Source organism: Magnolia sinica, chromosome 2 (genome assembly GCF_029962835.1).
Source record: "Magnolia sinica isolate HGM2019 chromosome 2, MsV1, whole genome shotgun sequence".
Taxonomy (NCBI): Eukaryota; Viridiplantae; Streptophyta; class Magnoliopsida; order Magnoliales; family Magnoliaceae; genus Magnolia; species Magnolia sinica.
In genome coordinates, this window is record NC_080574.1 from 94,086,818 (window position 1) to 94,230,996 (window position 144,179).

The 144,179-nt window shown below is 41.2% G+C and overlaps 1 protein-coding gene across 1 annotated transcript; it reads left to right on the plus strand.

Moving 5' to 3' along the window:
• The first annotated feature begins 49,737 nt into the window (after positions 1–49,737).
• On the plus strand, positions 49,738–102,159 carry LOC131237274 (protein LIKE COV 2-like). The gene is made up of 7 exons (XM_058234965.1): positions 49,738–49,943; positions 51,974–52,026; positions 52,131–52,240; positions 62,335–62,502; positions 78,057–78,154; positions 99,957–100,083; positions 101,816–102,159. The coding sequence occupies exons 1-7, from the start codon at positions 49,833–49,835 to the stop codon at positions 101,914–101,916; spliced, it is 768 nt and encodes a 255-aa protein (XP_058090948.1). The 5' UTR covers positions 49,738–49,832; the 3' UTR covers positions 101,917–102,159.
• The last annotated feature ends 42,020 nt before the right edge of the window (positions 102,160–144,179 follow it).

The following is a 144,179-nucleotide window of genomic DNA, read 5'->3' on the forward strand; positions in this document are numbered from 1 at the left end:
ACATAATACGTTAATATCATATACTGAGGAAGCAATGTAATATACAGTGCGAATGAAATGACTAAACTAGAGTGTGAAGTCGAGATGATAGTACGTACTATCACAGGCTATGGGGTCCATACAAAGGACTTCTATCCAAACCAGTCTCATACCTAAATTTAGATAGTCAGACTCAATGTGATAAACTCCTGATCTCAGGTTGGTCGCATGCCCCAACTAAAATCCTGGCCATTGCAAAGATACACATAACAATTAGTTGCACATCACCAACCTAAGTGGATAGTGAATGAATGAATGAGTATGCAAATCCTGCTTAATAAGTCCACATATCAGTATCGTACATCTCTGATTTCATCACCGGGGTCTAGTACACTCTGCGCCAGCTTGATGCCCCAATTCAAGCACACAATTGGGTAAGTGGAAGAGACCTCACTATCCACCTGCCAATATCGGGCCCGGCTCATCGATAGCGAACCCATTCCTCAAGCTAGTCAAGCTCAACTTAGATATTCCCCCCTCACTGAGGCAAGTAAGGTCATACCCCCTCCCAATCGACCATGACACAGTGGGAGACATGGCCTACTGGTATACGGCTCTCATGGGCTCATATATATCCACTCGGTCTAGACGTTGGGGCGTCCCCAGGCCTCGGGGGTTTAGGGATTTTCACGTAGGGACATCTATGGTGCCCGTATGCTAAAATCAAATATTTTCGGTGTCTCATCTAGCCATCCACGACATGCCTGTGGAGGACACGACCTTGATGTCGTTAGGACGTACAGTAGTCATATTACAAAATGCAAGATGCCTGAGTCATACCATCCAGTCATGTAGCAATCCTGTACGTACCGTGCACTGATGTGGGAAACTCCTCCTATCAGGGAGTCCCATAATAATCCGCCCTATGACATATGTGATGGTCAACCACATCTCATAACAAATATGCAGATGATACTTATGGGCATGTATCATGATGTTATGCTGTCAAATACTCATAATCAGTATCGATAACCGGCATTGATAATCAGCCTCGATAATAAACATCGATAATCGGCGTCGATAATTGGCTTCGATAATCGACCTCGACAATCAACCTCAATATTTGGCCTCGATAATCAGCTTCAGCAATTGGCCTCGACAATCGACCTCGATAATCGACCTCGACAATCAACCTCAATATTTGGCCTCGATAATCAGCTTCAGCAATTGGCCTCGACAATCGACCTCGATAATCGACCTCGACAATCAACCTCAATATTTGGCCTCGGTAATCAACTTCAGCAATTGGCCTCGACAATCGACCTCGATAATCGGCCTCGACAATCGGCCTTGATAATCGACCTTGACAATCGGCCTTAATATCCAGCCTCGATAATCGGCCTCGACAATCGGCCTCGATATTCGGTCTCGACAATCAACCTAACAAAGGGCCTAAGGGAAAGTCACAATGTGAACATTTAACCATCATTACCCATTAATGTGGACATCTAACCAACATTGCTCCCACAGAGTGGCCCTCATGGAGATAAACATATAGTGGGCCCATGGCCTCTCCTAAAGGCCCCTCATACAATCACAATCGGCCTCATCACATGGGCCTCATATACATCAAGTGGGCCGCATCATATAGGCTTCATATAAATCACAATTGGGCCGCATCACATGGGCCTTACACATCAAATGGGCCGCATCTCATGGGCCTAATACACATCACAATGGGCCGCATCACATGAGCTTCATATACAACACATCGGGCCTCACTCATGGGCCATATATACATCACAATGGGCCATAACCCATGGGCCACAAATATATCACATTGGGCCTCATCAAAGGCCTCATATACATCACATGGGGGTCCCATCTGTCGGACGGTGATGATACAACACATACATTACGGTGCAGTAACACCGTCCCAATGCTTAAATGGTGTGGATGCATGCATTATATGGGGTCCACGTCTCGGGATAGATAAAACACAAACATCATGTGGGTTCCACTAGCTGGAGATGAACGGCTGGATATACAACACTGCATCAAGGTGGACCGCTGTAGCTGCTGGACAGATGGTCCAGCAGCGTTCCACACATTGAAACGATGTGGATCAACGCGTACATCATGGGCAGGCCCCACCGTCCACGTGAATGGTGAGGATACAACACTTACATCACGTAGGGGCCCCACGGAACTCGCTGACATCAGTCAGCAGCTATATAACTAGAGTGGGGTCCATGTCCAGATGAATGGACGGTTTTGATACATACATTAAAGTGGGCCCCACCTATCACCGTCCAGCATTGGATGGTTTATGATACAAAGCATACATCTGATGGGCCCCACCTTCACACGTGCAGCACTTGTGGGGTGGGTCCCATACGTAGGGACGACAGGGATCAAACCCATACATCATAGCTGGGGTCCACACGTCCTGAAAATGAATAGCTTGGATTAATAGATACCTCATGATCAAACACACAGTATTTGCTGACGTCAATACATCATCCAATCCACTAGGTGGGTCCCACATGTGAGACCACTAGATATAATATTTTATTATATTATAATAAACATATATATATATATGTGTGTGTGTGTATTTTATTCTACAAACGCCCAGCCTCTGGACGTCCATTGACAGACGGTCTGGATATAACACGGCTGCCATGTGGGACCCACCGTCCTGGCTGCTAGACGGTGGAGGCACACGTGGGAAATTAAGTGGGTCCACACGTGTGGCCCACGGCTCCGGATACAAGCTGATATTTGTGTCTTTCCCTTCAAATAGGGCTAGTAAGCTGGACGATCTATATTGCTGGATTTGGTCAGACCATGGGCCCAAGCTTGAAATGATCTCTTCATATGGACAGCATGGATACAGTGGATACTTCATAGTAGGGTCCACGCAGGTAGGCCACACAGCTGGGGGATCAAGCTGATCTTCATAATTTCCCTTCATTTGAGCATATGTGACTTGCTAGTAACATAGACCAAAAATCAGGCAGCAAGTGGTTGTCGGCTGGTGGTCAGCGTAGATAAAATACAAGCATCATGGGGCCATCAACAGGGGAGAGAGAGAGAGAGAGAGATGGTTGCGGGAGGGGCCCCGTCACTATGGGCCCCTCTTACATTACAATACATACATGCGATTAAGGTGGGCCATTGGCTGCACCTAGGGATCAAGATGGGATCCTCACCATTGATTGGTGGGTCCCACTCGTCCTAAGCAAGAAAATAAAAAGATCTACCTAAAGAGCACCCACGGATATCAAATCTTCTTAGTCCCTTAGAATCCTTGGCTCTTAAGCTCTTCCTTTGACGGAGGATGATGAGGATTAAAGGGTGGAGAAGGGTGATCAGGGGGGCTGGAAGTGGGCCACAATAGGCTCTCCTTAGAGCTTGGACGGTTTCTCCTTGGGAAGCTTGGAATGGAGTGAGAAAATGCGAGAGAGGGAAGTGGTGTGTATGACATGGGAGGCATGGGTCTCATTGACTTTTGGGATGAGATGAATGGGCTAAGCAAGGGTTGCTTTGACTTGGTGAAGAGAGAGGGATGGGTGAGTGATGGGTTGTGATGGGATGTACTTGACTTGATTAATGTGATTGATTTGATAGATTCTCTTGGGTTTTGCAAATGCATGGTATTTTTTCAAAATATGCACAGGCCCACAACTCCTGGCCTAAGTATCGCATCGGCATGTGAGATATGATGTTAGAACCGCGGCAATGGTACGGTTGCTAGGGTACAAGTTTCGAGTCGAGCCGATTCATATCTTTAGGATGCGACTTAAGGTAGTGCACAAACACCGATTACAGGTCATGGGTTGCTGGAATTCGACCAGGAGGATTGCAAAAGTCTACAGAATGGTACGGACTAGGATACAGGTCTCACAAAACTAAACTTCTTAACCAAGTTTAGAGCATACTTGGTTTGAGTAATGAAAATACCATCTTTAAGTTGTTTCACTTGTAGACCTAGGAAGCGATTTAGTTCTCCAACCATGCTCATTTCAAACTTGGACTTCATCAACTCTGCAAACTCAGTAGACAGGTTAGAACATGTAGAGCCATAGATAATGTCATTAACATATATCTGCACTATGAGTATGTGTTCAATATTTTTCTTAACAAATAGAGTTTTATCAACACTCCCCATAGCGAAGTTATGACTTAGTAAAAACTTAGTCAATTTCTCGTACCATGCCTTGGGAGCTTGTTTTAAACCATAAAGTGCCTTTTTCAGGCTATACACATGATCAGTGTGTTTAGGGTCTTTAAAACCGTTTAATTATTCTACATAAACTTTTTCATGTAAATCACCGTTCAAGAAAGCACTCTTGACATCTATTTGATAAATTTTAAACTTTTTAAAATATGTAATAGATATGAATAATCTGATGGATTCAAGATGAGCTAATAGGGTAAAGATTTCATCATAATTAATCCCTTCTATCTGTGTGTACCCTTGTACAACCAGTCTTGCCTTGTTTCTTATGATATTCCCTAACTCATCAGATTTATTATTAAAGATCCACTTGGTTCCAATGATATGTTTATTAGCTGGTCTAGGAACCAAATACCACACATCATTTCAAATGAATTGATTCAGTTCATCTTACATGCTACTATCCAATTTTCATCAGCAAGTGCCTCTTTTACATTGGCCGGCTCAATTTGGGAAGTAAAACACATATAATTATATATGTTTTCTAATTATTTTCATGTATGCACACCAGTGAGAGGCTTACCTAGTATTTGATCAGTAGGATGGTCTTTAACTAATCGAAGTTCAGTGTTGACTTGACTAGATGAGGAGTTAAGTTTGTCTATTATATTGACTTCATCATCTTCTGAACTTGTAGATGGTGTATTTAGGTGATCATCAATAACCACATTTATGGATTCCTGAATGACACCAGTTCTTCTGTTGAAAACACAATATGCTCAACTATTTAAAGTATACCCTAGGAAGATTCCTTCGTCACTTTTAGTGTCGAACTTTCCTAAATTTTTGCGATAACGCAAAATATAACACTTACTGCCAAAAACTCGAAAGTATTTAACTGTGGGCTTCTTGTTAAACCACAGTTCATATGTTGTTTTATCTTGTGATTTTCTGATATAAACACGGTTTATTATATAGCATATAGTGTTCATAGCTTCAGCTCATAGATTTTTAGGTAACTTCATGCTATTCAACTTATATTAGTCATTTCTTGAAGCACACAATTTTTCCTTTCAACAACCCCACTTTGTTGAGGTGTCTTAGGTGCAGAAAACTCATGCGATATTTCGTGATCACTACAGAACTTGTCAAAATTGCTATTTTCAAACTCCGATCCATGGTCATTTCGGATTTTAGAGATATTCATTTCCTTTTTAGTTTGGATACGCTTAAGTATCCTTTTCACTTCATTGAGAGTTTCTGACTTTTCTCTCATGAAAGCTACCCATATATATCTGGTAAAGTCATCCACAATTACCAGAAAGTATTTCTTTTCACCTCGACTCTCCGTTCTAGTTGGTCCAACGTTCAAGGGGTTTAGATGTGGCAAAGGAGTTCACTTTCTTGTGTCTACTCCTTGTTTATTTCCCAATTGACATTCACCATAAATTTTGTCCATTTTCTTTAATTTGGGTAGACCTCTTATTAGATCGGCCTTGCTCATTCTATATAAATTCCGGTAGTTTACATGTCCAAGGCATTTATGCCATAATTCGGTCTCATTGGTTTGGACCATGTAACATGATAATTTAGACGAACTAGAATCACTTACAATATAGCAATTATCAGATGTTCTTCACCATTCAATATCACACAACCTTTCTCATTTAAGATCTTGCATCCTTGATTAGTGAATTTAACACTATGTTTATTATTGCAGATTTGAGAAATACTCAAAAGATTGTGTTTAAGACCTTCTACGAATAAAACATTTTTTAAAGAAGGAAGATTGAAAAGTTGAACCGTACCTTGGCCAATTATTCTGCAGTTACTTCCATCACCAAAAGTGACTGAACCGTTAGTTATTTCTTTGTAGTTGGTGAACAAATCTCTGTCACTTGTCATGTGTCTAGAGGAACCACTCTCTAAGTACCACTTTGATGGACTCGAAGCCTTGAAGGCGGTGTGGGCAACCAGACAAGTAACCTTGGGGACCCATTTCATTATCATTTTGGGTTTTGGAGCACTTTTGGTGTTCCTTCGCTTGTAATTGTTGTTAACTCTCACATTCGAGTTAGATTTCAGAAGCTCCTTAAGTAAATCCACAATCTTCTTAGGTAAGGGGTTATAATTCTGATTTCTAAGATTGATATGGTTGACATTAGGTTTGGTAGCTTAAAAAGTTTTAGGATTTTTAAAACTATTTTGATTCAAGCTTTTCCCCTTTGAGTTGGAGGACTCTCCTTTAACAAACTTAGGAGTTGTAATCTTATTTTTTAGAGGCATGTTTTTATCATAGCCCAGACCCGATTTATCTCCACACTTTCCTGATCCGGTTAGTAATTTTTCTAGTTTAAGGTCTCCCTGGGCATACCTCGCTAGAGTCATTAAGGCATTGACCTAACTAGTATATTCAGGTTCGGAATCATCCGACTTAGAAGAGGCTTCAGAGTAGGACGATTCATCCCATGTGGCCAACATGCCTTTCTTCTTTGGTTTATCCCTTTTTGAACACTTATTTGTCAGATGCCCATATTCATGGCAGTTGAAGCATTGGCTGTCTTTTAGTGATTTCTAAGTTTTAGTTTTACCCTTTTTCTTCTCAGACGGTTTTTGAAAATCAATTCTCTTTTTACTTTTGAAAATCTTATAAAACTTCTTAGCTAATAAGGCCATATCATCCTCTGAGTTTTCACAATCAGAATTATTACTATTATCTTAAGAAATATATTTAGATGATTTAAGGGCTATAGACTTACCTTTAAGAGCCTTGAAATTCAACTCGTAGGTTTGTAGAGAACCAACAAGCTCTTCCACCATCATATTATCCGTGTCTCTCAGTTCCTAAATGGCTGTCACCTTGGAATTGAATCTCTCAGGAAGTGATCGTAGTGTCTTTGTACAAACTTTGCTTTCTGAGATGCTATCTCTAAGACCCCACATTGAGTTGACTATGTCAGTCAGTTTTGTATAGAAGTCCACGAATGATTCACTATCTTCCATACGTATTTCCTCAAACATAGTGGTGAGGATCTAAAGTTTTGACTTTTTGACAATAGTCATACCCTCGTGTGTCATTTCTAAGATATCTCAGGCTTGTTTTGCAGTATCACAAGATATAATTCTTTTGAACTCATCTGGTGATAGTGCACAAGTGATTGCATTTAAAGCTTTGGCATTAGCACTACTCTCATATATAATATGGTGTTTCTTTAATGGAATTAGTTCCATCGGTGCCTAGAACCTCAGACATAGGTGAGTTCCATCTAGTCATTGTGGCTTGCCACACGCTCTCATCAATGGACCTCAAAAAGATCCTCATCCTGGCTTTCCAATAAGCATAATTGGAGTCATCAAAAGGTGGTGGCCTAGTGATAGAGAGGCTATCAAAATTTGACATATTAGGAGCTCGAGATCGCTTAGATCAGGAAATTAATCCAATGGAATGAGCTATTAGGCTCTGATACCACTTAAAAAGGACGAGCCCCAAGTCCTAGAGGTGGGGGTGAATAGGATTATGCCAAATAAAAAATAAATGTGAAAAGATAACTCAAATAGCAAAAATCTAAAGCAACCTGAAATGCATAAGTATTGAGAGGTTGATACAAACGTTGTTCTAAGGACAACACCAAAAACCAATGGCTTATGGTAGGACAACCTAATTTCTAGAACGTTGGTAAGTATTAAAAACTCAAACCGATACAGAGGCAAAAGAAATAAATCTTGTTATTACAACAATTACCACAATTAAATAAAATAGATACAAGCATTCACACTCATAACCAGATACAATCATCCACCACAACACCATAAATTATAGTGGTCCGACGTGTACACCAACTATTCGTAAACAGCCACACCTACTTCACTCCCAATAACCACAACCCACGTGGTATTGGCTTTCACTAAGAAAGAAGGTTTTTTAAGGTTCACCTTAAAACCTTTATAGATGTATTTTTCAATGGGCTTACACAATCAAAAACCCCATACACTAAAATTTTCCTTGCTAATCTCAGTCAAAACCACAAAAAGAGATTTTCCTGGATGAATCTCTCAAACCACAATACAGAAAATTAAAATCAATACTTATCTAAAGAATGATCTTCGATGTAGCCGGTAGAATTGCCTCTTTGTAGATGAAGATGTTTAATGTTGAATCTCACAGAAGAAGGGGTTCTAGGTCTAGATGTATTTTAAATTAAATCCAACCTTAGGCTACTTGGATTCAATTTCTTGAATCTCTCAAAGGGTTAAATCAAAATCCCCTTTATATCAAGTAGAATGGAATCAAGAGATCAAGAAATTAAGAAATCAAAAAGCTATTAAAATGATTATAAATACCTCACAATAGCTTCATAATAGTGGGGAGTAATCTCTCAGAGTGGTGGCTTGAATTGGCTTGGAATGAATGAAAAAAATCTGAGAAATGTCCTCTATTTATAGACTACAATTCGATTATCTCGATTGGTCTAGGGTTCGACTCGACTAGTCCTAGCTGAACCAATTTTCAAATTTTCTGGCGCAATCGAATAAAACAAACCCTCAACTAGTCGAGTGGCTCGCTCGACTGGTCAAGTGGCCAGCTCAACTGGTCGAGTGAATAAAATTTGCATTGCTAGAGTTCGAGTCAAGCCCTACTCGACTGGTCGAGCAGGTCTCCACGACCGGTCGAGTAGGGTACTTGACTGGTCATAGACTAAACAACCTTATCCAATTTTTTGAGTAAAATTCTAGACTACTCGAGAAAAACCCTAGACTGGTCGAGCCAGTGCCTAGACTAGTCGAACATTGACCAGGACTAGTCTAAGCAAAGCCTAAAATAAGTACTATGACCCAATTTAAATATGCAATGTAAATGACCTAATCCTAAGGTCTTTCTAGGGTCATGTATACCTTAAATGTGAGTATTGAAATTGAACATTGGTCGCTTCGGTAGATAGATTACTTTGAAGCACGTGAAGCTTGACCTCGTATACTTGAGCTTATGTCTCAAACTTGTGTGTGTCTTGAGACTTCAGCTTGAACAAATGTACTTGAGCTTAAACTTGAACTTGAGCTTGAACTTATGCTTGAGCTTGAGATTGAACTTAAACTTAAGCTTGAGCTTGAGATGCACTCGAACTTGAGCTTGAGCTTGTGCACTTGGGCTTGAGTACTTAGACTTGGTGAACTTGAACTTGTTCTCGTAATTGAACATGCACACTTAGTTGAAGCAGTTGTAGCACACTAAATGTCGATGTAGATAACACGAAGCTCATCTTTGAATAAAGATGAACTTTCCATCTATTTGAACTTGAAGGTGAACTTTCCATCTATCAAAACAAGTCAATCACTCCGAAGTGTTTTGGCACAACAAAATTTGACAATACAGGGTGCTAGATTTACAACATAGCACTTACAAAAACAAGGTAGGCCCATGTCTGATCTTCCCTTTTCTTCTAGTCTTCTTCCTTTCCCTTTGTCCTAAACAACCCGGTCTAGGACGCATAACGTAAAGTGAACTTAACCAAAATTCTAAGCCTGAATCTTAACTTAAAGATAATCCTAATCATGATTAATACGGTGGCCTAATTTGATGCATCGTATTAAATATGCTAGAATTGGAACGTGACGACACAAAACTAACAACGTTAGAGGAAAACAAGATTGAAAGGTGGGTTTTATCCTTTAAGCTTATGTTAATCTAATTTGTTATATTTATCCCACTTTTTTCATGCCTTCATGTTATTTTATCTCGCCTTTTACATACATTTTGTCTTAATTGAGTTGAAGCATTTTATCTTGCCTTTTACCTACCTTTTTACCTATTTTCAGTTTACCATGACTCCCCCTCAATTTTCATTTATTAGCCCTTTTGGGATTATGACATGATGTCCATTGCAAGGAGTCGTCGTGAATTCATATGGGGCTATAGATACGAGCCTTGCTCTTGTCTTTAATCTTGTTTAAGTTGGCCTTTACCACTCGCCTTTTCTTTGAGTGATGACACTCGCCTCTTAATTAAGCTGGTCTTTGCCACTCGCCTCTTATTTGAGTTGACCTTCGTCACTAGCCTCTTATTTGAGCTGGTCTTTACCACTCGCATCTTATTTGAGTTGACCTTCGTTACTCGCCCATTATTTGAGCTGGTTATTGCCACTCGTCTCTTATTTACCTTAAAGGCTTGGGCAGGTGTCTTAATATTCCTAGACTCCCATGGTTCAAGGATTTCTCTCTTAAGGCAAGTACTATGCCAGGTATCCTTCTTTTAATGATCGAATAAATATCATGGACGTAATGTGTTTTCGGTAACGGCCCTAAGGCGACACATAATTCCATGTTTCACAGGTGATGGTGTACTAGTTAGTGTATGTGAATCGTTCTATATATGTGTTACATTAATTTTTCTATGGGGGTTGGTTGTCACAATTAGTCGCTCCAATTGGGGTTGCATAATTCACCTAGTCATGTGTTGTGTTCGTCTTGGGATAACCGTATAAAACCATGTTAAACGTGGGACACATCAGCGAATCTCCGTAGTATGGAATGCAGGGTGAGTCGGATAACTCTAATCATACCCACATTGTGGTGATCGCTAAGGGTGATAAACCACATATACTTTGCTAGGCATGCATCTCATATAGATTTTTTATTCATTGATACCTCTTATAGTTATGGAATACGAGACATATTAGAACCTTTGCATTGTTTTATTAATTGCTTGAATTACTGTTAATCTTAAAAGATAACCATAACTATGAGTAGGACATTGACCCTCTCCCAACCGTATAAATGTTGTAGGTGACGTACAAGTCGAGGACCCAGAAGACCAGACCCTAGTAGAAGACATTACTGAATAGACTAGGAAAATTAGTTTATGGTTTATTTTCTTTATAATTCTGCTATGCAACTCAGAACTTGTAATAAGCTCCCATTGTAAGAGCATTGATGATTTACTTGATTTTGGAATAAGGAATATAGTTAATTTTATTCTTGTGAATGTTACCTTCTTGAATGTATCTGAATGTAATACAAATGAAAAATAAAAAAATTAAGCTGAAATTTTTAAGGCATCCGATTTTTACATTATTAACACCTAGTTTTTTCAGACACGAGTACAAACTCTGGTCGTGAAAATTCGGGGCGTTACACCTCCACCTCCTCCATCTGCTCTGTCGGGGATCGTTTAACCACCCACGATGCATGAGATGCATGAAAATCCCTGTCGCTCATCATCATCGATGATGATGGTGGGTTAGACATGGGGGCGAAGGTCATCTGCCCCACCATCACAACCAGGGGTCCCCTCCCGTGGACTTGAGGTTTTCAGCATGGCTGTGGGACTAAATAACACCAGAAAACCTGGAAGAAAAGAAGAAAAAAGGGGAAAAGGGCAAGAATACAGAACATAGCTCACCGGGGAAGAAGGTCTTTAGAGATTGTCAGAGTTCACGCTGAGAATCATCTAAGTGCAGAAAAATTGGTGAACAGGCAGAGTGACAACGTGAAGTGAGCTCTGCTCGTGTAACATCTTGGAAAAATCCATACAAAGGCCCGAGTACCACCTCAGGCAGAAATCCCTAAGGACCGTATTCTGCAGAAATTAGATGAAAAGTAATTAAGTATTAAACTGAAGTAATCGATGGATTAGCTTGAACCACTATCTATACAAATGGCAAGACCCAAACCCGTCAAAATCACTGACTCAACACTACTTAAAAACCTAGGAGAAATCCTAAAAGTTGGTTGCTCTCAGGAGCACATTGAAACTCCGTATCGGACCTGGACCGCATGTCGAAAGTCTGATAACCGTGAAACATAGGGTTATGACCACCTTACTAGGCTTGACAATCATCGTGAGAATCAAACCCAGATAGTATCTCGAAATGCACAACTTGAGCCCTGAGCAAAGTGTGTGAGAAACGCAAATATCTTTAGAAAATGAACCAGAACTTAAGTAAATTGGGCCACTGGCTTGCGGGCAAAATTGAAGATTTCAGACCGTCAGTTTCTGACCGAACTTCACCCATGGATCAGGAAAATTTCCTTGCACATATCGGTATACTTGTGGCCCTGATCGAGTGACAACGACCGTTGATCTGATACAGGTCCGTCACGGTTGATCGGACTATCCAAACGCGCTGAAATCGCATCCTGGCCTAGATCCATTATCAGGGAACTTACTCTATGACATAAATAGGTAATGGACCTCTAGATGTGTCCCGTATGCCTGAAACAGACACCTTTTGGCTATAACCTAAGTATACAATGGCCCTGGGGCCATTGACATCAATTCTAGGCCTATATAATGCCCTTAAACCACCCCATTCCCATTCCATACGAATTTCTCTAACCCTAGGAGAGAGAAGAGAGAAGAGAGAAGAGAAGAGAAAAGAGTGAGGAGAAGAGAGAGAGTTCGAGAGATCGTTGCCGAGATTCACTCCCACTACTCCACGTGCTCATTCACCTCCCCACCATCGCTACGCGAATCATTTCAACTACGATTTGGGTAAGAAATCCTAACCCTAATCTTAATTTAGGAATCCAAATAGAGTACGAAATAGCTAACCTATTTGTGATTTAGGTACTCGTTGTTCTGTATTCGGGAACATAGGATTCGAACCATGTTCGAAACGAGGATTCCGACGGAAGGTGCAGACTATAAATGTTTAGGTTATGGTTTTTAAGGCTTTCAATGTCAACAATGATTTATGTCTGACTCAATTGTTGCCATATGATCTTAGTTACAACATTTTCGATATACTATACATGTGTGAACTATATAGAATATAAGATGCATTCCATGTGTTTGTTGAAATGTTTAAATGAATATGAAATTGTGATTTCTATTTGTCATGCTTTCTAATCTAAGATCCATGTTTGTTGTATGCTTTATAACCAATGTTGTGTAATGAATTGTTATAGTTCATGTCGTAACTAATCTAGTCTATGTATTTAGTAATGTGTAGTCTAAGTGTTTGATAAAATGTCTAAATGAGAAATGGTTCATGACTTGTATTTAATAAGAGTATTGAGATAGGATTCTCAATTACCTTATCTATATGTATAGCTTCCTTCATATAATTATAATTTCAATTATGAAATTTATGGATGAAATGTAAATATTTGGTAACATGTTCAATGTGTTCACAAAATGCTCAAATGAGTGTTGTATTTGGATTGTTTGTTAAATGCTCATATGATTATCACATGTGTCTGCCTGTTGCACTTGAGTAAGATTGGGGCCATAACCTGGCCCAGGCAATCGGTAACAATTTTCGTTTGAGTGGCGAAATTAGTCTTGCCACATTCGATACATTCGGTGAATCCAGGTCATACGACGATTGTCGACAGTGGTTAGACCACGTAAAGTACTTATGCGCTCCATGCGATTAATTCAGCGTGCGCTTGTATCGACTGAACTTATCTAACAAAATCGATTGGCCTATTGTGTGTTTACCATGTATGGACATCCCTGCATGAATCTAAGGTACCACCTACCAATTAAAAGACCCAATTCAATCATGGTACCATGATCCGCTAAGACTCATGAGCCGAGCATAGTGGTATGGGACACCATGGTCGAGCTGTCGGCTTACGCTAGGGTGACGAGCCTCCACGTAGTGACCAATGAGCAACCCAAAACTCTTGAGTCAAATAAGGTGGTATGGGATACTGTATTCGAGCTGTCGACCTACACTGAGGTAACGAGCCTCCCCATAGTGACCTTAAGTATAAACTCTTGAATTTGCCTATCCACTGCTTTCATTAGGGGTGATGCCTTACAACTTGCCTATCGTATGTGATTAATTAGGATTGACGACCCTAGATGGATCTCCGTTTGGGGTTAGTGATATAAAGGGAGGTGTCTTAGCTTCCCAAATCTGCTGTATGAATAAGCCTAATTAAGCACTTGGCTAACATGACCATGCACCCATATGATTTAGTATCAGAGCATGATTTGGATTAAACTGGACCTGAGTTATGATAACATGGCTCACGCTAACGCACTTTGACTTAGGAGGGGGCGATAAAATGTAGAAATGATCGTAGGATCCCAAAGTTTTGTCGATGGGAGAAATTAACCGTTGTAATGTAGCCGTTACACGTCCAAGATCATGTGAAATGATCTCAGCCCTTTTTTAGGCCATCAATCGACGAGTTAGAACAAAAATTCGGTGAATCCAAAATTTAAAACAAATCAGAAGGCGCGAATACATGCGAGTTAGACCCAGAAAACAAACCACGCGAGCATAGGGGCTCATAACATAATTTTCAGTGGGAGCCAGGGGGTCCCCCGCATGTTTCCGTCACCCCGAGAGGGGATGGCCACCACCCCAGGGCAGAGGCACCGCCGACAACCCAGGGGGCGTGGCAAAACCATCCAGACTATGGTGCGCCACCCGCCTTCACAGCGGACCGCGGTGGGCCCACTGCCCTCCACCCACAAATGTGGGGCCCTTCCACATGTGGGACCACTCCATTTCACCCCATTTTGCTCAATTTCCCTCCCATTCTAAGTTTCCTAACCCTCTAAACCCCCAAAAACTCCATTTTCTCCCTCAAATCCCCATTCCATACACTCAAGCTTTTTCTTCTTCTACATTACACACCTATCCTCCACCATTCTCTCAAACCCATTTCATACAACTCTCCATCTTCCCATTTCACACCCATATGAGCACAAAACCCATCTTTTGTGTCTCAAAACCTTCCAAACCCATGAATCCACCTCATTCTCGAGCTTTTCCAACTTCATGGCTCTTTTTAAGCTTGTCACCACTATTTTTTTCATCTCAACGCTCCTTTCCCTTATGAGAAAGAGAAGAGTAGCCCCGGATGAGGCTGAGCCGAGCCGTCCAACTTGCTCGAGGAAGCAAGCAAGCGACATGGCTACTACGAGCGCTGAACGAGAGCGAAGAACAAAATGGAACCTCGATCCCCAAATCCCGCCCGAAAGATCACTACCGGCGGGCACTAAACTTGCTAAGTTTCATAACCACAAAGTCGTATTTGAAGCACATATTGATGAAAGGCTATTTGGGCTGTATCCAGTGATGGACCTCCTCTTAGTGTCCGGGTGAGGTCCCATATTTGAAGACAAGTCTCATGCAAGTGAAGGCATTGTCCGAGCCTTCTATGCCCACATACGGAATCCACTACTGGAGCCGCTCCAGTTTACTATTCCCTTGGGGAGGCAAGAAGCCATAGTCGATGTAAATGTGATGGCCCGTATTATGGGAATTGAGCGTGGGGTGGTACATGCTAGTGCATCTCGTCTCACTAGTATGCGAGAGAGAGATTGCCACACGCGGTTTCTTTGTGGCCGACTGGCTCATTAGAGGCGAGGCAATAGCCCCCCATCAACCAGGATGATAGCAGACTTTCACCTACTCCACACATATGCATGTACAACGTGTATCCTAGGTGGAGCAACCGTATGGAATGCACTTGTCTGATGGTGGACTTCCTGTACAGAGCCGGACAGGGAGACAAGCTGTGTCTGCCTACTTTCGCCCTGACACAGTAATCAGGACCTTACACTCTACTAGGGGAGATAACTCACTCCCATTCAGTAGACTTATCTGTAAGATTACCCGTAATTTCGGCTTCAGACTTAATATGGATGAGCTTGCGCCGATCCACTTCAGTAATGACACTACACTCAACAACATGAGAATTGATCCTAAGAAACATCAAGCCCAACTCGATGAGTATGGGGATGAAATAGAAGATGAAAGTGAAGACACGAAAGAAATTGAGGAGGAAGACACTGAGGATGTGTAACGCCCTGAAATTCGGGGGTCGAGCATAACTCAGCTCCCGAGTTCCAAAACATCACTTATGCAACATAATTAATGAATGATGTATGTTGACTGTATTAGCACATAAACATGGGATAGATTAAGCCAAAACGCAGATATGATTCGGGGATAAGTGAATAAAGCAAGCGGAAGACTTATAGTAAAATATGTGTACAAGTGTAAGTCCCTGAATTACATATACAACCAGATCGTGTAAAAGTGTTATTTATCAAAATTATAAGTACAAGTTACATCATTTCAGTTCCCAAAATAGTAATCCCATAGATCCCGCGCAACAGACCGAGGCTCGCTAGAACCCGTCTGAAAACTGCATATAGGAGAAGGCAGCCTCGTCGTCATCCAGCTCCCGCTCTGCCTCAGACGTCGCATCCACATCTGCAACATCAGGGCCTAAGACAGAGTCTGGTGGGTGTGTAACACCGCCCCAGAAACGTGGGAGTGAGTGATCAACTCAGTGGAACAATAAGGCACTGGTTAACATGCTATCAGTTCAATCAAACAGTAATGATAAAGCAGAACACTTAAATAAAGCCTAAGTACTCTTATTAATGCAGGTATGAATGCAATATGATGCGTGCCCTCACACGTACACCCTCAACGTCTTCATCTTACGTTACGCATGACATCGCCTCAAAGTGCGCCACATCTACAAAGCACATGCAAATGCGGTGCATGGATATGATTACCAAGTTGTTATTAGTCCAATTCATACAGCAGGATTGGGAAGCTAAGATACCTTCCTCATATCACCATCCAAACAGTGATCCATACTAGGGTCGTCAATCCTAGACATCTCATACGATTTTATATTTAAGGTCGTAGCAAAGGGATCGTCACCAATCAATGCACGCCTTTCATGCCCTTACTACCACAGATCAGCTCGTCACCCCCTTGCGGTATCTAGGTATGCTCGAGGTCACTACAAAGGGCTCGTCACCCATCAATGTAGGCCGACAGCACGAATATAGTGTCCCATACCACCATAATCGACTCACGAGTTAAGTTGCTCACTGGTCACTACGGGGAGGCTCGTCACCCCAGCGTAGGCCGACAGCTCGACCACGGTGTCCCATACCACCATGTCCGGCTCATGAGTCTTAGCGGATCAGGTACCATGGTTATTAGGATTTCACTGGTAAGTTCGGTACCCTAGATTCAAGCAGTAGCGTCCATACATGGTTAACATACACTGGACAATCGGGTTAGTTGACGAACTCGACTAGCACGAGCGCATGTTGAATTGAACGACATAGAGTGCGCAAACACTCCGCGTGGCCAAACCACTGCCGCCAACTCTAATACGGCTCAGGTTCGTCTAATACGTCCTACGTGGCGAAAGCAATCTCAACCACGATTCATAGGGTCAATTACCGATTTCCTGGACTAAGGCATAGTCCCAAACACATTACACTACTACAGATATTCATATGGAATGTAAAACAGTAATGGAACAGCCACTCAAATCATGGTGCATACACATCTGAAGAATATCAACTTAACATAAATGTAAGCATAGGAATGCTTGAATTTAAATAACTTGGAATGTAAATGCATAAAGGAAATCATGCGCATCCATAGAAGTATTGAGAACCACTTCTCAACGCCTGCATTTAGTGTAATCAGTTACACGTAGATCATTCATGCATTTCTACAAACACTTAGCATACAAGGAACAACATACATGACGTATGTTGGAATACATGCACTTAGACAATTCCCTTTACCAAGGAGTTGTCATACATGCATCTAGCATACATACATGACCAATAATCATGGCAAGCACAAGTGCGTATTTTATACGTATACGGTACTTTATAAATACACTTAGAATACACAAATCTCAATATAGCACATGCATATCAGGAAAGCAATGTAAACATAACATTTGACATGTGAAATCTCATCCATAACAAGAATAAATCACTAACTGGGATTGAAAGCCTTGAAAACCATAACCTATACACTTAAAGTCCGCACCTTAAGCCAGAAAAGAAACACCGACTGATTTAGACGAGTTGTCTTCGTCAACGGCGATAGAATACCCTAAAACAAGGATAGAAATGAGATACAACAACACCAAGACTAGTCTAAGCTCTATCACAGGTTAGGGTTAGGTTAACTTACCCCAAAAGAACTCAGAATCGTCAGAGGAACGATTCAAAGTGAAGGTTCAAGGGTGAAGAAGAACAAGGAAGAATCAAGATGATTCACCAACCAATCTCTCTCACTAACTCTCTCTTTTCCACTCTCTCTCCAAGCTAGGGTTAGAGAAAATTCGTATGGAAATGAGAGCTAGGGTTTAAGGACTATATATAGACCTTAAAATGATGGAAATAACCCCAGGGTCAAGGTATACTTAGGTTATAACCAAAGCACGCCTTTCTCGATCCAACGAAGCACTTCTGGTGGGCCTATAACCACGAAAGGTCGGACTTAAGCTCACTGACCATGGATCTAGGTCAGGCTGAGTTTTCGTATTGACTCTTCAGATCAGTAGTGGCGGACCACACTCAATTCAGCGGTCACGGAATCTCGATCGAGTCCACAAGCACTAGGATATACCTAGGCCACCACGATCAAAGGGTGAAATTGGGTCAGAATCCAACGGTCAGAATGCTTAAAATCGTCGCGCAAGCGACACGACTCAGATTTCATAAAAAGCTTATTAAATTCCAACCGTTCTCACACTCTTCACTCCGAGCTCAACCAAATCGACCCAGAACATCAGATCGACTTGATTTTTGAGGTGAAGACCAAGCCCAACTCAGTGACCGCAACAGCCTAAGATCATCGCTATCGGACTTTCGACGCACGGTCTAGGTCCGATCCAGATCTTCCAAAAAATCCCCAGAACAACTGGATTTAGCGATGGATCCCAGATTTCAGAGTAACATAGCGCTCACTAATCTACACGTTTAGAGCCATGCAGATACAATTTAAAGTGATTGATGCGAATTTCACAAGCAATCAAGTAAAGCGCTAATTACCCCAAAAACAACTACTTAAGGAAAGATTAGCACAAAAAAATTCCAAGGTCGTTACAGGATGTGGAAGGCAGTGAGGAGGAAGAGCAAGAAGAAGCAGAGGAGGCCCAAGACTCAGATAGGGAGCCTCCTACTACTACCCATGAAGACCACCATGATCGGGCCACCTTGGAAGCCCACATGGCCAAGATTGAGGAGAATCAGGCCTATCTGAAACAGAAATTCAAGAAAATGTCTCACACCTTAAAGGCCCTCCTATGCTTTATGCAGGATAAGGGTGCCCCTCCACCTTCGCCAGAGTCAGAGGACTAGGTGTATGTTGCAGTTGTCTTCTGTTTGTTTTTCTGTTTCTTGCTCTTCTATGTAATAGCCTTAGTTGGCTTAGTTTGGTGTTAGGATAGTCAGTGTTAAAATTTTTGTTAAATTTATCTCACATGCATTCTCTGTCATGGTTCATGTAATACTATATCTCATGTATTGTGACAATTTTGGCTAAATGAAATGCATGAAACTTCCTTTGTTATGGAATGTGTGAAATGTTTGGAAAATTTTCAATGTTGTTCTAAAATCTCACACATGTTGCACCCTATATTGTATATAGGGAATGCCTCCTAAAAACACCCAGAACATTACACGTCTCGCACTTGGCGGATCAATTGATGGGGCACCTCCCCTAAGCGATAGCCATACGGACCCCAGCTTGGGCCCGGATATTGAGACTCTGCCGGATTCACAGTCGGCCACTGGCCCCACCAATGGGCCAACACCTTGTGTACCACCGGTTCCGTAACAGAACTGCGCATCTACATCGACGCCACACATGCCTCAAGCAGCTCCTCCCCCTGATAGGTTGGAGCAGATGATGCTCTTAATGCAACAACAGTAGCAAGTTTGGACCACTATTGCATGGGCCATTGCCCAAAACATGAACATGGTCCCACCTCTGCCACTTGTGCATCCTACTGGAACTATGAACACAAGTGGCTTGTTCGAACACTTTCAGCATTTTCGCCCTCTTACATTTACAGGTACACACCGACCCGAGGAGGTAGAGTATTGGTTGGATCGTATATCTAAGATGCTAAAGCCATTGCACTGTACTGAGGTAGAGCAAGTAGAGCTGGTTACTTACATGTTCGAGAATGAGGCTAGTCTTTGGTGGGACAGCATCCTACAAACCGTTCCCGCAAGATACATGTGAATGTGGGACACGTTTGAAACCCATTTCCATGGAAAGTATTTCCCCTTAGATACTGTAATAAGAAGGAGGGTGAATTTCTCCACCTTCGACAGGGGGGATGACAGTAGCTGAGTATGAGAACTACTTTATGGAGCTGGCCATATATGCTCCCTTGATACTAGCTGACTAGCCGATGAGAATGCGGTGATTTTCTAAGGGTATGTGGCCCGACATCCGTATGAAGATGTTGTGCACTAGCATTCCCAACTATGCTGAGCTAGTGAACATGTCTTTGCGAGCCGAGCAGGATGGGGAGAGACGGTCCCGGACACGTATGCCCATGGGCCCAAGGCCTTAACCTGAATTGCCGAACCGACCATTTCTAGGCAAGAGGCCACGTGTAGATTCACCTCCTAAACTTGTGGCTACACCGACCCAGCAAAGGCGATCGGACCTTCCGTGCACCTACTGTAAGAAGATGGGCCATAACGAGCCCTTTTGCTTTACCAAGATGAGGGACAATGACTTTATGCCCATCAAAAGATCAACCGCCAGCTGCCACAAGTTATTTCAACTCCACCTCTACGATCAGCACCGCTAGTACAGCCGTACAACTGACCTCCCGTATCCCGAAATAGGCCACCTCAATGACCTATGGCAGCGCAACCAAATCGTCCTCAATAGGTACATGTACATACACTAGCAGCTGGAGCATCTGAGACAGCAACTGCAGTGTCCTTAGCCTTTGAAGTTGCCCACATTCAAGGTACACATGTATTTCTATTGGTGGACGCTAGGTCCACAATTTTGATAATATCATGCTTTACAGTCATGCGATTAGGGTTAAGACTACTCCTATGGTTGGGGTGAGAGTCCTTACCATAACAAGGACTTTCTCTGACGCTACTAAGTTTTGTAAAGATTGCCCGATAGACTTAGGAAGCAGAACGGTGCGCATTGACCTGATTGTCAACCCGCTGTATCATTACGACGTCATCCTTGGTATGGATTGGCTCACCGAGATGAAGGCCGGGATCGACTGTGAAACCAGACTGGTGACAGCACATAGGCCCGAGGGCACGACCTTCACTTTCCTAATTCAAGTCAGTTGGCCCTACTACATTAGTTGTTACACTTCCTTGTTGGAAAATGTTGATGGTCCAACCCTTGGGGACACCCATGTAGTCCAAGATTTCACAAACGTGTTAAGAACGATACCTAGACTACCTCCTCGATGCGAGATCGACTTTACTATCGACCTTGTGCCTGGTACGAGCCTATTTTCTTACCAACATACCGCATGCCTCCATGTGAAATGGAGGAATTGAGGAGACAGATAGATGATCTATTGGAATCAGGTTTTATACAGCCTAACATATCTCCTTGGGGAGCACCTATACTATTTGTAAATAAGAAGGACGAATCGCTGCGGTTGTGTATTGATTATCGTAGGCTGAATCACGTCACGGTCAAGAACAAGCACCCTCTGCCCAGGATAAATGACCTGTTTGACCAGTTGAAAGGGGCAGAATATTTCTCTAAGATCGACCGGCAATCAGGGTATCATCAGTTGCGCGTCAGGGATGAAGACGTGAAGAAAACAGCATTCAGAACTAGTTTTAGGCACTATGAGTTTCTCGTGATGTTGTTTAGACTTACAAATGCACCAGCCGTGTTCATGGACCTCATGAACCGAGTGTTTCGGCCGTATTTGTACCAGGTCATCATCGTATTTATAGATGACATATTGATAAACTCCAAGAGTCGAAAGGATCATGAAGAGCACCTGCGAGCAATCTTCGATACTCTTAGGAAGAATCAATTGTTTGCTCAATACCGAAAGTGCGACTTCTGGAAGGAAGAAGTCAATTTTCTGGGACACATGGTGTCCAAGGAAGGTATTATCGTGGACCTCGCTAAGGTGACCGCAGTACAAGACTAGAAGCAGCCCGGTTAGGTTACTGAAGTGAGGAGTTTCCTCGGCCTTGTAGGCTATTATCATCGATTTATTAAGGACTTTTCTAAGAATGCCCGACTGCTATCTCAACTCACTCGAAAAGATCTTAAGTTTGACTCGAACGAGAAAGCAGAAGCAGCCTCTCAGGAATTAAAGGACAAGCTGACGTCCACACCCATGCTAGTATTGCCAAAACAAGGGGTCAGATATACTATATACACCGACACGTCTCATGTTGGTTTGGGTTGTGTTCATGTGCAAAAGGACAGATTAATTGCCTATGCATCGTGATAGTTGAGGAAACACGAGGAAAACTACCCCACGCACGACCTGGAATTAGCAACGGTCATTTTCTCATTAAAGCTCTGGAGACATTACCTCTACGGAGAGGAGTTCGAGCTCTTTTGCGACCACAAGAGCCTTAGGTACATCTTTACGCAGAGAGACCTGAATATGAGGCAGCACCGTTGGATGGAAACCTTGAACGACTTCAAGTTTGAGGTCTCCTACCATCCTGGCAAGGCCAACCATGTAGCCGATGCATTAAGCCGTAAGAAGACAATAGAATTTGTAGCTCCGCTGATGATAGAAGAGTGGAATATGGTACAGTTTGTGCAAGACTTCGAATAGAAGCTTACAGTAGAGGAGCCGATCGAGAGCGTCACACACCTCCATGTACAACCGCTTATTGATGACCGAATCATTGCGGCATAGAAAGAAGATGAGCGGTTGGTGAAAATGAGAGAGCAAGCAAGTGACAGTGAAGAATCTGAATGGAGGATTGGCTTAGATGGAGGTTTGAGATACCGTGGCCGCCTATGCGTCCCGGATCTCCATGACTTGAGAAGGGAAGTCCTAGAAGCCGCTCATAATTCAAAATTGGCAATGCATCCCGGTAGTACAAAGATGTATCATGATTTGAAGCGTCGTACTGGTGGGATAACATGAACACCCAGATAGTAGACATCGTGTCACATTGCCTCACATGCCAGCAGGTCAAGGTCGAGCATCGCCGACCCCTTGATTTACTTCAGCCCATGCCCATAGCTAAATGGAAATGGGATTTCATATTTATGGATTTTATTTTCGGGTTACCGAAGACGAGAAAGGGGCATGACTCCATTTGGGTGATTGTGGACCGATTGACGAAATCAACTCATTTCCTCCCGATTAGAGTTTCAAACTCAGCAGATGATTTGGCCAAGCTGTACATCAAGGAGATTGTACGGCTGCATGGAGTTCCTATGGAGATTGTTTGGACCGAGACACGTGATTCACGTCCATTTTCTGGACTCGAATCAAGGAAGCAATGGGAATGAAAGTGAAGTTCAGTACCATGTTCCACCCACAGTCAGATGGGCAGACGAAACGAGTAAATCAAATATTAGAAGATATGTTGCGGGCGTGTGTGCTTGATTTTAAGGACAGTTGGGATGACTAGCTTCCCTATGTCGTGTTTGCTTATAACAACAGCTTTCAAGTGAGTATTGGCATGGCTCCCTATGAGGCCTTGTATGGGCGCTCATGTCGAGCACCGCATTGCTGGGCAGAGGTGACGAGAAGAGTTTGATTGGCCCTAATCGAGTGATGATGACCGTTGAACTGAAATGGGTCCTCCACGATCGATCCACTAATCCGATCGGACCGAAATCTTAACCTAGCGTAAATACATTGTCAGGGAACTTTCTTTAGACCGTATGCAAGCAATGGATCTCCAGATGAGCTCCGTTGGCTCGAAACAAACGCCTTTTGGCTATAACCTAAGTATACCATGGCCCTGGGGCATTTACATCACTTCTGGGCCTATATAATGCCCTTAACCTACCCCTCTCTCATTCCATACGAATTTTCTCTAACCTTAGGAGAGAGGAGAGAAAAGATGATAAAAGAGTGGAGATCGAAGGGAAACCTTTGAGGTTTGCCGCAGTACTCCTGTTCTACTACTCCACTCATCGAATCGCCTTTATGTCTAGCTACTCAACTCATTTCAACTCCGTTTTTGGGTAAGAAATCCTAACCTAATCTGTTTTAGGAATCCAAATAGAGAAACCAGTGAAATAGCTAACCTATTTCAATGTTTAGATAGTTGTTGTGCCGTAGACAAAGATGTGGTGTACGAACCGAGTTCGTAACGAGTGTACCAACAAAAGGTGCGAACTATAAATGTTTAAGTTATGGTTTTCAAGGCTTTTAATGTCAGCAATGATTTATGTCGGACTTGATTGCTGCCATATGATCTTAGTTACGACTTTTTTGATATATCATGTATGTGTAAACTAGGTTGTATACTAAATGCATTCCATGTGCTTGTTGAAATCTTTGAATGAATACGAAATTATGATTTATGCTTGCCATGACTATTAATCTAGAATTCATGTTTGTTGTATATATGACAACTCCTTTGTGAAAGGATTTGCCATAATATATGTTATAACTAATTTATTACATGTATGTTGAAATGTGTAGTCTAAGTGTTTGATAAAATGTCTGACTGAGAAATTTCTTATTGAAATGTATTTAATGAGGGTGTTGAGATAGGATTCTCAATTACCTTATCTATAGTTACATTTTCCTTCATGTAATGGATGAAACGCCTATGTATGATAACATGTGCAACATGGTTGTTAAAATGCCCGAATGAGAATTGTATTTGAATTGGTTATTAAATGTTGTTTTGACTATCACATATGAATGCCTATTATATTTGGGTATGATTGGGACTAATACGTAGTCCAGGCAATAGGTAACAGTTTTCGATCAAGTGGCTGAACTAGTTCGCCACAACGGATATGTTCGATGAATCCTAGTCGTACGGTGATTATCGGCAGTAATTAAGCCACGAGGAGTGCATATGCACTCCATGTCGATTAATTTAGCGTACGCTCGTACCAATCGAATTTGTCAAGTAACCCGATTGGCCTAATTTATGCTTACCATGTATGGACGCTACTGCTTGAATCTAAGGTACCACTTACCAATGTAAAGCCCGTTTAACCTTAGTACCACAATCCGCTAAGACTCATGAGCCGAGCATGGTGGTATGGGACACCGTGGTTGAGTTTTCGGCCTATGCTGGGGTGACGAGCCTCCCCGTAGTGACCAGTGAGGAACTAAACTCGTGAGCCGAATACGATGGTATGGGACACTATATTCGAGCTGTCGGCCTACGATCAGATGACGAGCCTCTTGTAGTGACCTTGAGTATAAAATAGGCTTACGCGGATGGTGACGAGCCTCCCGTAGTGACCTTGAGTGTAAACTCATGAACTTACCTATACACTGCTTTTAAATTAGGGGTGATGTTGCCCTATAACTTACCTATCGTATGTGATTAAGTAGGATTGACGACCCTAGATGGATCATCATTTGGGTAAGTGACATAAAGGGAGGTACCTTAGCTTCTCGAATATGTTGAATGATTAGGCTTAATCAAGTACTCGGCTAACACGATCATGTACCGCACTGCATGTGCTGAGGCGATGAAGGCACAGTGGGAGTAGCATGTGTGACTGTGAGATGGTGTCGCTGAGGGAGTGCAGGCGAGGGCATGCACCATTACCACATATCATCCTTGCATTAACCAGAGTAGTTAGGGAATGTTTATTGTATTGCTTTATCATTACTGCTTGACTGAATTGATAACATGTTAACATTTGCCTTATAGTACCACTGAGTTAATCACTTACTCCCACTCTGGGACGGTGTTTTAAAGCACCAACCAGACTCTATTTTAGCTGCAGATGATGATATGGCGTAGGAGGCGGAGCCAGACTTTTATGATGATGAGGGGGAGTTCTCCTATGTACAACTATTAAGCGGGTCTATGTAGACCATGTACTAATCGATGGGATTACAGGGACTATATGATTTAGTCGGACATTTACATTTTGTCATTTTGTATATTTTGAAACAAAACATGTATATATTCAACCCAGTAACACACTCATACTCTGGAGGTTGTGAAACACTCATATACTTTATATATCTATCACAGTCTTCCGCTTGTTTAATTTATCTCTCTTTAGAGTATGATATGCTGATTTAGTGTAATCCCATTCATGTTTAATGCACTAATACGGATAACATTTAATCATCATTTTCTATGTTGCATAAGTGATGCGATGGATCTCGGGAGTTAAGCCTTTGCTCGACCCCCAGTTTTTAAGGCGTTACAAGTTGGTATCAGAGCAGGATTTGGATTAGACTAAACCTGAGTTATGGTAACACGACACACACTGACGTACTTTGACTTAGGAGGGGCGAAGAAATGTAGAAACAGTCGTAGGATCCCAAGTTTCACCAGCGAAAAGCGACCGTTGCATATAGCATGTACACGACCGAGACCATGTAAAATGATCTCAATTCCTCCTTAGGCCATCAAATAATGGGTTTAGACTATTACCAAGTAAATCTCCAACTCAAAACATGCCAAAAGGCGTGACTATGTGCCAAATGGGGGTGAGAAAACACACTTCATGGCCATAGGGGCCCAAATCATAAAATACAGGTGGAACCAGAGTGGCCCACGCACATTTTCAAAACGCAGTGGGCTTGCTGGTCCGGCGAGCCGCAGCAGGCTCTCTAGTTCGATGGCCCGCCGCCCCTCCCACACACATGTGGGTGCCGTTTCCATGTGGGTCCACCTGATTTAGGGTCCCTTTACCCTCCTTTGCTCATTTCACCCCTCCCATAGCTTTCAAACCCCTCCAAACTTGCAATTTCTCTTTCAAATCTCTCCTTCATATATCACAAACTTCATCTTCTTCCTTTTCTTGCACCCACCTCCACCATTCTCTCAAACCCATCTCCTACTACCTTCAATCCCCTTTATTTCTTCTCATTTGAGTACACAAACTCACCTTTGTGTCTCATAAACCTCAAAATCCACCAACGTATCTAATCGTTCAATCTTTCTTCACTCTCATAGCTCTTTTTAAGCTAGTGGCTGCCATCTTTTCTCTTTCCACACTCCTTTCCCATATGGGAAAGAAGAGGGCGCCCGCGGATGAAGCTGGGCCTAGTCGCCCTACCCGTCCAAGGAAGCAGAAAGGCGCTGAGGCTAGCACTAGCATTGAGTGGGAGTGAAGGACGAAGCGGGATCTCGATCCCCAAATTCCTCTCGAAAGAGCTCTGCCGGCAGGCATCGGACATGGTAGGTTTTAAGGCCATAGAGTTATCTTTGAAGCACACATGGACGAAAGACTATTTGGGCTTTATCCAGTGATGGACCTCCTGTTAGACGCCGGGTGGGGTCTCATATTTGAAGGCAAGTCATGTGCGTGTGAGAGCACTGTCCGAGCCTTTTACGCCCACATATGAGATCCACTGCTAGAGCCTCTACAGTTCACAATCCCTGTGGGAAGGCGGGAAGTCATTGTCGATGTAGACGTGATAACCCGAATTATGGGGATTCAATGTGGAGAGGTACATGCTAGCGAGAAGAATCTCAAGAGTATGCATGAAAGAGATCACTGCACATGATTTCTTTGTGGCCGACTGGTTCACTGGAAGCGAGGCAATTGCCACCCAGCGACCAAGATGACTCATGATTTTCACATACTCCACCACGTATTCACATACAATGTGTATCCTAAGTGGAGTAATCGCACTGAATGCATGCATTTGATAGTGGACTTCCTATACAGAGTAGAGCAAGGAGACAAGTTGTGCCTGCCAACGTTCGTCCTGCTATAGATAGTATAGACCACAAGCACTGTTAGGGGAGATATTTCACTCCCATTTGGCCAACTTATATGCAAGCTTGCTCATGATTTCGGCTACCGACTTAATGCGGATGAGCTTACCCCGATCCACTTCATAAATGACACTGCGCTCAACAACATAGGCATTGGGCCGCGACAACGTCAAGCCCAACTTGATGAGTATGGTGACGAGATAGAGGAAGAGGAAGGAAGTAGTGAAGAGGAGGAGGAAGAAGAATTTGAAGAAGGAAGTGTGAGAGAAGGAAGTGATGAAGAGGGAAGTGATGATGAGGAAGAGCAGGAAGAAGAAGAAGAGGAGGCCTGAGACACTGATGGTGGCCCTCTTCCTACTACACATGAGCACCACTGTGATCGAGCTGCCTTAGAAGCCCGCTTGGTTCAGATTGAGGAGAACCAAGCCGCCCTGAGACAGGAGGTCAGAGAGACCCGGGTCGAAGTGAAGCAAGAGCTGAGGGAGAATAAGGCCTATATGAAACAGAAGTTCAAGAAGATGTCCTGCACTTTAAAGACCCTACTATGCTGCATGCAAGATAAGGATGCCCCTCCACCATCACGAGAGTCGGACGACTAGTCATATGTTATAGTCATCTTTGGGTTTTCCTTGTTTTCCTTGCTTTCTATATGACAGCCTAGATAGGCCTAGTAGTATGTTAGAGTTGTTGGTGTGTTTTAATGTTTAAAGCTTTGTTGGATTAACTCACATGCATCTTCTGTCATGATCCATGTAAGACTACATCTCATGTATTGTGACAATTTTGGTTAAATGAAATGCAAGAAGCTTCCTTTGTTATGGACTGTGTGGAATTTTTGTCAAATTAAGTAACCTTGTTTTGAATCTCACACGTGTTGCACCCTATGTTGTGTATAGGGAATGCCTCCGAAAGTCACTCAGAATACAACACGTCTTGCAACAATGGGCACTGGCCGGATAACCACACGGACCCCAACTTAGGCCCTAACAATGACACTATACCAGATTCACAGCCGGCCACTGGCCCCACCAATGGGCCAACACCTTTTGCACCACCGGTTCCAGAACAGAACCGTACGTCTACCTTGACACCACACATGCCTCAGGCAGCTTCTCCTCCTAATAGGTTGGAGCAGATGATGCTCTTGATGCAGCAGCAGATTTGGACCACTATCGTGGGGGCCCTTGCCCAGAACATGAGCATGGCCCCGCCTACACCACCTGCGAACCCTGCTGGAAACATGAATGCCAGCGGTTTATTTGAGCAATTCCAGCGCTTTCGACCTCCTACTTTTACGGGTACTCACAAACTCGAAGAGGCTGAGTACTGGCTTGACCGCATCTCTAAGATGCTGAAGCTACTGCACTACACTGAGGCAGAGCAGGTTGATCTGGTTACACGCATGTTCGAGAAGGAGGTTAGTCTATGGTGGGACAGCATCCTACGGACAGTGGCTGCTAGGTATGTATGGACGTGGGAAGCTTTTGAGACCTGCTTCTATAAGAAGTACTTCCCCCTTACTTACCGCAATGAAAAGGAGGGAGAGTTTCTTTACCTCCGACAGGGAGGGATGACCGTTTCGGAATATGAGAACAGGTTTACGGAGCTAGCCAGATACGCTCCTTTGATACTAACAGACGAGCTGATGCAAATGCGACGATTTTCTGAGGGTATGCGGCCCGAAATACGTACGAAGATGTGTTGCGCTAGCATTCCCAACTATGCTGAGCTAGTGAACATGTCCCTGCGAGCTGAACAGGATAGGGATAAATTGTCTCATACACGTGTACCCATGGGTCCGAGGCCTCGACCTGATTTGTCGAATAGGTCGTTCCTCGGTAAGAGGCCACGTGCAGATTCGCCTCCCAGACTTATGGCTCCACCGACTCAGCCAAGGTGATCAGATGTGTGGTGCACCTACTGTAAGAGATTGGGCCATACTGACACTTATTGCTTTACCAGGATGAGGGACAACGGCTTCGCCTCTCCTCAAAAGATCAACCGTCAGATGCCACAACCTATCTCAGCTCCACCTCTACGATCAGCACCGCATACATAACAATATTACCGCCACTCGCACCTTGATTTAAGCCGCCTTAACGACCTATGGCACTGCAACCAAACCGTTCTCAACAGGTGCAAGTGCATGCGCTTGTAGCTGAAGCGTCTAAGTCAGCAGCTATAGTACATTTTACCTTCAAAGTCACTGCCCACATCCAAGGTACACCCGTATTTCTGTTGGTGGACACTAGGTCCACTATTTCGATGATATCATGTTCTACGGTCAAGCGCTTAGGGCTAAATACGACCCCTGTGGTTGGGGTGACAGTTATCGCAATAGTAGGAACTTTTACAGATGCCACTAAGTTGTGTGAGGGTTGATTGATGAATTTAGGGAGCAGGACGATACGCGTTGACTTGATTGTCACCACGATATACCATTATGATGTTATCCTCAGCATGGATTGGCTCACTGACATGAAGGAAGAGATCGATTGTAAAACCAGATTGGTGACAACTCGTGGGCCAGAGGGCACAGCCTTCACCTTCCCAGTTCAGGTCAGTTGCCCTTTCCGTGTCCTTTGTTATGCTTCCCTATTGAAAGATCATGATGGTCCGACACTTGGGAACATGTCAGTAGTTCAGGATTTCACGGACGTGTTCAAGAAGATACCTGGATTACCTCCTCAATGCGAGATCGATTTTACCTTCGACCTAGTGATAGGTGCGACACCTATATCTCTACCGACATATCGCATGCCTCCGTGTGAGATGGAGGAACTGAGGAGACAGATCGATGATCTGTTAGATGTAGGCTTCATATGACCGAGTGTATCTCCTTGGGGAGTACCCGTGTTGTTTGTAAAGAAAAAGGATAGATCGCTATGATTGTATATTGATTATCGCAGGTTGAACCAAATGATAGTGAAGAATAAGTATGCTTTGCCCAGGATAGATGATATGTTCGATCAGTTGAAAGGGGCACAATACTTTACTAAGATCGACTTACAGTCAGGGTATCACCAGTTGCGCGTCAGGGATGAGGACGTGCAGAAAACAGCGTTCAGGACCAGCTTTGGGCACTATGAGTTCCTTGTGATGTCGTTTGGACTCACAAACGCACCAGGCATGTTCATGGACCTTATGAACTGGGTGTTTTGGCCATATCTCTACCGATTCGTCATCGTATTTATAGATGACATCCTGATATACTCCAAGATTCGAAAAGATCACGAGGAGCATCTACGAGCAGTCTTTCATACTCTCAGGAAGAACTAATTGTTTGCTCGGTACAAGAAGTGTGACTTATGGAAAGAAGAGGTCAAGTTCCTAGGACATGTGGTGTCCAAGGAAGGAAAAGCTGTGGACCTTGCTAAGGTGACTGCAGTTCAGGACTAGGAGCAGCCTGGTTCGTTGCTAAAGTGAGGAGTTTCCTCGGCCTAGCAGGTTACTATCGTCGTTTCATTAGGGACTTTTCCAAGATAGTCAGACCGTTGTCTCAGCTTGCTCGGAAAGATCTCAAGTTTGCCTGGAATGAGAAGGCAGAAGTAGCCTTTCAGGAATTGAAGGACAAGCTGACATCCGCCCCTGTGCTAGTATTGCCAGAGCAAGGGGTCAGATATACGATATACACCGACGCGTCTTATGTTGGTTCGGGTTTTGTTCTTATGCAGAAGGACAGAGTGATTACCTATGCATCGCAACAGTTGAGGAAACACAAAGAAAACTACCCTATGCACGACCTGAAATTAGCGGCGGTCATCTTTAAATTAAAGCTCTGGAGACATTACCTCTATGGAGATGAGTTCGAACTCTTTTGCGACCACAAGAGCCTCATCTACATATTCACACAGAGAGACTTGAATATGAGTCAATGACGATGGATGGAAACCTTGAAAGACTTCAAGTTTGAGGTTTCCTACCATCCCGGTAAGGCTAACCTTGTAGCAGACGCATTGAAGAGCAAGAAGACAATAGAATTTGTGGCTCCGCTAATGATTGAAGAATAGAACATGGTAGAATTTGTGCAAGACTTTGAACAGAAGCTTACGGTAGAGGAGCCGTTCGAGAGCGTTGCACACATCCGCTTGCAGCCACTTATTGATAACCGAATCAATGTGGCTCAGAGAGAAGATGAATGGTTGATGAAGATGAGAGAGCAAGCAACTAACAACGAAGAGTCTAAATGGAGAATTGGTTCGGATGGGGTTTACGTTATCATGGCCGCATATGCGTCCCGAATCTTCATGACTTGAGAAGGGAAGTTCTAGGAGTCGGTCACAATTCGAGGATAGCAATGCATCCTGGCAGTACGAAAATGTACTGAGACATGAAGCGTTCGTACTAGTGGGACAACATGAAGGCCCACATAGCAGACTTTGTGTCCCGTTGTCTTACGTGATAGCAGGTCAAGGCCGAATATCGTCGACCTCCTGGTTTACTTTAGCCCATGCCTATAGCTGAATGGAAATGGGATTTCATTTCTATGGATTTCATTTTAGGGTTGCCGAAGATGAGGAAGGGACATGACTCCATTTAGGTAATTGTGGACCGATTGACGAAGTTGGCTCATTTTCTCTCTATTAAAGTTTCGAACTTCGCAAATGATTTGGCCTGGCTGTACATTAAGGAGATCATACGGCTGCATGGAGTTCCTATGAAGATTATGTCGGATCGAAACACACGATTCACGTATATCTTTTGGACTCGGATTTAGGAAGTAATGGGAGTGTAGTTGAAGTTCAGCACCGCGTTCCACCTTCAGATTGACGGGCAGACGGAACGGGTGAATCAGGTGTTAGAAGATATGTTACGGTCATATGTGCTCGATTTCAAAGACAGTTGGGATGACTATATTACCTATGCTGAGTTCGCTTATAACAACAGCTTTCAAGCAAGTATTAGCATGACTCCCTACGAGGCCTTGTATGAGCGCCCATGTCAAGCACCGCATTGCTGGGCAGAGGTTAGCGAGAAGTGTTTGATTGGCCCAGAGTTAGTGCAGGCGACCACAGAGAAGATTGGCATTATCAGGCGTCGACTTCTTATAGCATAGAGCAGACAAAAGAGTTACGCCGATACGAGGCGGCGATAGCTAGAGTTTAAGGTTGGGGGAGTCCTTCGATTTGGCAAGAAGGGGAAACTCATGCCACGATTTATTGGTTCGTTCCAGATTCGAGACCGAGTGGGTGTGGTGGCATACCATCTCACTTTACCCACACCACTCGCAGGCGTTTACAACGTATTTCATGTATCGATGCTGAAGAAATACGTTCCTGATCCTTCCCATATTATCAAATGGGAGCAAGTACAATTGAGTGAAGATGTTACTTATGTACTATGACCAACACGTATCCTTGATAGAAAGGAACAAGTGTTACACAGCAAAGCTATTCCACTCATGAAAGTATTGTGGACTCACCACACTGAGGAAGAGGCTACTTGATAAACAGAAGCCGAGGTCCGTAAGAACTACCCTCAGATTCTCGAGGAGTGCAAAAAAGGCACTAATTTCGAGGATAAAATTTTTCTTTAAGGAGGGTAGATTGTAACGTCTTGAAAAAATCCGTATAAAGACCCGAGTACGACCTCTGACAAAAATAACTAAGGACCGAATTCTTTAGAATTTAAGCGAAGTTTAATTAAGTACTAAACTGATTTAATTGGTGGATTAGTTTGAACCACTATCTATACGAACCACAAAACCCAAAACCATTAGAATCGCTAACCCAACATTACCTAGAAACCTACGATCAATCTCAAAATCCAGTTGCTCTCAGGAGCACATTGAAACTCCGTATTGGGCCTGGACCACACGTCGAAAGTCCGATGACTGCGAAACTATAAGGTTATGACCACCTTACTGGGCTTGACAACCATCGCGAGAATCGAGTCCAAATAGTATCCAGAAACATACAACTTGAGCCTGGAGCAAAGTGTGTGAGAAATGCGAATATCTTTAGAAAATGAACTCAAACTTAAGTGAATTGGGTCATTCGCTTGCAAGCCAAATTTAAGATTTTAGACCATCAGATTCTGACCCAACTACACCCTTGGATCAGGAAAATTTCCTTGCACCCATTGGTATACTTGTGGCCCTGATCGAGTGATGATGACCGTTGAACTGAAACGGGTCCTCCACGATCGATCCACTAATCTAATCGGACCGAAATCTTAACTTGGCCCAGTCCATTGTCAGGGAACTTTCTTCAGACCGTATATGAGCAATGGACCTCTAGATGAGCTCCATTGGCCCGAAACAAATGCCTTTTAGCTATAACTTAAGTATATCATGGCTTTGGGGCCATTTACATCACTTCTGGTAACCCACCCCTCTCTTATTCCATACAAATTTTCTCTAACCCAAGGAGAGAGAAGAGAGAAAAGAGGAGAAAAGAGTGGAGATTGAAGGGAAACCTTTGGGGTTTGTTGCAGTACTCCTGTTCTGCTACTCCACTCATTGAATCACCTTTACGTCTAGTAACTGAACGCGTTTCAACTCCATTTTTTGGTAAGAAATCTTAACCCTAATCTGTTTTAGGAATCCAAATAGAAAAACCATTGAAATAGCTAACCTATTTCAATGTTTAGGTAGCAGTTGTGCTGTAGACAAAGACGTGGTGTATGAACCAAGTTCGTAATGAGCGTACCGACGAAAGGTGCAGACTATAAATGTTTAGTTTATGGTTTTCAAGGCTTTCAATGTTAGCAATGATTTATGTCTGACTTGATTGCTGCCATATGATCTTATTTACGACTATTTCGATATATCATGTATGTGTAAACTAGGTTGTATACTAAATGCATTCCAGGTGCTTGTTGAAATGCTTGAATGAATAGGAAATTATAATTTATGCTTGTCATGACTATTAATCTAGAATTCATGTTTATTGTACGTATGACAACTTCTTTGTAAAAGGATTTGTCATAACATATGTTATAACTAATTTATTATATGTATGTTGAAATGTGTAGTCTAAGTGTTTGATAAAATGTCTGAATGAGAAATTGCATGTTGAAATATATTTAATGAGGGTGTTGAGATATCATATGACCAGTGAGCAACCCAAACTTGTGAGCTGAATACGGTGGTATGGGACACTGTATTCGAGCTGTCGGCCTACGATCAGGTGACAAGCCTCTCGTAGTGACCTCGAGTATAAAATAGGCCTATGCGGATGGTGACGAGCCTCCCATAGTGACCTTGAGTGTAAACTCATGAACTTGCCTATCCACTGCTTTTAAATTAGGGGTGATATTGCCCTATAACTTGCCTATCGTATGTGATTAAGTAGGATTGACGACCCTAGATGGATCATCGTTTGGGTAAGTGATATAAAGGGAGGTAGCTTAGCTTCCCGAACATGCTGTATGAACAGGCTTAATCAAGTACTCGGCTAACACGATCATGCACAGCACTGCATGTGTTTAAGTAATGAAGGCACAGTGGGAGTAGCATGTGCGACCATGAGATGGTGTCGCTGAGGGAGTGTAAGCGAGGGCATGCACCATTACCACATATCATCCTTGCATTAACCAGAGTGTTAGGAAATGTTTGTTGTATTGCTTTTTAATTACTGTTTGACTAAATTGATAACATGTTAACCTTTGCCTTATAGTACCACTGAGTTGATCACTCACTCCCACTCTGGGACGGTGTTTTAAAACACCAACCAGACTTTATTTTATCTGCCGATGATGATATGGTGCACGAGGCGGAGCCCGACTTTTATGACGATGAGGGGGAGTTCTCCTATGTACAACTATCAGGCGGGTCTATGTAGACCATGTACTAATCGACGGGATTGCAGGGACTACATGATTTAGTCATATTTTGTCATTTTGTATATTTTGGAACAAAACATGTATATATTCAACCCAGTAACACACTCATACTCTGGAGGTTGTGAAACACGCATATACTTTATATATTTAACACAGTCTTCCGCTTGCTTAATTTATCTCTCTCTAGAGTATGATATGTTGATTTAGTGTAATCTCATTCATGTTTAATGCACTAATAGGACAACATTTAATCATCATTTTCTATGTTGCATAAGTGATGCGACGGATCTCGGGAGTTGAGCCTTTGCTCGACCCCCGATTTTTGGGGCGTTACATAATCGGCTTATTGGGCTTGACAACCATCGCGGGAATCGAGCCCAAATAGTATCTCGAAACGCATAACTTGAGCCTTGAGCAAAGTGTGTGAGAAATGCAAATATCTTTAGAAAATGAATCAGAACTTAAGTAAATTAGGCCATTAGCTTGCGAACGAAATTAAAGATTTCAGACCGTCAGTTTGACCGAACTTCACCCATGGTTCATAGAAATTTTCTTGCACATATCGGTAAACTTGTGGCCCTGATCGAGTGACAACGACCGTTGATCTAATACAAGTCCGTCATGGTTGATCAACCTATCCAAACGCGCTGAAATTGCATCCTGGCCTAGATCCATTGTTAGGGAACTTACTCTATGACATAAACAGGTAATGGACCTCCAAATGTGTCCCGTCCACCCGAAACAGACACTCTTTGGCTATAACCTAAGTATACCATGACCTTGGGGCCATTAACATCAGTTTTAGGCCTGTATAATGCCCTTAAACCACCCCATTCCCATTCCATACGAATTTCTCTAACCCTAGGAGAGAGAAGAGAGAAAAGAAGAGAAAAGAGTGAGGAGAAGAGAGAGAATTCGGGAGACGTTGCCAGGATTCACTCCTACTATTCCACGTGCTGATTCACCTCCCCACCATCGCTATGCGAATCGTTTCAACTATGATTTGGGTAAAAAATCCTAACCCTAATCTTGATTTAGGAATCCAAATAGAGTAATCGACGAAATAGCTAACCTATTTCATGATTTAGGTACTCGTTGTTCTATATTTAGGAATGTAGGATTCGAACCACGTACGAGGATTCCGACGGAAGGTGCGGACTATAAACATTTAGGTCATGGTTTTTAAGGCTTTCAATGTCAGCAATGATTTATGTCTGACTTGATTGCTGTCATATGATCTTAGTTACAATGTTTTCGATATACTATACATGTGTGAACTATGTAGAATATAAGATGCATTCCATGTGTTTGTTGAAATGTTTGAATGAATATGAAATTGTGATTTCTACTTGCCATGCTTTCTAATCTAAGATCCATGTTTGTTGTATGCTTTTATAACTGATGTTGTGTAATGAATTGCTATAGTTTATGTCGTAAATAATCTAGTCATGTATGTAGTAATGTGCAGTTTAAGTGTTTGATAAAATGTCTGAATGAGAAATGGTTGATGATTTGTATTTAATAAGAGTATTGAGATAGGATTCTTAATTACCTTATCTATATGTATAGCTTCCTTTATGTAATTATAATTTCAATTACGAAATTTATGAATGTGTTCACAAAATGCTCAAATGAGTGTTGTATTTGGATTGTTTGTTAAATGCTCATATGATTATCACATGTGTCTGCCTGTTGCACTTGAGTAAGATTGGGGCCATAACCTGGCCCAGGCAATCGGTAACAATTTCCGTTTGAGTGACAGAATTAGTCTCGCCGCATTCGATACGTTCGGTGAATCCGGGTTGTACAACGATTATCGACAATGGTTGGGCCACATGAAGTGCTTATGTGCTCTATGTCGATTAATTCAACGTGCGCTCGTACCAACCGAACTTATCTAACAAAACCAATTGGCCTATTGTGTGTTTACCATGTATGGACATCCCTCCTTGAATCTAAGGTACCACCTACCAATGAAAAGACCCAATTCAACCATGGTACCATGATCCGCTAAGACTCATGAGCCAGACATGGTGGTATGGGACATCGTGGTTGAGCTGTCAGCCTATGCTGGGGTGACACGCCTCCTCGTAGTGACCAGTGAGTAACCCAAAACTCGTGAGCCGAATACGGTTGTGTGAGACACTATATTCGAGCTGTCGGCCTACGCTGAGGTGATGAGTCTCCCCTTAGTGACCTCGAGTATAAACGTTGAGACTCAAATATTGCATAATTTTCCCCATTTATATCTTGGTTTTATGAACATGAATCCGTTTAATATTCTATTTTACTCATTTATGTGTTACAGGGTGAATTTAAGTGCTTGGATTGAAAATTGGTGTTATAAGCATGGATTTGATGCTCAAGAATCACCAAGGCAAGGAATGGATTTTAGGAGACCAAGATTGAAGAATTCACATGGTAAAGATCCAAGAAAACCAAGTGAGGAATGAAAATAATCAAAGATTTGAAGTAAAGAATCCTAAAATCGTCCTGAAAAGTGATGAAGCTCTAAAGTCTATTTTGAAAAACTGTGCAGCAGAAAATCTATTTTAAACAAACTGTGCAGCGAGAAGTCTATTTTGGAAAAATACGTACATTTGAGGCGATTTTTAGGGTTTTTCAACTTTGTACGAAAATTGAAGTTCCTTACTTATAAATAAGGCTTCCTAGGGCATTCCTAAACATCATTCAAGGCATCTGAAAGCAAAATTTAGGTTTTTTATAGAGTTTTTAATTTTATTAGAGCTTTATAAGTTTTTTTTTTTAGATCTTTTCTATTTGCATTTATTTCTTTCTTCTTCTTTTTTCTTTCTTATTTTAATTATGTTTTTCTAAGTTCTTTCTAGCCCAAGCTAGAAGGGAAGCACATGGGTTTAATAATTCTTTAAGATTATGATGATTGATTATTTTAATGATGAGAAGAATGGTGTATGCATGTTATCTATTATTTAGGTTTTATTTCTTTATCCTCTTGTGAGATCCATATATTTCCAATATATGAGATCCACATTGATAGATAGGCTTACACTAGATCAATTAGATTTCCTAGATAGGAGAGGTTCTCAACCTATTATATTTCTTTGATTTTCATTATCTCATTGATATTGAATTCTTAAAATCACTGATGCTTGAGAATATATGCCAATGGTGCAAATCCATAATTTTCTAATATTTTATATCACTTATTAAAATATTTAAACTATTTTATTTTTCGATTAGGCTGACCATAGTGCTCAGATCCTAGTTATATTATCCAAGTCATCATGATTTTAGAACATTAACCTATGTGTGAAACTTTGAAGCTTGGGTGTTATTTTATTTTGTTGAATTACATCCATTCAAAAATCTCAAAATCAAATCACTAGTTTAGTTTTTATTACTTAGTTTGTTTTGCATTTGATTTTTTCCTTCTCACAATTCATCTCCCTGTGGGATTGACCCTGTATTCACGGGATACTACTTATGAACCTCTGCACTTAGAAGAAAACTTACCTTAGCTATCTTGCATAGTGTTTCCTGCTCACACAGGGAACATTGATTTTAAACCAAGTGTAATTCAATTAATTCCGAAATTTCATGGTTTAGATTCTGAAAGCCCCTACTTGCACCTCCAGGACTTTGAAGAAATAATTGCAACGTTACAAGTAAATAATGGCAATAGGGATGTACTTAAGCTTAGGTTATTCTCATTTTCTCTAAAGGATCGGGCCAAAGCATGGCTCAACTCCCTAAGACCTAATACCATTACTTCATGGAAAGCCTTAAGTAGAGAGTTTTTGAAAAAGTTATTTCCCGAGCACAAAACAAATGCACTAAAACAAGAAATCATGTTATTCTCCCAAAAGGGGAATGGACTATTCTTTCAAGCATGGGAGTGCTTCAAAGACAGTCTAATTACTTGTCCATATCATGGTTATGAACCATGACACGTGATTGATGCTTTCCGAAAGGGGCTCACCATAGATACCCATCAGTTCATAGAGATGATGTGTGGTGGAACCTTTCTTGACAAAGATCATAATGAGGCTTGGGATTTTCTGGATATGTTAGCAGAGAAGACATGAGATGTCTCTGCTAAATCAGACCAAACTAGACCTATTCCTAGAGAGAAAGCGGGAATGTATGTCCCAAGAGAGGAAGATGACCTTAATGCAAAATTCGCTGCATTGGCTAGAAAGGTCGAAGCCTTAGAAATTAGGAAGGTTGATATGGTTAAAGCAAACACTTCCTTAGGTAATTTTTGTAGCATTTATGGTGGTACAGACCATGACACAAAGTATTGTCCAATAATCTTAGTTGTACAAAATATCACACATGAGCTTGATCAAGCAAATGTTATAAATAATTACGAAAGGTCAGTTATGCAACCAATGGGAAACACGTATAATCCAAATTGGCGTAACCATCCTAATCTTAGTTGGAGGAATGGACCACAAATTAATGCGTCCAATGCACCTCAAATGCCTCCACAAAACTTCTTTGGGGAACCTAATAATGCACCATATGTGCCCCCACCAAAGTAATCATTTGTGGAGGATGCATTGACCGCATTCATGAACTCTCAAGATCAAATGAATCAGTCTCTAATCCAATCAAATCAGGAATTAAAGATAGTTGTGGCTAGGATTGAGATTCAACTAAATGCTAAGGAAAAAGTCACCCTTCCTTCTCAACCTGTGTCAAACCTTAGAAACACACATTTCATTGGAGACTCAAATCCAAGTGAGCTACATCATGAACAAACTAAGGCCATCGTTACCTTAAGAAGTGAAAAATAAGTCGATAACAAGATAATGCAACCGGTAGAAATACCGGAGGATCAGCCACTGTCTCAAGAAAATGATGAACCGGCTATGATTCAAGAGCCGCAACAGCAAAAGGATAAAGAGACTAAGTCATATGAGCCTCCAGTTCCGTTCCCATCTAGACTTCGGAATTCAACTGTCCCCATGAAATATCAAGATGTGTTGGATGTGCTCCAAAAGGTTACTGTCAATATTCATCTGCTTGATGCTATTAGAAAAATTTCATCATATGCTAAATATCTCAAGGAGTTGCGCACTGTAAAGAGGAAATTAAATGTGCACAAAAAGGCCTTCCTTACTGAGAAAGTGAGTGCTATCATTCAACAAAGGGTTGTACCCAAATACAAAGATCCGGGAAGTCCCACTATTCCTCTTATTATTGGAAATTTCCAAATTGAGCATGCTTTGCTAGATTTGGGTGCAAGTATCAGCTTAGTACCTTATTCAGTTTACAAACAAATGGGGTTAGGCGAGCTTAAACCAACCACGATTACACTTCAACTCGCGGACCGCTCCATTAAGGTACCAAGGGAAATTTTAGAGGACGTGTTAGTCCAAGTGGAGAAATTCTACTTCCCCATGGATTTTATTGTATTAGAAATTAAACCATGTGTAAATGCTAGCGCTCAAGTTCCCATCATTTTAGGCCGCCCATTCCTAGCAACTTCAAATGCAATCATAAGTTGCAGGAATGGAATGATAAACTTGTCTTTTGGTAACATGACTCTAGAGCTAAATATTTTCAATCTATGTAAGCAGCCCATTGATAATAATGAGATCCATGAGCTGAATTTCATGGACTGCTTGATAGAAGAAGAGGAATTAAAACCTAGTCTGACTGAGGAATTGATTCAAGTCATTGGGGACTTGAAAATTTCTAATTTAGAAAAAGTACTTGCTAAAATTTCTGATGATAATGAGAGCACTACCACCCAGGACATTGATATGTACCAATGAAGACCGCGCACTCAAATCCTATCTATTGAGGACTCGCGACCTCTGCCATCACCAACCAATGTTCCAAAGCTTGATTTAAAACCACTACTAAATGAGCTTAAGTACGTATACTTAGGTGAAAATAAAACTTATCCTGTGGTGATCTCTTTATTTTTAGAGAATGATCAAGAGATTAAATTGTTGAAAGTTCTAAGGGACCACAAAGGAGCCTTAAGCTGGACCATTTTTGACATCAATGGTATAAGTCCTTCCATATGCACCCATTGGATCAACCTCGATGAGGACGCCAAACCAATTAGACAACCTCAAAGGCGTCTCAATCCAAACATGATGAAAGTTGTAAAAAATGAAGTGATCAAATTATTGCATGTAAGAATCATCTGCCCAATATCTGATAGTGTTTGGGTGAGTCTAACTCAAGTAGTCCCAAAGAAATCCGGAATAACTATTATACAAAATTCTAATAATGAACTCATAGCAACATGTGTCACCACTGGTTGGCGTGTTTACATTGACTATAAAAAATTGAACCAGGTCACAAAGAAGGACTATTTCCCTCTACCATTCATTGATCAAGTTTTAGAGAGGGTAGCAATTCACTCCTATAGTTTTCTTGATGGATATTCTGGATATAACCAAATAGAGATAGCCCTGCAAGACCAAGAGAAAACCACGTTCACTTGTCCATTTGACACGTTTGCTTTCAAACGGATGCCATTTGGATTGTGTAACGCCCCAACAACTTTCCAACGGTGTATGTTAAGTATTTTTTCAAATATGGTTGGGAAGTTTCTTGTAACGACCTTGGAATTTTTGTGCTAATCTTTCCTTAAGTAGTTGTTTTTGGGGTAATTAGCATTATACTCAATTGCTTGTGAAATTTGCATCAATCACTTTAAATTGTATCTGCATGGCTCTAAACTTGTAGATTAGTGAGCGCTACGTTACTCTGAAATCTGGGATCCATCGCTAAATCCAGTTGTTCTGGAGAATTTTTGAAAGATCTGGACTGGACCTGGACCGCGCGTCGAAAGTCCGATGGTGATGATCTTAGGCTGTTGCGGTCACTAGGTTGGGCTTGACCATCACCTCGAAAATCAAGTCCATGTGATGTTCTGGGTCGATTTGCTTAAGCTCGGAGTGAAGAGTGTGAGAACGGTTGGAATTTATTAAGCTTTTTATGAAATCTGAGTCGTGTCGCTTGCGCGACGATTTTAAGCTATTTGACCGTTAGATTCTGACCCAATTTCACCCTCTGATCAGGATAGTTGGCCCAGGCATATCCTAGTACTTGTGGACCTGATCGAGTTTCCGTGACCGTTGAATTGAGTGTGGTCCGCCACAGCTGATCTGAAGAGCCGGTCAGTATGAAAACTCAGCTTGACCTAGATCCATGGTCAAGGAGCTTAAGTCCGACCTTTCGTGGTTATAGGCCCACCAGAAGTGCTTCGTTGGATCGAGAAAGGCTTACTTTGGTTATAACCTAAGTATACCTTGACCCTGGGGTTATTTTCATCAAGAATAGGCCTATTTGTAGTCCTTAAACCCTAGCCCTCTTTTCCATACGATTTTCTCTAACCCTAGTTTGGAAGAGAGTGGAAAAGAGAGAGATAGTGAGAGAGTGGAAAAGATACCTTGACCCTGGGGTTATTTCATGCGTATGTACCATGATTGGAGTTGTTGTTCCATTATTGTTTTACATTCCATATGAACATCTGTAGTAGTGTAAGATGTTTGGGGCTATGCATTAGTCCAGGAAATCGGTAATTGACCCTATGTTCATGGTTGAGATTGCTTTCGCCACGTAGGACGTATTAGATGAACCCGAGTCGTATTAGAGTTGTCGGCAGTGGTTTGGCCACGCGGAGTGTTTGCGCACTCTATGTCGTTCAATTCAACGTGCGCTTATGCTAGTCGAGTTCGTCAAGTAACCCGATTGTCTGATGTATGTTCACCTTGTATTGGACGCTACTGTTTGAATCTAGGGTACCGAACTTACCAGTGAAATTCTATTAACTATGGTACTCGATCCGCCAAGACTCATGAGCCGGACATGGTGGTATGGGACACCGTGGTCGAGCTGTCGGCCTACGCTGGGGTGACGAGCATCCCCGTAGTGACCAGTGAGCAACTAAACTCGTGAGCCGATTATGGTGGTATGGGACACTATATTCGTGTTGTCGGCCTACATTGATTGGTGACGAGCCCTTTGTAGTGACCTCGAACATACCTGGGTACCGCAAGGAGGTGACGAGCCAAATTGTGGTAGTAAAGGCATGAAAGGCGTGCATTGATTGGTGACGAGCCCTTTGCTACGACCTCAACTATATGATCATGTGTAATATCTAGGATTGACGACCCTAGTATGGATCACTGTTTGGATGGTGATATGAGGAAGGTATCTTAGCTTCCCAATCCGGCTGTGTGAAATGGACTAATAACAACTTGGTAATCATATCCATGCACCGCATTTGCATGTGCTTTGTAGATGTGGCGCACTTTGAGGCGATGTCATGCGTAACGTAAGATGAAGACGCTAAGGGTGTACGCGTGAGGGCACGCATCATGTTGCATACATCCTTGCATTAACAAGAGTACTTAGGATTTATTTAATTGTTCTGCTTTATCAGTACTGTTTGATTGAATTGATAACATGTTAACCAGTGCCTTATTGTTCCACTGAGTTGATCACTCACTCCCACGTTTCTGGGGCGGTGTTAAACACCCACCAGACTCTGTCTTAGGCTCTGATGTTGCAGATGTGGATGCGACTTCTGAGGCAGAGCGGGAGCTGGATGATGACGAGGCTACCTTCTCCTTTATGTAGTTTTCAGATGGGTTCTAGCGAGCCTTGGTCTGATGCGCGGGATCTCTGGGATTTTTTGGGAACTGAAATGATGTAACTTGATACTTATAATTTTGTTAAATAACACTTTCATACGATCTGGCTTGTATATGTACTTCAGGGATTTTCACTTGTACACATATTTTTTTATGAGCCTTCCGCTTGCTTTATTCACTTATCCCTGAATCATATCTGTGTTTTGGCTTAATCTATTCCATGTTTTATGCACTAATACAGTCAACATTCATCCATCATTAAATATGTTGCATAAGTGATGTTTTGGAACTCGGGAGCTGAGTTATGCTCGACCCCCGAATTTTAGGGCATTACATTCCTTAAGGTTTTCATGGACGACTTCTCTGTATTTGAGAGTAGTTTTGAGGAATGCCTCAACAATTTATCTCTTGTCTTGTCTAGGTGTGAAGAGAAACACCTTGTCTTAAATTGGAAGAAATGTCATTTCATGGTTCAAAAGGGAATTGTTTTGGGCCATGTTATCTCCAAAAATGGAATCGAGGTAGATCGCTCAAAACTCGACATTATAGCTAATCTACCTATCCCCCAAACTGTTAGAGATATTAAATCACTTATAGGACATGCTGATTTTTATAGAAGATTCATCAAGGACTTTAGTGCCATTACTAGACCCTTAACTAATCTTCTTCAAAAGGATGTTCCATTTAAGTAAACAGATGAGTGTGCAAGTGCCTTTAATAAAATTAAATCATCCTTTACCACTGCACCTATCATGCGTCCGCCAGATTCGACACTTCCTTTTGAACTAATATGCGATGCAAGTGATTATAACATAGGGGCTGTTTTGGGCCAAAGGAAAGATAAACGGCCTTACGTTATTCACTATATGAGTAGAACTCTAAACTCAGCTCAAGTGAACTACTCAACAGCTGAAAAAGAGTTATTTGCAGTAGTTTTTGCTTTGGATAAGTTTAGGTCCTACTTGCTGGGATCCAAAGTGGTCATTTTCATGGACCACTCGGCTTTGAAATATTTGCTATCTAAGAAGGATGCAAGCCGAGACTTTTGAGATGGATCCTCCTACTCCAAGAATTTGACTTAGAGATAAAAGATAAGAAAGGAGTAGAAAACATAGTGGCCGATCACCTTTCTAGATTGGTGTTAGATGATTCCACTGAGAAGATGCATATCCAAGACACTTTACCTGATGAACAATTATTTGTGATCTCCAAATTGCCTTGGTATGCGAATATAGTGAACTATCTTGTAACGGGAAAAATGCCATATCATTGGAAGTCACAAGATACGAAGCGTTTTGAAACTGAGGTTAGGAACTTCTTCTGAGATGACCCGTATTTATATAAATATGGGACTGATCAGATTTTTAAACGTTGTGTCCCAGAGGATGAAGTTTAGAGTGTTATTTCCTTTTGTCACATGGAAGCATGTGGTGGTTATTTTTCTGCTAAGAAAACCACTACAAAAATCCTATAGTGTGGTTTTTACTGGCCTACCATGTTTAAAGACACCCATGCTTTCCGTGTTGCTTGTGATAAATGTCAAAGGTTGGGAAGAGTGTCCCGGCGCAACATAATGCCTTTATCCCCAATTTTACCATTAGAGATTTTTTATTATTAGGGTATTGATTTTATGGGCACATTTGCATCTTCTTTTGGATTTCTTTATATATTGGTTGGTGTGAACTATGTTTCAAAGTAGATTGAGGCAGTTCTAAGTAGGACCAATGACAACAAAGTGGTCGTACGATTCCTCAAGGAAAATATTTTTTCTAAATTTGGAACTCCAAAGGCCATCATTAGTGATGACGGGTCTCACTTTTGTAATAGGACATTTGAGGCTTTGATGAAGAAATATGACATCAAGCATAAAGTGAGCACCCCATACCACCCACAAGCGAGTGAGCAAGCTAAGATTTCAAATCGAAAAATCTAACACATTTTAGAGAAAACTGTAAGGCCAGATAGGAAGGATTGGTCCCTCAGACTATCCGACGCTTTATGGGCTTACAGGACTGCTTATAAGACCCCGATTAGAATGTCTCCATATATATTGGTGTATGGGAAGGCTTGCCACTTGCGTGTGGAATTGGAACATAGAGTTTACTGGGCAATAAAGAAATTAAACTTTGATATGAAACAAGTAAGTGGACAAAGAAAATTAGAGTTGAATGAATTAGAGGAGGTGAGGAGAGACTCCTATGAAAGTTCTAAAATCTATAAAGAGAGAACCAAAGCTTTTCATGACAAAAATATCCTGAGGAAGAATTTTGAACCTCAGCAAAAGGTCCTATTGTACAATTCTCATCTCCAGTTCTTTCCGGAAAAGTTAAGATCAAGATGGACAGGCCCCTTTATTGTAAAGAATGTTTATACTCATAGGGCTGTTGAAATTGAGAATCCACGTAATGGTAATATGTACAAGGTTAATGGTTAGAGATTGAAGCCTTATGTGAAAAACTTTCATTTGGGAGAGGAGTCCTTCCCTCTTCATGAGCCAGAATATTCAAATTGATGCTCTTAGTCTGACGGAGTATTTGTATAGGATTTGTATCATATTCAATTTTTTAGTGTTACATAACAGGTGAGTTTTTCATGGTAGGTACTATCCACCATTTCTTTTATTTTTATTGTTCTCTTCATTATATTATCATTACATTGGGGATAATGTAGAATTTAGGTTGGGGGGTGTGGATAGTCGTCCATGTAAAGGTTTTTTTTTTTTTTGGGGTTTCAGTTTATTTTATTATTATTTTTATTATTTTTAGGTTTCAGTTAGGTTTAAATTTGTTTTTTTAGGTTTATGGAAAAATTTTCAACATTTTCAAAATAATATTTTTATATACAAGAATGTGAACATGATATTTTGCGAATTCCAAAGGCAAAGTTAATACTTAGTCTAGGTCGATAGTAGTTAGAATTTTGATAACTGAAAATTATAGACTTGAGTTCAATTATCTAATCAATAAACTCTTGAATTTGCCTATCCACTGCTTTCATTAGGGGGGATACCTTACAACTTGCCTATCATATGTAATTAACTAGGATTGACGACCTTAGATAGATTTCCGTTTGGGGTTAGTGATATAAAGGGAGGTGCCTTAGCTTCCCAAATCTGTTGTATGAATAAGCCTAATTAAGCACTTGGCTAACACGATCATGCACTGCATTGCATGTGCTTTGGCGATGAAGGACGCGTTTAGGGAGTTTGTCATGCGAGAATGGTTGACGGAATCGCTTGTGAGGGAGCTTCGTGCGAGTGCATGCATCATTACAACATACCATCCCTGCATTAACAAGAGTACTTAGGATATGATTGTCGTACTGCTTTATCATTACTGCTTGACTGAATTAATAACATGTTAACCTTTGCCTTATAGTACCACTGAATTGATCACTCACTCCCAATCTGAGACGGTGTTTTAAAACACCAACTAGACTCTGTTGTAGATGCAGGTGATGACGGAGTATATACATCTGACGTGGACTTCTTTGAGGAGGAGGAGTTCTCCTATGTATAGCTATCAGGCGGGTCTATGTAGACCATGTGCTGATCGACGGGATCACAGGGATTATATGGATTAGTCGGACATGTACATTTTGATATTTTGTAAATTTTGAAACAATACATGTTTATACTCAGCCTGATATCATACACATATTCTGGAGGTTGCGACACCCTCACGCACTTATATATATATGTGTGTGTGTGTTTCAGTCTTTCGCTTGCTAAATTAAATTGTCTTTCGAGTATGATATGATGTTTTAGTATAATCCCCCTCATGTTTAATGCACTAACATGGACAACATTTAAACATCATTATCTATGTTGCATAAGTAATGCATTGGATCTCGGGAGTTGAGCTTTGCTCGACCCTCGAAATTTGGGGTGCTATAGCTCGATTAGGGTTTCCCCAATTTATACGAAAAACGACCATGCAACATTAAATGCCGTATTTATTACGGCTGCAAGAATGACTCCTCGACACCCGCGCTTAGACATGTGGAGCTTCATCATTCGTTGTATGACTCCATGACCAAAGCATGCGCCACACGTCATCGCCCCATTGGTCGGACGCCGAAAAGGCTCTCTGACGGCGCATGTGACCTTGAGCCGTGAGCATACCGTCTCGAGTACACCACGTGTTATGATTAAAGAGACGCTTCGAATCCTATGCACGCCACTTAAAATTGACATTAATGAGGAACCGACTCAACACCCTGGTTAATAACATCCGACTTGACCGAGTCCGACCTAATTCTCAAGCCTGATTCATAAACTTGAAAGTAGGAGGGGCTTATTATTACGGGGAAAAACGGATTGACCTATGAGAAAAGGTTAGGTTGAAACCTTATATGCTCAACCAAGTAAATAATAAGCCTTTCCGTTCTCCTCTCTCCAGCATCAGAAACTACCTTCAACTTCGATACAACCAACTTCGACGAACAGTTTAGAGAGGGAAGGAGAAGAAGAAGAAGCTCGGTCGCCATGAGAGTCCGCTTCCTACTTAGGGTCCATGGCTGAGGAACATGCCCGTAAGAGCACCACCTCCATCGATTCCAAGATTTCTAGAGTTCATCATGAACACTCCGTTCCTTTGCCCGACAATGACAACAACGACGATGAGGAAGACGATAGTGACTGCGGTACATCTTAACCGGACAACCGACTCTGAAGCCGAGAAGGAGATGAGGTCAAGCTTGACGTCCCGCCAATAGGCTAGAAGGACTATATACCTCAATGGAGCCCAACCGCTCGATTAAGGAGACAGGTCGGCATGACCTAGGCCAGCATGTCCCAGGTTGGCACACTTTAGATTGGCAGAGCCCGCTTCCTATCAAGGTCCGATCGCATTCACTCGAGATCCTAGCCGAAGATCCAGGAAGCCTATCGTGATAGAGATCCGCCTAAGGTCTTTGAAGGATATCTGCAATATGCTCGAGATTCCAAGATCTTCGCCAAGGATCTCAGGAGATTTGCTAAGCATTCGGGATATAAATTCTTCTACAATACGCATCTACTAAATATGGAGATTTTCTCTACATCACCACTCTCTTGAACTATAAATAAAAGACACTTCTAATAGTGATTGGTACACACAATCCTTAGCCCTGAACCCTCGATACTCAACTAGATCCTGATTCCTTTTCTGACTTTGGCATCAGAGGGTCCCTTGCTTTAGCTACGGTCTTCCTTGTTCGATCTTTATGCAGGTACGCAGGTCTAAGAAGGACTAACCAGATTTTTGCATCAACATACCACACATTCCGGTAGAGAGACTGTAGAAATACCTTATTGGGAGTACAAAAGTTTTGGTTAAAGCTGATATTTGTGTTCTCTTCGTCCATGCATCTGCGACCTTATTAGCACGGCGGGTGCAAATAACATCACGATGGTTCCGGAAGTTTTTAATGGTGTATGTTCAACGGCCACCGTTTCCTTAGTTTGGTTCACTTGAATTTTGGATACGCTTCATTTTTTGAGACTATGCCCAAAAATAAGCCGGGGAAAACTGATGGACGGCGCGGATATACAACACACATCAAGGTGGGCCCCACGTTCAGGGGAACACCTACTGCGGTGTTACCCGGGGAGCCCCTGCTCCCGGCAAATACAGGGGCGGGTACGCGAAAGAAGGGCAGAGGAGATTAGGAGAAGAAGATGGCGGAAGAAAAGGAGGCATCCACCTCAACTCCTCTAAGTCAAGGCAACGAAGATCCCGAGGATCCAGAAAAATGTCTCATCAATTCTCAGAATTCTTCTACCCGCAAGGTCAGCATATCCACTTCTTGAATATCCAATTAGAACCATATTTTCTGCTATTGACACCGTTGATCTGTTGGACCTGTGCGCTTTGCCGTAAGGATCTCCTGTTTTGGGAGATCGCATCATTCTACTCTTTCACATTTGTTCTGTCTAGACGTTTATGCTTCTCTCAACCCTCTCCAGTTGAGGAGTTAGGATCTTCACGTGTCCGAGATTTTAGAGGCATTGTCCATCCAAGTAGTTGAAGTTGGATAAATTGTCTGGGCTTGGGGCGTGTTTACGGATTCTGAATCTTTGTTTACATAGGAAAAAGATGGGAAGAATGACACCCAGAAATAAACAAATCTCCCTTTTAGATGGTTTTAGTGAAGAGTGAGATCTTTGTGCGTTCTTGGCCGTAGCATACTACAAATCATTGATTACATCTCTTTGGAGAAAACTCCTGATTAAAAGGGAAGACCAAACATTCAACTGCTATATGCAGTGTCAGAAACGAAGTGCAGTGTTGATGTAGGCCCACGGCCTACCATGGCCCAACATGTGCTGATTTTGAACTGTTTGTTGCAAGATTTGGGCTAAATGTTAGAGATTGCATTTACCAATTTTGATAGATCGGTGGGCTGATGTCGAAGATGTGATTGAAGATTTTGGAGTTATTTAGTAGTTTTGTTTTTTGTTATTTTAGGCCAAATCTTTGTAGGTAGGATTGTTATAATTTGTAGATTGATTTGGATCTTCATTAAATTTCATAGGGATTGTCTTTAGGGTCTACAGGTGGTCTGCTATGGGAGGTAGAGCATTCCATATTTTATGAGTTTGTGAGTTTTCTTAACTATTTGTAAGAGAAGAAGTTTGAATATCAATAAATGTTAATTCCCACTCTCTACTCAAACAATCTTGCGATTCAGGTATTGAGATCTCATTGATTCGATATCCGGGTTGCAACAAGTGTGTGCACTCTGATATTGATTAAGTGGTCCTGGTCTTTTACGGTATGAGTGTCAAAGATTGTTGATGCCAATGTCCTCTAGCAGGTGTGGCTGTTTAGTGTTTGAGAAGACTTTTGTTACCTGTAGGCAATCTTGCTGGCTTTTAAGCATCGATGGGCATCTTTTAGCTGTATGGGCATCAAGAGTATCTATCTTGCATTGGGCATCAAGATATCTGTATTGCCACTCAGTGTGAGACATCTTTTGGCTGCAAAGTGTTAAATGTCTTTAAAGCTATGAAGCGTTGAAAGAATCCCATTGCTTGAGTCATTAGTGGGACAATGATTGTGATAGCACAGATCAGATGGTGGATGCCCCAACGGGACTTGCTTGAGGCATGTTGATGCTTGACTATGTCCTATGGGGATTGCATGTCCTAAGATAGGCCTCAGGTGCATATTGTGTGCTGGTCGCTGAAGGACCAATCAAGATATCTTTTTGTGCTCCGTGTTTCGTATATGATGTTGATCTGCACACATTCATTAACAAAAGTACTCACTTGTATAAAAGCACAATAATCACTAGTTGCTTTTGAACAAGTAGGAGTTCAGTTGATTCAAATGCATAGACTCGCTGTTTACACTCGTGAACCTTGCAGTATTACATGGATGATGTTGTTTATCCTTGTGTAGAGATGCTGATGAGAGTGTGCAATTTATCCTTGTGTGGAGAGGCTGGTGAATTTGGTGCCCCCTTGAGTTCGACGACTGTTGGACTTAGATGATTTGGCAGTTTTAGGGCTCAGTATGCTAGTGATGAAGGATTGGGCATGCTAGTGGGGCAAGGGTAAAATGCATTTATATAGGGGAAGGATATTGTGTCATAGTTTAAGCTTGTGTAAGTTGGTTGTGTTCCTGACTAGGGTAGTAACATTTCAGGTAGTGACCGTCTATAGTAAAGAAGGATGCTTCCTTGTTCAGTAGTCATACATATGCATGTGTATGTGTGTTGCTTGGTCGATGCAAGAAGCATCTAAGTTTTTTACTGACATTTTTCTCTGCTTATTCACCAAAGTATGTAATATTACTGAGTATTGAACTTGATCAGGCCTGCTATGCTGTCCTCCAGAGTTGGATTTCAAAAAAGTTCATGACAGGATGGTAATAAGCTCCCACATTGCTTGAGATTTGATTCTCTTGAGCATATTTTCCTTCTTATTCTTTGGTTCTTTCAAACCTAACTTCAAGCTACTGTCATCTTGCAGTGTAGTTCTTTTTCCCGTCGCAGTTACATCTTTTATTACATGGTGGTTTATTCAGTTTGTTGATGGTTTCTTCAGCCCAATTTATGCTAGACTTGGTGTCAACATATTTGGTAAGCCTCTAAACTATTTGCAAATAATCTTTTTTGTTGACTGCTTTCTTTGTGAAAGTTATTATATATATGACAAACAGCTTGCTTGTTGAGTGGGGAGGTTTTGTACACGTGTTTCATTTAGATACACAGATATAACTATTTCTTTGAAGCTCCTAGTGGGTCTAGTTTGCAACTTTGCTCCTGGTGTGAAAGCAATGTTCCAAATAAGAATTGGAGGCATGAAATATTGGTCTTATAACTTCTAAAGTTTTATTAAGCTTATCTGAATCCTTAGGGGATAATTTCCTGATGCCGCAACTGTTGAATTATTCTCTTAATAAGGTATCTTATTGTTCAAAAAGTCTGATTGAGTTTCTATTCAAGCTAAAGTTGTCCAAGCCGAGGAAAATAATAATCGTAATTTGGAATTTTCACAAATTACTTGTTTTTTCTCTTCTCTAGATGCCATTTTAAGGTATGAATATTCTCTGTTAAATGTACACCCCGACGAGTTTCTTGAGCTGCTAACCCACATTTCCACCATCTCCACAACAGATTGCAGCAGCATCCATTAGATTCCATACATGTCAAAGATGTTACTTCCTATTTGGAAAGTTAAGGAGCTTGAATCACTGATGGTTTACCATCTCCTCACCCCTCAAACAAGAGAACACCTTATGGGGAGATGATGACATTTGTTATAGAAATGATCACCACTAAGAATCTTGGTGACTAGTGAGTGTGGCTATTCAACCAAAACCAGAGACGATGGGTACAATACCATTATCTACTGGAAGAAGATTTGACATGAGCTGTTGCCCTCCGTAAATTGGGTTTTTATTTATTTATTTACGATAATGTCTCCAAGGTTTGATCATTGCAAGCAATTGACCCTACCTTTCTAAATCTTATTTTTTGGCCCTATGTCAGCTTTTGGAGCTTTTTTGGGACCAAAATGCCCTTGTCAGCTGTATGACCATTGTGTGCCTTGGAAGCTAAAACATCTTTTTTGTAAAAGTGTAATGGGTCCCACGAAATTAGGATTAGGGGCCCACTCCATGGGAGATCCGGTCTGTTCATTTTATTCAGGGCATCTTGGAATTTCAGAAGGCGTTGATTTCATCTTAATTCAAGCCCTCCATGGCCCCCCAAATGGAGATAATGGTGACCCTTTGTTCCGAATTGTTTCCTTTGGTTTGGTCCACCCTTGATATCTTCTTTTGATATCTTCTTCCCTCATTCTTGGGGCCATGCCTTGAAATCAAATCCCCATTCGAATGGTCAGAGTGAATTTCAGCAGCTACGCACGGTAGGCGCCACAAAACCAGTCTGAAAACCAATAAAGGGGCCAAGATCTAGCCTTGGACTTCATTTGCAACGTTCTGAAACTTTTTGTTGTTTTAGAGAGAGGGGGCCACTACCACAAAAGCTGTTGGACTGTTGCTCCTACCCTCGTGGGACCAATTTGTCGATTTTTCGGCATGTTTCTGGCGATACTCTCAATTATGGGACCTAGAACTCTTTCCAGGTTTTTTTCGAGTTTTTTTTTTTCCCACAGCATAGGACCACTCTCCGGCAACAACCGTCCTTTATGTGGGGCTAGCACTAGTTGCCATCCTTTTCGGGACAATATTGACGTAAGGGTGGGTGTAACATGTATTTTTTATTTTTTGATATATGAAGAGTGAAGACGGATATTTTTGTCCATTTTAATGGTGATCTTGTTGAAAATGCACGACGGAGGTCCTTGGACTAAGCTCAACAATGATCTTGTTGGAAAATGTACAAGGGACATCCTTGGACGAAGCTCAACGATGATCCTATTGAAAATGCACAATGGACATCCTTGGACTCACTCAGTGGTGATTCTGTTGGAAATGCACAATGGATATCCTTGGATTAAACTCAATGGTGATCCTATTGGAAATGCACAATGGAGATCCTTGGACTAAGCTCAATGGTGATCCTATTGGAAATGCACAACGAATATTCTTGGACTAAGCTCAACGGTGATCTTGTTGGAAATGCTCATTGGAGATCCTTGGACTAAGCTCAACAATGATCTTGTTGAAAATGCACAATGGACATCTTTGGACTAAGCTCAATGATGATCCTGTTGAAAGTGTACAACAGACAACCTTAGACTAAGCTCAATGGTGATCTTGTTAAAAATGCACAATGGGACGTCCTTGGACTAAGCTCAACACCATCTTGTTGGAATTGACAATGGAGATTTGAAATAGATGACAATGGAGATTTGTTTGAGAGTTTTATACTGTTCTTTTAAGTCTAATAGCCCCAGCTTTTTCCTTTCAGTTATAATAATATTTGAATATCATGACTCTCTGGCCCATATTGTGCCATTATGATGAGGAGCTAGTATTTAAATAAGAGAGATGGTCGTATAAAGGTGACGAATCTAAGTTTGTCATTGTGAGCATTAAAATTACATACAAGGATCTCGTATTTAAAATGTACAAGATTACAAAGACAACACTCGAGAGATACGAGGTTAAAATAAATGTTATTTACGTTGTGCAGAGTACTGTATCACTTTGTCTACAATTATCAGAAACAATGAAGATGTCCTGGTGTATATGATTTTCTCTGGTCAATGTTTAGATACCTGCGTATATAGAGAAAGATCTACAAGTGTGGTCCAGGAACCCTTGTCTGTTGATCTGAATGAGCCAGTAAGAACTGCGGATATTGTTTTGGATATGGGATTCCATTTGCCCCCCCATTGGTTGGTGTAGATATCCCTAGCCCATCAACCAATGCACCTATTCATGATTTGAGTCTCGACTGTTGTGAGGCGCCAACTTTTCGATTGTTGGATAACAAAGATTGCACGGACATTCCTTCACTGGTTAGTGCAGACATCCCTAGCCCATCAACCAAGTACCTATTCATGATCCGATGCTCAACAGTTGTACGGCGTTAACTTTTCGAATGTTGGATAGCAAATATTGCATGGAATCCCCTCACCGGTTGGTGCATACATCCCTGACCCATTAACCAATGCACCTATCCATGATTTGAGGCTCGAAAGTTTTGAGACACCAACTTTTCAATTGTTTGATAGCAAGATTGCAAGGACATCCCCTCACTGGTTGGTGCAGACATCCCTGGCCCATCAACCAATGCACCTATACATGATCCGGGTGATGCAATTATCCTACATCCCACACGTGCATGCTCCGTATGTGTATACAAGAAAAGGACCACCTTCCTTTTTTAGCCCATCATCACTTCCCACCTTTTTTTTTTTTTTTTTCAAATCTATAGATTTGGAAATTTGCTCTTTCTTTCATATCTTTATTTTAGGAAGGGAATAATTTTAAATATTTACTTATCTAAGTATCTTCTTATTTTAGGCATTATCTTAATTAGAATGCTTTGTTATTTAGGTGCTTTCCTATTTTCATAGATTTTTAGATTCCATATCTTTTATTACATATTGTAAGGTTAATTATAAATAGGACCTATGGCCTATGGAATAAGACAAGTTGATTAATATTCTTTTGATGAAATTCCCTTATTTTCTCTATGGTGGCTGTTGAAGGGAGGGAGAGTGGTCTCTAGTTCTAGACTAGAGGGCTGTTGAGCTTGCTCACATTCTTGCATTTGTGATCTCTAGCATTCGGCTAGAGGATTGTTGGGTCTTTTCCCACAATCCCTTTCTTTTCTTGTTGATTTATTTGCTTTTCCTTTTGGGTTTGCATCAAAGTGGTATCAGAGCAAGTTCTACTCTTGGGAAAACTAGAAGGTGATTTTTTTTTTTTTCATCTCAATCTAACGTTTCATCTTTCCCCTTCATCCATCCATCATCTTTCATATTCTTTTCTTTCATCTTTTTCCCCATCTCAAAATCACTAAACCCTAACTCTACAAAAGAAAAAACTCTTCCAACCCTACCACATCCTAATCCTGTTCCAACATATCAATTCCTCACCCTTCCTATTTTTCCTTACCAAAAAAAAAAAGGAAAAAAAGAAAAGGGAAAGAAAGAAAAAAAGAAAAGAAGAAAAGAAGAAGAATATATATATATATATATATATATATATATACACACCTCGATGTGTGGTAAGGATGGTGTTGTTTATGTATGAACACCGCTGCAATCCTAGATCCTAGCTGCAATCCCCAAAGGGCAGCTACAATCCACAGATCCCCCTCCTGCAATCACCCAATACCTGTTGCTGTTGGTCCTGTCCACAAATTGCTTGTTGTTGAAAAACATTTGCATTCGAATGGCCATTCAGGATGAAAATTAATTCAACAGGAGTAGGAACATCCATTTGGTGTGAGTTTGAAAGAATTTCGAAAAAAAAAAATTGTGAAGCTTGAAAGAAAGAGAGAAGTTTGAAAAAAATTGAGAAGTTTGAAAGAAAGAGAAGTTTGAAGAAAATAGAGAAGTTCGAAAAAAAATTGAGAAGCTTGAAAGAAAGAGAGAAGTCTGAAAAAGATAATCGAGAAGCTGCAAAGAAAGAGAGAAGCTTGAAAAGAAATTGAGTAGTTTGAAAGAAAGAGAGAAGTTTGAAAAAAAGGACACCATGTGCGATCCCACTGTCCCAGGTACGATCCTGGTATCCCAGGTGTGATCCCACTGTCCTAGGTGCGATCCCAGTATCCTAGGTGCGATCCCACCAAGGTATCCCGTATTGGTATCGGTTGGCATAACTGTGCCCTCCAAAACCGATACAGATACGGGGGCGTAACGGCGAGTAACGGCGCAAATTTTTTTTTTTGCCAAAAAAAATGAAAAAATATGGATTAAATCCAGAATATTCTAAGCATTCCAAATATACATTCATTTATAAATTGGAACATGTTTATGGTGGTGTAACGGTCCACTCTTTGGTGAGAAGTTGTATCGGACTGTCTGATGAATTTATGAACCAGATAACCTGAATTTGACTACAAAATTCATATATTTAATTTTCTAATTATCTACTATCAATGATAGATACATTAGAATGAATGTAATATGAAAATATCTTACATTAGGTGTTTGCAACTATTTTTGAGGAATTTCTTGAACATACCTGTGGACGTGACTGTGATTCCTATCTATGACCTGTCATCCTCAAGTCAAGGATATTAAAAAAAATAAATTAGTAGTGTCTGATATACTCCCCTGCAACTTGATTAAGGATTACTTGATTGGTTGTCAGGGGAGCTATTTTAAATACAAGTTCGGCAGTGTTAAGTGTGTGCTTGGCTTCTTCCAATAATACTGCTGTGAGCTGTCTGCTACAAATACTTACCTTAATACAAATATGTATTCACAATCTGTAAAATGCATATTAACATGTTCTGCTATAATTAACACATCATATTCTATGATTAAAATAGCAAACCATTCATTAAAAAATGATTTTTCGAATTTAAAAAAAAAAGTAAAATTAGTGCATAAATAGAAAAAAATATATAAAAATATAAAATGATACCACAAATCTGTAAAATGCACATTAACATGTTCTACTATAATTAACACATCATATTCTATGATTAAAACAACAAATCATTCATTAAAAAATGATTTTTCAAATTTTTTTAAAAAATGGCCAAAATTAGTGTGTAAATAGAAAAAAATATGAAAAAAATAAAATGACACCACAAATCTGTAAAATGCACATTAACATGTTCTACTATGATTAACACATCATATTTTATGATTAAAACAACAAACCATTCATTAAAAAATGATTTTTTTGAAATTAAAAAAAGGGCCAAAATTAGTGCGTAAATAGAAAAAAATATAAAATGACACTACAATCTGTAAAATGCACATTAACATGTTCTACTATGATTAACACATCATATTCTATGATTAAAACAGCAAACCATTCATTAAAAAATGATTTTTCGAATTAAAAAAAGGGCCAAAATCAGTGCGTAAATAGAAAAAAATATAAAAAAAATATAAAATGGCACCACAAATCTGTAAAATGCACATTAACATGTTCTACTATGATTAACACATCATATTCTATGATTAAAACAACAAAACATACAATAAAAAGTATAAATACCTATTTTTTGACAAATTTCTGAAAAATGGCCCACGGAGCTCGATTCAAGAAAATCCGTAATATAATGTGTTTTTATCTCAAATACCAAGCCAAGATTGGTTGAAAATAGTACTAGAAGGATTGAGTAAGAGTTTGGAAGCAAGTGGTTTAAAAAAAATTGAAAAAACAGAGCTTAAAAAGAGAAAAAAAGTGACCGTTATTCGATCGTTACGGGCTAGTTGTTACGGGTCAGTAACGGCCGTTATGTTACAAAATCGGGGGGTCGCCCATTACGCCCTCGTATTGCGTAACAGGTATGACTGTTACCGTTACGTATCGGCCGTTATGGCCGATACGTAACCAATTCGGGACACCTTGGATCCCACTGTTCCAGGTGCGATCCATAGTGTCCTAGGTGTGATCTTCATGTCCTAGGTGCGTTCTGTCTTAGGTGCGATCGTAGTGTCGTAGGTGTGATCCACAATGCCCTAGGTGCCATCCACAATGCCTCAGGTGCGATCCAAAGTGTCTTAAGTGCGATCCTAGTGTCTCAAGTGCGATCCACAGTGTCCCAGATGCAATCTTCATGTCCCAAGTGTGATCCACAATGTCTTAGGTGTGATCCCAGTGTCTCAGGTGCCCCCAGGTTGGATCCACAACCCTTAGGTGCGATCCACAATTCTTCAGGTGCGAACCACTACCCCAGGTGCAAACCACTCCCCCAGGTGCGATCGACATCCAAATTCATTCAACATTCATCCAAACATATAAACAATAATAAAAGATTAATTATATTAACACCATTCCAAAGAAATTCACGACACATATAATTGGCTGCTCGATTGACATCTACAAATAATTACAAAACTCATGAAAAAAAATGAAATTCCTATATTAAGTAGGTTTCTTTCTCTAAAAAAGATTTTCCCTGTGGTTGGCTTTCTTATGGGTGGTTTTGAGACGATCTTATTTGTCTTCATTGTGACTGGGACAGGATAATCAGACTGCTTTTTAGCACATGTACCTCCTCCTTATCTTCCTTAACCTCCTCTATTTCAGCCTCAGTCATATCTTTATTCACAATGGGTACTGTTCTTTGTATTTGAGTCTTTCTAAGCTACTGAAGACAATCGAAAGACAAGGTTTGTCTAAATTTGGGGATTTTATCATGCAAATTAACATACAAGTTGATATAATTAATAAAATGAAGAATAAGCAAGAACAAATTGACTACATAAATGCGTACTCATTCGAACAATCAAATCTTATTGGGCGAAATACAATTTCCAATTCACTACATAGAAAGTCGATGTATCTTATCATGTAGACCTTATTGTAAAAAAGAATTACCTGTAGGGCAAATGGGCATCCACAAAATTACTTGTACAGAAAATGAGCATTTATAGAAGTCGTAAGAGTTCAAAAAATGTGCTTTAATTGTTGTATTGGCATGTTCCTTTCAAATCCAGTAGCCCATATGCCCCCAAGTGTACCTATTAAAAATATCTATACTATTTACTAAATCAAAATATTCCTCTACACACATGTTCTTTTTGGGCCATCCAATAATGAAATTCTCGACGCACAATAGAAGGGCTAGCTTCACAACGTCTGTATGTTGCTTCGACCCTCTGATTTTTCGAAATGCGTTAAGCAAATCATTCTTTACAACAAGACCCATATTCTTGAAATAGCGATCCCTAATACCGCTTCCTAAGCTAGGCACACCAATTTGCTTCGGTTCATAAGGTGCCCGCTTTAGTCCCATAATCAAGGCGAAGTCCATCTCCTTGAAACTGAAAATGGTGCTCTAAATATTGAACCGGAGGTCAGTGAGCTGCCTCTACATCGAGCAATGGAGTAGTGGTTCATGAGCAATAAATTCTTGTTCATTGAAATCCAATAGATAACCGAAGGCATGTTTTTATGAAAAACTCCCTCAGTATATCACACTTCTCAAAGTCATCCTTTAACGATGTTAAAAATTTAGCTGAGCACTTCGGTGACACCTTTGCAGGTACATAGTCCAAGCAAGGACATGGTTTTCTCTTATACATCGGACCTGCCGTGCATGACAAATAAACTATTAGCGTAGATAAATTAACAAAACATAAACTGTGAATTCTCAGTGGCCAGGTGTGAGCCACACTGGCCACCCTAAAAAAAAAAACCAAAAAACTCATCCATTATGCCATTTCCAGCAATTGATACCCCGCCAAAAGAACAAAAAACTCCATATTCCTTACACAGACTTACCTCTAGCCTCCATATTAGGGAATGTGGTCTTTGGCGAGTTCAAACTTTAAACGATAGCCAGAGGGTGAAAGAAGTCATTTTTTGGCCTGAAAGTTGATGTGGGTCCCACAACAAAGTGAATAGTTCACCGAAGGCTCGCCGAAGGGTGACTGGACAGTGTAATGGCTCCGCACAACTACCTTCCAACCGTTGCAACTTTCAGAATGGTTGGTGCTCCCCCTCTCTAGGAAAAAAAAACTCAAAAAAGTCATCGGAAGAGTTTCGGGTCCCACAATGGAGAGAATGTCGTTGGTAACACTAGAATCATGAATGAGTGGGTCCTACGGAGGTAGTAGCAATGTCCAACGGCTTCTGCAGTGGTGGTCCCTTCTCTCTATCTCTTAAAAAAATTGGAACAACACAAGTGGGGTCCGAGGTTCGGTCTTGGCCCCACATAGGTTTTCAGACAAGTTTTTTGGGCCCATCGTGAGTTCCTGTTGAAATCCACTCTGACCATTCGAATGAGGATTTAATTTCAAGGCATGGCCTTAAAAATGAGGGAAGAAGACATCAAGGGTGAACCACACCAGAGGAAACACTTCAAGATGATGGGCCACCTTTTTCTCCATTTTGGGGCCCCAGAGATCAAATCAACGCCTTCTGAGGTTACAGGATATCCCAAATAAAATGAACAGATCAGATCTATCATGGAGTAGGCCTAATCTTGAATCAGTGGGATCCACTCTCATTTTTTAAAAAACGACCATTAAACTCCCAAAGCCATCAACGGTCGTACGCCTGCCAACTCTTGCAAGGGGCAATTTTGTCCCAAAAAAAGCTCCGAAAGCTGACATAGGGCCGAAAAAGAGAGAGAGTTAGGAAGGTGGGGTCAATTACTTGCAATGGTCAAACCTTGGGGCCATTATCGTAAAAAACTCTCAAAAACTAGATCCATTGTTCCTCAACTTAAGTTTTCATTCAATTTCTTCTTTGGTATCCATATTTTGCATTTCACATTTTCTTCCAGCAACTTCTATTTTGTTTTCCTATGCACCATCACCATTTGCCAAGAAGAGCTTCATTCATTTTCCTCAATTGTCTTAATTTCAAGCCATTCTTTGCATTTGGTTTGCGAATGCTCCTTGTTCCTTTGACTCTGCTGCATAGTCATCTGAATGAATGCATAAAATAGATATTGATATGATTGCTGCTCCAAAGTCTCCTATTCCAAAATCAATATGGGCCATCCAATGGACTTGTGGGCCGCATCTTAATAGATCAACAAATTCACTTTGAATTCTATCAATTTAAGTTTGAATTTGCAATCTAAGGTCAATCCAAAGTGGGGTGTCTACAGCACAGTATTGTGGCTATGCACTCCCAGTAGTTAAATGCTGACTGCTTTTGCTGATGGTTTGTGTTGAAAGGCTTATTTATTTTATTATTATCATTAAGATACCAATTTGTAAAGACTGCTGGTGTTTATTATTTGGGTTCACCTTTGAAATTCGTAGGATTTCTTTAATTTTTTAACTGAAGTCGTGTAGAAAATCATGGTTCCTGAGCAGTTTTGTCCAGCTTCAAAACTGTTATATAGCATCTGATATGTTTGTGTTATGATTGGATCATACACCATGCTTCTTTTTTTTTTCGTATTGATATGCTGAGAACTTAATGCAAACCACCATCCTCAAAACAAATCGTAAGTGATGTTTACTGTATCTGTTGCATTGAATTCTATTGTGCTTGTGCATTGGTTCAAAACTGGGAATACTTTTGATGTGGCATCAGCTGGTTGTCTCTATGTGGCACATATTCCATGATTGCATGACTTAAAAAACTTTTTGATACAAACCACAGGACTTGGATTTGTCACATCTTTAATTTTCGTATTCTTCGTTGGCATATTCGTTTCGTCATGGATGGGTGCGACTGTTATCTGGCTTGGAGAATGGTTCATAAAGCGAATGCCCTTTGTTAGGCACATTTACTCAGCCTCCAAGCAAATTAGTGCTGCTATTTCACCAGGTGATGTTTATTTGTCTCATAATGATATTAATAAATTGTTTGAAGATTATGGGAAGTTCATTTTTTTTTTCAGAGTACCATGCACTTAAATGTAATTCAGAGATGGTTGGATGGTCCATTCTTCTTCCTGTTGCTCAAGGATGCATGCACTCATTTTGCAAAATATTGCATTTTTCTTGTGAATAAATTTTGCTGTTGAAGGAAAAGGGTTAATGTTCATACTTGCACAAGCTCTTTCACTCACACATTTCATGTCATGGATGAAAGGGCTCTTGGCAGGGTGAAACTTTATTACTTTTAATTACTTAAAACTATGGATTTGACTGCTTTAATGTTCATGACCCAAGGACCTGCGTCCTTTCTAGCCAGTTAGCACCATAGACTGCGCCACATAGTTTCTAGGTTGCTTCTAAAATGACATATTTAATTAGTGTGCAAAATAAATTACTTAAATAAATAATCATAAGCTGTTTTCACCTATTCTGTCATGCAAACATAATGGGAAAAACTGCTAGTAGATGACAACTTTGTTATATGTACTGTTTAGCGAATAGTGCTAAATGAGAGTCAAGAGTTTTATGCCTTTTCCATGGAAGTTACTTTCTACATTATTCATGAAACATTCTACAGAGCTGCACAAGGGACCACGAGAAATGTCATCGTGGTTTTCTAAAACAAATCTTGGGAGTAAAACATTTGCTATTTTGCTTCAAGTATGGGCTTTACCCAATGTTTTAAATATCGACAATATCGGCCGATATATCCCATGATATATCTTGTATCCCACCTGTGCGATACGAAACGCATAGGTAGTGCTGATATATCCCACCTATTCAATCTGGTGAACATTTTCGATTTCCAACTGAGTTTTTTGTTGTAAATCACGTTAAATCAGCGTCAAATGGTTACAAATCTATGATTCTTCATGTTTTTCATGAAAATAATGAATTTGGAACTTCGATTTCGAGATTTAGGGAGATGGGCCAAGTTGCAAAAAATTGAGAAAAATCAAAATTTCTCAATTTCTCGCAAATTAGTTGCAATATTTGTATCCAAATACAAAATCAAACATGGATGTAACTTGATCTAGTGATTCTTCTTTTGCTTTTGAATGTATTGCTTGTGTTTCCATACACGTCTTCTTACATTTATAAATTATATGAATAAACTTTGAATATACTTGCATTAGTTCAGTTCAACAAGGCATATATTAGGACTCCATACAAAGGAAACCCCTATTATGTACACCTTTTTTTGTAGTGTTTTGATTTCTAAGTGTGTATTGATGTCTTTTTCAACAATCCATGAAGTTTCATTTAAAATTTCCACCAATTTCCCAATGTTCTCATGTTTCCCAACAACAACGATACATTACGCAATACAACTGATTTATCCCATGTGATAACTGATATGTATCTGTATCCCAAGGGTGCGATACATTACACGATAACAATATTTAAAACATTAGCTTTACCTACAGAAGAACAGTACGAGGCTACCCAGTGCATGGTTCAAAGAAGGCACTTTGATGTTGGATTTAACTAGCAAATGCTCTGATGGTGGGGAACTTGGTTAGCATCCTTAGGGTAATGATTGTCAGAAGCTCTATAATCACCGATTCATTAACAATTATGGCATCCTTTACATAAATTGTATTTTTGATCTTGATGCAGATGCATTTTTGCACAGCCATATTGCTTAGCCAGTAGAAACTATTTCAGTAAATCAAATGTTTTTATTCATAATATTCAGTTCTCATAGCTGTGGGTTGCCTCTAACTAGTTGCGTTCTAGGTTATAGTTTTCCATGATCGGTCTCACCCTACTTTATTAGGAAGGTATTTGTCATTAATGAGTGTTTGAATCGTGAATGTTTCTTATTGGGTTTGCACATTTATTTTGGCATTAGCATATTATAACAACAAAGGTATGAACACAGAGTAGAATTGAGCCATTTACAATTAAGTTTAAACTTGTCCATCCAAGAGTCATAACTGGGTTTCTCTCTGTACTCTTGAACTTATTATTTTCAATGACCTCCAGTTTTCTAAACTCAAATGGCGAGGATGATCTGGCCCTTCTAGAGGGAAGTTATCTTCAAAATTTTACTTGAGACTAGTTTAGGGAGATTAAAAGAGGAGTTCAAGAAGAATGGGCCAAAAAAGCAACGGTTTAGGTATTGTTTGTCATTGTTTACTTATAGAGTTAGGGTTTATAACATTTTTAGGTTATGTTAATCGAGGAGATGTGCAAGGAGATTCAAGTTTGGGAATTGTGAATAATGTGTTTTTGGGGGGATTTAATGGATTTTACATAGAAATAGGGTTTTCACTTTTTTTATGGAACATTATAGGGTTTTAACTTTTCACGAACTATTTTATTGAGCTTTGGGATTTTTATTTTTTATCTTTTATTTTTTTATGCGGATAATGTTTCCCCTTTCTTTGACAGGAAATGAGGAAGGGAATCAATGTTTGCATGAAAGATATTAGATATATTGAGGTTTTATTATCTACATTTTGCATCAAATATCATTATTCATTTCAATGCAATAACATATCTAGAGTGCATTGGATGAACTACTCATTTGAGATGAAATAAGTAGTCTGATTAAAGGGGAATTGGCTAAATTGTAATCACCACTTGATTGAGGGACTTGGCTTCAAATTGAAATTGCATTGCTTTTAAGTTGGATTAGAAAGGTATGTAACTTCTATTTTCAGGGCAGTCGTATGAGCTATTTGAGGGGAGAGGAACAACTGGTGTTTCCAGAACTTGAGTGGGTCGGTGCTAGAGGTGGTGAGAAGGGTTTAATTAGATGCGGTGGAATGGGCCTCTTGTTTAAATGCCATTGATGCTTGTAATTTAGTTTTTGAGTTTGGGCCATAGTTGCTAAGGTATTCTATAATGGTAATAGTGGTCATGACAACCACCACCATTACTTACAATATGGGCCGTAATGGCCATTACGATCTCGCTTTGGAAACAAAAAAAAAAAAAAAAAAAATGGAAAAAATTGAAAAAATTTGTATCTTCCCCGAACGGACTATTACTTTTGAAGTTCTAAACAATCTATTGATCAAACACTATAAAAGCAGCTTGCTTTACATTCAGACACGCCACAGTGACTCCTGAAGTGCCACAGATGGGACATAATCATCTCTTTACCATTTCATCACCGCGATCAGACATCGAAAAGGAGACCCAGTCCAACTGATGCAGGACATGAAATTCAGATATGATGTGCGAGATTTCAGGCTTAAGATCACGTTAGTTCAGAAACAATTACACAAATTCCACATCCCACATGAAAGTCCAAATATTCAATTAAGGAGAATCTATGTGAGACAAGGCCTACACATGTTAGGGTTGGATCAATAAAAAATATGAATCAAACAATACTCAAAGGGAAAAAGAAATCATCCACACATGCATGATAATCAATCCCTAATCGAAGGAATTCACCAATTTCAGATCAAGGAACCCTAGGGTGAGAAAAGAGATAGAAATTGGGGATTTAGGGCAATCTAGGGTTAAGGTTTATGAAAAACTGGCATGAGATGGTCAAATAAGAAGAAAACTTGAACCGGAAGACAGTTCCCGCGCGCGGACAACAATAATGGCCCAGACGTACCTGCGTGTGATCACGGCCGCACGTGTGTGGGGCTCACTATTCAGAAAAAGGCCACCTTGGCCCTGGTCGGCCAGGGATGGACTCTAAAACCCCCAAATCTCAGCTCGATCCGATGCACGGTTTGTGCGTGGTGCTCCGCTGAAGTTTCAGCCCTCCTGTAGGGCTAGATTCTGAAATTCTGCTGTGGAGAGGATAATTGCTACAATAGATGATTGATTTGAAGCGTACATGATAGGGTGAGATGAGAAGAAGGGATGGTAGAAGATGGGTAGTAGAGATGACGATGGATGGGGGCGAATCGGGATAGACGTGGCTTCGCACCACGGTAGTTAACCCTTCGATGAAGGGAGGGCTTCGCACCCAATTAGGTTTCACAACTCAGAGAGTAGGAAAACGCAGAATTTTTGTTAATCTTTAATGAATGAAAAAAAGCTACGCAGGGTGCCTATTTATAAGAAAACCCTATACCCTAAAACCCGCGCCATGTGTGCAACTTATTACTTGGCGATGAAGTAAACCAAAATAAAAACTAATCAAAGAAATCTAAAGCGTCCATGATGTTCTAAATGACATTAATAAGCAAAACCTAAAATATGAGATCAATCCGACTAGTGGGATACGATCATGAGATCCCATGGTGGGCTTTTCTTGATTGTCGGGCCCACTCTTTTGAATCAAAACTTTGTCTCCTAACTAGGAGGCCCTTCCTGGACGTCATCATCAATCCAGATCGACGGTAGGGTCCTTTTGTTGTACGTGCGTAAGGGGCGGTGTGCGTGTGCGTGATGTCCCCATCAATTCTCCTCGGCTGCGAAGATTTCACCACTGGCGAAATAAAACTCCTGAACCGCTCCAGGATGTCAGGATCAAGTCTCTAAAGCTCTTCCTTAGTGAGCCACGTGCTGTCTGAAGCTGGGCGTGACTTCCATTTAACCAGGTACTTCTGAAACCCGCTGTCCGACGTTGAAACTATCTGATGGTTCAGGATATCCTCTATTTCCTCTCTGAGTGTGTGAAGGTTAGGTATGGAAGGCAGATGCTGGGAAGAGGAGGTTAGGAAGAGTAGGTATGGTTGGTAGAGGCTGGGAAAATGGGTCAGGACGGGTAGGTATGGGAGGTAGAGGCTGGAAAAATGGGTCGGGACGGGTAGGTATGGGAGGTAGAGGCTGGAAAAATGGGTCGGGACGGTTAGGTATAGGATGTAGAGGCTGTGAAAATGGGTCGGGAGGGGGCTATGGATTAAGGAAAAGGTTTGGGGAATCAGGATGGTTAGGCAAAAGGTTAGACAATGCATTAATGGCCCCTTGAAATGCAACTAGATCCCCCACATTGAATGTGGTACTAATTCCCATGGAGGGTGGAAGATTTGCCACATACGCATTGAGACCGTTTCGTTTTATAATTTTGAATGGTCCAGCGCTATGCACGTGTAATTTTCGAACGGCTTCCTGAGGGTACCGCTCTAGCCTGATGCGGATCATCACAGAGTCCCTTACATTGGGTTTCTTGAAATGTTTATGTTGGTCTGCAGAAAGTGAGTAATGTTCATTACTAGTCATGATCTCCTGCCTGATCTCTTGATGCAATGAGTGAATGTGATTTGCAAAAGACTTTGCAGACTCTGACAGCCCATGAGACAATGACATAGGGACAAGATCAATAGGTTTCCCAGGTTTATAAACAGTAATGACTTCAGAAGGACTGAGACCTGTGGACCTATCGACAGAACTATTAAACGCAAACTCGGCCGTAGGTATTACGGTGTCTCATGTTCTGGTGTGCTCTATATCCCACCTAGGGGGAGACTCATTCGGTAGATCATTAGGAAAGACATCACGTAACTCATCCATTACCGGAATGGCCTCAATGGGTAACTCTACACTAGCCTCTGGTGCACTCTCTCCAGCCACAAGGCTGCACATGTTGTACCCCTCAAAATAATGGTCTTGATGTCTCTCATGGGGTGGGGGTACGGGTGCACGCCCATGACTGATTCCTTGGCCACCTCCATTCATTGGTCTATCTTCCTGGCCACCTACTTGAGATTGGCCATCTTCCCTAATGGTGGATTTTGTCTTGAGGGAGGCCTCTATTTGGTCAAGGCGTTGATCTATGCTGCGTTCCAAGCACTTACCCCAAGACTCGATCTGTTGAGACAACTTGTTTGGTGACTCTAGCAGTTGTTCCATGTTTAGTGTAGGGTGCTAGCCAAAACCATGACCCATACGTGTGGGTATACACTTGCTAACTCCACCTAAGGACTTTCTATGACAACTATATGCAACTAAATAGGACTAAATGATCCTATGAGACTCTATATGAGGGAAACTACGCAGTGCTACTAAAATCTAGCAACATAGTTGTCAAAATAAGAAAGTTTTATTATTATTATTATTTATTATTATTATTTTTTAATAAAGGAAACAACCTAGTTTCTAAAAAACGAAAAAGGAAAATTTCTAAAAACAAATTAGGAAAGTTTCTTAAAAAAAAACAACCTAGTTTCTAAAAACGAAAAAGGAAAGTTTTTAAAAACAAATTAGGAAAGTTCCTTACAAAAAACAAATTAGGAAAGTTTCTAAAAAAAAACAACCTAGTTTCTATAAAAAAAAGGAAAGTTTCTAAAAATAGAAAGTAAGTGTCTAAAAAAAGAAAAAAAGAAAGTGAACTAGTTTCTAAAAAAGAAAGAGGAAAGGAAATTAGTTTCTAAAAACAGATTAAGAAAGTTTCTAAAAAACAAAAAGGAAAGTTTCTAAACCTAAAAATAGAGAGCTCAGTTAATTTCTAAAATAATTCAAATAAGGGTATAACAGAAAATTTCGGCAGCTTATGTCATGGTTTATGGACCTCTAAACAGCCATATATGATGAGAATTGATGCGTAATGGACATAAACAACAAAATCCTAAATATGTAATGCATTCCCCTATAAGAACCCTAAGCTTTGATACCAAATTTGATGCATGACATTAAATTCAGATATGATGTGCGAGATTTCAGGCTTAAGATCACGTTAGTTCAGAAACAATTACACAAATTCCACATCCCACATGAAAGTCCAAATATTCAATTAAGGGGAATCTATGTGAGACCAGGCCTACACGTGTTAGGGCTGGATCAATAAAAAATATGAACCAAACAATACTCAAAGGGAAAAAGAAATCATCCACACATGCATGACAATCAATCCCTAATCGAAGGTATTCACCAATTTCAAATCAAGGAACCCTAGGGTGAGAAAAGAGATATAAATTGGGGATTTAGGGCAATTTAGGGAGGGTCAAATAAGAAGAAAACCTGAACTGGAAGACAGTTCCCGCGCGCGGACAACAACAATGGCCCAGACGTACGTGCATGTGATCACGGCCGCATGTGTGTGGGGCCCACTATTTAGAAAAAGGCCACCTTGGCCCTGGTCGGCCAGGGATGGACTCCAAAACCCCCAAATCTCAGCTCGATCCGATGCACGGTTTGTGCGTGGTGCTCCGCAGAAGTTTCAGCCCTCCTGTAGGGCCAGATTATGAAATTCTGCTGTGGGGAGGAGAATTGCTGCAATAGATGATTGATTCGAAGTGTACATGATGGGGTGAGATGAGAAGAAGGGATAGTAGAAGATGGATAGTAGAGATGGCGATGGATGGGGGGTGAATCGGGATAGATGTGGCTTCGCACTACGGTAGTTAATCCTTCGATGAAGGGAGGGTTTCGCACCCAATTAGGCTTCACAACTCAAAGAGTAGGAAAACGCAGAATTTTTATTAATCTTCAATGAATGAAAAAAAGCTACACGGGGTGCCTATTTATAAGAAAACCCTATACCCCAAAACTCGCGCCATGTGCGCAACCTATTACTTGGCGATGAAGTAAACCAAAATAAAAACTAATCAAAGAAATCTAAAGCGTCCATGATGTTCTAAATAATATTAATAAGCAAAACCTAAAATATGAAATCAATCCGAGTAGTGGGATACGATCATGAGATCCCATGGTGAACTTTTCTTGATTGTCGGGCCCACTCTTTTGAATCAAAACTTCGTCTCCTAACTAGGAGGCCCTTCCTGGACGTCATCGATCCAGATCGATGGTAGGGTCCTCCTTCTGGCGTATGTGCGTAGGGGGTGGCGTGCGTGCGCGTGATGTCCCCATCACCAACACATGATACCGTTATCTAGTGGGGTGCACCAGAAGTTAAGAGTCATTTTTTCCATAACAGTTGTTACGACCATTAAGATGCTGTAACGTGTAATGGTTGCCATTGTTACCTCTACGTCACAACCTTTATGGCCCTATAGTAGTCGTTATAGCACACCATGGTAGTTGCTGTCCCCACCTAAGGTTTTTCTCAGGCGGCTTTACTTAATAGAAGTTTTGTTGCCTTTCAAGAAAAAAGAAAAAAAAAACCTATTTTATGAGTACTAGGAAACATAGTTGTAGGCTCATAGCTTGTTCAATTCCTCTTGTTTAAAGGGAAAGTTTAACTTGTGCTTCCAACTGTAGCCATGGAGTTTTCAATCTAGAAAATGAGAAAATAGAAAGGGAATCTAGGCTTTTTGATATGGGAGGAGAGGGACAAAGATGAGCGTAATGAAATCAAGGTAGAGATGGGGAAAAAAAGAAGAAAAGAAAGGTAGAGATGTGAAAAAACAAGAAGATAGTCATAACTTGATATAAATGCTGATATGGACATGAATAAGGGAATGAGGATAGTGACTCCCATTTGCAAGTAACGAAGGTACAGATACCGATAAGGGTACCACATTTGTGACACGTAAAGCATATTTGTTTTATGGTTTACAATAGCTATGACCTATTCTACTAATCAGTTGTTTTATTAAAGATACGTAATGTTGTCGTAATTATTTGCGGTTGGCTATATTAGCCAATCATAACAAATCAAATATTGTAGTATTCAGTTAAAACATCTTGTAGAAGTATCCAGTGCCAATGATGGCATCATGTTGTATCTGACAAGACATTGGGCACATACAAGCATTTGGGTACTGCAGGATAGAAACTATGTGCCTATGTCAGGAGAAAGGATTGGAGTCCCACTGCTCTCTAAGAGTCACTCTGATAGCATGCCAGTTTTGATATCCTTAGTGGGGAGGATGATGGGATTTGAGATGTGAAGAAAGTAGTGAAGAGAGAATAGCATGGTTTATAAAACTAGAATTTGTTATCATATGAAAGTGCTTGAGAAATTACAGCCCCTTTTAACATAACATAATGAACTTGGAAAGACCAACATGCCCTTAGATGGTATAGTTGTTTATACACATTTAGAAGGATTGTTATTATTATTATTATTATTATTATTATTATTTATTACCAACCAATGGGGCCCAAAGCCAATTACAAGCTACATATAATACAAAAAGAGGCCCAACAACCCAAGTAGCAAAAAAGCAAGCCAAGGAATAAAAAAGCAAAGAGAGACAACTCTCACGGCTAGTTCTAGTGAACAATCCAATTTACATCAGCGGGAGACAGGAAAGAAAGTTATGTGTTCTCCTTACATAAAGTATCCCTCATAGTTGACCCCAATTAGTTAGTATAAGGCTTTGAACATATTTGCATATGTAGTGTAATCTTCTAACACCTCGAACTCCCAATGGTTCGAGTGTTAGCATTGATAATTTGTTGAGTGGAAACCACTTTCAAGCATTGTGGGATGGTTAGCAAGTCACAAGATGTCAGACTAAATGTGTTAGAGATTGTACTCCATGACGAAAATGAACGGGCAAAGTGTCAGTTGGTTCTAGTATGTTTTGATTGCTCTGAAAGACCACAATCTAATAATCCAAGTAGTGCTTTCTAAAAGAGTAACCTGCATGTTAGTGAGCTCCCAATGGAGCCAAACAACATTGATGTTACAATCACAATGGATTTTTGTTCAGTCCATATTGCAATACCACACAATAGGTCTTTTGCTTCTAGGAGATATGGCACTCCCCTAGAGAAACATAGAAGCCTTTAGTAGAGTGGCCTTCAGTGACATTTGTAGCCAATCATCATCGACGGGCACGTCTTTCGTGCTTCCTATCATTTCGTGCCAAAAAGCTAGATTAAGCCTTTGTGCATATTTCTTGCTTCCTACATGTAAGGATCTTGAACTACCGTTTTGTGAATAAAATAATGCCTAGAATGAAGAGAAAAAAAAGAGACCCTAATTTTCAAGATATTTACCTGAAGGGCCTGTTTGATAAGTGGGAAAACAAAGGGGAAGAAAGGAGAATGAAGCACTTTTTCCTTCAATGGGATGTTTCACTATAATTTATTCGACATAGTAATCATTAACCTTTTTCACAGTCAAATTCTAATGCACAAGATATGATGTGATCATTTTCTCACATATACAAGATTTCCACTTGCTATAAAACCTCTAAAAGTGGTGATGGGGACATCACGCGCACACGCGCACGCACGCCTCCCCCTGCGCAAGCACGCCGCCCCCTACTCACGTACGCCAGAAGGAGGACTCCACCGTCGATCTAGATCAATGACGGCGTCCAAGGAGGGCCTCCTAGTTAGGAAATGAAGTTTTGATTCAAAAGAGTAGGCCCAACAATCAAGAAAAGCCCACCATGGGATCTCATGATCATAAACAACTAGTCAGATTGATTTCATATTTTAGGTTTTGCTTATTAATGTTATTTAGAACATCATGGACGCTTTAGATTTCTTTGATTAGTTTTTATTTTGGTTTACTTCATCGCCAAGTAATAGGTTGCGCACATGGTGCGAATTTTGGGGTATAGGGTTTTCTTATAAATAGGCACCCTTTGTAGTTTTTTTCATTAATTGAAGATTAATAAAAATTCTGCGTTTTCCTACTCTCTGAGTTGTGAAGCCTAATTAGGTGCGAAGCCCTCCCTTCATCGAAAGGTTAACTACCGTGGTGCGAAGTCACATTTATCCCGATTCGCCCCCATCCATCGCCATCTCTACTACCCATCTTCTACTATCCCTTCTTCTCATCTCACCCCATCATCTACACTTCGAATCAATTATCTATTGCAGCAATTCTCCTCCTCATAGCATAATTTCAGAATCTAGCCCTACAGGAGGGCTGAAACTTCTGCGGAGCACCACGTACAAACCGTACATCGGATCGAGATGAGATTTGAGGGTTTTGGAGTCCATCCCTGGCCGACCAAGGCCAAGGTGGCCTTTTTCTGAATAGTGGGCCTCAAACACGTGCGGCCCGGATCACATGCACATGCGTCTGGGCCATTGTTGTTGTCCACGCGTGCGGTACTTCTCTGGTTCGTCTCTCTCCTCTCTTTCACTCCGCTTTCACCCAAAATCCCTAAACCTAACCCTAAATTACTCAAATCTTCAATTTTATGCCCCTTTTCTTGCCCTAGGGTTTGTCGAATTGGAATTTCTGAATCCTTTGAATCAGGGACTGATTACTATGCATGTGTGGATGCTTATTTCTTATCTTTGAGTATCGTTTGGTTCATAATTTTTATTGATCCAGCCCTATCATGCGTAGGATTGAACCCACATAGATTCCCCTTAATTGAATGTTTGGACTTTCATGTGGGATATGGAATTTGTGTAATTGTTTTTGAACTAACGTGATCTTAAGCCTGAAATCTTGCATATCATATTTAATTTTCATGTCCTGCATCAAATTTGGTATCAGAGCTTAGGGTTCTCATAGGGGAATGCATTACATGTTTAGGGTTTAGTTGTTTATGTCCATTATGCATCAATTCTCATCATATATGGCTGTTTAGAGGTCCATAAATCCTGACGTAAGCTGCTGAAATTTTCTGTTATCCCCTTATTTGAATTATTTTAGAAATTAACTTAGTTTTCTATTTCTAGGTTTAGAAACTTTCCTTTTCTGTTTTTAGAAACTTTCTTAATATATTTTTAGAAACTAATTTCCTTTCCTATTTCTTTTTTAGAAACTAGTTTACTTTCCATTTTCTTTTTAGAAACTTACTTTCTATTCTTAGAAACTTTCCTTTTTCTTTTTTTAGAAACTAGGTTGTTTTTTTTTTAGAAACTTTCTATTTTGTTTTTTTTTTTTTAGTAACTCTTCTAATTTGTTTTTTTAGAAGCTTTCCTAATTTGTTTTTAGAAACTTTCCTTTTTCGTTTTTAGAAACCTAGGTTGTTTTTTTTATAAACTTTCCTAATTTGGTTTTTTTTTTTTTTTTTTTATAGTAACTTTCCTAATTTGTTTTTTAGAAACTTTCATTTTTTTCGTTTTTAGAAACTAGGTTGCTTTTTTAGAAACTTTCCTAATTTGTTTTTAGAAACTTTCCTTTTTTCGTTTTTAGAAAATAGGTTGCTTTTTTTAGAAACTTTCCTAATTTGTTTTCAGAAACTTTCCTTTTTCGTTTTTAGAAACTAGGTTGTTTCTTCAATAAATAGAAAAAAAGAACTTTCTTATATTTTAACAACTATATTGCTAAATTTTGGCTTGCACCCTACACTAAACATGGAGCAACTGCTAGAGTCACTAAACAAACTGTCCCAGAAGATCGAGTTTTTGGGTAAGCGCTGGGAACAACACATAGACCAACGGTTTGATCATCTTGTTGTGCGCATTACCCGACTAAAGACCATCGCCAGGACAAACCCCACAATTGGGGTAAATGTTCAATCTTAGACAGGTAGCCTGGAGGATAGACCAATGAATGGAGTTGGTCAAGGAATCAATTATGCGCGTGTACTCGTGCACCCACCCCATGAGGGACATCAAGACCACTATTTTGAGGGGTACAATATGTGCGGCCTTATGGCTGGAGAGAGTGCACCAGAGGCTAGTGTAGAGTTACCCACTGAGGCCATTCTGGTAATGGATGAGTTACGTGATGTCTTTCCTGATGATCTACCGGATGAGTCTCCCCATAGGAGGGATATAGAGCACACCAGAACATGGGACACCGTAATACCTATAGCTGAGTTTGCGTTTAATAGTTCTGTCGATAGGTCCACAGGTCTCAGTCCTTATGAAGTCGTTACTATTTATAAACCTAGAAAACCTATTGATCTTGTCCCTATGTCATTGTCCCATAGGGCGTCAGAGCCTGCAGAGTCTTTTGCGTTTCATATTCATTCATGGCATCAAGAAATCAGGCAGAAGATCACTATTAGTAATGAACATTACAAATTTTCTGCAAACCATCACAAACGTTTTAAAGAATTCAATATTGGGGACTTTGTGATGGTCGGCATCAAGCCCGAGCGGTACCCTCCGGGAGTCGTTCGTAAGTTATATCCGCGTAGTGCTGGACCCTTCAAAATTATAAAACGAAACAGCCTCAATGTGTATGAGGTAGATCTTCCACCTTCCATGGGAATTAGTTCCACATTCGATGTGGAGGATCTACTTCCTTTTCAGGGGACCACTGATACTTTGTCCAACTCTTCGTCCACCCATCCTGATTATCCAGATTTATCCCTTGATCCATGGCTCCTTCCCGACCCATTTTCCCAGCCTCTACCTCCCATGCCTACCCTTCTCGACCTATTTTCTCAGCCTCTACGTCCATACCTACTCATCCCGACCCATTTTCCCAGCCTCTACCTCCCATACCTACTCTTCTTGACCTTTCATCCCAGCATCTGCCTCCCATACCTAACCTTCACACACCCAGAGAAGAAATAGAGGATATCCTGGACCATCAGATAGTTTCAATGTCGGACAGCAGGTTTCAGAAGTACCTGGTTAAATGGAAGTCACGCCCAGCTTCAGACAGCACGTGGCTCACTGAGGAGGAGCTTTAGAGACTTAATCCTGACATCTTGGAGTGGTTCAGGAGTTTTATTTCGCCAGTGGCGAAATCTTCGCAGCCGGGGAGAATTGATGGGGACATCACGCGCACACGCGCACACACACCGCCCCCTGCGCACGCACACCGCCCCCTATGCACGTACACCAGAAGAAGGTGGACCCCACCGTCGATCTAGATCAATGACGACGTCCAAGGAGGGTCTCCTAGTTAGGAGACGAAGTTTTGATTCAAAAGAGTGGGCCCAACAATCAGGAAAGGCCCACCATAGGATTTTATGATCGTAGCCCACTAGTCAGATTGATTTCATATTTTAGGTTTTGCTTATTAATGTTATTTAGAACATCGTGGACGCTTTAGATTTCTTTGATTAGTTTTTATTTTGGTTTACTTCATCGCCAAATAATAGGTTGCGTATATGGCGCGAATTTTGGGGTATAGGGTTTTCTTATAAATAGGCACCCCTTGTAGTTTTTTTCATTTATTGAAGATTAATAAAAATTCTGCGTTTTCCTACTCTCTGAGTTGTGAAGCCTAATTGGGTGCGAAGCCCTCTCTTTATCGAAGGGTTAACTACCGTGGTGCGAAGCCACATCTATTCCAATTCGCCTCCATCCATCACCATCTCTACTACCCATCTTCTACCATCCTTTCTTCTCATCTCACCCCATCATCTATACTTCGAATCAATCATCTATTGCAACAATTCTCCTCCTCATAGCAGAATTTCAGAATCTGGCCCTACAGGAGGGCTGAAATTTCGGCGGAGCACCACGCACAAACCGTACATCGGATCGAGTTGAGATTTGAGGGCTTTGGAGTCCATCCCTGGCCGATCAGGGCCAAGGTGGCCTTTTTCTGAATAGTGGGCCTCATACACGTGCTGCCGGGATCACATGCACGTGCGTCTGGGCCATTGTTGTTGTCCACGCGTGCGGTACTTTTCTGGTTCGTCTCTCTCCTCTCTTTCACTCCGCTTTCACCCAAAATCCCTAAACCTAACCCTAAATTACTCAAATCTCCAATTTTATGCCCCTTTTCTTACCATAGGGTTCCCCGAATTGGAATTTCTGAATCCCTTGAATTAGGGACTGATTACTATGTATGTGTGGATGATTATTTCTTATCTTTGAGTATCGTTTGGTTCATAATTTTTATTAATCCAGCCCTATCATGCGTAGCCCTGAACCTGCATAGATTCCCCTTAATTGAATGTTTGGACTTTCATGTGGGATATGGAATTTGTGTAATTGTTTCTAAACTAACGTGATCTTAAGCCTAAAATCTTGCATATCATATTTAATTTTCATGTCTTGCATCAAGTGGAATCCATGGGAATTTATGTTTCAATAGTGCTCATGGAATTCATAATTTGATGATTATTACATTCTCTTTTCTTTTCCCACTTACTGAACATGCCCTAAAATGCAAACAAAGGAAAGAGAAGAATTGTTGACTAATTTATGATTTTCTTACGTCCTTGATCGTAGAGTCATGTTGGAAAAGGTTCATTTTCACAGACCAAAGAAAAGATTTCTTCAGTTTTTTGTCACGGGTTTTGAATATTCAAACCCCCAAATTTCTTCTATCTCAAAAGACACAAAAAAGTGTTCTTTTAAGAGGGGAAGCCTTTATAAGTTTTAAAGTATGGAGGGTAGAAAAGAAAATAATAATAAGTAGTGAAAACAAGAGAAAATAATTTATTAACAGTTCATTTTACCTATTTTCGCAAGCTGTATGAATTATATGATTCGTATGAATCAAATCGTACAATTCATACGATAACCGTGCAATTTGAATGAATTCACGATTTCAATGCATAGTTCATTTTGTCCAGGTAGAGCTTTATCTAACATAGTGCTAATAATTGCATGAGGTGCACGTTATTATCTCATTCATGTTTTTCACTGAATAATACATTAGTTCTATATGCATCAATTTGCTACTGCATGATCAATTTTATGTAAACTAGCTTTATTACACAACTGTTTGCATAGTTCTCATTATTCTAAGCAAGTATTGTATGTCTAATCAGTTTATCTAGGTAGTAGATCTCGAAGATCGCCTCTTACACGGGAATAATTGAGTTGCAAAACATATTATAGATGTGTTAAGTAACCTTCTAAACTTTGTGAATGGATATGAAATAACTTGCTATTTCTTTACAGACCAAAATACCACGGCTTTCAAAGAGGTTGCAATAATCCGTCATCCACGTGCTGGAGAATATGCATTTGGTTTTATTACATCATCTGTTATCCTTCAGGTATTTGTTAATAACTATGGCATTTTTTCATCACAATCATTGTCCTTATTACTATTTAATCGGTAATATCATAATTTTATTAGAAAACTGAAAGGTGAAAGAGGAACAAGATCCATCCAGGCAATGGAAAGGAGTCCCCATACATAAGGAGGACCTGCTGACCCCTTTGCTAGGGAATTGGCCATATAATTTGATTGCCGATTAATCTGAGTGATTCATATTATTCATTGACAAAGAGAGCATTCTAACTTCCAAGGAGTATAGTTCCCGGAGGTCTGGGTATAGTTGCACAAAGCGTGAAGCAAAGTGGCAACAATTTTGGCTGCGGGAGCAGGGAAGCATCTCTTTCAAAATGTAAACAAGTATAAATAGGAAGTGGCAGCGGGAGTATGACAATGGAGTGGGAGCAGCATCTAATTAGAAGGATCCTGCAAGGCTGCAAATAAGCCTGGGTGATTGCATTGCACAAGTCTCCTTCCATGGTCAGCTGTCCACTCACACAGTATATGATAGCTCAACACCAACCCTAATAGCCAGTAGTTTCGCACGATTCGAGTACCCCAGATCCACCAGCCTCGATAGGCTTTATGAAATCATTCTCATCCCTAAGGATGGCCCTACCCTCACAATTCAGGAGTACTGAGCTACCAATATTCAATTTTAGGGGGGGGTGTGTGTGTGTGTGTGTGTGTTTCAACAGTCCATCATAACTGGTGGCCAACTAGATTCTTTAGTTTTTCCTCTCTAATTACATAGAAGAATAAGCAAGGGTACTCCTTTGGACTTGCTTTATACGCTACTCTCATGGGCCTTTTGATTTTTCCAAAAAACTGATCGTGTATGGAGAAAGAATCTTAAAATATACTCCTATTCCTGTCTTTTCATACCTCCCATATTACTACAAAAGCTAGAATCTTCTAGAGTATCTTGCTTCTGGGCTTGAGAGGGTCAGTCACCATCCCACCCACTCATCAACTCCCCCAGTGAACCTGTTGAGATCCAATCTATTTCGGTGAGACTAGAGAATTCAGTCCAATCCTCCAAGTTGCAGTAAAGCAGTCCAAATCCTCTAGGTTTTCATGCTTTGTCTCTCAACAACGAGGCTACGGTAGATAAATTCTTCCAGAGGACAGGAAGTAAAACTGTTTGGTGCTCCACTTCTCTTCGGGGCTTGAGAGATGATGGAATTGTTATCCTAGCAAAGCTGTTGGCTCTTTTGGAGACAAACATATATTCCTGTCAAAGGATCAGATGTGTATCTGGGGTTTGGAATCAGATGGAAGCTTTTTGGTTCATTCTGTGTCCCAGTCTCTATGTGCATTTTAAGTGGGCCTTTCTCTATTGTTTTTGTATATATGGTCAGCTGGCATGCCTTTGCATTAGTGCATTTGCATGGTCAACGTGCCTAAACAAGATATTAACTCCAAATCATCTCAAGAATTGAGGGGTAGCTAAGGGTCGCAATGGGCTGGGTGGCCTGTCTGACCTGGCTTTGGCCTGTACTTGGACCTATTAGCTTGGGCTATGGCTGGGCTTGGCCTGTACATGCATGGCCCGATCAATTCGAGCTTGGGCTCAAGTCATTTTAGCCTGACTAGGCTCAACCTGACTTTATTTGTACATGTATTATATGCTAAAAATATGCCATTTCAATCCTCGGGTTAGGCAACCCATCCATCTTGAATGTAGACCATTGCTTTCAATCTTCTATAACGTTTCTTTGTGTATGTGTGCCCAGTCGATCACTCGATCAACATATAGATTCGGAACATTCAAGTGGGAAATCGAGATTTATGAATTTTCGGGCTCGCGCTTGGTCTGCCGTGCTAGGTCCATGCCGGGTTTGCGCCTTGGGTTATCTAAAGTGTTGGACCGGGCCCGTGCCCAACCGAAACCCATCCCATTGCCATCTCTGGGGTAGCACTACCTAATAGATGTTAGATGTGTTATGAGGAGGCATTGTGAGCTATCTGTTGATTCACTGTCAAGTTGCAAGGATGGTTTGGACATCTGTGATATCGAGATTTTGTATCGAGTGGGTCATTTTGAGTTCTATTTTGGAACTATTGGAAGGTTGCAAGCTTCTCGTGCGGATTTAGCTTCAAAGAAATAGTAGGATCTTTAAGGGTAGAGTATCTTCTGCGAATATGGCTGTTACAAGGATCTTTAGGCAAGCATCGAAATTGGCAAATGCTGACCCAGAACTGAAGGTTATTATAGGATGACGTCTAATGCCAACTAGGAAGATGTAATCAAGTGTTGGGTAAATTTGGAGGTTGTAGCTTGGTGGAGACCTCATGTTGGTCTTTTTAAAGTGAACTTCGACAGGTGTCTACTAGGTAATCCAGGCTTACAGGGGATTGGTGATGTTTATTGTCTATGATGAGCAATGTGTATCGTTGATGGAAGAGCTCCAACTTTGCCGAGGCAATGACTATGCTACGAGTAATCATAGTGAATATGAGTTGCTCCCAGTGATTGTTGAAGGCAACTCAAGGAATGCTATTACTTGGGTTAAATATGGATTGAAACTTCAGAGGGTTGCTGATTTGATGGAGGAAGCTTTGGATTTTTGTGGTGATCTTTCAGTGACACTTTTTTATTTTTTATTTTTTATTTTTTTTTATTTTTTAATTTTAATGATGGCAGGGTGTCCCCGCCCTGTTTTTAAGGTGAGACTAATCCCTACGAGGCAGACATTTTTTCATGTTCAGAAGGAGGTCAACACAGAGGCAAACATACTTGGGCAATCGATCTGACTAACTGTGGCTTTTTATGTGATAAGCTCCTTTTGAGAGGGAAATGGACGAAAATGAGTAAAATTAAATTCACCTTTCCGCCAGGATGTGTGGGGTCTCTATTCACTACAGCGCAACTGGCTACGTGTAACGACTTAGCTTTTGGTGATTTGGGTTAATCAGATTGAATTTTAGACAATTATTTGAATTAACAGTAAATGACATATGAAAAATTCTCCTAAATAAACTAAAAAGGGAAAACATGTGCCTGGGGTGGCACTTGGCAGGCGTCACTACACTGCCACCAACTTTTCTGGCAGTATTGGCGCCACTAATAGTGGCACCAATTGGCACAATTTTGGGGGTGAGTGGTTGGTTTTTCCACTTTTGTTACCTCAGGTGGCTAATCGTAGGTTTGCCGGAAATAGGGACTATGTCCTCTAAAACTGCCCCCATCCTGAGATTAGGCGCTGGCAGGTTAAGCTTCACTTACTCCTAACCACTAAGTGGCTTGCCCAAGGTATAAGGATTTCTTCACCTTGGCCGTCCACTTAGCGAGCCATTCAAGGCAGCTAGCTTTGCATCAAATTGTTCTCCAACTTGATTGTAGGCTAATTTGGTCATGAATTTCATATCCTATGGTCAATTTTCAGTTTTGTAAAAAGGATCTCTAGAAAACAGTTGGACAACCCTTGAATACAATAGTTCTCCCAATCCAGAAGTCAGATTGGGTTGAAATTTTATGTGGAGGTGGATGTGGTTATGTACTTTAGCATGTCTGGTTAGTTTCTAGACGAGAGCTATATAAATATGGAAAATGGCCAATAGTCCGTCCTTGCTCTTTTGTGATTATTAATGTGACATTGATAGTGTCATGGAATGTCAATCTTTCCAGATTTTGAGCAAGGATGGTGCTGGCACCTTAATTTGAGAAAGGAAAGGGAGACAAAAACTAACTTAAAGCGGATAACAAACATGGAAAAAAAAGGGTCGGTTGATCTGTTGTAATTCCGAGCCACAACAAACTCGGATTAACCCTAGATATTAGAGACTCGGATCTAATACCACTATTAATCTTGTGCTTTGTTGAAGCACGTTCAATGAAGAAAGAACAATCAGATAGAAACAACCAACCAAAGCAAAACACAAACATACGATTTTTACATGGAAAACCCTTGCGGGAAAAAACCACGGCACAAAGCGATAGAGATCTCCACTATAATTGAAACCTTAGATTTATACCACTCGCCTTCTCCGATTACAGAAGCAACTCGATCTCTCCTTGTAATGCTTACCCTAGGAAAAGCCCTAGCCCTTGAGAAAATCCCTTCCCAAGCCCTTACAAGTGTAGAAAACCTTCTCACCCTATAAAACCCTTGGCCTATTAGAGAAAACACTCGTCTTGGGAGAGAAAACCCTCTTCTCACTAAGTCCTAATCGTAATTAGGCTTAAATACCCCAACTTTCGCAAAACCATGTAACTGTGTCCGTCAAACTAATGGCAACTGTCGGTCGGACCGACAAAGCCCGACTCTGCTCCAGACTTCAGACCGAGAAAACATACACTCTACAGGTTGGACTCACAAAACCTTGTTTGAACTCCCTGACCATGCAGAATTTAAGGCACTCGCATAACAATCTCCACCTTGTATTCTGCCAAGTCACCCTGAAGACTCCTGTGTTAGCCTCCACCTTGAGCGTAGACCACTCCTTGCATCCTCCACCCGGAACGTAGCTCCATCCACACCCCATGTGCAAGGGTGCCCAATCTCATCAATGGCTGGTGAGATTGATTAAGCCCAAGCAATGCTTGAACTTGTCTTGTGATCACCAACTTCGTCAACATGCCCGCAGCATTCTTGCCTGTGTGAATCTTCTGAAAATGAATCTCACCTGAATCAATGAGTTCCTGTATCTTGTGGAGCCTCACGTCGATGTGCTTGGTTCTCGCATGATATATTTGATTCAATGCTAGATGGATAACACTTTGACTATCGCAATGCAACTGAATCACCTCCTACTTCAACCCGAGTTTTCCAATCAGACCCTTCGACCATAATGCCTCTTTTGACGCCTTCGTCGCAGCCATATATTCCGCCTCTGTTGTAGATAATGCTATTGTAGACTGTAGCATGATCTCCAACATATCGGTCAAGTTCTCCTGCTAATGTAAAAACATATCCCGTAGTGGACCTGTTATCCGGATCTCCTACATAATCTGCATCCACGTAGCCTACAACTCCACCTGAAGATCCATGTCCGCCGAACATGATCCCAGTGTCGATTGTGCCCCTGAGATACTTGAGAATCCACTTAACAACATTTCAATGCTCTTTTCCCGAAATCGTCATATATCTGTTGACCACGCTATCTGCTTGTCAGATATCCGGCGTCGTGCAAACCATCGCATACACGAGACTCCTCACTGCACTCGCATATGACACCTGTGACATTTCTGAAATCTATTCTTTGGTGCTTGGACATGACTGGGCTAACAACTTAAAGTGATTTGCTAAAGGCATGCTAATTGGCTTAGCACCTTCCATGTGGAACCTCTCTAGCACCTTCTGCACATATCCCCTTTGAGAAATCCACAACTTCCTAGACTCTGTTTAAGTGAATTTCCATATCTAGGATCTTCTTCGTAATGCTCGGATCCCTCTTATCAAACTCTTTGCTTAACATAAACTTAAGTAAGAGTATCTCATTCTTGTCCTTTATAACAATCAACATATCATCAACATATATCATCGGTCAAATGTAGGACCCATTCTCAATCACCCCGTAATATATGCAAGAATTGTACTGTCAGTGGTGTTCCGTATATGTTACGATACACCCGTAAAGGTTGATATGTATAGGTAACGGCCATGACCGTTACGTGATACGGGGGTGAAAAGGGGCAGTTAGTTTTTTGAGACCGCATTAGCTGTTACGGTGGCCGTAAAGGCCGTTACAGGGCATAACAACCGTTACTCCCGTAACGGTCGAAAAACGATCACTTTTTTTTTTTTTGCTATTTAAATTCATTTTTCTCTTCTTTTTCACTTTTCTCATTCCAAATACTCTCCTATATCATTTTACATCAGATTTCAACCACTCTTACTATAGCTTTTAAGATTAAAATTGTGGATTGAAGTGAGTTGAATGAATTGAATCTTTGAGGGCCTTTTTTTTTTTTCAAAAAATTGAAAAAGCAATATTTATGCATTTTTCTGATTTCTAGTTCTAATGCTTGATTGTGATGGGTAAACATTAGAGACATAATCATATTAAACAATTCACTAGATAGCCCGATACAACACTCTCAACAAAGAGTTGACCGTTACACTACCATAAACATTTCAAAACAAAAAATGAATACATATTTGAAATATTTACATTATTCTTGCTTTTCTAAATATTTTTTCAGAATTTTTTGGGCAAAAGAAAATTTTCAACTGTTACGGGGGTCGTAATGGTTGTTATGCCCCCGTATCGGCCGTTATGGCCGATACCCGTATCAATAATGGTGGTGACCGTTATGGCCACCGTTACTGATACGGAATACCTTGGGTATTACATTTATTATAGTAAATTTATATAAATATTATATAGTTAGAAAACTAAATATAAAAAGCTTTGGAGTTAATTCCAGGTTGTTAGGTTCATAAGTCCATCAGATAGCCCGATATAGCATTCTCACTAAAGATTGGACCGTTACACCAACATAAACATGTTCAAAATTATAAATGAATGCATATTTGGAATATTTAGAATATTCCAGATTTAATGGATTTGTTTTCCAGATTTTTCTGACAATTTTTTTTTCAATCGTTATACACCCTTTATCGGCCGATACAGGGCGTATACGTATCGGTAACGGTGGGACCGTTACCACAATAGAACACTTTGACTATCACCCGATATACCCAATCTCCACCATGTTGGAATTGAACCACTTGTACCATTGCCTTAGAGATCACTTCAACCCATACAATGACTTCAGCCTACACACGTGATCGCCTTTGCCAAGCTCTTCAAATCCTTCTTGTTGCTTAATGTAAATAACTTCATCCAAATTCTCATGAAAGAATGCCATCTTCACATCAAGTTGCTTTAATTTCGAATTGGATTTTGCTAACATAGTCGGTAACACCTTGATGATGTATGTTTCACAACCGGAGAGAACTTTATTGTTATCTACTTATTCTCTGTACGAGTACCCTTTTGCTACAAGTACCTTGAACTTTTTGCCCTCCTTTTCTATTAATGTTTCTTTCTTTTTGAACACCCACTTTCACCCTATAGCCCTCTGACCTTTTGAAAGTTCTACCAAGGCCCATGTCTGATTCCTGTGTAGAGATTCCATCTCCTTTGACATGACCCACACCCAATTGTCATTATCCTTTATAGACTTGGCCTCTTAAAAGGTAGAGAGATCTCTACTACCTATGAATAATGCAAAATAAACCATGTCCTCGAACCCATATCGAACTGGGGATCTAATGGTTCGTCTCTCCCTATTCCTGGCTATATTCTCTTGGGTATCCCGCTGATTGTTTTGGTCAGTTTCTTGCTCTTGCTGAATTTCGCCTTTAGTAACCGGCTTAAGTGGCTCTACCTGTACTGACAATCTCTTTGCCTCACCATGTGTTTCCGACTTCTCTGTAGTGTCCTTGTTGGCCTTCAACATAGATGCCTTATCGAAGATGACATCTACTAATGACCACCTTTTGAGAAACTGTATCCCAAAACTTAAAACCCTTAACACCTTTCTCATACTCGATAAAGATGCACTTTGTAGATTTGAGATCCAACTTCATCCTTTATCCACTCTGCATGTGGACGTATGTTGGACACCCGAAGATCCTCAATCTTGAGTAATCAACGTCCATGCCTGTCTAGACTTCCTCTGCAACCTTGAAGTCCAGCACTGTAGATGGTGATCGATTTACAATAAAGCATAACATGTTAACCGCTTCAGCCTAGAAGCTTTTAGGCATCACCGCATGCAACCGCATACTTCTCGCCCTCTCCAATAGTGTTTTGTTCATCCTTTTTGCCACTCCGTTCTGTTGTAGTCTCCCTGGAGTTGCGAAGTGCCTTGTGATGCCTTGTTGCTTGCAGAATTCTATGAATTCCGCCTCTCTGTACTCTGTACCATTATTTGACCTGAGACGCTTAACATGTCTCCTAGTTTGCTTCTCTACTTTCGCATTCCATTCCTTGAACTTGGCGAACACCTTATACTAGTGTTTTAAGAAGTAGACCCAAACCTTCATTGAGTAATCGTCTATGAAGCTCATGAAGTATCGTGCTCCTCCCTTAGATGGTACTATCACTAGCCCCCATACATTTGAATGTATGTAACCGAGCACCCCGTTGCTAGTATGTGTAGCAGACTAGATCCTTACCCTGCACTGCTTCCCATAGATGTAATGGTCACAGAAATCCACCTTGCATGCCTTAACTCCCTTCAATAGTTTTCGTTTATGGAGTTCTATTAAGCCCCTCGCATGAGTTTAACATCCTCATCTGCTCAGTTTGCATTTATCTTTGCGTCTTGTAGAGTTCAACATCCTCATCTTTGCGTCTTGGAAGTAGTGAAATTCAATTCGTCATAGAGGCGTTCACAAGAGTTCAACATCCTCATCTGCTCAGTTTGCATATATCTTTGCGTCTTGTAGAGGAGATGGGGGAGCCAAGGTGGTTGTGGAAAACAATTTTGTGGTAGAGTTTTGGGGGAGGTCGAGTTGTAGGTATGAGTACAGGGGTCGGTCATGACACAGTGCGGTGGACGTGGCTATGGTCGTGGTAATCGACAATGTACATTGTGGCCTCATTAATCATACAATTGACACATGTTAGTTTCTTGTTGGAAGACCATCTTGCGTAAATCAAGTTTGCTCATCGTGTGATGGTTCTAAGGGTTCTCTCTATGTTTGCTTCCACCCATACTAAGTCGAGTACCAAGGAAGAGTATGCCAAGTTTTTGAAAGATCGCTCCACTCATACCTCGTCCTCCATAACTACTTTTGCCCATTTAACTATATTTCACTTTTTTTGAGTGTGTTCCTTGGGTAATTGATTCTAGTGCTTCTGATCATATGACCAGTAAGCACAATGTATTGTCTCAGCTAGTCTAGCCTCATTTGTTTCTTCAGTAATGTTGTGGGTAAAAATGGACTGACCAGGACGACCGATATGAGAGAGAACACAACATTTCAAATGAAGTAGCTTGGCTTCGACAACCTAGCACGACCTCTACGAACAGCTTGACGAACCTACCACAACGGAGGGTTCGACTCGGGTCGACCTCTGGCTATTGCGACCAACAAACTATCGAAAGGATCGACCCGACCTGCCTCGAAGAAAGACCCGACCACAATCAACAGTTCAACTCTGGAAGATCAGCCTCGACCTTTTGATCTAAACGTTGGCCTTGGCCTTCCGATCCAGAGGTCGGCCTCGGCCATCTATACCGATCTTCTCGGATCTCGACCACTCGGAAATCTTATCAAAGAGATCTCTTCACCAAGGATCTTGGAAGATAACCGCGACACGCTCAGGGGGAGATTTCTCCTGTAATATGCACTTGCCATGCAGAGGCGTTACCAAACACGTCACTGGCATAAGAAAGGTTATAAATAAGAACCCCACCTACGGTGAAAGGTACGCCCAAATACACTCCAGAAACCCTACGTTCTACTAGACCCAGTTTGCCTGCCCTAACTTTGGCATCAGAGGGTCCCCTGCTGTAGCCAGGGTCTCCATTGTTATCTCCTTTTGCAGGTGAACAATGGTCTAAGGAGGATGTCGAGATATCAACATCAACAGTTGGCGTCGTCTGTGCGAATGATGTCAAAGCCGTTTCCTTCTCATGAAAGTTTTACGGTGGGAATAGTCCGCAGACCAAGGCAGTCCGCCCTCCCAACAGCAGGCCGATTCTGCCCTAACAGCGCCTGCAAATAGATCCTACAACCGGGGGGGGGGGGGGGGTGACTTGTCTCCCTGTAAAACCAGGTCAGGGTTCTAGCTGGCAATATCGACTGCATTATGCATATGCTGGAGAGACAGAACCCACCGCCTGACCATGAAGCAGCCGTAGCCACCGAACAATTGACCTCCGCAAGTTCCCCACGACTCATATGGAGCTAGGCAGCAACCTGGAAAGCATAAGCAAGCACCTAGCCGCACTGCGGGAACTACTGTGCTTGCCGACTCTGACCTACGCCACACGTTAGAGAACAAAAGGCGTGGGAAAGCTCTCGAGGCGATGGCTGAGAATGAAGTTCCTTGGGAGGCTGAGGTCAGATCGATGATATTCAACAAACGTACTGAGCTCGGGTCCCGACCTCAGTAGAAGTAATGTTGGAGGAAGCAGAGCTGCCATTCACCGACAATATCATGGTATCTCCCCTACCGCCGAGATTCCGGATGCCGCAAATCCCAATTCTGGGATTGGTGATCCAGCTGAGCATCTGGAGTTGTTCAAAGCGTTGATGGACCTGCATAGTGCGACCAACTCGGTGATGTGCCAAGCTTTTTCTGTGACCTTGCTGGGGGTGGCACAAAAATGGTATAGGCAGCTAAAGCTGAGGTCTATTAGTTTTTTCACATAGCTCAGTAAAGCCTTTATCACCCAGTTCATTGGCGGGAAAGACAGAAGAAAATCAGCAACTCATCACCTCACAGTTACCTAGAAGGAAGACGAGCCGCTGAAAGATTGCATCGTCCGGTTCAACGTAGAAGCAGTACAGGTGGAAGGCTATTTCGAGCAAATAGCCTTGGCTGCCATGATATTTGGCCTTAAGGAGGGTCGATTTCTCTTCTCAATGGGCAAGAATCCTTTGACCACGTTGGCCGACCTGCTCAGTAGAGCGCAAAAGTACTCCAATGCAGAAGAGCTCTTCAGCACGCGAAAGGCCACTTGGAGTGCGGGGAGCTTGGCCAAGGACTGAAAACACAGAAAAACAGCCTCTCTCAGTTAACAGTAAGAAAAGGAGGGAAGACACCTTGGATAGAGGTCAACACCTGAATAGGCGTCTGGAAAGCAAATTTTGTTCTTGTACTCCCATGAACGCCACCCCCGAGTAAGTCCTCATTGAAGTGTGCGACAAGATCTCGAAATGGCCAAATAGGATGAAGGCCGACTTTGACAAGCGCAACAAACGGAAGTACTATCAGTTCCACCCCGATCACGACCATACTACTGCCGACTGCTTTGATCTCAAGGAAGAGATCGACTCACTAATCCGCAACGGATACTTGCAGGAGTATGTCCACAAGAGAAGGGATGAACGACCAGACCATAGAAGCGAGCTACGGAACAACTGGAACAACGAAGCAACGGTCGAGATTCACATTATATTCGGAGGACCTGTTGGAGGTGGGGACTCAAACAGAGCTCGCAGAGCTCATGCCAGGAGCATAAGCGGTAGCGGCTTGGAGCATCATGTTAACCTCACCAGCAAAGCCTCGAAAGAGCAGAACATGGTCCCCTGTGACTTGACATTTGTCGAGGAAGATGCCCACAGAATCCACCACCCGCACGGCGACGCCGTAGTGGTGACCATGACAGTGGCCAATCACAAAACTGTATTTTGGTGGACATGGGTAGCTCGGCCGACGTCCTCTTTGCCGTCGCTTTCGACAAAATGGGAATTGGAAGATCTCGACTTCGACTCGTCCGAACTCCTTTACTTGGATTCACGGGTGAGAAGGTCACCTATAAGGGAAGTATACTACTCCCAGTGACCGCAAGAGAAGGTTACAACCAAACTACAGTAATGATCAACTTTCTGGTGGTCAACTATCCCTTTGTCTACAACGTCATCCTAGGACAACCATCCCTCAACATCATTTGGGCGGCAGTGTTGACCTACCACCTCGTTATGAAGTTTCCGACTGAGTACGACGTCGGGCAGGTTAGAGGTGATCAACTCGAGGCCCACTAATGCTATTCCACGGCGTTAAGGGTAGGTGCACGACAACATACAATGGCCATCATTTCCCTTAGACCCCCGAGAGGAATCACTCAAGAGAGGATCCCCTGTAGAAGACTTGGTAGCTGTCCATCTTTGCGAGACCGACCCGTCCCGCATAGTACAGATTGGCTCTTTGTTAGCCCTAGGTTTGTGGGACGAGATCATTAATCTACTGAAGTAGTACGCCAACGTCTTGTGTGGTCCCACCAAGACATGCCCGACATCAAACCCAATGTAATGGTTCACAGGCTAAAGTCGATCTCGACTACCGACCAGTGAGGCAAAAGCGGTGAGCATTTGAACCAGAACGGTACGCCATCATCGGAGAGGAGGTCGGGAAGCTCCTCGAAGTCGGATTCATTGAAGAAATTTGCCATCCCGACTGGATCGCCAACGTTGTGCTGGCGAAGAAGTCTAATGGAAAGTGGCGAGTCTGTGTCGACTACTCAGATTTGAACAAGGCGTGACCTAAGGATAGTTTCCCTCTCCTGAGGATCGACCAGCTGGTCGACAATACAGTAGGGCATGTGCTACTCAGCTTCATGGACACCTATTCGGGTTACAATCAGATTGCTATGCACTCACATGACAAGTAGAAGACGACCTTCATCACCGACAAGGGACTACTGCTATAAGTTCATGCCCTTTGGGCTGAAGAACGCTAGAGCCTTGTGTCACTACTGGTCAACAAAAATGTTCGCTCAACAGATTGGACGCTCCATGGAAGTTTATGTCGACGATATGCCGGTCAAGAGCATCAAGGTCGCAAACCACGTGACTGATCTCGAGGAGATGTTTACCACCCTGAGGAAGTACCAGATGAAGCTGAACCCGACCAAATGTGCCTCGGAGTAAGTTTGGGAAAGTTCATTGGCTTTCTAGTCAACTAAAGAGGGATTGAGGCAAATCTCAACAAGATACAAGCATCGCTGAACATGAGCTCGCTCAAAACTACAAAGGAAATGCAGTGCCTCACAGGCAAAGTCGCCGCCCTCAACAGGTTCGTCTCCAGAGCTACCGATAAGTGTCTTCTGTTCTTTCAACAATTGAAGGGTAAAGCAAAGCCGACGTGGACAGACGATTGTGAGAAAGCTTTTCAGCAGCTTAAGCAATTCCTGGGATCACCCCCTCTACTTTCCAAACCTGAGCAAGGAGAGCCACTACTTCTCTACCTGGCCGTCTCAGCCGCAAAAGTCAGCTCAACATTAATATGAGAGGTCGGAGGCAAGCAAGTTCATGTCTACTACGTCAGCAAAGCCCTAGTCTCAGCCAAGACCAGGTATCCCGACATTGAAAAGCTCGTGCCGGCTCTGATAGTGTCATCGCATCGCCTCCGCCCCTACTTTCAGGCCCACACCATCGTGGTCCCTACCAATCAACCCCTTCATCAAGGACTCCAGAAATCCGAAGTGTCGAGGAGACTGACGAAGTGGGCGATTGAGCTCGGCGAGTTCGACATCGAGTATCGACCCCAAACTGCTATTAAAGGCCAAACAATAGCCGACTTCATGGCTAAGTTCACCGACACCGAGCTCCCGAAACAACTTGAAGAAATCAAGGAATAGACCAACCCCCATGTATGGACACTTCACATCGATGGGTCTTCCAACTCCAAAGGCAGCAAGGCGTGGATAATCCTTGTGGCACTTGACCAGACCTGCACTCAATATGCCTTAAGATTTGGATTCCCGACGTCCAACAACGTGGCGGAATATGAGGCCCTCGTCGGTTTCAGACTAGTAAAATCCATGGTAGTTCAAACTTTGAAAATCTATAGTGATTCGCAGCTCGTCATCAACGAAGTTGCCAACGAATAACAAGCAAAGGGAGAAAAGATAATCGCCCATCTCCAGAAGGCGAAAGAACTCATTTGCCAATTCGGTGAATGTGAACTCACTCTAGTCTTCCTGACCCAAAACTTCCGAGCAGATGCCCCGGCAAAGCTGGCAGCTGTGGCCGATGATGACATTGCCAAATCGATTCCAGTTGAATTCTTGCTCGAACCCAACATCGATCAACTTGAAGCAGAAAAGTACTTCCCATCATCTCAACTCCGAGCTGGATGGATCCGATCACGAACTACCTCCGAGAGAACAAGCTGCCCGCCGACAAGCTCGAAGCACGGAGAATTCGGAGTAGCGTAGCTCGATACACCATGGTAGGGGACATCCTCTACAAAAGAGGATTCTCCCTACTGTACTTGAGGTGTCTCCGACCTGATGAGGCCGAGTATGTTTTGAAGGAGATCCACAAATGGATTTGCGGTAATCATTCGGGCGGCAAAGCATTCACCCACAAAGTGATTCGACAAGGGTACTTCTAGCCGACCATCCAAGAAGATGCCAAGCAGTACACACGGAAATGCGACAAATGCCAGAGGTTTGCTGCGATACCTCAATAGCCATCCGAGCAACTGACCCCTATGACCGGCCCTTGGCCAATCGCCTAATGGGGAATCGACATCATAGAACCGTTGCCGATGGGTAAAGGTCAACCAAGTTCATCGTGATAGCAGTCGACTATTTTACCAAATGGGCCGAGGCCGAGCCATTAGCCAAAATTGTCGAGCAGAAGATTACTGACTTCGTCTGGAAGAACATCTGTAGATATGGGATTCTGCACGCTATCGTATCGGATAATGGCAAACAATTCGACAATGCACAATTCCGAGGTCTTTGCGAAAGGCTTGGGATTCGCAATGCCTTCTCATCACCTCGACATCCCTAGGCCAATGGACAGGTGGAGGCAGTGAATATGATCATAAAGAACCACCTCAAGACTAAGCTCGAGAAATCCAAAGGAGCCTGGGCCGAAGAACTACCACATGTCCTTGGGGCATATCGAACCACTGCTCGGACATCAACAGGGGAGACTCCCTTCTCCCTGGCCTTTGGTGCAGAGGCCGTGGTGCCAGTCGAAATAGGACTCCCTACTGCGCAGATCGACTCTTTTGACGAAAATCAGAATGCCGAGCAGATGGCATTGGGTCTGGACCTACTTGAGGAAAAGAGGGAATGAGCACAACTGACGATTGTAGCCCATTAGCAACGGGTCGCCCGATACTACAATTCCCGGGTCAAGGTGCGAAGGTTTCAGGTGAGGGACTTGGTCCTTTGTGAAACCTTCTAGAACTCCAAGGAGCTCGGCTTGGGAACTCTGGGACCGAGCTAGGAGGGACCCTACAAGATAACGGGTACTACGTGACCAGGGGCTTACCAACTTGATGATATGGATGGTCAGCCCTTACCTCACCCATGGAACGCCGAGCACCTGAATATTTTCTACTCTTGAGGTCTTGGTAAGTCCTTCGACCAGAAGGGCATCCACCGATCAATCTACTCGACCCCTCTCAAAGGGAAAAAAAGGTTTTTTCTTCAATAAAAGAACTTTTTATCATTTTCAATTGTCCGTACTATGTGATCAACTATGGGGATTTCTCTTGATTCAGGAGAAGGAATTCCCCTAATTGCTCGAAACACTATTAAGTGGTCGGCATGTTGGTGACCTACTAACAAATTCTACTATGGAAGAATTTCCCCAGGTCAGGGGAAGAGAATTTCTTCCAAATTTCGACCACCTGAGTTGTATGATCGACCATAAGGACCCCCCATTTTCAGGAAAGAAAATCCTTAGCGCTTGTCTTAACACTAAGTTGACTACTCCAATCGGCCCATTGGCTGACCTAACACCTTGCTCTGCTACGCTCAATCTACTAAACATTTAGGACTGCACACGATTGAATCAACAATTATTATCCCGACCATCTGAGCCATATGATCGACTACTGGGAATTCCCTAAATTTAAGGGAAGTCCTTTTGCCGAGTGCTTGGCCTATTGTTGTGAGGTCGATCTAATAATTCTACCACGTACGCCCTACCACATATCTACATTGATCGAGCTTCTCATTCTACTTAGAATATTGCGAAACAAGTCATGGCCAAAAATGTTTTTCATTAATAGATAGGAACATGACAAAAAGCCAAAAAAATTTAAAAGCATGAAGGGGACAGTGAGGTTAGTCTGCTCTGCCTCAACGACATTCAGGGCCGGCTCTTCAGGTGGTCCTTTGTCCAAGCTGCCTAGGTCAAGTTTGGGGAATCTTCCCTTGATGTCTTTGAGGCATTTTTCATAGCCAAGGCTATAGTATACCTCCACCTCGTCAGCCCACTCCTTCGAGGCCTTATATTGCTCCACTGACGTTGTCTGGATCGATGGGATGGAAGCCTCTACCTCGACCAACTTGGCCACGGAACTGGTCTTCACCTCAGCCAACTCAGCCTCCAACCTGCGGCCCTGGCCTCCGTCTCGACCCACTCCCTTTCAGACCAAGAGAGGCGTGATCTCACCCCCTCCGGCTCAGCCCACGCCGAAGCTTCCTTCTGTTGGGCTTCATCTAGCTGGATCTTCAGAGCTGCCTGCTCATCCCTAGATTCCACTAGAGCTCGTTAGAGGGTCTCGGCTGCGGTGGTTTTGGCTTGGAGCGACGCCTCCGCCTGTTCACACTCAGCCACTCGCCCCATCGATCGGGGGACGGACCGGAGAGCGGGAATGGCCTGAAAGAAGAGAAAGACCCGTTAGAAGAAAATGATGATTTGAAAATAGACGCAACAAGTTAAGGGGAAGAGGTCTACCTTATAAAAAGTCGTAGCCAGATCGGCTAGAAGGGTCATCGAGTGAGTATTTATCAGGGCTGTGATCTCTCCCTCCAGGACATGCCGAGCCATCCACGAGGTGAGGCTATTCACGTAATACCTTAGGGGTAGAGGACTCGACTCCTCGGCCTCGCTAGCTTGGTGGCCCGAGGTACCACCCTCCTTGGCCTAAACTTGGGCCGCGGGGGGCTGGAGCTCCTCGACAGGGGGAACCTCCTCCTGAATCGGGGAAGGTTCCAAATCTACTACCTCCAAAGCCAATGGCTGAGGAGGAACTGCAGGAGGGGCGTCTCGAGCTCCATCACCCGCAGCGGACGAAGCCGACTACTCTGCTATGAGCCCCTTAGCGCGGGGCTCCAACCTTCCCTCCATAGTTGTGGAGGACCCTGCTCGCTTTGCTGGGGGCACAACGACTCTCCTCTTCACCCTCGTCTTCTTTTGGGCTACCTCAGTCTTAGAAGGAGGCCAAACTCCTTTTGCAAGGTAAGGGAGGTTGGCCATTTCTATATAGCAAAAAATCTACAGTCAGATTAAAAAAAAAAAAAATGGAATATGAGAACTCCCAAGAAAATTCAACCATCTACTGTCTACCTAACAGGACGGTCAGAGAGTGCCCAAATCAATGTAGGAGCTCGAGTGTAATAAACTTGTTCCAAGCTCTGTCAGCGGCGTCCTTTAGCTTCTCACGATTGACTTGGTGAAGCAGTAGGTCGGAAATCTGAGGCCGACTCCGAAGAAGAATTGTAAGAATTGCCACTAAGATCAGCAAACAGAATTACAAAGCTAAAGAAATTTACAATTCTACTGCTCGGTAATGTACGACCTGGATTGACAAATTTATTGGGGACCCGAGATCGCAGCCTAGCCACATCAGCTGTTGGGGCCTCCCATTCCCCGGACACCCAGAACCATTCGTCCTTCCAATTCTTATTGGAGAATGAGTTGCCAGTTATGGGGGCCCAGGCCCTTGTTCGCCCATGCCGAGAAGTAATACTTGCTCAAGTGCTTGGGACTAGCCTATGCCCGATAAAAAAATAAAAACTCCTTGGCAGTCAACTCGGCACTCTCGAGTTGGAACCATAGAATATAAGTCCCCAACAAAGCCTTTTAGGCATTGGGGATGATCTAGCCTAGGGCCAACTTCAAGCGAGATGTGACCTCCTGCACAATGCGATGGATAGGAAGTTTGAGGCCACACTGCAAGGCGACCAGATATATGGCCACCTCGCCCTCGCGAGGAGCACCCGGAACCTCACCAAGTTCGGGAGCTCGGAGTACCGCATAATCAAGTATCTGGTACTCAACCTGATCCGAACCAGGTCGGCATTTCCCAGCCTTAACCCAAAATGGCCAACATCTACGGGCTGCTCGGCAAAAGATTGAACTACTGCCCCTCTCTACTGGAGTGGACTCCATTGCATGTTCGTGGCTCAATGACATCGGAGACGGTGGTCTAAAAGGAGCGCCCAATAGGGAGTTTATACTCTCCGGCTTGGAATCGCCCTGAAAGGTTCTCAGCTCAGGCCATTCATTCGAGATATCGGACATTCCGGCCAAGAAGGAAACAAAAAGCAAACGGAGCAAGCAAGAAAGGAGAAAAAGGGATCGGCGGAGGAGGATTTTCGACTTATCGGAAATTGCCTAGTCTGGTGGTCTAGAGAAGCAGCAATAACAGTGGGAGCAAATGAGAATGGATTTTGGTTCTCTCCCCTTTTTATAGTCTTCGGCTGTGAGCGTTAATTGCTCACATTTAATGCCTTAATTGAAGAAGCGTTATAGCTCACGCCTCCCTCCACGTGGTGACCACCCATTCGCAAGCCGACCTGACCTCCAAAGCTAGGACACGTGCCTGCATGTCATTGGCTGAGAATCGAAGAGGCTCCGTTCCAGCACACGCCTCCTCAAGCGCATCATCGCGATCATTACGGATCCCCCTTGATCTCCACAACATCCGCCCTTCTCTCTTCCGCAATAATGACAAACCAATCCGATCTCCCGACCTCTCAGGCGCAAGACATTGTATAAGTGTCAGTCCACACCGACTTACTTCTTGAGCTTACAAAGGATGCTGAGAAGTAGGGGGACTACTGTTGTGGGTAAAAATGGACTGACCAGGACAACCAGTATGAGAGATAACACAACATTTCAAAGGAAGTAGCTCGGCTTCGACAACCTAGCATGACCTCTACGAACAGCTTGCCGAACCAACCGCCAGCGGAGGGTTCGACTCGGGTCGACCTCTAGCTATCACGACCAACGAAAGTATTGACCTGACTTGCCTCGAAGAAAGACTCGACCACAATCAACAGTTCGGCTCTAGAAGATTGGCCTCAACCTTTTGATCTGAACGTTGGTCTTGGCCATCTATCCTGATCTTCTTGGATCCCGACCACTCGGAAATCTTATCAAAGAGATCTCTCCGAGATCTTCGTCAAGGATCTCGGAAGATAACTGCGACACGCTCGGGGGGAGATTCCTCCCAGAATACGCACTTGCCATGCAGAGGCATTGCCAAACACGCTACTGGCTACGATGAAAGGTACGCCCAAATACACCCCAGAAACCCTACGTCCTACTAGACAAAGTTTGCCTGCTCTCACTTTGGCATTGGAGGGTCCCCTGCCGTAGCCAGGGTCTCCATTGTTATCTTCTTTTGCTGGTGAACAACGATCTAAGGAGGACGTCGAGATATCAGCATCAACAGGTAACATTATTTGATGGTACTTCAACTCGTGTATTTGGGGTAGGTACTGTTCATCCTATCCAGCTCTTTCATTATCATCAATATTGTACATTCCTAATTTTGTTCTAAGTTTATTCTCAGTAAGTAAACTAACTAAATCCTTAAATTGTTCTATCAAATTCTACACCTCTTATTGTGAATTTTAGGATCTAAAGATGGGAGGATGATTAGTGGAGGACATGAAGTGAATGGGCTCTATTATCTCGATAACAGAATATCTGGGGTTGAAACTACATTGCGGGCTAAAGTCTCTCCTCATTAGAGGCATTCCATGCTTGGTCTTCCTGCCTTTTAAGGAGTCTTATCCCCTCGTTGAATTATGCGTCTAGGCTAGAGTAAAAGGCTTGTGAGTTAAGCAAGCATCATAGAGTGTCATTCTTCCCTCAACGAGGATAAAGTGAAATTGTTCTATTTGATACATTTTGATGTTTGAGGTCTTGTGTGTGTTTTTGATTTATTTGATTTAAATATTTTTCGTCTTTGTGGATGATTGCTTTAGAATGAAATTGTTATACTTGATGAAGGATCATTATGAGGTGTTTACTTGTTTTTAGGAATTTCGTATGCAGGTAAAAAGGTCAATTTAATGCTAAAGTGTGTAGCCTGAGGTCAGACAATGCTAGGGGATATGTATCAAATGACTACTATCTCCAATCCGAAGGCATCATTCACCAAACTTCATGGATGATCTCATGACCCAAGAAAATGAAGTGGCAGAGGATAAAAATTGTTGTTTACTTGAGGTCATTAGGGCATTGTTGTTGAATATAAAGGTTAATATATATATATATATATATATATATTTCTTTTCTTTTTAGAGTGGTGTAGTTCTAATTGCATGTTATTTGATAAACTGGAAGCCTTCATTAGTCTTAGGTGGAAAGTCACATTTTTCTGTTCTATATCATCAACACCATGTTTTTTTTTATCTCCCTCCCAAGGTATTCGGTTGTGTGCTTCGTGCATCATTTTGACCATGTTTCTAACAAATTTGAACTAAAAGCTGTGAAGTGCATGTTTATTGGTTATTCTTGTATTCAATGGGGTTATAAATATTATAATCCAGTTACTCGTAGATGTTATGTGTTGAATGATATCATGTTCTTTGAACATACTCCATACTTTTGTGAGGGAGGATGATCATTGCAATTCGAATTAGGTTCCATGACTCTCCCTATTGTGCTAGACATCTTTGTCCATGGAGAAGGGTCTTGTGTAACGTGTGGATCAACCCTAGCAGGTCTACTCAAGACATTCCAAAAACAGAGATGGAAACATGTCCTCTATCAATTCTTCTATCTTGTCAACAGATCATTTTCTGAAGTCTTCCCTAGTGCCTTCACCTAAAGGTGATTTGCCCATCACTCTTCATAAGGGTATACATTCAACATACCATATCTAACTTTGTTTCCTTTGATGGTTTATCTCTTTCATTTTGACAGTTTGTTTTGTTTTTGTCGTCCGTGTCTCTTCCTCACTCTTTCCAGGAAGCTCTCAATAGTGATGGGTGGAAACAAGCTATGAATGGAGAGATGGTTGCTCTTTAACAAAATCAAATTTGGATATTAGCTGAGTTACAACTAGAAATCGTGCTGTTGGGTTCTGATGGGTATATATAGTCAAATATAACCCTGATGGATTGGTAGACTATTTAAAAGCTCGTTTGGTTGCAAAAGGTTATTCTTCGACCTTAGGAGTTGACTTCTTAGAGACTCTCGTGGCCAAGCCTCACACTGTATGTGTTGTAATTTCTATTGTTGTGAATCTCTAATGGCCACTGTATCGACTTGATATAAAGAATTCCTTTCTTCATGGAAAGCATATTGAAGAAGTCTGTATGGAGCAACCGCCTGACTTTGTTGCTCAGGGGTTGTTCGGCGAAGTATGCCACTTGAAGAAATCGATCTGTTTTAAAACAGTCTCCTTGAGCTTGGTTCGATAAGTTTAGTAAGGTGGGGCTTGAGTTTGAATTAAAATGTAGCCAAGTTGACCATTCTGTCGTTGTGCAACATAGTGAGGCAGGTGCTATCGTGTATGCAGATGACATCATCTACTAGAAATGACAGTACAAGTATTTTTGAGTTGAAGAAGTTTTTAGAGCAACACTTCTACGCCAAAGATTTAGGTTATGTTCGATAGTTTTTGGGTATTGAGGTTGCAAGATCAAAGATGGGAATTAATTTGTCGTAGCTGAAGTATGTGATGGATTTACTGGAAGTGACAGGTCTTTTGAGAGCCAAGGCCTTTGAAACTCCCATGGATACAAATCAGAAGCTGAGTGTAGATCAAGGAGAACTATTTGATGATCCGGGGTAGTATTGCAGACTTGTTGGGAAAGTAATGTACTTAACAATTACATGACATGATCGGACATCATTTATTCAATCAGTGTAGTTAGTCAGTTCATACAGGCTCCCAGTACTTCCCATATGGTGGTTGTGCTTTCCGTCCTCAAATAAAAAAGCACAATTATACCTAGCACTGACCTACATATGTCGAAACCACTGAATGAATGAAAACAGAAGCACATGGTGTTAAATGTCATTGGAATTCAAAGGTTGACATGTTTTTTGCAATCAAACAGGCATCTTGTGTCAGTAAGCTCCATTTAAGTAAACTGAACGACTGTATAAATTATGAAGCTTTCACCACTATGATGTAGAACTTGCACACTTTGACTGAAATTTTTCTGTTTGCAGAACGATAATGGAGATGAAGAATTATGTAGCGTGTATGTCCCTACAAACCATTTATACATTGGTGATATTTTTCTGGTTAATTCTGAGGAAATCATAAGACCAAACCTGTCCATTCGAGAAGGCATAGGTATACTTGTGACTTTTCCTTGTATTTCTCATATTTCCTTCATTCTTTTTTATAGAACTATTATAGAAATGTACAATCTTCCTCATTCATGATTGTTCTTGATGAAAGAATACAAGAGGTACTTTGAAAACAATATAGTATTTATTCATACTACATTCAGATTCGAAACTCATCTTGTGACTAATGATGTGCTATGATGTGTGCAAGGAGAAATGTGCCAGAAGTTTGTTTGTTTTTTTTTCTCTCTTAAAAATATTTTTCATGCATTTGACATGCTGGAATTATTACTTTCATGAAAAATTGAGGAAGTACAAACTTTGGTGATGGGAAAATGACCTACTTATGCATTTTCCTCTTGTTCTCTAATTTCCATGGTCGGAATGTGAGGAAAGAACATTCCACATTATGCGGAATGGACTCTCCTTGAAACTGGCCCAAAATGGCTAGGAATTTGCCTCTTCTAAAATGAAGAAGCAAGCACAATGACCATTTGGATGAATGTCATCTTGGACATTTACACAGATTCCAAATCCAGCCATAATAAACAATCTCTAGGATCAAATTAGTGCCAGGGGTCAACATGCACAATGACCATTTGGAGGAATCTCCTCTTGGACATTTTACACACATTCCAAATCCAGCCTCAATAAACAATCTAGGATCAAATTAGTGCCAGGGTACCAGAGGCAGGCAGGGTGCCAGAGGTAGTTTCTAATATAAAATAGATAGTCCAATATGAAACTGGCCAAAATGACACTGATTGCCTCCTTATTGACAATTATCAGTGCCAGCTTCCTTTGGTACTATTGGCTGCATTGCACATACAATCATGTTCTTACACATATGAGGATCATGCATGCCATGGAGATTCATGATGTGCTCATGTAAACATCTCTATCGCACATGTGACACTCTCTTTCAGTGATTGGGACCACTGATTTGGTGGGCCACGTGGATGGCCATGTGCTGGAGAGCCTGTGGTAATCTGATCAGTGGCTTGACAAATGCTTAGCTCAAAGCACAGCAGAAAAACTGGATGTTCTGACTCCGGTTTTTTGGCTAATTGCCCTACAGTTACCCACCAAATAACCTGCGTCCAATCCCTGAACCTGTGTCACGTGTAGGGCGAGGAGGGAATTACACCATGATCCATAGCTCAAGTGGTAGACTGAGTGAAAGATACCTCGTTTCAACACTGAGGTCTTGGTATCGATTCCCTAGTGGGGGTGGCTAACAGCGAAGTGTGAACTGACAGTGGGTGTACTAACAAGCTAACAAAAAAAATTTTAAAAAAAGGGCAAGGAGGGAATTACATCTATTACGAGTGTGGTGCAATTACCCAAGCTTATCTTACTTTCCTAAACTGTTGGGTTCCTCAGAAAGACTACCGTTGAACTCTGTTGTAGTAAATCTCGAAATATAGTTGTAAATTCTTCTGCAAAGCTTAGGCTTCAATTGGTACTCGTTTGCTGATTTTGTGTTGGGAGAAGTGAGGCGCATGCTTGCCATGTCAGCTTTCTCTTCCATCAGGTATCAGGGAGCACCATCCAAGATGATGGTAAAGAAGCTGAATTGGTGCTTGTGGGTCCAAGCTGTCTCCCAATGCCCCAAAAAAAAATCTGGAAATAAATAATATGAATGATGAATTCTTAAGGACAGATGATGCATTTTATTGTCAGTATGCAGTGTTTAAGTGTCTGTGCTGATGTGTTATTGCTGAATTTTTATCCAGAGATCATCATGTCAGGGGGTATGACAATGCCACAACTAATTGCTCCTCTAGAACAGGTAACTCGCCAAACTGATAGAATCCCTTTGAACAGAATAATATAGTACTCAGTGACAGTGGCATATCTGGCTATATAACACCACAACTATTTCCACGTCTCACCTACCCTTTGATCATTTTGATGTATTCGTGGAGACTTGTTTTTACCTTGTGCGGGTTTGTCTTGTATATCAAGAGGTGGGTGCTCAGGTGAATGCGTTGCATGTATTTTTTACAGGGCTAGTGAGAGACTAAGTCATGAAAGCTCTTTTGTATTTAGTGAGCCATGTTGGATTCACCATTTTCTATCTTGTGTAGCACGTGGTGTATAGGGAAGCTTTAGTTTTGTATTCTAATATGCTTTTTAAATAGAGATGTGAAACGCTAGGCCATTCATATGAGGAGAAATTGAAGAGACCATTTGGGGTACGTTGCAGGAGAGACCATTTGGGGTATGTTGCAGGATCCAATGTTGCAGGATCCAGTCCACCCATCAAATGGGGCTTTCCGTGGCCTAGAAATCAGGCTGGTTGGCTCAATTATTGGGTAGGCCACATGTATGAGGGGGAAAAGTGGAAAGAAAAATGTTTGAAACAACGGTCTATATTTTCAAAATGTACATCCTATCAATTGGACCAACCCTTTTTCTTTTTTGGGACCTGGTCATGTTCATGGCTGGATCTACCCATTGACTGGCCCAGATCTCTCACACCTGAGCCAAATTGGTACCCAGTGCTGCGAATTACCACAAGTTCTTGTGCAAATTGCCCTATCATTTCTCATGTGTCCATCATGATCGTTTTCATTGACATCTAGCTTTTGACTGGTACCCTACTTATGAATGCTGTATTGAAATATAAGCTGGACAACCAAATGGTCTCATGTCCCTTGGATGGGTGAAAAAACTAATTCATACAAGCAAGCTCATCCAACGGTTGAATAAATAAGCTTTTCACACCACTAGTTTTAATTCCTGTTGAAGAAATCCATCTCTTTTCCACAATATGGAGGCTAGCAATGGGGTGGGCTAGTTGTTCGGATCTTGGCCTGTTATGGGTCAAACCCTGTTGCTCATTTTGGTGCCTGATTGTTAGAAGTGTTGGGCGTGCAGCTAGATTTTGTAAAAACTCTCTATGAAGGCCGTGTCAACATGCTGTTTATGACTTCATTTAGCTGGGTTGGGGTGGTTGACCAGCAAGGGAACAGCATTGCTGTCTTTATTAACCAGAGATCCTTGAAAAAAAATTACCCATAAGTCATATGCTCGAAAACTTTGCAAGGGCCTAACCGCGAAGATGTCTGGCGTCACGAGGATAAATTGCACGAGCCTAAATAACTCCCAACTTACTGCTTAGCGATGCCTAATTCTGCTCACAAGGGGACAACAAATAGAGCGTTGCTTGATTTTGCTCACTAGTGGTAAGGTATATAGAATGATGATCGATTCCACTCAACCAGGCCACCTGTATGAATAATCCCATCATTTGTTTCGCTTTCAACGGTCACCCAAGCAATGACCATTGTAGGCGAAATGGGGCAAAGACTTGTATTCTCCTGGCAAAGAATACACTGCTTATGTACTGCCACTGCAAAAGTGAATCGATATATGTTGTTGAAAATTTGCCAAATTTTCGTTTGTTTAGACTGGTCAAAGCTTAGCATTCCACCTCGGGTCGTGGTTAAGAGCTCGATACCAACATCATTCCTAGGTCGCAGTTAGCGTCCCAACACAAATATTCGTGGATTGCGGTCAGGAGCTCGGTATTGCCCAGATCACAAGCTGACGCATGGACGTGTTTGAGGTCGATCACGGCTTCCTCGAGGGATAATTACTCCTAATTCACGGATCTTCTCTAGATTTCTCACAGAGATTCCTTAGAGTCCACAAGGAAAAATAGGAAAATAGAAATAAATTCTAAGAAATTTGAAATTCAAAAATTAATTTGTTGACCATAAAATTGAATTTACAACCTTTTAAATAATGATACTAAACCTAGGAAGAAGTTTCATAATCAAACTCCAAACTCAAACTCTATGGTCGTGATTTCTATTAGACTTTAAGGTCTTCAACCAAAAATAGTGTCCAATTTAGCCTAACCATGTTATTCTCCTAAAATTTCTAACCCCTTTCATGTTGGGCATGACTCCTACTCAACGGTTATGATCGAACTAAAACTTAATATAACTAATAACAATGATATTAGAAAGGATTTTGAACCGTCGATCTAATGGAATCTCGCAAATTTGGTGTGGGCAACCAGGCGTAGTGGGTTTGGGTGGCTAAAGCAGCTTCTCCTACCCCAAAATCATATATGATACATCGAATAACTATTTCGGTTTGCGAGATATGCCTGTTTTAGGGTTCTAACGGTCCTAATCAGTTCTGCCTCCGATCGGGCCTTCTTTAGTACATCTTGACATGAAATTGTCTGCAACCCGCTCTACATCAGTCCCCTTCACTAAAAAAAAACTCGTCCTACTTTGGTTCATGATACTCGGTGGTGAAAGTACGTGAGATATCCATGTCATCCGGAAGATCAACAATGTAAGCATTGTCATTGATCTTTCGAAGGATCAGTACTGGTCCAATCTTCTTATTTTTTAACTTATTGTGGGTCTCGATCGGAAATCTCTCCTTACGTAGATGGACCATAACATGGCCACCCACCTCAAACACCTTTTGTCGCCGATACTTGTCGGCTTGCTCCTTGTACTTGTCGTTTAAGGCATGCAACTTGGCTTGTATATCTGCATGTATGCCCACAATTTGGTCCACCTTATGTTCTATTGCATACTCATACCCGGGAGCTTGGGTAAATGTACTAAGTGAAGTATGTGGCAAGACACTCGACCATAAATAATCTATAATGGGGACTTTCATGTCGAGTGGTTCACCATGTTATTGAATGTAAATTTCGCTTAAGACAAGGCCAAATCCCATTGTTTTTGTTTGTCACCCGAAATATATTGGAGGTTCCCAACGTGCGATTCACAACTTCAATCTGTCCATCAGTCCGTGGGTATTAGGCACTGCTGAACTGAAGTTGTATATCGAATAGACTCTATAAAGTCTGCCAAAAGTGGCTAATGAACTCCGTGTCATATTCAGAAGTAATGGTCTTAGGAACCGCGTGTAGCCGCACAACCTCTTTGAAAAATAGGTTCGTCACATGTGTTGCGTTGAGTCTTCTTGCATGGGATAAAGTGCGACATATTTGAGAAACGATCTGCTACCATGAAGACCGAATCCATGCCGGAGACTAAGCATGAAGTCCATAGATAAATCTACCCAAGGGCAATCAGGCATAGGTAACAAGGTGTACAGGCCTGTATTTTGAGATTGACCCTTGGAGGTCTAACAAACATAACAGTGCTGCATTGCTTTACCCACACCACGTATCAATTACTGTCAGTAATACCACTCCTCAATAAGAGCCCACAACTTGTCTCATCCAAGGTGTTCACCAAGGCCACCTCCACGTACTTCTTGAAGTTTCTTCGACCGGGCTTCGTGTCGACCAACTACTCTATCTTTTGTCACTCATCATTAAAGGAGTGACCTGGGCTGAACTCAAGGAAAAGGATGAAGTGGAGATGCAAGCCCTCTCTGAAGAGTTCGAGGGGATGAAAATTTAGGCTTTTCGACCACTTTCAAACTTTTTTTGTTTGTTTCCTTTTATTGTAATGCAGTCAATGATTGACATGGCAATGAATACCTCCAATATTAAATAAACATTTAAGGGATAAGACGTACCTTCCTTTCGTCCATGACCTTTGACTTCGATAGTGCATTAGTACTTTAGCTGTAGCCTGTAGGCCTGGCCCTGGTATTACAGTATGAGCTTTCAATACTAAATCATTCCTCGTCCGTGCATGCCATACCTCAATCATAGTAATGACGCCACATTCCTTTGAGGAAATCATATTTATTCCATTGCATTCCCCATGATCTCAGAGACGGTTCAGTGCAATAGCTCTTTAGGCACTCAACCGTTAGACCACACCATATGCTCATTAATTACTGAATCTTCATCTACAAAAGCAACCTTTAAGCTTCAAATTGCACCACGAATGATCTCAAGCTAGAATTTTATTCGCCATTATTATAGCCCTTATGGATTTCTTTGCTTTGTTGATCAAAATTAGGAAGGAGATATTCGAATAAGGGATAGAATCCTTCTTGCGCTCCTTTTCCTTTCCTCAGGGATGTTGCTGATCTTCCTGAAGATCAACGGCCTTTGAAGGAAATCTTAAACACTCTCTCAGAACTCCGGCAACTCGAATATGAATACTCTTAAGATGTTAAAGAGATTGAGTGTTGCGTTGCCGCCTTATAACGTCTGTCAGCCCTTAGCGCTCAATGTAGGGCTATACAAGCCCGCCAAGAAGCAGCTTGGAAGAACATGCTGCATTGGACTCGCGAGCATAACTTCAATGAAGAAATGTTGCGGTCGCTTGAAATCGCGTGCAATAATTTGTTTGTCGACTTGGTCGAGACTCGTTAGCTTCATCCGAACTGCGATCGGCTAGAAAATGATGAGTTGGTCATGTTCATTGAGTCCTAGATTGCACTTTATTGAGACCGTGCTAAATCTAGTGATACCGAAAAGAAATCGACCAATTTTGGAGAACACGACCATCCGCCGTTGTCTTGCATATATCAAGCACACCTCTGCAGTGCTCGTGAGCTAGAATGCCTCGTGGACTGAGAAGCGAAAGTTGGCGAGGGAGGTGAGAGCCTTGGCTGCAGAGAAATTCGAAAAACTCAAGTCGACCCACTTATAGCTTGGCCGCCCAATCTCCCTTTTTTTTAATAATTATTTTTACTATATTGTAATCAACTAGCCCTTGTTTCAGGGTCTTTAGTTAAATCAAGTGCTTATTTTGTTAATTGGGCTTGGTCTGATTCCTGATGACTTCCCATAGTGAAGGGAAGTGATTTTTTAAGAAGCAGCCATTTATAAGAGCCCTTGCAATATTCCTGTTCATATCTTTCAGGAGATAGGCTCCTCCCTTGAGGACTTGCTCGATGACATTAGTCCTTCCCAAGTAGGCGACCACTTCTTTCCTATTGCTTGGTCTTTCTGGCTGATAGGAAACACCATTTTCCAGACCATATCGCCTAACCCAAAAGACTTCTCTTTCACTCTCTTGTTATATGCATGTGCCATGACCACTTTGTTGCCAATGAGTGAGTCTAGCGCTCTAATATGGACCTCATCCAACTCCTCAAGCTCGGTCATCATTGCCTCTCTGAACTCTGGAGGGGTCAACTGAGCTTGATATGCAGTTCGCAATGATGAGACTGCAATTTCCAAAGGAAAGACTGCATTGTTTTTATAGGTTAACGCAAACGGACTGACCCCAGTGCTGGTATGAGGCAAGGTCCTATAGGCCCAAAGAGTCTCAGACAGCTTGATATGACATTCTCGAGAGTTCTACCGAATCATTTTTCGTAGAATATTTTTGATCACTTTATTGCTAGCCTTGGCCTGGCCATTAGCTTGGGCATAGTACGGGGTCGAATATAGACTTTTGATGCCATATCTATCGACCATTGCTCACATTTCCTTGGCCGAGAAAGTCGCACGTCGTTCCATGGTAATGGACTATGGTATCCCAAAATGATGGATAGTGTTAGTTTCGATGAAACCAATGATTTCTCCATGACTGATTTTCCTCAAAGGCTTTGCCTCCACCTACTTGGTAAAGTAATCGGTCACTACTATGATGAACGAATCCATGTGAGTTGAGAGTGGGTGGATTTGATCCATCAAGCCGATTTTCAAACCTCAAAATGACCATGACTTTATTATGGGATGTATATCGATCACAGTCACATGTTGAACTGGTCCATTTATTTGGCATGCCTCACACCCTTCTCATATTGGATATAGTCGGCCATCATCTTTGGCCAGAAGTAACCATAACAATTGAGCGTGAGCGTCATCTTTCTCTCAGCCTGATGGGCCTCACAAATCCCTTCGTGGACCCCCCACCCCCCCTTGACCGACATAGCATCTTTATTTGATAAATACCAAAGTAAAACTCCATCAGCCCATTTTCTATATAGTTCACTATTGACCATCACATAATTTGAGGCCGACCTTTGTACATTCCTATCGGTTTTAGTATTTGGGCTCTGCAAATAGCCCATAAGAAGGGCCCTCCAATCATCTACTTCTATTTGGCACGCTTCCATCACACTCTTCCTCTAAAATACAGAAGGCAAAGATTTCCTTTGGACGACAAACAATCGGCCGCCTGGCCGATCCCACCAAGACTTAAAAGTCTCGCTGCTAACTGTGCCATGTTGTTGGCATCCACGTTATGCTCCCTAGTCATGTGCATTAACTCAACCTCTTCAAATTGGTCAAGTAACTGGACCACTAAGGCATAATATGGTAATAAGGATGGGCTGGTGCACTTAAATAATCATGTTATTTGATTTATCACCAACTGCGAGTCCCCAATAACGGTCACATTTTTCACTCGTAGTTCCAACAGCAATTTTAGGCCAATTATCATAGCTTTATATTCGGTCACAGATTTGACCAAGATGCGATTTCCTGAGTGCATCGGTCACAGATTTGAGCGCCCTAGTAGCTTCTTCTAGTTACGACTAATTGATCACCTCGAGGACGCGGAACCCATCGTCTCCCTTGAGTAAATCGATCAGACCTTTTCACTGAACATCTGATCCGAGATCGACCTTCAGTCGACAGCGATCTCTTAGATTAGCAGTTACCATATTTACTTTGGTATTGGTTGGAAACGGATTGATATCAATCAACATCACCTCTTCACCTCTCTAGGGAAACTTCAATAGGCCACAATTATTGTGGTCTTGAATAACATTCCTGAACACAATGCATTTGTTAGTCGAACGAGACTGAGTTCTATGCCATTTGCAGTACTCAATCTTTTGCAATTTATCGGCCAGGGTTATCTTATGATTGATAGGAACCTTAATAAACTTTCCGGCCAATAGTATAAAAAATATTTCTTTAGCTCGGGTGATGTCGAATGTGTATACATTCTAAGCTTTTTATGTGGTTGATGCGGTTGGTTCCTCTTTGACCAATGCCAAACATACTAGTGTCTTCTTGGCCACTACTTCAACGATCATTATCTCTTAATTAGGATCATTATAATAACTCCCTAGTGACGAGTTCTCTCTCCTAGCCCCTTCATGCAGGAGTTCCTCATAAAGAGAGGCCTTTTTGGTTAGATCATATAGGTCTATAAACTCCATACCTATAAACTTCTTTCGGAGTTTGTACTCAAGCCTGTCTTATGCTAATTGCACAAACTCGGCTTCGGTCATGACCACCTTACAGTGGCTTTTTGCCTGCATGAATCGCATGATATAACTCTCACAGGATTATCCAGGCAACTGTTGAAATCGAGCAATATCGGCCATGGTGATCTCCTTGTTTTTGAAGAAGAACTGAGCATGAAATTTCTCTTCCAGTTCTTGCCAGGTAAGCACTGAGTCTGACAATAAATTCGAGTACCAAGTAAAGGCCACTACAGTCAGGGAGTGACCGAATAATTGTAGCTTATAATAATATTGTTGGCCAGTTTGCCACACTACATTGTGAAATGGCTGAGATGCTCAATGGTCGATTGACTAGGCTCACCCGAGAACTGGGCAAAATCTGGCCTATAATTCCTCAGCAATGGATCTACCCACTCGGGGTATGCTTTATGATAAATCGGAATGGTGTTACGGCCGAAGACCTGGCCAGCAACCTCTTGTACAATCTGCACAATTTGGTCGTGGTCCACCCGCTGAGGATCTAAGATTGGTGGGTGATCCGGAACAAACCGATTGGGATTATCAGGGAATCAAGGGCCCTACTATGGGTTGAACCCACTTGGTGGTCCATGGTTCCTATTATTAGACGTAAAATTTTTGGCCTCGTGCTTAGGTTGCCTACCTTCCATAGGAAGTGGCACATTCCTGACCACCAGAGGAGGAATCGGTGGTGAGTTACATTGTAAAGGTGGCATAGGTGGCAATACTGAACTTCCATTAATGTTGCATTGTGATGCTAATGCTATTCATTCTGTTATCACAGCCAACAATCATTACATAGCCTCAATTTGACTAGTCATGTAACGATTGGTGCTCTCAACTTGGGCAAGGAATCGATCGGCTTAAGCTATTCCATATTCCTACACCATCTGGATACTCATTTGAACATCCCGTAACACAACTAATGTCCAGTCCGGGAGTATGGCTCGAGACGTAGATGGTCTAGCTTGGTTCTCAGTCGGATTAACACTTGGATTTGACACTTTAAGAGGCGCATAAACTGGTACCTCCTCACCAGGGGGTGGTGCGGTTGGTGTTGAGGGTTCGGGTTGGCTATATGGACACTTCTCCTCTTCATTTTTGGCAAAAATCAGTTCGATAGTTAATACACAAGGTCCCATCGGGTGTGCCAAAAAATTGTTTGTTGCTTTTTCCCCTGCACTGGATATGAGAGCGTGTTAGAATTGGGATTACGGCTCCAATTCAAACCGAATAGCAATAACCCCAAGCGCCAAAGTAGGCAGACACGTAGCGTTTGACCAAGATATGAAGAGATCGGTCGCCTATTCAGCCACTCGCTCAATGTGTTAATCAGATCAGGTGATATTTAGAGGGTGGGGTTCGTCCTCTGATGATGGGTTACTCATTTGTCTTCCGTACGAAAGGAATTTTTAATACATATAAAATGGAATAGGAAAGAGATTCTTACAATCAATCACGGAGAACAGCTGTGGAACACTCTTTTGATGGATGAATTAAGTCTAGAATGCTAGCATAAACTCGGATTACAACTAAGGATTCTCAGCTACTTGATTATTGCTATATATTACAATGCAAAATGTAAAGTAGAGGACTTGAAAGGTAAAGATTATACTAAGAAATGTAACTTGATTAACAGGAAAAGTAGAGGATTACTGTCACGCCCCAAACCCTGGGACGGACAGCTTCCGTGATGCCCTGAACCAAGCACTCGACTTCTATACATCAAGTCCCGAGTTCGGCGCACCACAAGGAAGATTTTTTTTTTTTTACTGATTTTTTTTATATACATAGTAATACCTGAGCATGAAGATCCATGATCAAATTACCAAGCAACACTCTCCATCATAAGTCCCGATGGTTATAAGTATAATGCTTTATAAAAGGTACGTAACGTCAACATTACCAAATCGAAGAATAGATGCAATGCATCGAGAAAGCTAAGTCTTCCAAGCTACTCCAACCCTGAAAAAAAATGGGAAATAGGAGGCTTAGGCAAAAAGCCTAGTGAGTACACACGTGTGTGCAGTGTCCTACATGCAAGCAAGATAAATATGCCACGAGAAAATCATATATGTGAAAGGCATGTAACACGTAAGGTATGATATCAATGTCAATGCAATGCATATACATCATAATAATACTCCAAGTTAATGCTACCAGCATCACCAAGTCATGTTTTCATTTCTCCTATAGGCCATAACCATATTACACACATCCATAATCACATTATCATCATCATATTGTCATGCCATAATCATACAATATCAGAGTACACAATACAGATCAGCTATGCAAATGAAGAGTCATGAAGAGTCAAATATCATATGCCGAGGATGCAGTATACAATTCCTGATGAGTTCACGAATGCTGTCAGCCGTATCTAAATGCAAAAGCACAATAACTCAAAATGCCGTATGCCGTAGATGTAATACAATATGCAGTGCGAATGGAATGACCATGCTAGAGTGTGAAGTCGGGATGATAGTACGTAGTATCGCAGGCTACGGGGTCCATCACAAGGGACTTCTATCCAAACTAGTCTCATACCTAATTTGGATAGTCAAACTCAATGTGGTAAACTCCTAATCTCAGGTTAGTCGCGCGCTCCAACCAAAATCCTGGCCATTGCGAAGGTACACGTAACAAATAATTGTGCATCATCAGCCCGAGTGGATAGTGAATGAATGAATGAATGAGTATGCAACTCCTGATTAATAAGTCCACATATCAGTACAGTTCCTCTCTGGGATCATCACCGGGGTTTAGTACACTTCAAATGGCACTGTCTCTCTCCCAGAAGCACAGTCCCCCGTGAGCGAAAGAAACCTCATTATCCGCCTGGCCAATAGTCTGCCAATACCTATCCGGCACGTCAATAGCGGACCCATTCACGAGCTGGTCAAACTCAGCCTAGTAATGCCCCCTACCCTCGGGCGAGTAAGGCCACACCCCCTCCCAACCGACCACGATACAGTGGGAGATGTGGCCTCCTGGTATTCAGCACTCGGGCGCTCATGTATCCACTCGGTCTCGACGTTGGGGCGTCTCCTGGCCTCGGAGGTTTAAGTATTTTCACCCAGGGACATCTATGGCGGCCGTATGCTAGAACCAAACATTTTCGGTGTCCCATCTGGCCATCCACGATATGCCTGTGGAGGCTACGGCCTTGATGTCGCTAGAGCACACAATGCAAGATGCATGAGTCATACAATACAGTCATGCATCAATCTTGCGCATACCATGCACTCATGTAAGATAACCTCCGCCTATTAGGGAGTCTCATAACAATCTGCCTAGCGACATATGCAATGGTCAACCACATCTCATAACAAACATGCAGATGATGCATATAGGCATGTATAATGATGCTATACTGTCACATACTCATAATCAGTATCAATAACCGGCCTCAACAATCGGCTTCGACAATGTGGACATTTAACCAACATTACCCCTAAGGAATGACCCACATAAACATCAATACATACATCATGGTGAAATCACACATCACATCGGTCCTCAGATACATCGCTTTGGGTCTCACACAAGGGCCACACATTCATCGCATTGGGCCTCACTCATGGGCTGCATATACAACACATTGGGCCGTTTCATATGTGCACTACACATCGCAATGGGCTTCGGCTCATGGGCCATGAATACACCACATCAGGCTTCACGACCCATGGGCTTTAAATACACAATAGGTGGGTCCTACACATGGGCCTCAAATACATCACAATGAGCCTCATCATATGGGCTAAAAATATATCTCAATGGGCCTTGCGCATAGGCCACGAATACATGGCTACACCAATTATGATAAGTCTTATACTACAACCACTTCACATGTCACATAGTTAATGACTCATATTTGGTACTGCATAGTTAAGGGCCAAGAGCCACATTTCATCGTACCATTTATGGATTAGAGATCACAGTGTATAGAATCCAGGACCTTGATAGCATTAGCTTGGGTAACATAACCCTACATCACATTCGGTTTAGTGTACAACTTAGTTATATGTGATTCAAGTGGTGATATCGATAAGCACAAACCTATGTTGTTGAATGGCCATCAATGCCACTTGATTTCATACGGTTAGGTGGCCTTATACGTATTTCACATTTATACAATTAGATGACTACGTATACTACATATACTCCACCATTGCCTATGATTAGGTGACTATATATAAATAAAATATCTATATGATTAATGGACCAAATAGGTATATCACACCCTCACACCACTAGAGTCTACATATTTGTTATAATTAAACATGTTTAAGGGTTTAAACACAAGTCACATGATCCTATTACTTAGGATCGTACTTTAACCAAAGTGCCAAGTGATCAAGGGCTGTCCACGATCAACCCATTTAAGGGATTAATCATCATTACTTCAAAAATTACAATACCAGTTCGTCAAATGTTTAACACATGGAGATTACAAACTCTTGTCGAAGAGGCCTAATGGTTGGCCCAAGGCTACCACTGATGGGCCCACATGGCATTCACTTAAAATGAGCCTTAACATTCTTGGACCCACAAATAAATGAAATTTACAATGAGTTCTATATGGTGGAGCTCATGGGGCTTTCCCATGAGGTTAAGTCGTATGTGACCCACTTAAGACTTAGGTCTACTTTGATTTTAGTACAAATCCTAAAATGATATGAGGAAGTGGATGGTCCGCATGGATTAAATAGATACCCATGGTGGCCTTAGGTTGGATTCAATAGTTAGGTCCTTATTCTCATAATCTTGTATTATATGGTCCAATTCAGGTTAGATTGACTGATCTTTGGGACAATGCTCTAAAGGGGACCCGGTACATGGGTTAGATGGGTTGAATATCTAATACATCATTCGGATGACCCATAACAAATTTTTTTAGTGATGAGAATTCAATTTACATTATTTCATAATGTACGGCTATCTAATCATTGGATGGGCCTGAGTCTTGGTAACATATTGTCGAAAGGGTTGATAAAATAGATAAATAATGAGGATCTTAAATATATATCATGTCATAAGTATGGTAGATTAAGTGGCATAACACCTACATCAAAGTGGGCCATACCACACACAAGTTGAGAGGTTTACCCTCCATTAAATATTCATAATCGTTTGTTGGGCCCACAGAGATGTGGTTCATAAATCCAATCCATCTATTATGTGTGTCCCACTTGGTTAAGGGGTTAGGCCAAGTTTCAGATGCATCCAAATTTCAGGTGGACCCCAGAAGTAATTCTATATACTTGAGCTCCGAGTTGTACGAAAGATTCAAGGAAATTAAATTACATGGGTCCCAAAGTGATATATTTATTATATATACACTGTTCATCTATTTTTATTTTTATCTTTATTTATTTATTTATTTTAGAGATCATTTTATAGCATTATCCAAAAATGAATCATATCCAAAGATTATCTGGACCTCGCCACAAGCAGTAGTGGAGATAATGATTTCACCGTTAAACAGTTTACAGGGCCCACCTTAATGTTTATTTTTCCATCCAATCTGTTCATAAGGTCACAAAGACCTGAATTAAGGGGAAAAACAAATTTCATATTGGTCCAAAACTTCTATGAACCACATTCAATCCCCTGCTGCTTTTGTAGTGTGGCACACTTGATAGTTAGATCTATCTCTTTTTTTTTTCTTTTTTTTTTCCTCAAGCCTTAAGGCAAACTTGCCAAATGAATGGACGGTTTGGATACAACACATAACTCATAGTCAGATTGATCTAGCTTCCTATTTTTTTTTGTATTTTATTTATTTATTTCTTTATTTTTTTTATGGTGTGGTCCACCTGAGTTCCGTGTACTACTGATTTTTGGGGGTGACCCATTTTTAAATGGGAACAATCAAATGCACGGTGTAGATGCTCGACAAGCATCAACGTGGGGCCTATGGTGGGGCCCATTTCCCTGCCTGTTACAAGCTCCAGCGTCCTCTGGACGCTGGACGTCAGCAAGGGGCCGACACCCTTTACAATATATATATATTTTTTGTTTTGCCTTTCTGTTTTTCCGTAGTTTTTGATAGGTGGGACCCACATAACGACAATCCAACCCATCTGTTGCATTTCCTAGCTCGTGACAGATCAAACGAGTCCAATATTTAGTATATTTCGACGTATGGAACATCACTGTGGGCCCTAAAAGTTTATCACTATTAAAATATTATTTTTGATGGTGTGGCCTACTAGAGATTTAGATTAGCTTTATTTTTTGGCTCAACACTTAAAATGAGTGGAGAAATTGAATGGACGGTGTGGATTTAATATATACATCATGGGTGGGGCCCGTTGTGGACCCATACCTCTTTCCTTCTTTTTCTTTTAAGCGGGCAGGGGCGTCTGGACGCTGCTTGCTACAACGTCTAGCCTTTCTCTCTCTATTTATTTATTTATTTTATTTTTTATTTGGTGTGTGTGCACGTGTGTGCACATGTGTGTTTGGCCAGCATAATGGCCTCACTTTGGGATGGTTTGGATGGCCTACAAAATTCTAGTGGGGCCCACAATCAATAGGTCCCACATAAAGTCTATAAAAGCATTATTATTATTATTATTATTATTATTATTATTATTTTGTATTCTCCCATGAATCCACACCATTAAACACATCATTATCACATCATCATCACCATCATATGTATCATCACCATTCTCCCATGAATCCACACCATTAATCACACCACTAAACACATCATTATGATCAACATCATCTCCACCATACAAAAACACAACAAAAACAAAATAAGAATGAGTAGGGTGGGTGTACTCACCTTGATGAATTAGATGGATGGTTGAGATGGATGGAAGGGATGGGATTGATGGAGTTGATGGCCCATCAAGATCACTCATCTCTCTCTCTCTTATGGAAAAATGGTGAAATGCTAAGGGGTGGATGTGTATTTATAGAAAAATAGATAAAATTTTGGTTAAATTAGGCTAATGTGATTAATATTAGCTTAGGCTATGATTTTGATAATTAATTCATGATTTGTAATTAATGGTGGATTAAAGAAGCATGGGATGGCATGGTGTGATGATGTCATACATGAGGTGTGACATGGAGAGATGTTGACTTTGGGGAGCACATGAGAGATGGGAGGTATGGGTGTGTGACATCACACACATGGGTAGAGATTCCCTCACCCATGTGTGGCATGAACATGTGTGCATGGCGTGTGATGTGCACATGTGTGGAATGAAATACATGGCGCCATGCGCACATGATACATTAATGATTCTTCACGGCGTATCTCACTAACAGAGTATCGTATAGACGCACAGGTGGTACCTCCATGATCGCGGCAACGGGGCGGTCGATATGAGATAGGTTTCAAGGTCTTGGGGTTCTAGTCAGTTAGGTGTGTACTAAGAATGGCCAATGTATGGAAAATGGTACGGAATGGACGGGGTGTTATAATTACACTATGGAATGATAATTGAAAGATAATGTTAGGTTTGTTTGGTTTGGCGTGAGATAAATTTTTCTGTTGAATTCCTATGTTATTTACATCTTTGATCCAACCATCTGGATCCTTCCCACATTTCGACGGTTATGGTAACCATTCTCCATTACTTTGATTCCAGGCGTTTCCCACGTTCTGCTTCCTTTACTTCTCTTTTCGTCACCTGTCTGGTGATCGTGTGAGCTCGATCGCTTCTCTGATCATTCAAAATTGGCCGTTATTCCTCTCGACCACTTTAGTGGTGCACGACAACAATTGATACATTGTGGCTTCGCTTTCCAATAATCATCCGTACATATCCATATATCTCCGAACGCACCATGTGTGCCCGTACATATCACATGTAATTCCCTTTGATTGGTCTCGGCCAGAATGGGTACGAACACCCACATTGCCATACATGTCTTATGCATAATTAGAGATAATCAGTGATATTCTCTGACAATTCGAGATGATCGACAAAGCCTTTTTAGGGAAACATTATCAGGGCATGTATTTAAGTTTTTGAAAGCCTTTTGAAGGTCGCAGTAATAATTTAGTTGCGGTAATAGTTCCAGCCAGTCGTTGTTCTACAATATTATTATTGACAATTATTGTCTCAGAAGATCGAAGATTATCCTCTTTTAGGATCAAGGGATCGACAATCATGTCTTTATATTTGGAGGAATATATTTAAAGGGATATTTAGAGGTCATATCTCTCTTTGACTTATTTATTTATTATTAATCATTCCTCATCCCCACTTCATCAGAGGAGGGAGGTTCATAAAGATACATGGTTGCACATTGCATTATTATATGATTATTCATCTCATTGCGCTTGTTACGCTTATTACATGGCCTTCACACATGTGAGATGTCAAATCCGCATAGCAAAGTGCTATTGCACGGTCTCTCAACATGTCCTTTTACGTGGTTGCATAACAGGCTTCTGTGATAGGGACAAGTTCACCCTTTGCTAGTTATCCCAACAATCTTTTCTCTGTTGCGCGGCCGCGCAACCTATCCCTATTGCACGACTGCACAACACATCCATCTTGTACACATTTCATTTTTTATGCTCTAAAAATGGTTGCAAATTAACACTCACCCTAAGGTCTAGAAGTGTTTTTTGAACCCAAAGGTTTCCTATTATACATGAGATCATAGGACTTCTAGGATTCTTATATTTTGGGGGAGTATTTTAATTAATAATTGCACTCATCTATTCTGTCAACAAGGCTCTCTTATGTACATTCACCTTACGCCGTACCGCATATAGTTCCTTTAGGAATTTGGCATAAGATGAAATTTGTTTAATATCATCCAACAAGAGGATGTTGATCTTCACTTGTTGGAAAACCTTTAAAATATCTTGATTTTCACCTAGTCATTTTGATGAGGCAAGACGTTGGGGAAATGGGGCCATGGGCTTTGGCTCATGCTCTGGCTCTTTGTTAAGTGGAGCATTGCTAGATTCACCATCATCCTTAAAATTTATTGATTCGTCAGGTTTCTTAACCTTCTTAGGAATTTCCTTATTATACTCTTTGCCACTTCTCAGGGTGATGATGGATTTAATATGTTCCATACGTTGGAATGAAGAATTGAGATCACTTATCTCAAATTGTCTCTTGAGGTTGGGTTGAGGTTGAGCCGAAAAGGTCCCCTTCTCCCTAACACTTAGGTGTGTCTCAATACTTGCAACCGAAGCTTTCAGTTCATTTATTGCCTGCATGTTTTATGATTGCATTGCATGTGCCCTTACATGAATGCATCCAACCTGTCTTCATGGATTCTCTTTGGTGGGGGTACTTGTGGTGTGCCAGTAGATGGCCCTTGGGGATTATTGTTTACATTCACACTTGATCCATTCCTCTAATTGAGATTCAAATGATTATGCCAATCAGGAGTATATGTGTTAGAATTTGGTGCACTAAAAGGGAGTTGATAAGCGTTCATAGCATTCATTTGAGCATGCAACACCTTCTGAAATGTGGGATTGTACGACAATCCTTAGTTAGGTAAGCATTGCTTTCAAAAATACCACATATGGTTTTAATGGCCTCGATGGGTTGAATCGCTTCCTTCCTAAGTTTTATGGCCTCAATCTTCCTTGTGAGACTTGCCAACCTTGCACTAACATCATTCTCCTCTTTGAGCATATGTATTTCCCTTTCTCTTGGCACTGCCTTAGGATTACTAGCTTGGTTGGATGTGTCCCATAATTGGGCATTTTTAGCTACCATCTTAAAGTAATCCCATGACTTCTCTGGATCCTTGCTTGTAAATTTATTATTACACATCATCTCTATGAATTGGCGCATGTTTGAGCTTATCCATCATAGAAAAAGCTAAGCACCCACTAAATCTCGTAGCCATGGTGTGGGCAAGTGAGAAATAAGTCTTTGAACCATTCCCAACATTGGAAATAAGTTTCATCTCCCTTTTGGGAGAAGTTCATAATGTCACGCCTGAGAGTTTTAGTTTTATGAATCGGGATGAACTTTTTAAGGAACTCCCAGGTTATCTTGGCCCATGTGCCAATAAATCTCAGCCTTAAGGAGTGGAACCATGACTTGACCCTCTAATTTAAAGAGAATGAAACTAATTTCAGTCTAATTACATCAGTAAGAATGTTGTTAAAGTGCATGGTGGTGACAATCTTGTTGAACTCTTTTAGGTGCAAGTATGGACTTTTAGAATCAAGTCCATGGAATTTTGAGAGTAATTGGATGACCCTCGGTTTAAAATTCACATTTCTTGAAAAAATCATGCAGGAAGGTGTACTTGTACTTGCCGGTGGAACTTGGTGCACCTTAGTCTCGTCATGCACCATCCTAACCGGTGTTGTGTTATGTATAGGATTCTCATCAAAATTTTGTTCAGTTTCACCCATGATTTTATATGATGTTTCAGGAGTATTTAGGTATTTTCTAACTTATCGATGAATTGTGAGCCCGTTGACCACACTTCTTTTGCCTTAAAGTCTCAACATGTGATCCCTTACCCAATTAGGCATGAACCACACACGGAGCAACTAGAGTATAAACCTAACCTTTAAAAAAAAAAATAATCAAAATTCTACAATAATATGGAAAGTAATTAAAAAGAGAGGGAAATAATGTTATCAGAAGAGAGGAACTACATGCAGATCCTACAAAAAAAATATAAGCAAACAATGTAACACCCCAAATTTTTCAATACCCAAGTATTAAAAGTTCTCGAGTGTTACCATGAAATTTAACTTAGTATGTACATGTGTACAATACCAATCAAGTCATCCAACTGTCGCTTTTAAGGTAAGATCATCATATATCCAAGTAAACTCACTTGTGATCATTTGCTTACGAATCTGACTATACACCCACCTAGGTACATGACTAGATTACTAATCATCAAGCTTGCTTATTTCGAACATGTCATCTAACCGTCCATCATGTAGTTTTGATATATATACACATTCCCTTGATTTATTTGCTGAATAACTCTTTATTCATAATGATTTAGATATACGTTATTTTGTAAGAATTTCCTAGAAACATGTTTATAATTATATAGAACCATTAGATTTCCCAAAACTCTTAGATTATCAATAATTACGAAAATGCCATTAACCTATACCCTTAAATTTCAGAACACATAATTCCCATGATCCGTTTCATGTAAAATTTTATATCGTGCCTATCTATCATAAATTAACCTTATACATCGAATTTCAGCCCTTATATCATTGTAAAAGTGGTCCAATTGACAAATTAGCTCGTAACCGTTGATTTTGGTGTCCATCGAGTGAAGAAACCTCGTGGGTAGTCATAATAGGATATTTTTCTTCATATGAACGACTTGGATTGACCATCATATGGGCCAAGTGTGAAATATGAAGACCCCACCTTGGTATGCTTTTACTTAGCTGCCAAGTTATCGTTTTAGGGCTTACCAACTCTGTATAAACCTAGATCTGTAGATCTAATGACTTTCTGCCATCTATCGCAACTTAAAATTGGACCACAAATTAGCCTAACATGACTACGATATCATACAAAATTTGGACCCCAATCTATAATCCTATACCATTAAACGCTAAATCCAGTTTCTTCTTAATGCAAAAGGTAAAATTTCAGATCTAGGCCTTTCATACTATCGATCAACCACCAAATTCTTCCCAATCATCTGCCTCTCTTGGTTACACATTTCTTCCAAAATTGAGCTCTGATCATTAAGCGTAGACCGTTAATCAAGATCAAGTCCGTTTTGACACTTGGTAGGAGAATTTTTAAGATAAGCCTACTTAAGCCTAAGATCAACTCCATAATTAGTCCATGTTCCAAAATGACCTACTCAGATTAACAAATGGAGTGGATTCCTTATAAAAATCACAGCGGAACCCACACTGGCCGTGCACGGGCACCAATTGCGTGCAACCAATCCCTAAGGTCCGGTCAAACTATGTTTGACCCGACCTCTACCGATGAAAAGGAGACACCCGTGCCCCCGTTTGAATTCCCTCCTATAGCGTTTTAAATGCATGAACCTCCACATGAATTCGCGGTGGGCCACCATCATGGATAATTAGGAAATTCGGACCGTCCATCATAACCATGGGATGAATTCGACCACACTTTAGTTCTTTACACTCCAAGCCCAATCAAGAAACCAAGCAGTTCCTATTCCGTACTTCTGCCACAAACAAACCAAGGAAATTGATATGGTTTCAAATCCTTCTGCTTAGGAGACCAAGGAGAACTACCTGGACCAATCTGGACCGTCCAAAGTATAGGTGAGAGGGTTTCGATTTTTCCCAAGGAGTCTAAAAGAAAAGGAGAAAAGCAGAGGCTGCGGCACTCCCCGTTTTCTCACGCAGAGATGGGCATTCTTACGTCGTTTGGAAGATAGCAACGCATGGAAGTCTCCCTCCGAGACTTTCGGCCACGACAGATCGTCGGATCTGGTCCGTTAATCCTCTAGCAATGAGAATTCTGATCCACCCTACAAGTTTGGAAGGGAGGAGGATTCGCACATGCCAGAAGAGCGCCGAGTTTTGAGGGCTCGGGTCACAGCGACGTGCGAAGGAAACCGTCCCCAGAAAGGAAACCACCAGGGTTCATGGGACGTTGGATTCGTGGGACCCACCAGCCCTCTATGGACCACCCGAACCATCTTTTATCATCAGGTCGAAGGAAAACTTCATGGCTGAGGATCTGCCATTAAAACCAGGACCATTTTCTTTACCCTAACAAGAACTCTAACATGCATGCTCCTGCACCTTGAAGAAATCTGAGTCATTCAGATGGTGGGCCAACCAAAACCGACCCAATCCCGAAGAAAAAGGAAGAGAAGATAAGAAGCACGAATTGAGACGAACTTTCATAACCAACCCACACAACTGCGCAACCTGTTCGCACAAAGCACGTTCTGCGTACAAGCTACGCAGGAACGTTCTAGCTATGCTAAGACAATATAAAAAATCGCATGCCCAAACGCTGGAGAGCATGCCAGCTAGAAAGAAAGAAAGAGCAAGAAATAAAAGAGAAATAAAAGAGAGGAGAAAGAGGAAGAAAGAAAGAAAGAGAGAGAGAGAGAGAGAGGGAGAGGAAGAGATAGAGAGAGAGAGAGAGAGAGAGAAAAGAAAAGAAAAGAAAGAAAGAGGGAGAGAAGGAAGGAGGCCGAGTGCGAGCAGCTACTCCCTGAATCGCCAAGTTGAACCAGATCCAAGGTAGGCCAAAACCCAGTTTTCTTTATTGCTTTTTTCCTTTCCTCCTTTCCAACAACTTGATATAAGTTGTTTAAGATTAAGTCGAACTAAGTCGACTCAATCTGGAGATCCTACTAAAAGCTAAGGTTGGGTCGGCTAAGGTTAAGCACTAATTAGAGAAATCCTCCCCTTTACTTAAACTTACTTAAGAAACATATGAGTAAGATGTATCCTAACCCTATATCTTAAACTAAATTTTAGTATTTGATCTGAACTACGTAAGAAAGATAATGTAGTGATCGAACCACTAAATTGTTAAAAACTAGGTTAGAATTCAAATCCTACGGCACATACTCACACTCAAGGAAGAAACGACGTTAAAGGTGAGGGATTTTTCCTTTAAGCTTACCTTAATTTAAGTTGTATGATTTAATTGCCTTTTTTTTTTTTACATGTTTCTATGTTATTATGATTCTCTCCCTATGATCGTAGAATTTTACCACCATCAATTGTCTATCTTTTGGGAATTATAGTGTGGCTTTGATTACATGTGATCTTTATGAATTTATGTGGAGTGATGGATACAAGCCTTGTCTTTGCCTTATTAACTTTGTTGAGTTAGCCCTTGCTACTTTTTCCTTTTGAATTGGCCCTTGCCACTCTCCTTATTATTAAGTTGGTCTTGCCACTCTCCTCTTTGTTGAGTTAGCCATTTCTACTTATCTCCTTTATTATAGCCTTGTGCTATTTACATTTATGGCTTGGGCATGGGACTTGATATTTTAAAACTCCCATGATTCAATGGATTTCTCTCTTTGGTGTAAGTACTATGTCGGGAATCCCACTTCTAGCGATCAAATAAATATCGTGGACGTAATGCGTTTTCGGTAATGACCCTTGGGGCGATACATAATTCCATGTTTCATGGGTAGTAGTACACAAATCGATGTAAGTAATTTGCAATACATGTTACATCACTTACAAGATTAGATGTCGCAAATAGTCACTCTATGAACAAATCGTGTCACGTAATTCATCTAGTCATATGTCGTGTTAATCTTGGGATAACCGCATAAATCCATGTTAAATGTGGGACACATTGACGAATCTCCATTTAATGGGATGCGAGGCGAGTTAGATAATTCTAAATCATTTTTCACATTGTGTAATCGCTAAGTTTGATGATCTGCATATACTTTGTTAGGCATGCATCTCATGTAGGTTATTTGCGTATATTGATACCTCTCGTAGTTGTGGAATATGGGGCGTATCAGAACCTTTACATTGCTTTTATGAATCTCTTGAATTATTGTTATTCGTAAATGATAACTATCACTATGAGTAGGGCGTTGACCCTCTCCAACCGTACAGAAGATGCAGGTGATGTACAGATTGAAAACCTAGATGACCATTTCCCCATAGAAGATTATACTGGATGAATAAGAAGATAGCTTCATGATTTAGATTTATATTTCCATCGCGAACTCGAAAATGTAATTACTTCCCATTGAGAGGGCATTTGACATTTTATTGAATTCTTTTAATAATAATCACAGTTGGTTTTATTCTCATGAATGATTACCTTCATGAATGTGACTGGATGTAATCTAAATGAAAAAAAAATATGGTGAGATTTTAAAGCATCCAATTCATTCAATTAACACCCGGTTTTCTCGGGCACGACTATAAACTCTGGCCATAAAATTTTGGGATGTTATAAACAATGCTAGTGATGTTAGAAAATCTAAAATAAAACAAACCCTAAAGAAAAATTCTGAAACTATCACTCTAAAAAAAAAGAAGAAAACCCTAGGTTAAAAAAATTTAGACAAATAAAAAAATCTAACCTAAAACAAAAAAATCAAGCCTAGAAAACATAAACCTAATTGTATTTAATGCCACTCCCTAGCAACGACGCCAAAAAATTGATTGAACCCAAGGGTCAACAATCCCAAGTGCAGGGCTGCGATGCAATAATAACTTGGTAAGACTTAGGTCGATCTACAAGGAATGTGAAATACAATTAGAACTAGTCTAAAGGTAAACGGGTTGTTTACGTTTCTAATATAGTTAAGTCGAAAATGGTTTAAAATAAATAATAAAAATGATTACGGATAGAAAAATCTACTTATAGCAATTACAATATCTAATTCACTGATTCAACTCTTATAACTCAATTGAAATCGAAGTCCTATTCTATCCAATCAGTAAATAATTATATTAAATCAGTCATTAACACCAATAAAATATGAATTTAATTGAGTGATTCTCTCTTGAAGCACTCGGATCTCAATTGTAGAAAATCGAGAACATCTACTATAACTAAGGTTTACAGTAGATCAATGAATTATATAGATTGATTCCTTCTCTAATCAAAGTAATTGCCAAATCAAAGTATTCATAGGAACCGTAGTTCATAACAAATCCAAAAATGAACAACTCAAAGGCTTTTAAAGTAAAATCCTAATTAATTCAATCCACTATCATCATTCACATCATTGTTGTTGAATCAAATAAACTAAATATTGTAATTAACTACAGGCTTTATCCCCTAGCCTTCGCTAAGAGATTAGCCTAACATGGCTAACATCTTAGAATAAAAACAAAAGAAAAACTTAAAAGACAAGCTAGAACAAAGGAATTAAAGAAGAAGTACGGCTCCGTAGAAGCTACTCCACCCCTTGATCTTTCTCCAAAACCCTAAAACACCAATTTATATAGAAAAATAATGCACTGACTTTGCACCGACTTCAAAATTCCACACTTTTCTTATGCTTCGATCGCACTAAACTCATCTTCACTCGCACCGAAGTCTAGACGGAGGTGATTTCGGGTGTAGACGAATTTCTCCAAAATATGTTTGAAGTCACTATCTCCCTTCAGTCGCACCGAATCGTCCTTCAGTGGCACTGAACATAATTCAATCACACCTAATTCTCGAGCTGAATTAGCTCTAAAAATCAATATTTCTTGTAGGATTGTTTTTGACACCTTTGGTAAAACCAAACAAACCTTAGGTGGGACTAATAAGTTGTTATTTCAGTTATTAGACTGTGTGATTTTTTAGACTTTTATCTATCATTGGTACTTCGTTTTCTTGAATCTTTGGCAATTGAATTCTTCAATATTGTCTTCCAAAACTACAATTCTTCATTGCTTTTAAGCTTTATCTCTTTTTAAGATTTAAATCATCCATTTAAGTATGATTTCAACCAATATCACCTAGCATATAGAAAAAATTTCTAATTAAATCAATTAAGTACTTAAATGCGTCCAAAATAAGTGCAATTAAAGGAATAAATATACACTATTTAGGCTTGATCAATCAACCCCCGTCAAAGAGGCTTGGGATCTCAGATGGACCTCGGTCCCACTAATAATCGAATTGGTCAGTGAGCCATCTAAGGGCACCAATTAAAAAAACACTAATCTAAATAGCATTTGGTGTGCTGAGTTAGGTCAGGAACAATCATGATATGTAATGCCAACCTGTTCAAGGGTCCCTTGGAAATCAAACTTTCAAGAAAGTGAAAAAAATTTAAAATCTAAAAACATAAAAAAAGCTTTCCAAAACCATAAAACATTAGAAAATCTTTCAAAATCCACATGCAATAATGTGCCAAGTTCCTCTATTTCACCATATGAGTCCGAAGTTGATTCATATGATTTTAACATTGAGTTAGATTTCAAACTTATGGTTCTGGATGAAGTTCTGGATGGGGAAGATGACAACATGGCTTCTGAGCTAGAAGATCTTCTCCAAAAGTTTGAAACCAAGGTTAATGTTGTGGACGACAACTTTGAAAATTTAAGCTTGGGGACTTCTAAGGTTCCCTGGGGAGTACACATTAGGAAATCACTGTCTCTATATTACAAGCAGAAAATGATAGACTTCCCAACTTTGAGGATGTTCAACTTTATGTTTTCCTACAAAGACATGCCTAGGCTTAATGAAGAGCTTGTTGTACACCATCTACTGACGAAGCCAGACATAAAGCCAGTGAAGGAAAAGTTGAGGAGAATGAAGCCTGAAGGGGCCCTAAAATTTTGAGAAGTGGTTATCAAATAGTACAATTCGAGATTCTTGATAGTCTCCAACTACCCTGAATAGCTTGCTAACATTGTGCCGGTACCAAAGAAGGACGACAATGTTCGATGTGCATCAACTTCGAGACCTCAACAAAGCCAATCCCAAAGATGACTTCTCCTTACCTCACATTGAAACTTTGGTCGATAACACTGAAGGAAATGATAACATCTAAATATTGCAAATTTATCCTCTCAATTGTATTAGTTTCTATGAATTTGAAGTACTTAATTGATTAACTAACATCTAGTTTGTACATGCGAGGTAATCCGAGAAACAAAGATGAAATCATGCCTAAGAATGAGTAAAACTCAAAAGATTAATCAAGAGAAGAATTGGAGATTTGGAAGTCATTAATGAAGAATTCACATGCCAAATATTAAAGAAAACTAAGTACAAAAGGTGGAGAAAAGGCTGAAGAATCATGTAGTGTAAATAACAGAAATAATAGACTATTCTGTCCCACCTAAAGTTGGTTCATTCCGACCGAATGTGTATAGAACAATCCAACAACAAACTGTGATTTTCAGAATTAATTCAGCTCGACTTTAGGTGCAACTGAATTCAGGTTTGATGCCACCGAAGGGGTGTTCAGTGCGACCTAAGGGAGAAAGAGACTTTAGATAGAAATTAGAGAAATTCAGCTGCAACTGAGTACTAATTCGGTGTGACTGAAGGTATGTTCAGTGCGACTAGAGGCGACGATCAGCTGTAACTGAAGCATAATGAAAGTGTGAAAATTAAAGTCGTTTCCAAGTTGGTGTAAATTGTTCCTATTTAAGGAGGTGTTTTAATCTTTCCTAGGTAAGAATTAGTGTAGAAGGGGTAGAGCAAGGTGTACTCGGCCTCTTCTCCCCCTGCAAACGTGAACATGAACCCTCGATGTACACTTCCTGGAGTCTATGTTGCCGCCATATTTGCATCTGTGTAGCTCTCTAACACAGGTTTTTCGTTACCATAGCATAGGCTCAACCTGGATGAGTCTCTTATATACCGCAGTATCCATTTCACCATATCATATGTGTGGTTCTTATGCAAAGATCTCATCTCCTCTTGCATAGCTCTCAAGTACTCCCCCTTAAACATAAAAATCAACTAGAATCGAAGGATTAGAGAAGTCATTTATGCACAGATTTTCTGCACCTCTCCCAAGCACCCATGTTTGGGCCTTCACAGAAACTTATGCATACATGATCAAGGAGGGCCGCCTCACGGGTTTTGGTACTCATACGTAAAACTATAATATGAAAATTTTCCTTCACCATAAGTGGGCCCCACGTGGTCTTAAATCTGTTTGATAGAAATTTTATATGGGGTCCACCACCTTTCCAAAAATTTGATAGAGTATCTAAACCCTGTGCATGAACCCTCAGGTTGTGGTGTGCCCAAAATCTTGAGTGGGCCTTTTTGCTTGTGGGTTGTATCTTTGCCTAGTAAGTCTCACCTTGTGTATGTCTTAAAAGGACTGTTGCTAAACCTTGCGATTTGAGTGGTAGACAACCCATGCTATCAATCCGTTTACCAGATTGTGTATGGGCCGTGGACCCCATTATGAGTTAGATTCCATATTCCAATTGGGCCGTACCATGTTGAATGTACCATATTCATGCCAGCCACCTTTGGTGAGGCCATTTATGATGTGCAGGGGCCCCATTTGTTGTATGATTGGTTGCCCATTGTATAGTTGTGAGGCCCACCTTGATGTGTGTATTGGAAGCACATTGTTTATCAGTTCCCTGGCCACGGGCTGCCCAATGAGGGTCTGATATGATGTATGTGTTGCACATGTTGCCCATCTATTTTGTTGGGTTTTATGGGCCGCCCCATAAGGGCCCAATATGATATATGTGACTAAATCCTTGTCACCCACCCAACTTGCCTAGTTTTGGGCTGAATTGTAAAGCACACATTGGTGGATATTGGTTACACCTTGGCTATTTAATTGGGGCATGTGGGTTGCCCATGAAGTCCAACATAATGCATGGGTAGGATGTTCTCCTTGGCCATGATGTTTTTGGGCCATAGACTGCCCCTCATGTAGCCTATTTTAATGTATCTAGGCCTTGGGCCATTACTTGGAGCCCAACATGGTGTGTAGAATATTGTGGATGATGCCCATTAATTTTCCAGCTATTGTGTGGGCCATGGGTTGTCTCATGAGAACCTTATATGAGGCCCAACATGATATGTTTATGGCCCTTGTGTGAGGCCCAACATGATATGTTTATGGCCCTTGAGAGAGGCCTGATATGATGTATTTATGACCCTTGTTGAGGCCCAATGCGATATATGAAAGGCCCATGTGATGAGGCCATTGTAATGTGTAAATCCACTATAATTATATTTGCCCAATCATTCTCTTGGGCCCCCATCATGAGATAGATTCTATGGGCCATGCCTTGGGAGTAAGGATGGTTAAATGTCCACATTGTAAGAGCAATGATGGTTAAATGTCCACCTTGTGATCCTCCCTAGGGCTCATTGATTAGGCCTGTTCTCATTCCCTCCTTAGTGGGCTATCCCAAAATGATGGGCCCCCACTATTATTAGTATGATCCATCTCACCTTATTGGGCTATCCCAATTCTTTGGGTCCCCATTGATGTTAGTAGAAGTACCTAAACCTGAAAATTCATCATTAGGCCCATGAGTAGGCCATTTAGATCTACCCTTGTTTCGAGGCCAGTACATCAGCACTGTAGATGGTAGGATCGGTGGTATCAGATTTGGTATATCCACCGTTGAGGACCGATCCTCATGTTATGAATTAGATCTCCTCTCCTTCTATAGACCTCGCCGTATATAGGTCGATCATTGATTTTGACTATGTTAGTATACGCATTGGGTATGTGTTAACATAGCATTATGTTTGTATGAGGCCCGTCGGGATTGTACGAGGCCCATTGTGATTGTGTGAGGTCAATTGTGATGGTATGAGGCCCATTGCTTGTGTGAAGACCATTGTGTTGTGATGATGTGAGGCCCATTGCAATGTGTGAAGACCATTGTGTTGTGATGGTATGAGGTCTATTGCGAATATATGAGGCCCATTGCATGAGGCTCGTTGTGATTACTTGAGGCCTATCTTAACCACGTGAGGCCCATTGTGACTATATGAGGCCCATTGTGATGTGAGAGGCCCATTGTGATTGTGTGATCGATCATTATTAAGTTCGATAATCATGCAAAGCTTCATGTTTCATGCCATACACATTATATGTATGCGTGTTCTGAGGAGTGATCATAGTACATGCCATTGGGCGGATTATTGCATGATTAGACGATATGACGCATATTCCTCAGCATTTTGTGATATGAACATCATACGCCCTAGCGACATAAGGGCCATGGCCTCCACAGGCATGATGTGGATGGCTAGTTGGGACACTGAAAATGTTATTTGAGCATTTAGGGCACTTATGATGTCCTTAGGTGAAGGCCCCTAAACCTCCATGGTACCAAGAGACGCCCCAACGTCGAGACCGAATGGAAAACATGAGTGCCCAAGTGCCTTTACCTTTAGCCGCGTCTTCCATTGTAGCATGGTCGGTTGGGAGGGGGTGTGGCCTTACCCACCTGAGTGAGGGGGCATAGCTAGGCTGAATTTGACCAGCTCGTAAATGGGTCCGCTACCGCCGAGCCTTGTTGGTGATTGGCTAACCACGGGTAGGTAGTGAGGTCTCTTACGCTCGCTAGGTTGTGTGGCTTAGAGAGCAGCAGTCAGCAGGCAGTGTTCTAGACCCTGGTGATGATCCCAGAGACGTACGATTTTGATATTGAGATGACTCGTCACTGTTACCATGTGGGTGGGCACATGTGAGCAGACGTTAATGTGGACGGGGCCTAAGGGCCTAGGCAGCTACCAGTAGTTGGCAGGTTACTGTGCATACACTAAGGCAGAACCTTATCCCACATCGGACAATGTGGCGGTCACATGCGGGCTTACTAGCAGGAGTGCGTACTCAGATCTTGATCCATTTACTCATTCATTCACAATACACTCGGGCGGTGATGCCCAACCAAATTATTATGTGAATCTTCGCAATGGCCAGGATTTCAGTTGGGTGCGCGACCAACTTGAGATCAGGAGTTTACCACATTGAGTCTAGCTATCCAAATTTAGGTATGGGACTGGTTTGGATAGAAGTCCTTTGTGATGGACCCCATAGCTTGCGATACTACGTGCTATCATCCCAACTACACACTCCAGCTTGGTCATCCACATTGCATACTTTGATATCGTATGACTCATCCTCAGCACATAGCATTTGGTTTACTATGTTTCTACATGACCTAGATGAGGTTGATAGTATTCATGGATCATCAGGTATTGTATATCTTAATGTATTCTCGGCGATTGATATTTGGCTTACTATGTTTCCACATTGCATTAGCTCTTCTACATTACTTTCTCAGTTTACATTGCACATCTTGGATAGGGTTGATAATATTTCTATAGACTTACTAGTATTTTCACTTACTCTAATATTTGTGTGCTTGACACTTATATTGCGCACACACTTGTACCACTCTCGAAGCTTTCTATAAGCTTATGCACGATAGATGCGCGCAGACGACGTCTGGACACAGTCGTAGCTAAGCAGGAGCAGGAGCGTGCGACCGAGCTTTATGAAGATTTGAATATATGCATGTATTTCCTTTCAACATTGTAGTCAATAATTTATTATAGTGGATATGTGATGATGATGTTGCTATTGTGAATTGGGTACACTTGTGGTTATGCTAAAAAAAATCCTCCTTATAGGATCCCAGGATCGGAACCTGGCGTATGAGCGCTAGGAGCCGAAAATGGGGTACTATGGAGGTTGTCGGTATCAGATTCGGCAATCGGGAATTCTATGAGCCCAGTTATCGAGTTCGGGGCGTGACAGTTATTGGTATCATAGCATAACTTGGGAATACCTGAGGATAACATCATATATTTACTGATAACTACCCTTCACTACGTGATTGTTGAGAACTTAAAATGATTAGATCCCTGAGTTTGAATAACTTAGATACTTTTGATATAGCTCCCTATCGTATGTGCCTTCGAGGGTCCTCAAGGCTGATAGGCTCCTTGTTCCTTCCTGTAGGACTTGGTGCCTAAGAGAGCGGCCTGAGCGACTCATGCCCCCTACTAGAGGTTCCCATTCCTCCTTTCCTTTTGTTTTGCGTGGTAGTATAAATTTCGAGGATGAAATTTCTATTAGGTGGGGAGAGCTGTCAAGCCTGTGTTCTAGTGACCTTTCTGTTCCGTGGGATCCCACGGTCCTCTCGGTCGAATTCTAGGGTCCTGCGACCTACGGATTCCCTTCGCAATGAACCTTAAGTTCCATTATGTAAACCCGACCCAGATCAACTCGAAAATCGTCACCGCGATTCCAACGCCGTGTCTCATGCAACAATCCAAGTTGTACATCAAAAGGTGTAGGCCACGCTTTATTTGGACCTTAATCGCGTTTGTGAGACCCACCTATGGCATGGCACGCCACCCTATGCATGCATGACATCATCATCTTCATAAATTCCTAGCCACCTATAGCTAGTCTAGACCCCTAGCCACCTATAGCTAGTCTAGACCCCTAGCCCTCATAACAAGCAATGATTCTCTTACATTCATTATGACATGCCATTATTATATCTTTCTCTCTCCCTTATCTCTCCCTCTCTCCTTCCTTCCTCACTTTTCATCTCCCCTAGCAACTAGAGGCCATGGACGTCCCAACTCATATTCATGGCCAGCCCTCTCCCACCTTAGATCCCCCCATATCCTGCCATCAAAAACTCATCTCCACCATTTAAAGGAGCCCCATTGGAGCTTTGGAGCATTAGGGAGGAATAAGAAAGAAGGTGGGTGCTTCTCTCTCTCTCTCTCTCCTTTTCCTGGTTTGAGGGCCCACCATGGATGTATATATGAGATCCACGCTGTCCACAATGGGACAGTCTTGCTGGACTGTCCAAGGCCACCTTGCTGCCATTTGGATAGGCCTGGACGGTGGGGAAAACAACAATATCAGCTTAATCTCTAGCCGTGTGGACCCCACATGGACCCCACTGTGATGTATGGGTTACATCTTCACCGTCCACACCCTCCCTTCATCATCTAGAGGTGGATCAGGTGGGCCACACCTAGCTGGACCTGCTGCTGTCCTTATATAAGCTTATGCATGATATTGTGTGCTTGACACTTATCTTGCGCAACACTTACACCACCCTCTAAGCTTTTTATAAGCTTATGCATGATAGATGCGTGCAAGTGACGCTTAGATACAGTCGTAGCTGAGCAGGAGCGTGCGGCCGAGCTTTGTGAAGATTTGATTATATGTATGTATTTCCTTTCAACATTATAGTCAATAATTTATTATAGTGGATATGTGATGATGATGTTGCTATTGTGAATTGGGTACACTTGTGGTTATGCTAAAAAAAATCTTCCTTGTAGGATCCCAGGATCGGAACCCAGCGTATGAGTGCTGGGAGCAGAGAATGGGGTACTACGGAGGCTGTCGGCACTGGATTCGTCAATCAAAAATTCTATGAGCCCATTTTTTGAGTTCGGAACATGACAATAGGTTAGGTGTATTTCATGTGGTGCCATAATAATATACAATACTAAGTAAAATACTGAACCTGACTTTAAGTTCGACCAGCCTAACTATCTTCGGCCAACCCAACATAATGCGGGCAAGTATATAACAAGTATGGTTTTTTCGGTGATAAGTTCGGCTAGCTCGAGTGTGTTCAGTCAAGTTTCCAGTGATGTTAAATTTCAGATCTTAAGAAAATTCAGCGAGTCGAATCCTGTATTCGGCCAGCCGAATTTTTGAATGATTTTATCCCGTGAAAGTCGAGAGCCATTGGAACGCAATTGTTGAAATTTGGCCAGGCAAACCAAAATTCAAGCCAGCTGAATGTCTAAGTCTCTTGGCTATAAATAGAGCCATTCTCTTATTCATTCAAGCAAAGAGAGAAAGTCAGGCCCTCCTTAAGCTATTTGTGCGGTAATTCTAATATTTTGTTATCTTATTTTATTCTCTTTCTCAAATTAGTTTCAATTGTTTTTAAGAGAGTTATCTAAACTCTACTTGAGATTCAGATAATAAAATTTACATCAATTAGGGTTTTGTTTATAATATTGAAAATATATTAGATCCATATATTCTTTTTTTTGTTGAACACATATACGGCTTCATCAATCTCTCAAGAAAGAAGATCATTGCAATCAAATTACAGTTACGTCTCTGATTCGACATCTAAAGATAAGTATTGTATATTCATTTTGTTTCATTTAGTGTTTCTTAGATAACCTGAAAATCTCAGTGGGTTGTTTTGTGGTGAGCCCGTGAAAATCACAAATTGGGTTTTGTTGTGATAACTTGTGAAATTCACAAGAACTGTATCATGTTATTAAGGTGATCTTATGAAAACCTTGAAATAGTAAAAGCAAAAATTACGAGGGTAGTAATTTTGAGAGTGGAGTAGGTGTGAGGTTAAACACCGAACCATTATAACTCCTTGTGCATTGGTGGTGATTGATTATTTCTTTATTACTTGCTTTGTATTAATTGTCTCCTGCTAAGTTTGATGTTTTGATCTCAAAGATATCGTGAAATAAGGTTGACCTACCTAAATCTTTTAGGTGAAGGTTGTCCTATGAACTATTTGGAATCAAGATTTTAATACTCTAAGTAATTGAGAGTAATTGTTTAATTATTCCGCATTATATCGAAATATTTTGTATTGTCCTATTCATCCCTCCTCTAAGACATCTATAGCTCATCCTTTCAAGTAGTATTAGAGCGAAGTTGCTCTTTTTGGGATTTAGCTCATAGAGTTAGATTCAGAGCTATTAAAATGTCAAATTTCGATAGTCTGTCCATTACCAAGCCACCTCCCTTTAATGGCTCAAACTATTTTTATTGGAAAGCCATAATGAGGATTTTTCTTAAATCTATTGATAAAAGTGTGTGGCAAGCCACTTTAAAAAAATAGACCCCTCCAATGATGGAAGTATTGGTTGAGGATGGAACCACGTCCATGAAAGAAACCACTTATAGTTTTTGGACGACCACCCAGAAAAGTGAAAGTATTGCAAATGCAAAAGCCTTAAATGTAGTTTTGACCTATGTCCTAAGATCTTTATGGTAGTCGGTTCACCGTGATATTCATGTGGCCCGTTTGGTAGATCCAAACACGACGGATGGTCAGATGACTTGTTAAAAATAAGGGGACTTGATGGTTAGCACCCTGGCCGTGCATGTCAGTGGATGTACGGTCAGTTTCACAAATGGATGGTCATAAGGTGTCTTTCTAGAGTGATTAGGGGTATGACACGTATACTAATAGATTCGAGTGACTTGTTTACATGTGTAAGTTCCTCAGATTGTAATTCTAATAGTGGGTTAAGCATATTCATGTGGGGTGAACAAGATGAACGGGTCGAAATTTTAATTTGGTAAGTGTACAAACGGATGTAGAGGCCAAGTAGCTGATTTACTACGATCCAAGGGCTGAAATTCGACGTGTGTGGTTAATTTATGATAGTTAGGCCTGGTATAAAATTACACATGGAACGGATCATGGGAATTATGTGATCTAGAATTCAGGGTTCCGTGTTAATGACATTTTCATAATTATTACTGATCTAAGAGTTTTGTGGAATCTAATAGTTCTACATGGTCCTATGCCCATTTCTAAACAATTCTTACAAAAAGGACTTACATCTAACTCATTATAGATAAAGAGTTATTCACCAATTTAGTCAATGGAATGTACGTATATCAAACCATATGATCAACGGTTGGATGACTTGATTTATGAATGGAAATCATTCTTAATTGGTTTGATTCATATTAGAGGATGGATGTAGGGTTAGGTTGGCTACATAAGTACCATATATGTGTACATAATAGGTTGAATTCAATGTAACACTCGAGTATTGAAAGTGTAGGGTGTTACATTTCTGCAATGCATGTTGCCGTCCTAAATTTGGGCACTCTGTTGGAGTAGGTCTAGGGCCTTTAAAATTCTGAAAATTGAGGACCAAGGTCCCTCATCATGTATAGAATAAGAGGGAGTCCAGAAAGATGGCCCACTTTTGCCAAAAATTTTAGGAATTAAGATTTTCATGATGTAATGTTGTTGGACTGCACAATAGAAAATCCGGCAGTCTAACCATGTTGGCCCACCTTTTTGGAGGCTCAAATGAGGTCAGTTGAGGCTAAAATTTGACAAGCTTATAGGTGGGGTCCACACCTTTAAGAAACATATATTATATGGGACCAAACACCCCACTAAATATTTAAAAATCTGACCTCAAGATGACCCAAAAATTTGTCTAGAAAGTTCTAGACAACAACATATTACTGAAAATAAATAAATATAAACACTATTTAAAAGGAAATTTTGAAAAGGCCGAGTTAAGCGTCCTAGGGGGGGGGGGGGTGAATAGGACTATGCCAAATTAAAATTTAAATGCAGAATTTAAACAAATATAAATAAAGATAGTACTTAAACAATCCGCAATGCAGAAATATAAAACAACCTCAAGTGTACAAGTATTGAGAGGTTGATACAGATGTTGTTCTAAGGACAACCTTACACCAAAAACCAATGGCTTATGGTAGGACAACCTAATTCCTAGAACGATTTGTATATCAAAATCTCAAACCGATATAGAGGAACAAAGAAATAAATAGCAAAGAAAATAACTAAGCTATTACAACATTCACACACTTGCATAAAAGAAATTACAACATTCTCCACAAATGCGTAAAGGGAAATTATAACATCCACAAAATGAAATATTCAATTAATCACTACAAGACCAAAAATTATAGTGGTTCGCTTGTGTGTACACCAACTGTTTAGAAAAATAGCCACACAACTACTCCACTCCTAATATCCTCACACAATGGATATTAGCGTTCACTATGAAAATAGGTTTTTCAAGGTTCACCTAAAACCCTCACAATTATGTCTTTTAAGTGGGCTTACATAATTCAAAAACCCCACACTGAGTTTTCTGGATCACCTCAGACAAACCAAAAGAAAGAGATTTTTCTGGCATAATCTCAGTGAAACCAAAAGAATGAATTTACAAAACAGTAAAATACTTATCTGAATATTCTCCTTTTGATGCAGCCTAGAAGAACCAATTCAGAGTAGAAGTTCAACGTAGAGTTCAAAGTTCACACTCACTTGTGAAAATGTTCTAAGTTCTAAATTGATTTTAAATTAAATCACTTTGGGTTAACTTGATTTGATTTTAATTCCAAGAAATGGGAATACTTTAATCCCTCTTTCAAATAAAATTGGAATGCAGAAATCAAAATCAAATGCAAAAAGGTAATTAAAGAGAATATAAAATAAGAAGTAAATAGCTTAAGAATATCACTAACTTATCTCTCAAAGTGGTGTATTGATTTTGCTTGAATTGGATATCAAACTCTAAAATTCGTGCTATATTTATAAGTGCAGAAATCGCATCTTCGACTGGTCGAAGGACCAATAAACTTTTGAAATTTTGGGTGCGATAAGATCAGACCGCTCTACGATTAGTTGAAGGACATGCTCGACCAGTCGAGTGGCCTCCACGACTGGTCATGTGAAACTCAATTTAGTTGCTGGACTTTGAGTCAAGCCTACAGGACTGATCGAGCACTGTTCACACGACCGGTCGAGCAGTCTTCAGGACCGGTCGAGGCAATAATAAAAAATTCCAAAAATAAGTAATAAAATTAGGACTGGTCGAGGATTTCTTAGACTGGTCGAGCCAGTGTTAAGACTAGTCGAAAAACAGACTATGCACTTATAAAATGACTCAATTAAATTATGTATTCAAAATGACCTATCCTATGGTCAATCTAGGGTCATTCATACCTTATAAGCAATGTATGAACATTGAATCTTCTTTTACTTCAGTTGATAGTCGTTCTTTGAAGTTCACGAAGCTTGAGATCTTGACATACGACGAAGCTTGATCTTGAGACCTTTTGAAGCTTGAAATTGAAGTACTTGTCTTGTATTCCAACTTGAGTTTTGAGTACCAAAGTGAAGATTTTTGCCTTACCTTTAGATGTAGCTTTGAAACCTTGAACTTTGAAGTTTAAAGGAGTGAACTATGTACTTGAACTTGTATATCTCTTGATCTTGCATTTGAAGTTCTTGAAGTAAAGATCATTGATCTTGTACATGAGATGCACAGTCTTGAATATGTAGATGTGCTACATAAGACACAAATTCTAAAAGGTTTTGGCACTACAAAATTTGACAATCATAGGAGCTAGAAAACATAGCACTTACAGATTTAATCTAAGAAAATCATGGTATAGACCACCCCAGTGGGCCCCACAAACATCCAGACCCTTACCATCATCTAAACCTCTTTGCATGAGCCCCTTATAGGTGGATTAGGGGGCTCCGATGTCGAAGGGTGGACTGTCATGGACGTCCACCCTCCATGGACGGTCTGGATATTTTTGGTCCACAAGGTGAGACACACACTCATGATTAGAAGGTTACCAACAAAGGAAAATAAAGGTTCGGCCACAAGGGAAGGGTCTCCGCCACATTGAGGCCCTTCCCCTTATCACACATGCATACACATTCTACTATCACAAGATATACAAGATCTACATGTTCATAGGATTTTTACTTGAGATCTATGGTGGAGATGTAATCTCCACCAAGGATCAAGGGTCTAGATGACCAAAAGATCCCTAATCAAAGGAAGAAAAGGCCATGAAGGGGTCCATGGAGAATGGCCCCTTGTATGGAACATGTGTGCAATGTAGGATAGGCTACAAGCCACATCCATGGAGTCTTGGGGGCCACCACCATCATATGATGGGCCCCACAAGCTCCAACATGAAAGAAATGGGAAAAACACCTAAGAAATTAAATAAATTAGAATTTATAACTACATGCACACCTACCTCAATGATCTATCTCCAAATCTACACCACTATGATCCTCAAGCTCTAAGGAAGAGGTTTCTAAGGTGAAGATGGGCTAGAGAAGGTTGGATTGGAGGGGATTTGGGAGAGAAGGGGCCGGAGGATATGGAGGGGTGGGACGTCCTAGCTCTCTAGCAAGGGAGAGGATGAAAAGAGAAAGAGAGAAATGAGAGGGGAAGAGAGAGTTAGGAGGGTTGTAGGAGAGTAATTATTGCTCTCTCTAAAAGTGGCTCCTAGGTTAGAGAAATACAATCATGAGGGTTAGGGAGATACAACCAAAGCTCATAGGGTTGTAGGCTCTAGCTATAGGGTTTCTAAAAACCTACACCTAGGCATGACATCACCTATCACATGAAAAAATGTGCATGGCCATGGTGGGGTCCACCAATCATACATCAATGGTCCATATCGAGCGGGGCCTATAACTTGTGATGTACACATCGGATTCAGGCATGGGATACGACGTTGGAACCGTGGCACTGATGTGGACGCAATGGCATAGGTTTTAGGTCAATCCGAGTCGGGTCAACATGACCGAACTAAAGGATGACCACAAACACTATCCGTAGGTCGCGGGTCGCCGAGATTCGACCGGTAGGACCGCGAGACCTAAAGGAATGGTGTGCACACTTGGGTTAGGGTCTTACATCCACAATATTAAGTTAATATTTAATCAAGAACTTATTAAGATGTATAAATTGTTTAGGACTTTTTCAGTAGTGTTTAGCCACCTAAGGTGATTAATTAAAGGTGGGCCCCACTGTATGATGAAATTGAATCAAACAATAATGTTGTATATGATTGCTAAGAGTTTTGAATTTAAATCAATCTGATCATCTTGTGGATTTTCACTGATAGATGTAGGTGAGTATCCTAATATGCCCCATGGTCATGGAAATTAAAATAGAATTGATTGTGTGGTTGATTAATTAATGTGTTCTATCGATTGATGTATTGTTTTGTTGATTTAATTGATTGCAATATATGAAATTGTGACACATGCTAATTTATGATCTCACATTTGATTACTGGAACATGATGAAATCATACATTCTCCATCGCATAAGCATTTTGCATTGTCGATCCTGGGAGACCTCCCTATAAGAATGTCAATCCTTATAGAATTATTATTAGATGTGGGCCATGCTTATGTCTATTGAAAGGTGGAAGCCTACCCAACGGGTGGATCTATGACATGGATGAAAATCACGTACATCACGTTGGGCCTACATTCAAGACCGTGAGGGGGAATGCCAAACAGCTGTAGTTAAAGCCGGTGGCTGTGCATGTGCATTTCCACCCGATTAAGACTCAGAGAATGAAAACGGTATTGGAGTTTTACATGAAAGCAGATTTTGGCATTACCAACTAATTTTGTTAATTTTTGGGAGTGATTATGGCAATACCAAAATCAGGGAGTGATTTTTTGGCAATAACAACTGATGTATGTCCCAATGACCTAATGCAACTAGAAGCATTATAATATTAAGTCTTTTAAGAGCATTGAAGTATTTCCCATCCATGCAACCTGTATTGTATCTATGTTGTGGAAATCGGATGGTTATGAGAGTATAATGGCAAGTTTGGATGGATAGGATCATTGGATCAGTGTACTTTTTCCATGAAATTCATTAATTGTGAAATAGACCTAATGGTCGGTCCAAACCAAACAGTGGGACCCACTTGTCAGAATCCTCTATGCAATAGACATCACACGAGCAATATAGCTGATGTGAACGTGAGAAGCGAATTGGCTGATGTACATCACACCAGCTATATAGCTGCTGTATTAACGTCAGCAAGTCCTGTTGGTCTGATCACGAGGTATGTGTAATATCCAAATCGTCCATCCATCTAACAAGCTCGGATTTAGGCTTGAGAAGATAAATATGACATATATAATTATTGAGTGGACTACACTGTAATATGTAGTGGGGATTAAACATCTACCATGGAAACCTCTATAATGAGGATCACCTTGAAATCTGTGTTCTAAATCCACGGTGTCCATCCATTTTTTCCAGATTTTTAAGCGGCTTCCAGAGGTCAAAGAGAGGGAATGGCTTCATGGGTTGTGCCACCTCTCTCTCTAATCTCAGCCATTGATACTTTCTCTCTCCAATCTCAGCCGTTGATACTTCCAGAGATAAGAGAGAGGGAATGACTTTATGGCTTCTTGTGGGACAGATCCAGACCGTCTATCAAGATGTGAACAAATCAGGGTTAGTCACCTCATAAGGTGGACCATGTGTACCCAATAGATCTTTAATCCGATGGTTAGAATCTCGTGAATCAAGTATGCCACATTTTGGGCTACAACACATCTATAGAATGGCCCATTGCTTTTTAGATCTAACTCTTTTAGCTCCTCCCTTTCTGTCAACTTGAGAAAGTGAGTTGATTTCTCATGTATATCACGTGGGCTCATGTAACTTAGGCAAGTACGGACAAGTGAAGTCCTGTGTGCAGTGGATGCATGTATGCTTGTGTTATATATGGGCCCTGGGATTGGCATACTGTTAAAGTTTTCATTTTTGAACAAGTGGGTCCATCTTTCAATGATCTAAACCGTTGAGATTGTTAGTCTCACCATGGATGGCCCCTGAAATAAATATTTTATAGATTGAATAATCCTATCATCTAATAAAATGAAGGGATTAGATTCTTACTTCAACTAGATTATTGGCATATGGGATATATAAAATGAGGCCCATAATATCAACTGTTGGATCACTGAACTATGGTCCAATTGCCCACTTGTAGAAACCCGAAGGTCTTCTTGTAAGTAAAATGTATATTTCACATTTTTTTACATGTACATATACATGCATGTGAATGTGGTTTCCTTTATATCATTATATTCAATGTTGATCAAGAGATCATTAATGATCGAAATGATCATCAACCATGATGATCAATGTTGATGAAAGGACCAATCATCAACAATGATCATTAACAGTGATGATCAGATCTATCACTAATGGACATGATCACTAGTGAAGATAGAACTCTATTCATATCTTAGCACTTCATTTTTCTTTTTGATGATGATGTTTATTGTCTTGATGTGATTAGATATAAGCCCATTTTTCATTTGCAAATAAAAAACTTAGTGCTAGGATGCTCCCTATATATATATAAAGGTTGGCATAACTTGAGTGGGAGTTTATTCTCCTCCACCAAATGATGCATGCAACCTGTAATGGAAGGTTGCACGTTATACAAATATATTCTTATCAAAGCATCAATTTCATCTTAAAAGAGAACTTGATTGATTTACACCATCCATTTGGGTATGTGGACTTTTAAATCTCGTTAAGATGTATTGACTAGTTTTATACCTTGAAAATTTGGATAACACGTAGAAATACTAATGATTAGTGTCAATACCTTAGATCATAACTAAGTAGAGATACTTGATGTAATGTAGAGATGGCCACAAAAGCGTTAATCGTTGAATAACTTAAAGGACAACAATTCGACGGTAACAACTACGAAGTGTAAGACCCGTATCCAAGTCCGTACCGTTCCGTAGGCTTCTGCAGTCCTTCCGGTCGAATTCCGGCAACCCTTGACCCATATCCGATGTTTGCACGCGATCCTAAGTCGGGTCCTGCATACCGAAGTTGGCTCAAACCAAAACTTGTATCTTAGTGACCGTGCCGTCACCGCGGTTCTAACGCAGCGACTCGCGCATTGATCCGATACCCAGGTCAGAAGATGTGAGCCCGCGTTCAATTCAAAGAAAACGCCGCGCATTGTGAATTTTGAGGGAATCTCTACAACATGTCCCATCAATCAATCAATCACTCATGTCAAGTACAAGTCAAGTACAAGCCATACCCAAGTACAAGCAACCCATCTCTCCCATTCCGAAAGTCAACTCTCTCTCTCTCTCTCTCTCTCCACCCATCCCTTTCTTACAACACATCACTCCACCCATCACCCATCACACATCATCCCATCCCTTTTCACCAATCACTCCTCTCTCTCTCATTCCATCTCTCCACTTCTAAGCAACCTAAAACTTCACATGTCCAAGCATTCTCAAGTTTTTCCCAAAAACATCAAGTGTGGCCCACCCTCTCATTTCTCATCCCCACCATCAAGATTCCATCATCCATTGTCAAGGTTAAGCATAGGAGCTAAGGAGGCTAAGGGACCAAGGAGAAGGCCTAGAGGTGGGTGATCCTCTGTTGAATTCTTATTTTTAGGGCCCACTTGTTGGTGGGACCCATTTTGATGTATGAGTTGTATCTTATGGGGTCCATAGTGGCGGGGCCCCTCCATCACCGTCTCTCTTGTCTTCCTCTCTCTCTCTCTCTCTCTCTCTCTCTCTCTCCTTGTTTTCTTTTTGATAACGTGGCCGTGTGGCCCACCCGGATGTACCCCACATGTTGTATGTCTCATCCACACCATTTAGCCATATGATGGCCCACCTGAGGAGGGCCCACCTTAAAGTATGTGTTATGCCCAAACCATCCAGCGTCCAGGGATGCTGAATGTGTAATGAAAAATAAAAAAAAATATTAGCTTGGTTCAATAAGCCTTGGGTGGACCATTCATACAGGCCCCACCTTGATGTATATATACAATCCACGCCGTTTAACCTCTTTCTCTGCTCATTTTAGGCGTTGAGACAAACAATGAGACCAACCTAATTTCCTAGCGGGCCGTAGTATAGAAAATGGTACTTCTACCGTTGAAATATACCCCAAGGTTTCTGTACACTAAAACCCCTCGAATATTAGGCTTAATATGTTTGTATTGTTTCATGGAAACCAATGGCCGGGTCAGATTTCCTTGATGCGGGCCCCCCTGTGAAAAACCATAGGAAAACATTTAAATATATATATATATATACATATACATGTGTAACAGCTGACGTTGCTGCTGCAGAACACACGCAGGCGGCGCACCTGACTGACGGACGGACTAGGTTGGGACCATGGGTCCCAGCCGTGGACCCCACCTTGATTTTTTAGAACATCAATACCGTGCATTCTGATGGCACCCTTCTGATCAGTGGCCACCCCAAAAATCAACCATATCCACAACTCAGGTGGCCCACATCATAAGAAACAGTGTTGATTAAATGGCTACCATTGGAACCCCTTTTGGGTAGTATAGAGGTTTTGGGTCAATATGAAATTTGTTTTCTTCTTCTATAGGGTACGTGTGACCCTATCAACAGATTGGATGATAAATAAGCATTACGGTGGGCCCCACGTGGGACCCACTTGTATAGGCAGGGTTGGCCGGTGCGTCTCATAGCAGCTGTTCAGCTGCTGTTGATGTCACCAAGCTCTGGGGACCCCACCATATGTGTTGCGTCCCAACTTCCATCTGAATGGTGGAAATCCACCTGGGACAGTGACGTCTGTGGACCCCACCATGATACATGTATCCACCATGATACATGTGTTGTATCCTAACCGTCCATCCATTTGACAAGATTGTCTCAAGGCTTGAGACTTAGAAAAAGAAAAAAGACAGATCCATCTACCAGATGGACCACACTACAGGAGGCAGTGGATTCAACACCCACCATTGAAACCCTTTTTGGGATTACAGGAGTTTTGAACCCATATGATATTTTTTTCTAAATCTGGATCTTTGTGACCTTATGAATAGTCTAGATGGAAAATAAATTCCATGGTGGGCCATCTAAATTTTAACAGTGTGAATCATTGTGACCACTACCATATGTGGTATGGTCCAGATGATCCTTGAATATGATTCATTTATTTTGAAATAATGTTCTAAACTGATCTCTAGTAGTAGATGGATGGTGTGGTTGGAATCGGCCCACAT

Coding starts and splice junctions, on each gene's coding strand:
- LOC131237274 (XM_058234965.1), top strand. CDS start 49,833: ATGGCGGAAGAAAAGGAGGCATCCACCTCAACTCCTCTAAGTCAAGGC. Junction 49,944..51,973: donor AGAATTCTTCTACCCGCAAG/GTCAGCATATCC, acceptor GAACTTGATCAG/GCCTGCTATGCTGTCCTCCA. Junction 62,503..78,056: donor TAGTGCTGCTATTTCACCAG/GTGATGTTTATT, acceptor ATTTCTTTACAG/ACCAAAATACCACGGCTTTC.